This window comes from Homalodisca vitripennis, chromosome 4 (genome assembly GCF_021130785.1).
Source record: "Homalodisca vitripennis isolate AUS2020 chromosome 4, UT_GWSS_2.1, whole genome shotgun sequence".
In the NCBI taxonomy this organism is placed as follows: domain Eukaryota; kingdom Metazoa; phylum Arthropoda; class Insecta; order Hemiptera; family Cicadellidae; genus Homalodisca; species Homalodisca vitripennis.
Genome location: NC_060210.1, coordinates 69,715,422 through 69,859,600, shown reverse-complemented (window position 1 = coordinate 69,859,600; position 144,179 = coordinate 69,715,422). Strand labels below are relative to the sequence as shown.

General features: G+C 32.6%; 2 protein-coding genes across 3 annotated transcripts; one reads left to right on the top strand and one right to left on the bottom strand.

Annotated features, from left to right (window-relative positions):
• Positions 1–5,833: 5,833 nt before the first annotated feature.
• On the top strand, positions 5,834–16,512 carry LOC124359485. Its single transcript, XM_046812247.1, has 3 exons — positions 5,834–5,992; positions 11,258–11,439; positions 15,453–16,512. The coding sequence occupies exons 1-3, from the start codon at positions 5,967–5,969 to the stop codon at positions 15,599–15,601; spliced, it is 357 nt and encodes a 118-aa protein (XP_046668203.1). The 5' UTR covers positions 5,834–5,966; the 3' UTR covers positions 15,602–16,512.
• Positions 16,513–26,520: 10,008 nt separating this feature from the next.
• On the bottom strand, positions 26,521–95,106 carry LOC124359483 (formin-binding protein 4-like). 2 transcript variants are annotated; one of them, XM_046812245.1, is made up of 16 exons: positions 94,840–95,106; positions 90,457–90,565; positions 81,174–81,361; positions 74,051–74,252; positions 70,680–70,832; positions 69,433–69,577; positions 67,137–67,282; positions 62,970–63,171; positions 58,829–59,622; positions 53,656–54,090; positions 50,848–50,978; positions 48,421–48,554; positions 38,500–38,690; positions 34,722–35,086; positions 28,111–28,374; positions 26,521–26,843 (listed from the first exon to the last, which is right to left on the bottom strand). In XM_046812245.1, the coding sequence occupies exons 2-16, from the start codon at positions 90,536–90,538 to the stop codon at positions 26,730–26,732; spliced, it is 3,546 nt and encodes a 1,181-aa protein (XP_046668201.1). In that variant the 5' UTR covers positions 90,539–90,565; positions 94,840–95,106; the 3' UTR covers positions 26,521–26,729. The 2 variants fall into 2 exon arrangements, with proteins under 2 accessions (XP_046668201.1, XP_046668202.1); XM_046812246.1 differs by lacking the exons at positions 70,680–70,832; positions 74,051–74,252; positions 81,174–81,361; positions 90,457–90,565; positions 94,840–95,106 and adding an exon at positions 69,828–69,993.
• Positions 95,107–144,179: the final 49,073 nt, after the last annotated feature.

The following is a 144,179-nucleotide window of genomic DNA, read 5'->3' as shown; positions in this document are numbered from 1 at the left end:
TCCATGTTTCTCAGGGATTCAAAGCGAACTCGATATTGGATATTATACATAATGTATGTCGTTGTTAATTAAATATGCGTTAATATCAAGACAATATAGTAGTAAGGAAAAGATTACAATTTTAATTTTTGTCGTATTGTACCTAATCTCCCAACTAATTTCACAGTAATTTAACTGGTTTTATACAAGTATAACAAAACAAAAGTGTGCTGAGTGGTAAAGGTGAAAGGGGAGACCGCATGCGTGATTAAATTGATTGGCTAAAAGCAGCAATCTAAATTGTCCCCCCCCCTCCCCCGCATACCACTCCTCCACAACAAACCATCAGTTTACACAACTTTACTCCGAGATCGATTGAACGATGGATTCGCACCACTGATAGTGAATATGTGTAGAGATAGGAACATTGCAATGATCCTGGCTTTTATATTCAAAATATTATTGTCACAAATACATTTTCAAATCAAGCATTTTTCTGTTTAATAGCTAGACTTGACTTTATGAATGCATAATAGATATATTTTTGTCATTTAACAGCAGAATATGTAGATATTTAGTACGTCTGTATACGTATGAAACACACACACACACACACACACACACACACACACACACACACACACACACACACACACACACACACACACATGTACATAAACAAACAACAATATTGACAATAATAAAGCGAAATCACCTTATAAGGTTACGACAGAAAATATCTATTACTCCATGTTTAAATTGTTACCATGTCATCTCAAATCAACTAATTTTAAACCATCGATATGCATGAGCAATATTGTATCGAGTTCAATAAACGCTGTTAAGTAATTTTTTATATTAACACATCGTTACAATAAACTAATTTATAAAAGATGTATTATTTTCTCTTTGTGTAGTTTCGATGTATTGCTATTATAATGTTCTGGTTAATAAAAAGATCCATATGTTATAACTGTTCAACCAACTGATATGTACAATATTCTGGAGCATAGACTCAATACCTTGAAAATATTTCAAATATTAGGTTAAAATTGCATTAGAAAAAGAAACCAAAATTTAATATATTACATATTTTAGTAATTTTGAACCATTACTTTAAGTCGTTAATAGAACTGTATGTATTTGCCACATTTGTCATAGGTTAATCTGTCATAATATTCTTAACAACAATTTTAATAGATACGTTTTACGAACTATCATTTACCACTGCAAATAACTGGATATTCTCTATTCACAGCCCAAACAGCCTATATTCTAGGCTTTCAACTTATAGCGAATATACTGCACAGGGCGGTTGAGTTATCTCCACACCGCAATGATTGTAGATATAAGAGAATGTAATCATTGCAATAAGCGGTTTCTAGAGATGGTGTATAACATCTATAGGTTAAAATCACAAACTATAGTTATACTTTTTTTAAATCATACAATATTGATGGACAAACTTTATAAATGATAAATCGATCTTTTTTTGACAATTTTAACAATATTTTAACCACAATATATCAATCCTTAAATCCGTCCAAGATTCCCATTCACAGAGGAGATATGTAAGTAAGGAAAGAGAATATACGCACAAAACTCAACACATGCTAAAGTATTTCTTATCTGTATATAATTGCACTTTCGTTCCATACGCATAAAATATCGTTAATATGTTTGCTTTTAGTGTGAAGGATGGCACAGTAGAGTATATTTTTCATATTCTTTCCTATAATTCCAAAGGAAGGCGATCATATAGTCCAAGAACGGCTTTTTCTTTATTAAAAACGCTTCCCGAGCATGATTAAAGTTAAAACGGCAAGCAGTCTTGTAAGATCTAATCGGCCAAGGCAATATACCGCATCCTATATATATAAATATGTATACACTATATACAGTATTCCCATTAAACTGGATTGTATTTCTTACGTAGCTGCGTCCGCGTATTATAGCATTGGAGATACTATCCGAGTATCAAAATATCATGTTTCAATGTTTAATTGGCTAAACATTAGCGCAGACTCTCATTCGAGAAGCTGAAAAATTTTCATTTCTGTCTGTCTGTCCGCTCGATACCTGGAAAAAACTGACTTAGAGAATGATGCCTCATTTCTATACAAGCAAAATTGACTTCAATGACTGTGCATATCACTACATGAGATTTGGCTGAGCGTTAGCTAATACCTATAATATAAATCCGACAGTGCCTCTGTTTGTTTTGCTTTCATGCTTATTCAACCGATTGTACTGAAATTTTACATTGACATTTTTATGCTCCCTAATATAAATATTATTATTTAGAAAATCCCTCCGGGCCCCACTGGTCTCTAAAGTGCCGAAAAATACCATTTTGGCCCATAAAGTTTTGGAACATTAATTGAAAGACCTGCTAAATGAAATTACCTGCTCTGTGTAAACATTATTTTATGACAGCACAATCACATGGTTAATTATTTAAACTACTATTTTCAATTCGTTTATATTTATAGTGTGAAAGCATAGAGTAAGCTTAGTAGGAACTATATTTCTCCTTTTAAACCTTCTCTGCAACCATATAAGAAAATTAAGAGTTTTAGTAAGAATATAATCTTTATATATAAAACCTCAGCGAAGCCGTTATGCAACAAGCAGTATGGTGTACTGTACTTCTGTCTTGTATATGATTGGGTCACATATAAGAAATGGTATTGTTTATCATATAAATATAAAGTTAACTGAAAAATTACTATAAAAGTACAGTGGCGCACCCAGAAATTTTCTCTGGGGGTTGTCCGGAAGACGGTGGGGGGGGGGGGGTCGGGAGCATGGAAACCCGACTAATAGCAATATGGGAGTTCGGTCCCCGCGAGAAATTTTTGAAATACTTGTTTATATAATCGGTATTGTATATTACTTCTGAACGATTAAAAATAGGGTAAAGATCAGTTCAGAGTGTATAGAGTTTACAGTAAACCCACTCGACCACCAATCACCATGAAGTTTACACAGGTAGTCTACAATTAAAAATAATCTGTCACAAAAACAGTTTATATGAAATATATATAACTACAACGAAATTTTATTATAACAATAATAAAATATTGTACAACATAGATAAGTTTAAAACACAAATCAAGACCAAATCTAAATCTTGATGTTAGTCTCGAATAAAAAATTATAGATATCCGAGTTTAAAGTTGAACACAAACTACCTAATAGTCTATGCTACAATAACGGGAGTTATACTGAAATTTAGTTTTTTTATTTCTGAGTGTAAACATGTGAAACTGTTCACGATAACTTCAGTTTTTATATCGATAACAACGAAAATACACCTGGGTTTGACGTTTGCTAATTATACTACAACTTTGAAAATTCGTAATTCAGAATCTTCAGATCTGATTAAGACTAAATATTTGTACAAGATAGATACAAAATGTATTGTAATTGAATTTGAAAACTTAATTTTAAAATGTATAACAGTATGAAAACAAAATTGTTATTAAATTACCAGCTTAACTTTTATTCTTGACAAAGTGGTTCACAAAATTCGGCACTGGTCACGTTATGGGGTTAGGAGTCATTATATTGAGAGTGTAAGTTTGTAAACCATTATTTAAAACGTTTAAATATTAACACGAGTAAATTGAGCAGGTTTTGTTAATTTGTCGGTAACTGCTCGTTTTAACGCGCTAATTGCCAGCCTGCCCAGGGCAGTGTTGCCTCGTGGGGACGACGAATGACAACACACTAAATCACTACCGAACTGCTCATAGCTCGGGAAACTCAGTCAAGACTGTGACTACTGATCACGTAGAGATATAACAGATACTTCGTACAGGACACTCGTCTGTCCCGAGAGTAAGTCCAAGTTACCGTAAACCGAAAGTACCCGGTACAGGTTACTGCTAAAGGTACTTTTACGATACAGATACTTTACACGTTTACCACCGTTCCTAGTACAAAGTAATCGGACTCGTTTAGTAGTAACAGTAGCTGGAATTTGTAACTGAATAATTTTAGGATTACTCTGTGACGTATGATTGTAACCAAATACGAATACATTACACAGTTACCGTTGTTTCTGAGTTTAGCAGTCAGAGTACGGGAACATGTACCTGTACTATTTTAGAAGAACTCTGTAACGTATGATTTTAAACCAGTACGAGTACGTTTTGTGCTCGGTTACTGAATGTACCGGGTAGAGGTAGAAGCCACAAGAAATGCTGTAATAAGAAATTACCTCTATTTCGTAGTTGCTGCGTAACGGTAAAATTAAAATATTTAGAGTTTTGGACGAAATTAAATTATTATATGTGTAAGACCGTGTATTTCGAAAATTACAAGATTTATAAATTATATATGAATTTATAAATTTTTTACTATGACTGATTAAAAAAAATCCGACTTAAATGTTCTTCTCAGCCTAAAAAGGTTAGTAGACAATCGATTATTGTTAAATAGTGCTCTTGGTGGGGGGGGGGGGGAGGCGGTCCCGTTTGTCCCCCGCTCGTCGGTGTGCCCCTGTAAAAGTATGAATATTATTAATATTTTATTGCTACTTAATATTTTGTGATATGCAAGCAAAGCAAATGAATTATTTTTATCATTACCAGACTATTCGGGTTTTGGTCAAATATTAATTGTTGTTATGTTTAGCCTTTTGATTATATTTTAAAACAATAATCTGTCATATACTTCATAATCAATATGTTTTCTTTTTAAAGCAATGCGGTAGGTTGTGTATCATGTTAAAGCCGTTGTAAAAATATATTCTGCTAGAATAATATATGTATTATTTGAATTGTTATCGTTCATATAATGTTTTTTAATTGTGTCAATAAAATATTGTTTAATATCAATTTACAGGCAACACGTCATTGTAGCAACTGCATTTTCTTTCATCTTATGTATTCACATTTTTATCCAACTGTATTGGCTTAACTTGATAACGATATATTTATTGTTAGTAAATAGTAATTCCTCATTGAATTAAGCTATCTATTCTTTTCACTTATGTAACACATGCGATATAGTGTATAAAGTACCACATTGAACGGAGTAGCAACACTTTTCATGAATAACGATATACTTTCAGCAACATTTTAATGTTTGATAACATGTTTTCTCATTGACATAATCAATTCTTAGGGTAGTGATACAACGGCATCAGTTTTTGTGGAGGGAGGTGTAGTAGTGTTGTCGTAATAGCCCGTAGGTGTCAGATTTTTAAACCAGTATTTTAGACCTATCCCTCCCAGAGCAAACCCCTTCCTGGTGGGGTTTCCTATTTTGGTCTTAAGAAAAAAGAATAAAACCTTTCCTGGCTTAACTACCTGATTTGGATCGTAGCCCCCGTGACAAACTCATCTTATTGAAAGCTGCTATACCCTAGGGACAACCATCCTATTCAGGAATAAGCCGCCTGCCAACCTCGATCTTATAGTTATTTTAAAATAGATCTAAAAAAATAAAAATTTCTTTAACAAAGATTTAGTGTATTATATGTACAACGTAAAATACATATATTTTTATCTGAAAATGATGGCAAATATTGGTACATTGAAATAAGGTCTGCAACCAAAGATATTATTTAACAATTGCTAATAATTTTTATTACGATAGTGTTACCGTAGCAAAAAATATGAATACAGCAAATTATTAGGAATTACACTTTTAATAATTCTATAAGGCTTACTATTCAAGTTATCCTACTGTTCAGTAGAATTGTAAAACTTTACAAATTTATGCGAAAAACGAAATTATAAGAAGACGCGGGAAAGAACTCAAGGTCGCATGACGCCGAAGACAAGCGATTTAACATGCGCAGACTTCTGCGCAGAAGCTACTTTTTGATGCTCCACTGTTCGACTGGAGTTGGGGAGAAATATTTTGTTCTTTCTAAGTGTGAGTTTGTGTGGGAAGGTTGTCGTGACAGTGCAAATCTAGTAGTCCGTTTCTTTTGCGGTTTGTTGCTATTAAGTTCAATTAAATTCCTTTTAATAATGGCAGAAATCGCAGCAGAAGTTAAGTAAGTATTTTTATTTTATAAAAGTAACATAGTATCATAGATATGTTGATTTTTACATTATGCTTTGTTTTGGCGGTATTATCAACATGGCCGTTACATTAGCAGACACCATGCTTTATTGTGGGACAAGTTAAGATAAACTTACCTCGCGAATACCCATTCCACTACGATTTTAGGCTTTGTTGTTACATATTTGTTTGGTCCTTTATTTAATATTTAAAATTTAGTACATACTAAGTTAAAACCAGCCTAACCGTCAAGGCATAACACTTAAATTCCGCCGACTAAAGGATTTTACCGCCAATTAACAACGTGGGTTTTTGACCGTTATAAATATTTGATAATAAGTTATCTATACGTGTATTGTGTTGACATTCAACTAAAAGTTGACCACTGTAGTACAGATTATTTTACTTTGTAAATTAATCACAAATGGTTACTTTGCCTCAGTTGGTTATTTTGATTATGGTAAATTTAAATGAAATTATGTTATAACAGCATTCTATTATGTTTTATTATTGGGGGTCTATGTGGTCTGTGAATTGGGATGGGAGAGACTTTAATAAGCAGCCCACACTCTATATTTGATTGTTATTATCGAACTATTGGATATATTATCCAAATTATTATATATTAATTGTACCAACATTATGATATAGGCCTATTAACAACAAGAATAATTCATTACAAATTTTTTTGTATAATATAAATTTAATAATAGGCTAACATCACAAAATAACAAATCCAACTAGGCCTATGGCTTAGACCTACATAGTCAGAAATACTTACAATATTTATAGGATAGATTACAAGTATATCAGTGAGCAACCATTTTTGTGAAGGTAGTAGCCAAGGTAGTACCTATATCTAGAAATTTATCATACAATTTCCTCATATTCATCTTAATTTTCAAATTCTCAACAAATTAGTTACTTGTTTACATGACAAATGGCTGTAAGTAATAAGTAGAAATATGTTTTGTTAAATAAATTGTAAAATAGAATTATCCTTTGGATAAAAACAATCAAACAATTCGATAATTACAATCCAATAACGAGTGTAGGGCATTTATTAAAGTTACTCTCAATGGGTAAATGTTACTTGAGTAACCTGTTAGCAATGCAGTCATCTTTGCTCTCATATAATGTAGGCAATTATACGTTAAGAGCAACAGTTTGCCCATCAGAGCCAACAATCACCTTTAAATAGTTTACAAGGAGGGGACACAATTTCCTTACCCAACTGTAGGCTCGGTAAAAAGAGGAACTCTTTTCCTTTACTGGCTATGAAAATGTTTAATGTACTGCTTCTACAAGTAAGGTATCTACGGCTGGAGGTCTTCCAAGTCTAGGGTCAAGACTTGGCTGCTGAGGAGAGCATTCTACTCACTGGAAGTTTTTTAGTAGTGAGTTTGACACTATCTTGCCGCCACAGCCTGTGTAAATAGTTTGTAAATAGCTAAAATTTTAATAAAATATCTTGTACATGGCTAAATTTTTGACGCCATCGATCCAGCTACCTGGTCAGGGATGCAGATAACAAGTATCAAGTATAATTTGGTAGTTTACCTTTGAGTAGGGTAGAAAGTTCATAACAATCAGGTGGCTGCAGTATAAGTGACCACTAGAACAATCAAATCAGTGAACCAAATTATCGATTAAAAATACATACACTATTGAATACATAATATTCTAATTACTTATAGTTATTTACACTTGGTAATTACCAGCTTTTTATATGTATTAAAAAACAATATTGTTTAAAATTGAAATGTATTAAATAACAACATTGTTTAGAATTAATATGACAAATTACGCTAAAAACATTTGTGTAGTATTTGAGTAGGTCTAACATTAGCAAGTACAATGATATTATGAACTTGCATTATTTGTTTTTAAAGTTGTCATTTTTATCCTTCATAATAGTAAGAAGTAAATTTTACACTGCTTTGCTTATAACATAATTTATAAAATACATATTAGGCCTGAATAGCTTTTTAATTAGTCATTAAATTATTACTTTCTTAGGTATAAAAACATTGTTGAACTATACTACAAAGTCTGTAGACTTTGATAAGCGGCTTACACTCATCGATTGTCTCTCCTGTCTTGTAAGTGGTGAAGACAAACACATTTCTCCATTTGAACACGGGTCTCCGATGTTTAGTTTCCTGTCTGTCTGTCTGTATGTTTTTTATAAACAAAATTAATAGGCTACCTTATAAATAATAAACGAAATTATTTTAAATTTGGCTCAAATTTAATATTTACCTAACCTATGTCCCTTATTTCTGAAACCACTTTTAACCCTAAAGTGGCAGTGCAAAACTTCCAGTGTTGTTACACCTTGTTTTTGTGAATGTGCAAGTGCAGCCATTCTGTGGTTATGGGCGTAACAGCTGTACACATTCTCATGAGAATAAAATATGTTTATATACCTACAACAAGGCAATTTATTTAGTTTTTTGTGGGGATGGCCAACTGATTAGTTAGTTTTGTTCAGTTTTCAAAATTCTGACAATGATCAGGTGAGTGTAATGTGTAATGTTTCCTTCCCTTACTCTGTTTTTATTTAGCGAACTGATTTCATTTGTAAGTTTATACCTTAGGTTTCAATGACGGTTAGGTCATCCACCATTTTTTTCTCTCGCTTCGTTGTGGGTACTGGCTATGAAGTATGGTGTGGGTTGGTGGTATATTGGCAGTGTCACAATAGTAAATTAGTAACCTACTCAGTCTTTAATCATTTTAATTATGGGGCTCTGTTTAGGATTTATAAAGAGTATTTTAGTAGCGCAATACTTTCATCTTCTTTATTAAGTATTATGACAAGTTTTCTATAATCCTCTCTGTTTTAAAAAACACAGATTCTTCATTTGGTGGTTTTCTTATTTTATGTTTCAAACTGCTTTACTAATATTTTTGGAATTGAGAATATGATCAGCATTTGTGTCTGTTTCCTAATCAAAGTCCTCAGCTTCTGGTTATAGAATTTTTTAAAGCCAAAAGCATGTTCTTTGTCAGTTTTGTTTTAATGAACAAGTACTGTCAAGAAATGCTGTTAAGATGGTTATATTATTAAAGGCATCTTCAGCACTGTAATAGCCAAGTACTTGCTCCCAATTTTGTAAGGAGAAATTACGTTTCAGTTCGGCCAAGTTATTGAAATTGTGATGTGTGTACGAGAATTTGTAGTGGGATTTTTGTTTATTACGTTAAATTTAATGGTGCAGATTTGTCCTGTCAGATCTGAGATTCCTGTACTATAAAAATTTCACTGTGAAGGGCACTAGGCTGAAAATCAGTATGTTCAGCATCTATGGAAGAGGCTTCAGCTGTGGGTCATCCTGTTTCAAATCATCGAGTCAAAGGACATTTTGACACCCAAGGTTGTCACAGTTTAGTGAGTTAGCTCTCAACCTAAAAACAACACCAAATTTTTCGCCAATGTCTTTATTAGTTTCTGAGATATAGTATGTAAACGTTTTGGCCAAAACTTGTTAATATTGTGGCATTTGTCAAGTCGCAATGCTGCATAGTTATGTTTTTGGTACAAGATCTAGTTAGTACAACAATACCCTAGTTTACTAAGATATAATTCCTTTAATAGAGATGTATTTCTAATTAAATCATCTTAAATGGTGATTATTGATTGAAAAAAGTCCTGACTTTATATTAGACTTATATTTTGTTTCGTTTAACTCAAAAGCCCATCAATTTTATTTCACCATTCTATAGCAAATTGAATCTAGTTTTTGGTGATATACTAACTCCAAATATGGGTTTAAGAGTAACACTTCATTATTGATCAGTTTTGAATAACACATGTCACATGTCAAATTTCAGGTATTTTACTTAAGAATTTCATCTGTATATATAGCCTATATAAATGAATGTTTGTATGTCCTTTATAGACTCAGAAACTATTTGACCGATCATTATGAATATTTATATGTATTTTTCTACGTTGAATATTTATATGCTATGCCCATTGATGTAACTCACCAGGAGGCGCTGCAAAATATAAAAGTTATCAAAGCGCCTGCAGATTATAAACTGCAACAGTTATGTATATTAAATAGCTAAACACTATTTGAAGACGCTAAGTTTTTATGTATATTTGTCTTTAAAATAAATTTCTGGTTGAACTTAAAGCTTGAGTGTTAGACCACTTTATAATAAAGTACATGCACTTGTACAGTGGCTATAAAAATACACTTTTGACAGTTTTTCTTGATCATGGCAACAAGGTAACTCTCCATCGGCTTTGGAAATATAATTCACTTGAACCAGAAGTTCTCATACACAGGAAAAGCTTACAAAAAGCATGCAAAGCCGTGGGAAACATCCAGCTATTTAGCTTAATAAATAGCAGACTTATTACAAAAAACACAAAATGATATGGCATCGTCACATGACAAATGCCACAGTATTAGCAAGTTTTAACAAAAAGTTTTAACATACGATATCTAAAAAATTAAGATATTGGAAAAAAATTGTGGTGTGGTTTCTTAGGTCTATGGTTTGAACTGTAATTTCATGAAATTCGGACAATCTTAGGTGTCACCCTCCAGATGATTTGATATGGAATGATTCTGTTAGTGATCATCGTTAGTGGAAGTGAAAGCCTGGTAATGTTGAATGAATTAAGGTACTTCTCTCAATAATTCTCTTTCTGTTATCCGAGTTAGGTTATTGGTATTGATATCTCCAATTAAAACTATATTTGAATTGTCTTTAGGTAAAGAGTCAAGTATGTGTGTGAGCACCTGGTGTAAATCCCCCTAGGGATTTACACCATCCTAGGGATTTTGCATCCTAATGTGCAGGTTTTTTTTCTTTAACTTTATTGTTACAGCAGAGACTTCACAAACCAGAGGAACACTAAGCTTTTTGATCTGCTGGCTTTGATACGTTGCCACATACTGATACACATTTCTTTTTTGAACTAAGCAAACACAAAGAATCAGGGTTTATATCTTATGTCAGCAGCTGTTAGAATTCTTGAACCTAAATTCAGAGAGTTGTAAACTTCTGGAACTATCTGAGTTCTTCATGTAGTCTTATAACAAAAAAATGTATACTACAATAATCTGTTTCATGTAGGTCCAATATTGCTTCTGCTAAATGAAAATTTTATTGAAACTGGACTCTAAAATATATTATTATATGTACTAAATATTTGCATAGCTATTTTCATTCAAATTATAAATGTTTAAATTACACTACCACATGATTTTGATTATAATCAACACTGTGTTTTCAGAACTGCTCAGGCCACTCCTGAGAAAGAGGTAGAGAAGAAAGAAAAGGAAATTGTAAAAGAAGCTCCTGAAGAAAAGCCCGTTGAAAATGGACAAGAAACTGAAGCACCTAAGGATAATGGAACAAATGAAGCTGAGGAAAATGACACTAGTGAAACTTGTGAAAATGGCAGTGCAACAGAAGGTATGTTTGTTTAAAGTTGAAAAGTAGCCTAGATTATTATCTCAGTGGGTATAAAATAGTTTGGCAGCTATGTCAGTAATGTCCACACCTGTGGTCACCGCCTCACTTATGGTAAAAAAGAAAAATACCCCTCGAGATTGTATCAAAATTCAAGCTCAGATTACGTGAATGCTCATAAAGTTTATTTTCAACTTTGGTACTACTAGTAACACATTTATAATAACCTAATCTAAACATACTTATATTGCTAAATAAAAAGTACACAAAGAAAAACGTGCTTCGTGATAGTACCTAATTGAAGCTCAGGTCACACAAGGGCTCATTAACTTTTATATTTATAATAAGTACAAATGTATTTACTTATTTATATAGCCGAATGCAAATAGTAGATATGGACAGAGTAGCTTCCTTCTCGCCGATATCGTTTCCTTTTGGGAGGCAGAAAACGAGATTAAATAATTGTAATAATTACATATAATTTCCACAATTAGTTAAATAACAGTATTTTTTAGTAATTTAGTTTTAATTAGGTCTCTGTAAGAAAAACGTAAAAATATAGTGACTCCTGGGTAATACCAAAGTACTGGTTTTTTGTTACACATTAGCCCTGATTGGCCCCAGTCAATGGGCTAACAGTAATGTCTCCGACCATCAGCGCAGCCTGCGGTTGATGCTACTCTACGCTGATGGTGACAAATAAAAAATATCCCTTGAGATAGTAATTGATTAGTAAAATATAGTTCCCAAAAGCTGACCACTGATGCTTAACAGCTAAAAATATTACAAACTTACCTATACATATTATTTTACGCAGCAGGAAGACACTGGTTGATGCCGTAATTGAATTATGTCATATAAAGGATTTAAATTACTACTATGAAGAAACTCGTAAAACAATAATCTCTAAACCAATTTGTTGTCTTAACCTTACGAAAGATGATTATAATTTGAACAGCTTTATGAATCATAAGTTGAATAATCCATTACCTACAATTTATAATCTGTGAAACTGTCAATGAGATCATTGAAATGTGGAGAGTGACATCACCGAATTATTTAAAGACAGTACTTGATTGTAACAATATATAATATGATCTACAAAATATTTGCTGGCCATACTGGAGCCAATTAGTATCCAAGGTTGACTCCACTAAAAAGTCTAGTAGGGTTGATCGTTGTCAGTCTTCATTCATTTCCGGTTGTGGTATTTTCATAAAGCATTTTTCATAGTTAATTATCTATTTTATTATTAATAACTGCTAACGTGGTGCTGAAACCCGGAATTTACAATCTACAATGAATAAGAATAGTCTCTTCAATGTTCTGATACTTAACCATATGAAAATTAAAACCATAACGCTCAGGTAACCTCCATGAACTAAAGACAAAAATGTAAAACCACTTACATGTATCACTATTGTTGAATCAGGAGGAGTTGTTACATTGTCTCACCATCAGAGACACCTAGACCACAAGATATTGTGTAATATATAGGTCTCTTCAGACGAGCGTGACTCTGAATTTCAGGAGCTTTTTATGAAGTACAAATTGACACATTGATCCCCATGACTACAAGCAATGTAAATATAGTTAAATATAGTATATTAGAGTCTAATGAACTGCTACTACTTCAATAACCATACTGGCTGAAGTTACGTGTTTTGTAACCCTATGATCCCAAAACAATTTTCCATACCGAGAATAGCTAAGTTGTTATGATGGACTGTTATTATAACAAACTCGTCCAATAATTCCTGGAAATATGTCTCCAGAAATTATTAGACTTACTAAGGCTTCATAAGTCTTTTCAAAGCTTTCTCAACACTGCAATAGACTATGTTTACTGACCAAAAATAGAAGAAGACCTCAAAAGCTACATTTTGAACTGCTGATTATACAAGTTTAGTAAACACAACATTGCAAATACTCTTAGATAAGAGGTAATTCCTTCAAGACCCTGGTGGTTCTTAGGTGTAGATTTATTTGAATTCAACAGAAAGATTACCCTGTGGAACACGCTTATTTGGAATATTTCGAATTTGATCTTTTGTTGAACACAACCAGCAGAGTATTGATAAAAAAGTGAAGAAGTTATTTACAAGAAGACAGATTCATTTGAATTTAAATACTGTTCAAAAGCAAACATGCGGTATTTGCTTTGTATATGGCGTCAATGAGCAGTCAGTGACAGCTCCCCTTCACTGATACTACGCAACTCAAATCCATGTATTCCTTTTAGTTGATGGATGACAGTCATTGTGTTTTTGCACAAAACTCACGGATGACTAATGGAGAGCCTTTTGATGTCCATTGTGACGTCATAACCAAAAACCCATGTCTCATCTTCATTGTCGTTTGCCATTTCATAAAATGTTCCTCAGTTAACCTGAATTCGACGTTTGTGGTCTTGGGTCAACAGTTTTGGAACAAATTTTGCCACAACACAACGTATTTTAAGTTTTTCAGTTTAATTTTCTCGACATGAACCAAATAAAATTTACATTCTTCTGCCTCATTATGTATTGATAGTCGATGGTCTGACCATACAAGAGCAACATTGTCATCATTGATTGATATTGGTGGGCGTCCGGAACGAGCATCATTTTCTGTGGATGTTCACCATCTTTAAACCTCTTGTACCACTGATAATAACATGATCGGCTTAAACATTCTTCACCAAAAGCGTCTTGTAACATCAAAAAAGTTTTGTTCAGATTCACACAAAACTTCACATAAACACATTACTATTCCTTCACATTCATTTTCATTAAACAAGAAATAGCCAAAATCCATAAAGCTAAACCTTAAACGAACTTTGCTTATTTTTGTTTCTTTGACATTATGACTGATCTGAAACAACGTACACAATTTCGCATAACATCTGTAAGATCTTGGCCATGAACATTGTAGGAATAATTCGTTTTCTAATAAGAAGAGCTCCTCCTTCAATGAAACACCAACTTCTGTTTCAAAATTACATAAAGCTCCACCATTAATTACATCATAAGTGTGATAACTGAATAGCTAAGGACTTCGACTTTAGGATTCCTCCACACTGGGCTGAAATAGTTAAATTATTACTAAACTTGTTGGATGGAACTAAATTATTACTGAAATTGTTGGAACTAAATTATTACTGAAATTGTTGGAACTGTTAGTTAAAAAGTCAGAGTATTAAAAATAGATTTGAGTTATTTTACAGGTACTTAAAAAAACTTTTTAACTCTCCAGCTTCCCAAAAAACTGCTCTTTATAATTAAATCTTATAAGGAGGTTAGTATATCTTTCAGTGAATATCACTTATTTCAGTACTGTTTTGAATGCCATTTAAAAAGAACATGCTTACAGTGTCTCGGTTTTGCAAAATAAAATTGTGTGTGTGAAGCTGTGGATAGTTACTAGTAGTGTATGTAATGTATGTTTAACGCATAGGAAATTTCTTATAATTAAAAGGAATTCTTTTATATATATATATTTGTCCCTATTAGCCCACTTCTATTAGGCTATTGTATGCAGTTTTCGCTTTTCCCATTGTACTTCATCAGTTTTGTGTTCTTCGTGAATCAGACTTGGATTTGTTAAACTTTCCAACAAAAAAAGGAGCCTTAATTTTAACTTTACAATGCCAATGTTGATCAGTGGAGAATAGATCGGAAGCAATACATGCTAAATAAACAGGCAAATTAAATTTTTTAGACTGAAATAACTATTCAAACTAAAAGAATTTAAAAAGTTACTTTATTGAGTTTTATTACCTAAAAAACTTATGATCCTAACTAGAAAAACTGTCTACTAAAAACAAAAGGCAGTAAATCAGTATGGTTTTTGGTTATTTGATAAAAAAAGTTAAGGAGTGAACAATATTTTGACGAGTACCAACCAAAAAATATACTTGATAGTCTGGGTTGTGTGTGTATAAGATTAAACACTAAATTTTCTCTCCTACCTTTGCCCAGTTTAAAACGTTCACCATTATGTGGTTACAAGTAATTGTCATACCCTTTTGATTTCAGAGTCAACTGATACGGCTCCTCTGAAGAGAAAGTCTGAAGGTGCTGTGGATGTTCCTGATGATGCAACTACCAATGGTGTTAGTCCACAGAAAAAAGCAAAACTGGACGAAGCACCAGTAGAAAATGGAGAAGCAGAATCTGTCGCCTAGTTGTACTAATCTATTAGTATATTTGTTTGTACGTGAGGAGTGGGTAGAATGCACCAAGTTGTGGTGTTAACTTTTTTTATTTAACATCGACTTTGTACCTGTGTTGATTACTACCCACTTTAAAATCCACTTCATTTTAGCCTGTCATTGTTCAAATATGTTTTTTTAGCATGTCTTGTTTGTAAGGACTTTGTGATTATTAATTGTAAATTTCTGTGTTTATTTTCAGCATTCCTGCTTTATATATTATATATATTTTTGTTTAGGGATGGGAATTGCAGTGTGAGGGATCTAATAGAGATAAGAGGCAACCTATACTTAGACAGTACCTGGTGGTTTTGCGTACAAATTAGTTACCTTCTACCCTTAATTCTTGTTCTGGCATAATAAGTAATATTTAATTAACCTATTGTTATTCTACACTTAGTATACACTCAGTGTTATAGTAATATTGGCCCTATTGTTGTTAACGTAAATACAGTTGATGTTGTTAATAGTTGATAAGGAAACAGTATTAAAAGGGCATAATTTAACTATAAAGTTATAGAGATATAAGTATGATATTGTAATTGAAATTAAAATAAGACAACTTGTGTATATTGCATTTAAAGTGCTGCCACTAAACTCCTCTGGTGCTGACTTGAGAATCTTAGTAAGATTGTAGTTTTATATCTTGCCCCTTTCCTACATTGTCAATTTAAAGTAAATGACAATTTTTATATTCTCTTGCCTGTGTTAGTAAATTTTAATTGTTGAAATCTCAAAGAACTTTAATTTTACATGACAATCTGCAAGTTGATAACAGGATACTTTTGTACACAAATCAAATCCAATGGTAGAGGTTGGAACAGTGTTCATAATTTTGTACCTTACTCTATATTGCAATAATAAAGAGTTAGTTTCAACCAAGAGTTTTGTTTTATTAAAAATCCATATGTATGCACAAGGAAATATAATGTAGCTTAGTTTCAAATGTGGACATAAATAGGACAGAATTCCTATTTGTTCTCATAAAACATGAATTTGGTATGTGTAATTACATTTTTTCAGATATTCGGGGTTCACATAGACCTGGAATGTCAGGGAATTTTATAAAGACCAGGGAACACTCTTAAAAGATGCTTAAAATCAGGAAAAAATAGAGTAGAAAAAATAAAATTCAGAAAGTTTTACAATATTTTAAATTTTTATTCTCTTAAAGGTTATTATAATAAAAATTTAACCTAGTTTAGCTCAAAAATTGAGGAATTCACTAAATTGTGGAAACAAGCCGTCTTATTAAACACAAGTTGAAATTTTTCATATTAGGTTTTTTGTTTTTGACCCTATCTTTGTAAAAAATCAGACCCCAAATTTTCCTGGTCCTTTTTGTTACTCAGGTCTAGAGATTCTCATGAGAGAAAATTAATCAAAAGAATGGTCAGACCTAATAAAATGCCTACCACACTAAGTAGACACAATAGACCATCATATTAAAGAGACTTCATTCAGTGGTAGTATGGTAGTCATTAGTAAGTATCAACTACAACCTAAATTAAAATAAAAAAATCATACCAGAGCATTGTGACAAGCATAAGTCGGAATCACAACTACTATGTTGTGTGTCATGCCCACTAACTCTATAGATGCACTTAATAAAAACAAAACAATACTAATTATTAAAACTGGACTGCATAATATAGATAGGTCACAGTAAATCTACCCTCAACAACCCATGACTGACCAGAGGCCAAGTAAATGGCAATAATCACAGCAGAAACACGACGGTAAAAGGAGGGAGTAGGAGAGTGCCTTTTTAATTATTGGTTCATTCAATCAATCAATCAGAATACTTTATTCGTATACATCAAGTACAGAATAGGTGTCAGGAGTAGGAATAACAAAATTAAGTTACAAGTAACCTCAATTTTGTTTTACAGTGTTATATTAATGCAATGCAGTTTTGAGTGTGGTGGTGGTCAACTGCGCAGGGACGGGTTGTCACTGGAACATGGCTGAAGATCTCCAATTGATGAATTCTTCAACTGAGTAGAATGGTCTCTCTGCAAGCCAAGCCGATAGACGCTGTCTTGTACTGCTTACATTGGGACCTTTAATTGTCTCTGGTAGTAGGTTCAGAAACTTCACTCCCATGTAGGAAGGCTTTTCTTCAAAGAGTGAAAGATGGTGTACCGGTAGGGTGAAATTCGTAGCTTGTCGAGTGTTACGGTTGTGCCTTTCTATACCTCGTTCAAGTTGCAGTCCGCAGGCGTAGGTTGTTACAGCTAGGATGTACATGCTAGCCACTGTTAAGATTTTCAGTTCACGGAATTCAGGTCTGCAACTTTCTCTTTGGTCAATCTCTGTTAATATACGTATTGCTTTTTTCTGGTGGATAAGGACACGCTGTAAATTGGTTGCTGATGAATTTCCCCATACTTCTAGGCCATAACGAAGATGTGATTCGAAGAGTGAGTGGTAAGCAATCTTGGCTGTGTTGGTGTCACTTATAGTTTTAATTCTTTTAATGACATAGAGACCATTACTCAATTTACTACAGAGACTGTCAATATGAGGAGTCCATGTCAGTTTCTGGTCTAATATTACACCTAGATACTTGACTTCTTCTGGAGCTTTCACATCTGGGATCCTGTTTACTGCATTATTTCTTCTGCCAAACACCAGTTGTTGTATCTTCTCTTCATTAACTACTAGGCTATTGTGGTGGCAATATTGTATTGCCATCTTTAAGGAGACAAAGGAATTAATTTCAAGGGCTCCAGGGTTTTTTTCTCTAAGGAGGAGTATGGTGTCATCTGCATACATAAGAGACTTTCTGTAGTCTTCCATGTAGTGCGGGAGATTATTTGTGAATAAGATAAAAAGGATGGGGCCCATATTGAGCCTTGTGGAACACCCCTTACTACTGGCAGTGGCCTTGATCTCACTGTTTGTGTAACCCCTCTTTCAGTATATTTAAGTTCAACCATCTGGCTTCTTCCCGTTAAATAGCTATTGAACCATTCTGCAGATTTCCCGCCCACTCCAATTCCTCTCAGCTTGTTACATAATTGGGTGTGATCCAAACAGTCAAATGCTTTACTAAAATCAAGAAGAATTGCAGTTGGTGTGTTTCCTTTCTCTAAGTTGTCTATTACATAATGCTATTATAGCAGATGTGGTTGATTTCCCTCGTACAAAACCATGCTGATGTGGTGTAAGCAACTGATTGGTTGATAGATGTTGTAGTAGTCTGTTAAGTACTATTTTTTCGAAAACTTTGGAAAATGTGGGAATTAGTGAGATAGGTCGGTAATTCTTTGTGTCCAGATGGTTTCCTTTTTTTAATTTTGGATAGACCTTAGCAATTTTCAGCTCACTTGGAAAAACCCCCTGTTGAAATGAGCGATTGATGATGTATGTTAGTGGTCTAACAAGTTCTTCTTTACATTTTTTCAAGAGATTAGCAGATACATCATCTATTCCAGCTGATGTTTTGTTTTTTAGGGTGTTAATTACTTGACTCAACTCCTGCTCGTTTGTTGGCCGAAGAGACATTTGGGATATCTGATCTTGCGCTTCTCGGCTGATAGTGGCATTGAGGATTTTTTTTGAAGGGTTTCATTGGCTATATTAGTGAAGAACTCGTTAAGATGATGACCAACTTTTTGAGGAGCATTGGTTTTGTGACCATTTATTTCTAGTTCAATTGTTTTCTCTGTGTCTTTTGCAGTCTTCCTTTCTCTATTGATCACCTTCTAGATAGTTTTGCTTTTGTTGTCTGCTTCCTCTATTTAGACTGCTGTGGCCTGGCGTCTAAGTTCCCTTTAGCTTTAAGTCACAAGTTTTTTCTTATTTGACATCATTATTTTATCTTCCTGTGCTCCGCTCACCATATATCTGTTCTGTGCCTGCAGAAATTCTTGTTTTAGAACCTCAGCTTCATGATTTGTTAAAGAAAATTGTTTTCTCTTCTTCCTTGTTTTTGCTTCGGGACATGTTTGGTTAATAGCTTCTGCAATAATCTTACTGAAGTTACTGTAAGAGTTCTCTGCTTGATATTCATTGAACAAACTTTCCCAGGTTTCTTGATTTAGAATTGATTTTAAGTTCATAACATTTCTTTTGCTGAAATTTCTCAAAAATAGAACTTGGTTCTGTGTTTCTGGGGCAGAGGTACGGTATTTAAAATTCTATATGAAATTCTTAAAACCATACTGTGCATTGGTTTATTACAAATCTCTAATCTGCTTGATACTTTAGGTTTCCTTGTTAATAAATTTTTCAGAATTGGCAACCAAAGTGGTTTAATTTCAACTGATCGGTTGGTCTACCTATTTAATTATTAAGCCACCATTAATTTCCTATTAAAGAAATGAGATTCACGATGTATTATGATGTATGCTTCATCCCAATTCATATGATGGTCTTGGGACCAACAGTGATGTGTAAGTTTTACTTCTCTGTTAGTCCCTTTCTTGTCTTTTCCTGAAAACATCTTGTACAAAACTTTATTAAAATAGGAATGCCCAAAAAGGTTTGCTTTATTGCCCAAAGGAGAGTAGATAATAAATGTTGTTAGATCTTTTTATGGTGTTCCAAAAGTCCCCATTTGTCAAAACTATTTCCTTACATTAGTCTCAAGGGAGGAGATATGAAGAATATTTTGAAAACATCAAAGAAAAATATTTAACTTTTAAAAATAAAATGCTCTAAGAAGATGGCATTAAGTGCAAAATTTTGAGTTCTAGAGAAAAAAAAAAACAAGAGAGTATTAATACCCATATCTTAATTATTAGTAATATTTACCAACACTAGTATGCCAAATGATTATGCAATTTTTGTTCAATTAATGTTACAATACATGTAGTTAGTACCTTCACTGACGCCTGGAGGCCACAAGAAAACTCGGGGTTTTTTCGGTGGATACGGTCTGCGAAAAGATAATGGAGGACGAGGGGAACTGGGATTGTTTGTCACAGTTCGTCCGGGGCATCCTCCTGGAAAAGAAACCCGATCTGGACCGCGAAGTGGCCCAGATCCCTTGACCGAGCGGCTGGATAAGGAGCGAGCCCCACGGGCTTAAGCCAAATTTAGGCCTAGCCTGAAGTAATGTGATAAACAATCCCAGATTAGAATCCTAAAGAGTAGAGGAGGTTTTTTAGTGGGTAAACCCGTTTTTAGGGGAGTCCCACACTACAGGCTGGCCACCTGTGTGCGTAATTGCATTTTTCCTGCCTCTCCCTCAAAAAAAAAAAAAGAAAAAAGAAGTACCTTCACTGTTTGTACTGAATACTCTTAACTGTCCAAATACGCACATGTTACATACATTTTTGTGTGTTTGTCGCAGTCAATGTGTCCACTAAAGTGTGCATACAAATTTTTTTCTAAACACAAACATAACATTTTGTATTTTTCTTATTTATAATTGAATCTCTTTTAAGTACAGTAGAACCCCTCATATCCGGCCACCACGGGACCGAGCCCCTGGCCGGATAAACCAACCTACAGTACACAGCACTTGACGAAACAAAATAATTGTACTGTACTGTACTAACCGGACTGGAAATAATCAACGAACTGTTTACAGGTTAAACCTATTAGCTCAACTGAGGAAAAACACAGGAAAATGTAAACAAATAGATACACCAAAATAACGCAAGAGTCGTGGGAGACTAGTGCGTGCAACTGCGCGTCTGCAAGCCGTGGTAAATAAATTTCGATATTGGCTTCCGGGAAGTGGCCGGATAAACCGAGGTGCGGTAAAACCGAGGCCGGATATGAGGGGTTCTACTGTAACATAAAATAATAGGACTGGTTTTTTAAGAATACCGTTTTAACACCTGATCATCAAACATTTGCCAATATTCAAGTAAATCAATTTTAATTATTTTTAGATTACACAGCTTATTTGTTGTGTGTAAATTTGGGTATAATACCTTACATTTTGCTCAATAATTACTTTTACAGAATAAACAGTTGGTGAAAGCTTCAAGGTAGTGTACAAACTTGGCTTAAATGTCTGCCAGCTGGAGGTAGTGCTCAATTTTGTACTTGTAAAAGGTCTAAATAAATAATATTTTAATCATTTTTGACAGGATGTATTCATATTTTACTAGAAATAACAGCTTTTATGAGCATGCCTCATGATGTTAGTGCTCAGAAATGTAATGCTTCAGTATTGCAATAACTAACACTAGGAATTTATTTCATAACTTTGTAATGTTAAACTGAACGTCCTACTTAGTAAGGTTATTAGTAGTGTAATGTTTGAATATATCTGGGATTTCTTTTATTTCTATTGTTTTCCCATTAATGGAACACAGCTTATTTATATTTAAAGACAAAAACAGTGTTCAAGGTAAAAACAACAGAGAAACTATAATATAGAGTGGCAATGTGTAGTACTAAAGTGAAGTCACCTGTGAGTAGGCTAACATGGCGGTGGTGACACATGACTTGCCACTTGCACTTTACTAGCTGTCATCGCTACAGTTCCCCTGAGCTCTAACCTTTAATAACATACCTTCTTCTATAGCATATAGTTGCAGTAAGTCATCAAAACAGTATATTGACCTCACAGCATTACGCAGGTAATTTCAAATAACAATGAATAAATGTTATTGTAAATTGGATTATACCATTCGTGTATTATATTGATTTAAAATTCTCTACCCGATTAAAGTTTGAAAAATAGTTTTTTACTATAAGTACATCCAAAATGGCAGATCCTAGGTGTTTGACTATAAAAAAAACAAGTATTATCAATATGTAGGAAAAATACTGGGTAAAGCACATACTGTAGATTTATAAGTTTTAGGTTCCAAGAAATCTTTAGGGAAATTGTGCTCAAAAATTGATCCTGTGTCAGAATTTCAAACGTTTTGAGGCAATGTGTGGATCAGGATTTCTCTATCAGAACCAACACTATAAATCAAGATATAGAAGCATATAATTTTTTGTTAATTAAATCATTCACTAGTTTATATTTTAATAAGATAAGTATACACCATTATCCAAAGAACATGAATGGCAATGTGTGTAAAATCTAATGTAAGACTAATAAAAATGTATGGAAGACCAGTTTTATAACAATTGAATCAATAAAGACATAATGAACATTTTCGTAACCAAGGCATATTAATAATAGGTAACAAAACGGTCACTGATTAAATATTTATTTATTTAATTTCCTTCTGATTTCTTCTATCCTCTAAGCTCACACAACTTAGCTTACAAATAATATATTCGCTTAATGTTAGTGAGGTTTTAGTTTATGTTATGGTAACATGTTCCTATGAACACAGATATCACGTAATAAAGAAATTCCTGTAATTACTGTGGTGTAAGAGAGAGTGTGGAGTGATGAATGCCGGTGCTGCAGCACAGCTTGCTCAATATACTGGGTGTTTATAAATGAATATTGGTGTTTTAATGTTTTTATTATATAAAACTTAAAATTACAAGTAATACATTTAATTAAAGAGTAACTCAAATAGCTATGGAACAATACAATAAAATTGGTATGTAAACCATAGTCTGCAGACTTTACATCCTGTAAGATCTGTAAATGATACAGATGTAGTTGTAAGCGTTTCTGTAAAACTTTCTAGTCATCACTCGAATTGCTAATCCATGACAAGCCTTTAGAACTGATTTCTGTGGGCTACACATACAAGTTTCTCTCACTCTCTTCACTAACCTTTGGTCGTCTCGGTAGTCTTCCCTTTGCAAAGACAGCCAGTTTCTTCTAACTGGTGAAACCATCTAAGGATATTATTACCACTTGGAGGACCACAACATAACTTTATATAGAACGCACGTTACACAATTACATTAAGAAATCTGTATATTTTCCTCCAATAAAATTCAAACCTTCAGATACTACCTTAGAAAAGAGACTTGGGGGAGGAGTTGTGTATTGAAAATGACTTTAATTCAAAATTTAATATTTTTTCAACACATTATGGTTCTTCTGTGAGATATGCTTCTCTCTTATGAAATGTAAAACAAAAGATCAAGATTCATTGTTGAGAGTTCCATTGAGTACAACTATTGCACAGCTCAAAGGTCATTTACAAGAACTTGATACGAAAACAAAAAATCTTAAATCTTCACATCCCCGTCCTTTAGAGTATAAAATAAAAACATAAAGAGTGCAACAAAGAAATAAATAAAGTCAAATCCAAATTTATAATAAATAAAATGTTGCAAATCTTTGAGGCAGAAGGTTTTATCCTTAAGAAAAGAAAACTCAGGTGGCCTCGATACAATTTCCTTAAAACTCCTGAAAGAAATGAGTGACTTGATTTCCAGTCCTATGTTGAGTGTGAGAATTTTAGACAGATATCGTTGGTATATCTAAGGTAATGGGAAAAAATATTTCTGAAAACGCTAATTGGATCTTTTCATTAGAATCAAATCTTTCTCAGTCTCAGTTTGGGTTAATCAAGTGGAGGCCATCAATCAGCTAGTATCATCCATTGCCAATTCCCTTGACTCCTGCCAGTGTGCTGCAGGGTTATTTTTTTATTTAATGAAGGCATTCTATATGGTTAACTACAGCCTTCTTCTACACAAGCTACATCATATTGGTCTGAGAGGTGTAACTTACTCGTGGATTGCTTCTTATCTCAAAGGTAGTCCAACGTACCCCAGTTCCTTTCCATGACAATGTGTGTTGTCTAAGGTTGGCTTATTCCTTAGTCTTAGGTTGTGAGAGGAGTTCGCCAAGGCTCTGTACTTGGACCCCTACTTTTCCTGATATTTATAAATAACTTGCCAAATAGCATTTAATCTGCGGGGGTGTGTTTATTTGCAGATGACACCTCTTTACATGTATCTGCCAAAAACCAATCAGACTTGGAAATAAATGTATATGAGGAGACAAGTTCCCTACTACAGTGGTTTCAAGAAAATTGCCTGCTTTTGAATCGAGAGAAAACAAAAGCGATTGAGTTTTGCATCACCAAATCAAATAATCATGGTTCCATATCTTTTATTGTTGGAAATCAAGAAGTGAAGTCTGTTGTAGAGAGCAAATTCCTTGGAATTGTTCTTGACAAGCGTCTAAACTTTGGAGTCCAAGTCAAATAAGTATGTAAAAGTCAGTTCTGGAATTTTCGTTCTGAGGTGCCCGTCTTCTCTGGTCAACAGAAAAGCTTTGGTTGCAGCCTACTATGGGATTATCTATCGATATATTTCATATGGTGTCACTGTTTGGGACCATGAAATACAAAAACAATATCTTTAAATTGCATTGTCTTGAATTTTTGTTTTTCCGGGGATTGCGTGTCGCCACTGATTGCTGTTTGGATTCCGGTGTGACATAACGGACCCAAGTTTCATCACCTGTCACAATTTTGTTTAAAAAATCCTCACCATCATAATTGTACCGTGTGAGAAAAGTAAAAGCACTTTGAGTCTCTTGGTTTTGTGCACGTCAGTAAGCATTTTTGGAATCTATCGGGAACACAGCTTGCGATACCCAAAGTGGTCCGTAACAATTTTGTACAAAAGAGTGTGTGAAATTTGTTGGAAATCGTCTGATAGTGTTGTCATAGTGAAGCATCTTTCTTTTGGATTTGTTAGTCAACTGCCCTTATTAGACCATTGGATGACGAGAGATGGCAGACTACTCTGATTTTCATCATGCACATTTGTTCGACTGCCATTAAACGTTCTAACCCACTTTCTCACCATTCCTTCACTCATCACGTCTTTCCCATAAACATCTCAAAGTTGATGATAAATTTTAGCTGGTTTCACATTCCTTGCGTTCAAAACTCTCATTACAGAATGTATATCACAATCGGCGGGATCACTAATTTTTTAACATTTTAATCGTTCGTAAGAGAAAACTGAAAACACAACATAGAACAACTAAAATGGCGTGAGTCGATAGCCAGTGAACAAGGATGGACTAGTGCGCATGCATAGAACACCGATTGCAGCACTACGGCGTACGTAGAATGAAACGGTACTTTCTTCCTGAACACACCTCATAGTTGAAATATTTAAGTTCACCAAACTGTAAAATTTGTACTGTGTCTCTAATCAGTAAAAATGTGTAATTTTGCTATATCGCTAAATAGTAAATAGCATACTGGACAAATAAAATATTTATACTTATTCAAATGGAGTTCAAGAATATTTAATATATAATTTTTAATTATTTTGACCTGACCTATAACATAAAAATTATTATTAATTGAGGAAAAAAATTATTATAAACATTATTATTAAAAAATTGTGGTTAAATTGAAAAAGATTATGAAAGCTCCCTTTCAGATACCACAGCATCTACATAACAGATGACATGAAATATGCATAAATTTACATAGTAGACAATCCATATTTTGTTAATATTTCATGTACATTTTTGTTTTAACTGATCATTCAGTTTATGGCAATCTTCGAGAGCTGAACTATCGATTTCTCTCTTTCACTGTCTCCTAGTAGTGCTTGTCACCACAGCAAAACTGACTATGCAGTTATTGTTTGTAAGCTGTCACATAATTTTATTTAGTAACTAGTTAGGATAGCTTTAGATAAATTTTAATCTGTGAGTGAAATAGGACAGTTATATTATTACTGCACTTTTGATAGGTTTACACAAAATGGCTTTATGTTGTACAGGATAAAATAATGTATTATATATGATTTTTATTTAGATTTAGATACTCTCTCACATGATTTAACTAAAAAATATATTTAATTATTGTTTGTAATAACATTATTAACAAAATGAATATAGCAAAAACTATATTCAGTATATAATCACACTGAATATGGATGCAATGAAGGTGTTGAGTTTTTCTTAGTCGTTACATTTGCCTAAATACTCTGCAAATACTGTTAACAAATGGCACTTTAAAATACTTTTTATTTTTGCCCTAGAAGTGAAAAGTTAAAAACATGATAAAGGCATAAAAACATTATTTATTGTTATAGCAGTCTTTATTCTTAAACTATTTACAATGTCTGAGCTATAATAAACTTACTGTGTAACAGTTTAATATAAATCGTGACAATTCTTTTTTACATTAAGTGTTTTGTTTTCAAAACACACATGTTCAATAAATACATAAAAAAATAACTTGACATATAATATTTGTACATATAAACAATAATATTGACAATTTCTAAACTATGTTTCTTCTTTTGCCTCCTCCCTCCTGACGTCCTGCTGGACTTGCTGCCACTTGGCAACTAACGATGACACACCTTTCTTTTTCAACGCCAATCCAGGAGTCAATTTTGTCTGAAAATTATAAATTAAGTTTAAAATAAATATTTATAATATTTAAAATAGTTATGTTTAGTACAATAATTTCATATACATATTATGTTAACTCAATAATTTATTTTTCATATTTATTGGAATAGGTCTGATAAATTTGTTCCAAGACTTGTTAAAGTATATTCTAGTCAATTGACTTTGTATTACTTCGATTTATAAAAATTTTAATTAATCTTCTAGTGCTTGAGATCTCGCTATGGAATGATTTAAAAAATAAGCTACAGCACAGAGTCTTGCTCTGATATGATACCTACATACGCTAAGTGCTGGTGTCTCCGAACGCGACGATTTCTATTTCATTTCTAGTAACTCTATGTATAACTTATCCCAAACTGACTGATATCATACCAAAGGCCAATACATGAACTGAACTAACCTTTTCAACTGTTGTTTCTACTTTGTACTGACATTAGATGGCGTAAACAACTAAAAATACAACACTTTCTCAGTTAGATGGTGGTGTCGTGATGATTAGCAAAGTATTTTTTATATTATAAATTGTACATTTTTATTCATTTAAAGTGTTTCTAAGTGTATTTAAATTAATAAAATAGTGATGAAAGTCACATAAGAAAACTTTTAGTTGGTCTGTGCCGGTGATACGTCTCTAGATCTGAGTGTCCATGAATATAGTGTTGTAGAGTTTGTTTGAAAATTGCCTGAGGAAGTTAATTTTTAAGTTTTGAGTTTCATTTTAGAAATTTATCTTTTACTACACATGGTTTTACATTATTGATAATTTTTTTTAAAAAGCCAACCTTATAGCGCTTGGCTAATTTGTTTTAATAATTTTGTTAATGGTACAATATTAGGTTATTACAAATGATTTTAGGTTGTTTTTTAGTGTTCTTTATCATGACGTATATGTTTTACCTTAAACTGGAGTTTTATTTTGTTTCCATGAAAATGCCACGGTCTAAAGTGATTATTAATTTTTTAAAATTATAGAAAAATCTAAATGCCACATATTTTCTGATGCCCAATTCATTTAACTTCCAAAAGAATTAAAAAGGAGCTTGTTAAGATGAAAAAATTCAAGTAAATTTGTCCAAAACCAAAATGTTCAAAATTGTTTTAACTGCAGGGCTCACAACAATTACTTTACCTTATTTGTAGTCATTAAACATTTTATTTTTAGTCTGAGATAATTGTAGTAAAATTATAACATTTATTCAAATACAGGTAGTTAGTATTCAGTAGTACAGAAGAGGACATAGTAATTCCTTACCTTCTTCCTCTTCTTGGTGGGTTCAGCTGGCGCAGGCTGTGCTGGTGGTGGTGATGGGGGTGGAGGTGGGGAAGGGCTAGGAGCAGGAGGGGGTGGTGGAGGATCCAGTGCTGCTACCTCATTGTAAAATGAGTCCAGTTCAGAAGCAAGACATGCAGTGTTGGGTGGGGGGTTGCTGGCTGGTGGTCTAGCTATCACATAATTCTCTCCACCTCTACTGTACGAAGCCTCAGCAGAGTACACATTTCCTGTGTAGTCTGATCCCTGCCAACAAAGACCGAGAAATATATATCACCATTTATTTTTAAAATATAAGTAGCTGAATACCAGTGATTTGCTATGATATCAGAACATAAACTTGTTTCACCTAGTTTGCTCCAAGTTAACTACTACAGTGTATTGGATACTTTAATATTTGTAAGTTAATCGTCTTATAAGATTTTTGTGCGACCCTCACACGTTGCAGAATCACCAAACTCTCAGGAGAGCTTACTCAAGAGCAGGCCACATACAGCTGGCTGTGGGAGAAACACGGGTTCCTTAAATCCACTCCAGCCATTTTTAACAATTGCCTTTAAGCTGTATTCACTGTCATGGAAAAACAAAGTTTGACTGAGAACTTAAATTGAAACTGATAATCAGAAGGAATCATGGGAATACAGGATACAAAAACTGTCCAACAGCCAATGAAAATTGTAGTCTTATCATCCTTCCCTGCAAAATTTTAACTTGCAGTGTTGTGTTATTATATAGTTTAGGAGAGATAAGGTTCTGTAACAACATTATTGGCGGTTTAAGATTTTGTAGAAACTATATACAGTAGAACCCCTCTAATCTGCACTTGGCTGGTCCATCGCTCCTGTTAATACGACCATGCTCAATCTCACGAGTTTGTACTGACTTGTCGATGACTTACCACCCATCACTCGCCATTGTTAACAGTTATTATCACTAGTCCGCTTCAGAGCTGTGTCATCTCTTGTCTTTGTCGATGTGTGTGTTTTGTACTGTACTGTGTAGTTTTATTGTTGGTTTTAACACACAGTGTAGAGTTGTTTGCTTTTCAAAATGTCAGGAGGAAAACGTAAACACGTAACTGTTTCACTAAATAAAAATTACTGGACAAAGGAGAGGCGCTCCAAAAAAAAATCAAGAAAGAAGGAATGGAACCCCAATATCTTAACTAATTTTTGAAATAAAAGGCAATAATTGTTCATAAACTGGAAGTGAGTTCGCAGCTAGGTGACAACTGAATTGATTGCTGGAAAACCCATCATGGAGTCCGGTATGTTTCAATTTCTGATGAAAAACTATCTGTTGATGCTGAGGCTGCTAAGGAGTTTTCTGTGAAGTTCCAAGAACTTGTCAAAGAAAATGACATGTTACCTTTCCAAGTTTATAATATCGATGAGGCAGGGCTAAACTTTAAAATGTTAACAACAAAAACGCTTGCAGTTTCAAATAAATCCGTGGCAGGAACAAAACTTATGAAAGATAGGATAACAGTCACTAATTGTAGCAATGCAGATGGTATGCACAAGATTTCCCTGTTCATTATTGACAAATCCAAGAAGTCTAGGGCGTATCGCAAAAACATACTAAAACCATCTTCCTAGCCGGTTTATTACCACAAACAAAAATCTGCTTGGATGAACTACAAGCTCTTCAAATATTGGTTTTTCAACGAGTTTGTCATATCAGTTGAAAAATACTTGAAACAAAAATAGGCTACCTGTTTGTGTTCTACTGCTGTTGGATAACACACAATCACATCCATCTGAGAAAGATTTAGAGAAAGGGGACATCATAAAAGCTCTCTTTCTCCTTTCAAATGTGACATCACTCATTCAGCCAATGGATCAGGGAGTTATCTAATAGCTAAAAAGGCGATAACGCAGAAAGTACATCAGCTCAATCTTCAGGCAGTTGTAACATATTAGAGGCTATGGAATCCCTGAACATCATAAATGGTATCTACACTATCGCTACATCATGGGATCAATTGAAACCTCACACTGCGGAAATGTAACCTTTGGCCAGACGTTATGAGTGAAAATGACCAGACCGAAGACAAGCAAAACGACTACACACAAGAAATTGTTAAAGATCTACAAACTCTAGAGCCAAACATTTCTGCCAATGAAACTGAAAAGTGGATAATCGAATGTGACAAAGACTGTGAATCCTATGAACAGCTCAAGATTGTTTCTGCTGTTACCCTTCAGTGTGGATCAAGAAATAGACAGCCAACTCTAGAATTTCATCTGCTTAATAAAAATCTATAACTTACATTTTTCTAAGTAATTTGTTTGCTTTCACAAAAAAATAAAAAAATTGTAAAACTGTAAAATTGTTTCTTTCTTTATATGATAGTACTGTACTGTAAGTGCTAATAATAAATAATAACAATAATTGTTAATAATATATAATAGTAATTTCCTTAAATTGTAGTACTTATGAGAATTAATAAGTTTTCAGATTAAAATATACTCTTATATTGATGCCCAAAAATAAACTTATGTCATTAGACAACAGGAGTCAAACTCTGGTGAGAGCTTTTTCTCTCATTAACCCACGTGTTTCTTGGCTTACGTAGGTTATTTTTCACAATACACAAAAGCCATATTTTTGTACATACTTAAATTTCAAGAGGACAACATAAACTAAGATAGTTAATTTTTGTAATGACTATTGTTTTGCAACTATGGTCTTTAAGAGCAAGGTGTACTGGTAAATATTTAAAACTCTGATTTTTAATATTTAACATACTGAATTTTCCAAAATCATTTTATAGTAAGCATCTAGAGCCTATAAAGAATATTGGTACTGTTTTATAATCTAAAGCCTTAATAGTTTTTGGAAAAATGTGATCATTCTGACAATGATCTTTAGCTTACATATTATATATAGTTATTACTCAATTTGATCAATCTAAAGTACAAATTAAACAAGTATTTAAAGTACAACCACTTTATACCAAGCTACTGAAGTAATTAACCCTTTAAGGAGTGCGTGTAAACTCTACATAATGAGTAAGGACGTCATGATGTATATTCTTATAGTGGCCCAAAGGAGTGCGGACGTCATATGACGTTTAGCCTCTGCATTTTTGTAATATCGTAAATGCATTGCTATTACTGATTGCCTTTAAGTATATTTGTCTGTAAAGTGGTTCCATCTATCGGCAACATACTTAACTTCCATGTTTGTGCTCGGATTCTCTTGTAATCTGATTTTACCACCACCTCAGTAGCCACCTGGTAGAAGCTCAAGGTTGCGTCACGTGCGCATTGCTTTGCTGTCAGAATATGCCGCCATATTATTCTAGCCATTCCTTGTATACTGCAAACTGTGGCCGTATTTGTCTTGTGAGAGTGACATATATGTTAAACAACCATCTAGTTTGTTACTGTTGTCCAAATGGCAGACAACATAGATTGAGTCTGCCGTAGTGAGGAAATAAGACATTTGATTTTGAAAAAGTACTGAAATATTGATTTGTAGAACACGTAGTCCTTTTTTTATTAAGCTTCCAAATGTAAATAAACATTTTTAAGAGATTTTAAGTATTTAATTTTTACTCCTTTTGATAATTTTTTGATGAAATCCATTACTCGTTTTAGCCTATCAAAAGAAGTCATATGACGTCCATACTCCTTAAAGGGTTAAAAACATTTTATTGAGAGAAGGTTGTGATAGATTGTTTAACCCATTGGCATGCAGTGACGGAAGCGATCCGCCGGTAGAAATGTGGCCACAATCGCTGTGTGACGGAACGCTTCCGCCATTATCTTTGACTATGTAGTTGGCCTATAGTCCGCTAGGTAGCAGCACCAAACAGTCCGTGAATATTGTTCATAGCCTTCTGAATGAAATATTCAACTTTTTGAGTTGGTTAAACTTTGTAAAACAACATGTTGCTTTTATTTGTAGCCAGCTGATGTTTGTTATTGTTTTGACAACGGAGGTTAGTCGTAGTCGGCGGCGCAAAATGGCAGGATTACGCAGCAGTGAAATCGATCGAATTATAAACGAAGATGGAGTTTTACTTAGTGACAGTGATAGTGATTTTGTTCCTAGTGATATAGACCTGGATGACATTGTTCTGGAAGATCAAGTAGAGCTTTTTGCAGACGAATTTAACTTTGAAAACGAGGAGTTCGACCAGGTAGATTTAGGCATAAACAATAATTTATACGATATTATTGAGAATGTTGCAGTCGGGTCATTGGGACTAGAAGCACCTAATGACTATTTAGATTTAGCTGAACCATACATATGGGAAGATGAGCCCAATAAACAATTCAATATTCTATTTTTTGGCCCAAATGTGGACGTAAACATTGAAAACCCTGAAGAACTAGAATCTGAAATTGACTGCTTTTCACGTTTTGCTGGTGACGATTTGTTTGATATGATAGCCATGGAAACAAACATATGCTCAACAACAATTTGCTGATGTTTCTAGAAAACAGCTAAAATCAGACAACAAGTGGACTGATTGTACCCCAAATGAAATCAAAACGTTTTTCACTCTTTGCATTATTATGAGTATAGTAAAAAAACCAAATCTCCAGGCCTATTGGTCGACCAGAAAAGTAATTGAAACCAAGATTTTTGGCAATGTAATGTCCCTGAAGAGGTTTCAAGCAATAATGCGATTTTTGCATTTTGTTGATAATAATCACACTGATGATTCTGACAAACTAAAAAAATTAGGCCAATTTTCACTTACTTGGAATGAAAAGTTTAGGAAGAACTACACTCTTAACAGGAATGTTTCAGTTGATGAGAGCCTGATGAAATTCAGGGGTAGGCTCCACTACATTCAATTCAATAAGAGTAAGAGGGCTAGGTTTGGAATAAAATTTTACAAACTTTGTGAAACTGCAACTGGTTACTGCTCGGACAAAAAGGAGGTCTTAGTTATCAGTTCAAGACACGAGGACATAAACTTTCAGGAAACTGGAAAATATACTCGTGAAACACCAGAACAACCCCGTAGAGCAATCATGAAGCCTCAGGCCATTATGGATTATAATAATGGCATGCTTGCGGTTGACAGACATGACCAAGTACTTTCCTACAATCCAATTATGAGGCGATATGTGAACGGATATAAGAAAATATTTTTTATCTTTTTGAGATGTGTTTATTCAATGCACATGTTGTGTTTTCAGCTGTAAGTAATAAGAAAAAGCAATATTTTTCTGAATTCAAAACTAACTTGGCAGAACAACTGAATGAGAGAGTTGAATTGAGACCAAAGTCTTCCACTGGCAGGAGATCTGCTCACAATCCAACAAGGTTACATGGAAAACACTTTCCAATGACGATCCCAGCAACTGCATATAAAGAGTTCCCTAGCAAGAGATGCTGTGTTTGTTTGAAACATGGTTTGAGGAAAGAAGTCCGCATTCAGTGTAAGCAGTGCCTCGTTCCACTGCACTTGGACGGGTGCTTTGAAGTAAATCATACTTCAGTAAACTACTAGAACTTCCTAGTGTCAGTGTAGACCTATGTACTATATCTTGTAAATACTGTAAACTATTTTAGCTTTATACTTTCATATTAGTGATGTTTTAGAAAAACTTTTGCAACCTAACCCATGGGACACATTTTTATTATCTTGGTGGAGGGTAGGTAATGTACTTGTACAATAGAATTAGTATACATGTTTATATATCTATATAAAACATGCTTGGTAAAGTTTCATAATACTAGCTCTTGTAGTTCCAAATTATATAAATTTATTGTTCAAAACAACCAAACCAAAGAAAAATAGGGTAACCACCAGGCTTTGGGGGGTTTGCCTACATCCTATAATCCAACTTTTTGTAATTTTTCAACCTGTAGCCAATAGTAAAATTATGATCTAAATAGCATCCACTTCTCTCCTACTTTAGGGCAGTACCATGACCCCTTTTATGAAATTTGTCTGATTTTGAAAATACTCTTTGCCATGTACTGATGAATGAAGTAAGTTGGGGAGGTTAGAAAGTTTTCTATTATTTTTTTACTGAAAGTAGAAAATTTTACAAAATTTTGTAAAAATCAAACAACTTCAATAATAAGGGTTCAAAGGGCCCCCCTAAATGGGTGAGTAGGGGGGTGAAACTTAGATCACAATTTTACTATTAGCCATAGGTACACATCTGCAAAATTTCTAAAAAAATGGATTATAGGAAGTGGCTAACCCCCACACTCCTTTTTATGACTTCTCAGGGTTTTTAACCCCCCCCCCCCAAAGGAATTGGGAGTTAAAAAATTGTTGGTTGTTTTTTTTCCTAAAGTAGACATCAAAACACACATTTTAGAAAAAAATTTGTAAAAATCTGACAACTTTTATAAAGGGGGGGGTCATTGGGCCCCCCTAAAGGGGGGTGATAGGGGGTTTAACTTAAATCATAATTTTAATATTGGCCACAGGTACACACCTGCAAAATTTCAAATAAATTGGATTATGGAAAGTAGGCTAACTCCCAGACCCGAGGGGCCACAAAAATAGGATTTCCTCAGTGCTAAGTGTTAATTTTAAAAGCAGCATGCCAATGTGTTAACCACTTTAAATCATTCTAAATTTACTTTTGTAACTTAAATATTTGTCTTACCCCTTGTATCTGATACGGATCATAGTGTAAGGCTACAGCTGTTACATCGTAGTTCATAGTATACGCAGGTTCTGTCTCTGGGGGTGGTGGTGGAGGTGGAGTCTTGGGGGGTGGAGGAGGTGCAACAGGCAGAGGTGGCTGATTGGCTTCATACATCTCTTCTGGCATATCTACTCCAGGAGGTAGTGGTTCCCCTGTGTGTAGCGATACTGAGATAACTGGAGGTGGTGGAGGAGGAGGAGGAGAGGGAGGGAGTGGTGGAGGAGGAGGAGATTCTGAAGGGGGAAGGGGAGGCAGTGGAGGCTGTTCGCTAATCACTGGGGGAGATGGTGGTAAGGGGGGAAGAGGTGGAGTAGCCGTAATAACTGAAACAAGAAAATACTTTAAAATATTTTGTATATACATAATACTTTATTATCTTGGTAAAGTTTGGTGACAATCAACTTCCTTATTAAATTTTTTAGTTTAACCTAGACACTAATGTTTAATAGTGCAGTTAAATATGAATAGTTCAAATTTTTTAAATCCAAAATCTTGTGTAATTCTAACTTTCATAAAGTATTTTGATATTATTGTTTTAGATCTAATAAAAAATAGGATGGCTAGTTTGAATTTTGTTTTGGTTGTATGGGTCCAAACCAAGAAATGTAATAACTCCTATTAACTATTATTATCCTTCAAATAGAAAATTGATGAAAAGAATCAATTGGCAGCTAACTTTTTTAAGTATATAGCGAACTTTCTTCTCAATATTGTTTATTGTCACGTATAGAAACATACAAAAATACATTCATTAGTGATGGTCTTATCCAGAAATTTTGAATCTAAAACCTAATTTTTTATCTTAACCCTTCTATGACCAACTAACAATGAATGGTTTATATGTCTTTGTATTTTACGATTAAAAACAACTAATAATATACCAATTGATTGGGTTATAAAATGTTTAGTCACTTTTATTTAAAAGAGTTATAGTTATATATATCTTTGATTGAGACAGCAATAATGTAAAAACGAAAAATGATGTAAAAATACTTTGCCTACAGAGTGGAACATTGTCTAAACTGTAATCTATTGTAAGCACTCGTAGTGAGTGTGTCAAATGTCAACTGGGTTTAGAATACTATGTTAACACTATGACTACTGAATACTGAATACTATGACTACATTGTTCAAACTATAAGCTTATGTAAGCTGTCATAATTCTCCAGGAGGATTTACTTCTGGCTGGTTTATACCTTTTAAGTTGAACCTATATTGGATACAGCAAAAACCGATGTGTCACTTAAATCTGGGCAAACCTATGGGTGCCCAGAAACCCACTAACCGCAAATTATTACCCTTAACCTTACCCATCCAAAATGTCCTATCACTCCGGAAGCAGTGCAAAGGTCCTTTTAGGACTAAGCGCAATTTCTAATCTTCTAAAAGAAAAAAAAGCTCTGGTAGTAAACATGTTACAACTGTTATATATAAATAGTACATAATAATTTTTCCAACGCATTTAATGTATGACTGTAACATCTAACAGTTCTAGCCAAATTTCAATAACAATCACACACCAAAGAACTCGCCTTGGCTTGGAAACTTCCGTTTCGCTACATGATTCGTCACCAGTAGTATCGATTGATCTTCACATCAGACAGACAGACAAGACTATTTTGTTAGTGGAAATGATTCATTGTTTAGTAGTTAGGCATTAGAAAGATTTCACCAGGCCAGTCACACGACTATATTTTCCTAATACTTGTGGTAGTATATTTAACCCTTTGCACTCCGACGTCCGAAATATCGGACAACGTTGTTTTGGCCAAAACCTCGGATGTCCGTCATTTCGGACGTTTGCTGTTTAGGCCAAAACCTCGGACGTCCGAAATGTCGGACGTTTGGTAAATCCTTTACACTAACTTCATAAATTATCCAAATGCGGTAAATTTGCGATATACGCAATCTGGATAGTTGTTGGATGTAAAAACGTAGTAAACCTTTATACTCTATAGCGGTGATTCTTCAGTTTTACATTGAGTTGTAGAGGTTTGTCAACTTCACCATTTTCGTCAGCTGATTTGATCCCAACTTCAACAGCTGATCTCTTCATTGTTTTGTTTAGTCTGATAAGTTATTTCAGTCAATAAGGTTATGTTGACGATCTGAGTGATATTTTTGTCAGTAACATATCAGATTCGGAATTATCTGACGATGCCAAAAGTGAAAGTGAGGGAGGTATTACGGTACTTTGGGATTATACCGACCATACCCAGACATGAATCGTTATTTGAATTTTGCTTCTACTGATTACTAGATTAGCGTAGAACAATATTTCTTCAATATAAAACAGGAATTGTCTTACTGCAAACCCCTCCCCAACCTCAGACAGAGGTCAAAGTCGAGCGGTCTAGTAGATAACGTGATTGCAGAGTCCCGCCGCGCGGCCTGCCGTAATCGGGATTCTCGAGAAAGATAAGATAACAGCGACAAAAATACCGATCACAATACCTGGAAATGCTAGTTGATTGATGGAATGTTAGTTCTATTACTCAACTACATCGTTTTATAACGTTCTAAGTTCATTGAAAAAGGTTTAAAGCTATATACGGAGTCTGACCCCATTGATAATCGTTGTAAGTTTGTAATATTGTAATTAAAGAGTTGTTTTTTCGTTCTATCAGGTTTGTTTCTATAAATTTATATTTTTGTGTTCTTCATACTGATGCGGTCGGTATAATCCCAAAGTACCGGTATTACGGGCATAAAAAGGTATAAAAAAGTAAATATTCAATCATTTGACAAATAACTCACTATTTGGGGAAATTGTCGGAAATTACAAAACTGCCTACAACATTTTTGTTTATAGAGGTAAGTTTATGAAATTTTATGTGAATGTTTACAATTATGTAAGGAATCTAGAAATAATAGTAGTTTATATAATGTCAATGCAATTTTTTTCAGTTATAACAGCTAAAAGTTAACTTTTGTAAAAAATTTTTGAAAAGAATTTTTTTTTATAAGTGAAAAAAGGTATTAAAAATAATGTAATCACAAATATATATTTTTTTACAATATCGAATTTTATGACAAATAAAACAAAACCAAAATTATAACTTTAACTGCAAAAATAAAAAAGTTACAACTTCTTAACAAAACCTTTACAAAATTGATAAAAAGGGCTCCGAGGTTTTCGCCAGTACTTTTTCAATAGAGGCCCGAGTTTTTGGTAGTGACCAAAAATTTTACTCTCGAGTGCAAAGGGTTAAAGAAGATGTACACCATCACTCACAATTTACAAGCTTACATGATTTTAATTCTATGATGTACGAAATCGAAAACAGGTACTGTCTATTTTTTTTGGCATTAAATTAGTTTCTATTGAATTGAATAATCTTGTTTATTTATGTACTGTGTATCCAATGTAGGCATGTTACACAACACACTGGAAGAGGGTGACAAATGATCTTGGCCAGTTTTCTGAAGAAATGGCTGATTTTGTTTTGATATCCACAGAGACAAACTGTATAATAGCAAAATGTAATGCTATTTATCTACACACTTTCCTGTAAGTGGCTGGACTTGACTTCTGTCCAATAATAGAGATTCAACCATCAAATGTTGTCAATTGATTCTTGGTATCAGATCTCTCTTGAAAATTTAATGTTTTCAGTTTTGACAAATAATTAACATTTATTGAATTTGGCTTTGCAGTTTCTGAGAAAAATGTATCAAAAAGTAAAATATTGGAACAAATTCGTCTAATATATGTTTAGTATTGAACAACATTTACCTGGTGGTGACGGAGATCGGGACGAGATGCGTGGTGGTGGGGGTGTAGGGGGAGCTGGAACAGCGGGTGGAGGTGGAGGAGAATCACACAGTTCCATCGCTTCTTCGCCTCCTTGTGAAGGGTGCTCACTCGGGTACTCCCACTGTATGACTCCAGATTCCTCATTCCGATAGAAATATCGCTTGTACGATCTACATCCAAAGCCGAAACATAAACAGAAAACAAATCCAAATGTAATTGACTGTAAGAAATGTATGCAATAATAGTAAATCATGGGTACAAACCATTGCAGATGTCATGAAATCCACCAGTCTTCTAAAGAGTCTTGTCCATTTTGGTGAAAATCCTCAGGAACTAAGCCTTGAATGGTAAGTTATTTGGTAAAAGAAATTAATGGTATTGGTTGTTGGTTTTAGCAACTAAGTAAAGAAGCTTTGTTATTTTAATAACAAATCTTATCATACACTTGTAGATAAGTTGCTATTTGATTTTATTTTCTAATTTCTTGCTGCTTTTACTGTCAGTAGAGAACTGATTTTAACCAAAAGAATCAATATATATGGTTTTAGAGATCTACATTAAAAAATGTGGTTACAAATGTTTTTAATTCATTCTAACAAAAACGAAAAACAAACTAGGATTTCCAAAATGTTTATCATTATACCAATTAATATTCTTTTGCACAAGAGTATGAAACATGGTAAATTAAAACTAAACGTCTGTTTTGGATATTGGTTCAACAATTTTATCAGTAAGGGAGTATAATTCAGCTCAACTTCTGTACTGACCCTTTATGAAATTACTCATTCTATTTTTTTCTTTTCTGAGGCTTTTTTTACATGACTAATTCAGACAATTAGTGTTTGAGATGTTGCACGAAGTGGAATTGGAATTATAAAAAAGTGCAATAAGAAAGTTTTATGAAAATGCGATGGGGTAACTAATTTAATTTGACGACAAACGAAACATCTTTGCATTATGACCGTTTAATTTAGGACTTAAATTAATACATAGGTCTCAGTATTTAAGTCAGTGCGATTTTAGAGACTGATAAAAGATAATAATTGATCTGTGAAACCTTAAAATCAAGAGAATTGATAGAATGAAATCATTAATTTATTAAATCAAAATTTAGCACTCACCATATTTTTAAAAGCAATATGGAGCAATATATTTTTACGTTAACAATTAAATCCAACTAGCATTACACAGCACTTATTGAGAACTCTGTAATTGGTTTGGAAGTGAAACTGCCTCAAAATTGTGCCTTAGTGCATGGGGTGGGGTGGGGGGGCGTAGAGTTCTAATCGCCTGCGTTGATGTGAGTGAGGTCGACCTTCAACTATCGCACTCCAGAGGGCAAATAAATTATACATATCTGACTGAAAGAGACGTATAGTTAATTCAAAACACATATTTACACTATATACAGAATGTTTCTTCTGCCAACTGAGAAAACTCATTCAAATAAATAAACAACAAAACTGATTTTCATATAAGTTAACCTTCAGTAATGTGACCTTTAGTTGACAACAGACTAATCAGCTAAGCTAACAAATGTCAGGAAGGTGGTGTATATACAGGGACAAGTTTAGATGTTAGTAGGGAATGTGTTAAGTAGTAAACATTGAACAAAAAGTTTCCATTATTATTAGTCTTGGGGAGGATTGTAATAATGGATTGTATAACCATTATTAGGGTTGGTAACTTAATACTTAATTTGAAAAGTTACAGTTAAAATAATTTTTGGTTTAAATCAGTCCTCAGGCAAGGGATAAAGCAGCAAAGATGAAGAAAATAAGTTTACAAGAATAACATATTTTTTTTATTTTATGCATATAATATAGTCTTTGGGCTTGGTTTCAGAAGACAGGTTTGACTCACAATACGGAAACATTTAAACTATTTTGCATGTTCAATTAAATTTAATATGGTAATATTACTGGAGAAAGAGTATACCAGTTCTTGAATCTTGTTTTAAGTTGATTGTAACACATAATGGCAAATTTTCCTGTCAATCATACTATATTTATAAACAATTCATTTTCAACAAATGAAGACGAACTTTCAAAGATCTATTTCCTACATTATAGTGTTTTTGGTACATATTTTAAGGTATTGCCAAGTTAACAAATATAAAACTGGTCATGAGTTAAATAATTTTGATATTTAGCAAGCAGAAAGTAGCACTGGAAAGAAGAATATTTCAAACTAAAAATGCCAACAAAAAGGCAGCAGTGATTTTAATTACACAGTATATCACAAATCAGTTCCTGAATTTTATTTAGATACTTTTTGACATCAAGCAGGAGACTATTGGTCCAAAAAATGTACCAATTTTAATTTAAATTGGCTCAGATACACTTTAGTGTAAATGTGGGGGGGGGGGGAGTAAGTCAAAATGCATTCAAGCACATTAAGACCAAATTACTATTATTAAAATTGGTCTTGAGGGGCTAAAATCAAGATGGTCATCATATACTATTGGAGATTCATGATTAAAATTATTAATTTGTAAATTGAAAAAATACAGAATACAAAAAATTAATATTCAACAAACAGGTAGTATGCAGACTGTATCCAGTAAACTCATTTGATAACCGTTTGTTAACCATTTGAATACTACAGGATTAGCTATACATTGTTTCAAGAATGGTAAAATATTGAACTTTACAATCAACAGCATCTAAGTAAATGATCTGATGAGTGAATCTTCTGAATAATGATCACAGACACGTGTATCTATACCCATTAGAACTGATAAATATGTACACCAGTCTGTCAACTTTCCATTGATAACCATTACTGTTACTACATGATAACCATTTATTAATTAAATATACAATTAATTTATATCAATGTTCCAATGTTACTGTAAATAATTTTAGATGCCAAATAAGATATTTTAGCTAAAAGGATAAAGAAGTGTTTATATTTGTTTGTATGAAACATACGCATGAAGCTACATACAAAGGAATAGTGTATAGTTACAAAGTTTGCATTTACATGTAGTTGTTGTTTATATCCTGATATATCAAATGTATAGGTCACATTTAAATATGCTGAAAACTGGTTATAAATGGAATGATGCCAAAATAGTCAACCAACAGTACTCAAATGATTAACCCATTGTCCATATCTTACATTTCATCAACCCCGAACAATAAATGTGTCAGGTCTTCTAATGAGAAACTTTGTCAGCAAGAGATATTTACAAGCACATAAACAATTTTCTAGAAATGCAGTTGAATATTCGTTCTTGCAGTTTCCAGCATATATTGCATCATAGCCTTCATGATGCAAATGGTGAAGGGAGAATTGACCCAACCTCTTTCGCTCCTTTACGTGTCTCCATCTATGAAAGCTTGTTAATCTTCTCATTTCTTACGACTAATCATTCACCCTAAATAGATACACAATATAACATTGTATCAATTGACAATTTATTTTTCAAAATAAACAGATTTATTGTACACTGAGAGGTTTCTAATAATATGACAGTTTTTACACAATATATTTTGTCCAATTTTATGTTTTGCATACAATAGATTGAGTCTTAAATGTTTGAAAATTTGAACTTTGTAGCAAAATCTTTTTACTTAATAGACAACTAGGCCATTATGGCAAAGAACAAAATAATATCATATAATCACAGAGAAATTGCAAAGAAGAATGTTTATGTTCGGATTAAGAAGTGATATGTAACAAAATTGGATTGTTTTTAGAGGAGAAAACATGTTGCCAGTGCAAAACTGGACCGAATCATTAAATGACAACCTTTCCCGTTAATAATATTACATATTCTTGACTGTATAAAAATTACTGAGCCAAGATGATGATAAGTAGAGCTTTCCTTCCTCAGAACACTTAAATATTAAACAACTAGCAAATTGAAAATACAGATTTGTTTGTTATGAATTAGAAAATCTTTTCAAATGTAGTTTTCCTTCATATTGAATGCTTTAACTAAAAAATGAAGAAAAAGTATAAGACTTGCTAATGGGCACACTGGTCGGTAGATACATCGCTGTTGAAAGAACTCTTTAACTCAAATATTAAAGTCTGCAGAGGAGGAGGAAGCACTGTCATCTTCCATCTGGGGTGTTGCTTCCATCTTGGTTAGATTCTTTTACCTATTTTATACTTAGTTCAATTAAATAACATGTGTGCTATCTCTGTCGTGCCAAAATAACGAGATTTTACAACTACAATAATATTATGATATAGAATAATTTTATTAAACATATCTATATGTTACAATTTCTTTCTTAATCAACAATATAAAATGCACATTATAACAAATGCATACATACAAAGTATGCATACAAAAATATTACTATTTTTTACTAGCTATGTTATTCTCTATTTTTTCTTTTTTAATTTTGTATATCTAAAACCACTTTAGAAGATTCAATAAAAACATATTTTTCTATTTCTAATATAAACTGACCATTGAAAATGTTTGTGTAATTTAACGCTTGAATTTGATCTAATTTTCTTGTAACATTCTCAGCTTTATTTAAGTATAATAAACCAGCGGTTTTTTCACATCAAACTAACACAGGAGTGCTATACCTACCACCACTATCCTTTTGATTAGCATATAATAAAAAAGTGCCATTCATATTTACCACACCTCATTTAACGTTTTTAATTAAATGTAAATAACAAATATTGCGTCAAGGTTAATATTTCCAAAAGTTATGGATGTGTGCCAACAACTAAATATGAGTATTGTATACATTATTATGTTTTTCTTGTTCTATAAGATTTTATTCTTACTTCTGAACAAGTATTATGAATGACGAAATATTAATTGTAAATGTGTTTCACTTTTACTTTTTTTCACTAATATATTAAAAATTAATCACAGATTATCAAATTCGAAGTATATAAATATTTTATGTCAACACTTTTTTTGGAACTCATATTTCAATAATATATCTAGAAATTGAGCAAAAAATAAAAAGTAAATGTTACTATACATGTTTGTATTACATAGGTTAAGGCTGATTATTTGTATAAGATTAGGATTAACCCTTAGTGGTAAAAAATTAACATCGTTACAATTAGTGTGTATTTAGAATATTAGTTTTTTGTTTCTTAAACAAAGAAATAATAAAAAAAAACACAAAAAATTCTATCAGTACTGGCTGCCATACATTTACAGGGTGTAAATTAAGTCCTGATATGCCTGGATATATTCTAAACGGAATGAGATAGATGTACAATCTTCACCATACTTACTAAAACTTTGTTGGACTTTTTGGAGGATAAAAATATTTCATTCTAAATTTTTTTCAAAGGGAGGTAGAAGGGGATAACTTTAAACTTTCAAATTGCAACCCTTATCTTGTGACACGTAATTTTAAAGGTCTATCCAATAGAAACACAATGACACTAAGAAAACACCTGTACAATGTTTCTAGAAAACTTTACGGGCTAATAACGCAAAAAATAATAATCTGTAGGGACAATGCCAATGTCTTATTAACACAATGTATGCGTGATATCTTTTAGTAAGACTTTGAGGTGTCCAGTTTATCCCTTTACGTAGTATGTTTGTTAATAAAAAATCTAAATAAGTATTGTGAAAGTTGCACATTGATATCTCAATCCGTTTGGAATTCATCTTAGTGCATCAGGACTTAATTTACACCTTTCGATGTAAGGGGTTATTTGCCCATAACTTTTGCTAGAATCATAATAGAGATGTTTTATTCATGCCATTGCATTTCTTTTGAATTGGCTTTTCAAACAACATCACAAGATAGGGGTTGAAATTTTAAAATTGAAAGTCACCTCTTTGAAGAAAGGGAGGAGAAATATTTTTATCCTCCAAAAAGTTCAAAAAAGTATTGTTGTGGCAAAGATTGTACTTCCATATCTCAATCCGTTTGAAATATATCCAGGTGTATCACAACATTATTTATACAGGGTGTTTGAAAAGTATGGGTACGGCTTAATATTTTAAAAACCATAGGAGATAACATCTATAAACTTCGCACAGTGTCATATGGCTATGTAAACTATTTTTTCTTGGTATTACCATGACATACCAACCATGGGGGGACGGCCCACAGAGGAAAACATGGAAATCTTAAATTTGAAGCATGGGTCGAGTGATACCTCATTTGAAAGAGCTCACTTAGTAGAGTTGAATGCCACAAACCGCATCTCAAAAGGTTTATCCAATCAGAAATGGCGAGGTTGTTTTAGGTACACATTGTGAAGTACATTATGCGCTGCCATTTCTGACTGGATCGTCGTATTCTGATGCGGTTGGCGGCGTTTCACTCTACTAACCAATCTGTTTTCACTGACTTTTTTTAATTAGCAAATTATGTCATAAATTTATAACACAACCGTAAATAAAACTAAAAAACACACAATAAATATTGTGTGTTTTTTAGTTTTATTTATTGTGTTATAAATTTATGACATAATTTGCTAATTAAAAAAAGTCAGTGAAAACACATTGGTTAGTAGAGTGAAACGCCGCCAACCGCATCAGAATACGACGATCCAGTCAGAAATGGCAGCGCATAATGTACTTCACAATGTGTACCTAAAACAACCCGCCATTTCTGATTGGATAAACCTTTTGAGATGCGGTTTGTGGCATTCAACTCTACTAAGTGAGCTCTTTCAAATGAGGTATCACTCGACCCATGCTTCAATTTAAGATTTCCATGTTTTCCTCTGTGGGCCGTCCCCCCATGGTTGGTATGTCATGGTAATACCAAGAAAAAATAGTTTACATAGCCATATGACACTGTGCGAAGTTTATAGATGTTATCTCCTATGGTTTTTAAAATATTAAGCCGTACCCATACTTTTCAAACACCCTGTATATCCAGTATATCTGCATGCCGCGGCACACATCATCAAACAAATGACCAAAGAATAGTACGGGTATTGATTTATTTTTAGTGTGTCACAAACCAGTATGTTTACTGATGATCATAAAATATAAATCAATACATTTACGCATTTCTACACATTTCCGGCTCTTTTTTTTACTTGTGATGTTCCCAATAAACTAAAATTAAGACAATATGGATATTACCATATACCACAACTCTGGTGGTATGCACATATCTGTATGGTGTGCTTTAAGTGTTAAATTAAAAAAATGTCTAGAGGGCATATCACATAATTCAAACTTCTTTTTCTCTGGCAATGATTTTTAAATGGTTAAACTAAGTGTGCATATAAAATTATAGATCATCAATATAACAGTTTTAAATATCAATTAGATCATTGTTGTATTTTGAATTGTTTTACATGATTCTCAAAGTATCATGTTAATTTATTCTAATTTTGGAAGATGTCAAAACCCAACAATATACAGTACTATACTATATAAATAAAATGTTGCATAAAACTAGGATTAGGCTCTCTAAAAAGTAGTATATAACATTATTACCAATTACTTAGACAAAATTAACTCGTAATTTTGAGGACGCTTCTATATCTAAAAAAATCAGTTTACACACATTCTAATTAATTTTTAATCTTAAATTAATGGTCAAATCAGTAGTAAAGCTTCTTATTATTTGTGATATTCACATTATTAAACTTCGAAATAAAATTGTATAAAGCTTCAGTTAATAATAGGTTTTCAGTTTCTGATATTCAAATAATTGATGCTCAACATTGATTTAATCTACACTTACAATATAATATGAAAATATCGAAGTGAAAAATTGTAATCGTAAAGAGGAACTTGAGCAAACACCACTGTAGCTGACGTGAGGAGAACTGCTCGGCAGATACCTAGGCAAGATCAAAGCATATAATCTTGAAATCATGAGAACTCATAAACAAATTAATACATAAAAACTGTATAACATGTGTATCAAAGAATTGATAATCTCACGAAAACATTCTAAATTCAGATACAGTATCAATTAATAGGGTTTTATTACAACTAATGGATTAAAGTAAACATTCACTCGTTCCACAAAAGAACACAAGTATTTCTGGTCAATAACAATATCTGTGAGGCAATGTATTCTCTAATGCTACATTGTGTTTTATAATCTCATAACATTCATTTTATTTTATTCTATTAAGATGTATGTATCAGACTTTTTAATTAATAATACAGTTTGTTGTTAGACAGGCTAATATTTAAGTCAAATGTTTTTTAAGACAGAAATTACAAAATGTTGATATTTTAAATTAAGCTATGCATATTTACATATTGAGCTATAATTTGACATTGTCCATTACACATTTTGTGTTTAAAGACAATACAAATCTTGGTTCAAGAAATGCTTCATGCTAAATGTTAAATCCACAGGTCAGTCCAGTTTTAAGTATCATGCGGACCAACAGCCAGATAGGCAGAAATATAATTTGTCCCTCAAGTGATATGCATTGCTAACTCTCAGCCAATAAGCTATCCTCACTTCCAATATTATTTTTAATACTTGGTATCAATTACCTTGACTCTAGTTATGTTTTTTCCTGATACTTAAAAGATTAAAAATTAGTATTTATTCTAAGCACTCTATATTGCCTTTGTCCCCCTTTTATCTAGAGTATTTAATAAAAGCAAAATTATAACTGTTTAGAAAAATTGAACTGAAGCATGTTTAAGGTGAAAATGGTTACAGATATATACAATAGAAACAGTTAACTGGTTTTGAAGTAAGACAAATCATCAATCTTTATTTCCTTCAAATCCCATGCTGCTTTTAAAATGTGCAAACAAAACCTAATATTATGTTAGTATAAAAGTTATCATAAGAAGGTAAACCTGGTGCCTAAACACCACTCCTAGAGGAAAATAAACTATTTTGCTAAAAGGCTGATGTTAAGCCAGAAACACAACTCTTTGTGTATTTATTATTTAGGTTTAAAAAGAAACTTTAAAATCAAATTAAACTATCAAATAAAATTTTACAAAGTATATTTGAAAAACTAATCATAATTAAAAACGTATTAAATATATATCAGTAAAATTATTGACATCGAAAAAAGGTGAAAGATTATATGTAAAAAAGGATTTACACATATATTTTATTACAAGAGAGATCCAAAGTACAAACAATTCAATTTATGAACAAATTAAACATACAATCATAAGATTTTAGACTTAGGCATGACTGACTGATAGAACAAATGTATTCTTGTGTTTATATTTATTATTTATTTGTTCATAGTTATTTCAGGTTAACTTCAAAGAGCATGGCATAGCTGCCAAAGCATGTGTCGGTGAAAAAACTTGTCAAACCAACTGTAAATTAAAAAATTACTTCAATGCTGAAAACTCAGATGAAATTTTGTTCCCAATATATTTTGTTAGGTAAACTGGAAAGAACTTGGAACAATCTTACTTAATAGTTTTCATTTATACATGTATTTAGTTCTTAACTTTTATTTATTTCAAAATTTAATTAATGCTAAAATGTAATGTTTTAAAAATAAGCAGGGCTGCTATATATGTTATAATTTTATCATGCTGGTTTAAAACTCATTCTGTGAGATGTATGCAAGTTCAAATAATGAAATAAATATAGTTGCTACTGTTTGGAGTTGCAGAATTTCTTTTATAATTACGAATCCAAATTTCATGTGGGTTTAATATAACTAACGTTCAAGCAACAATAAGTTTTATGCCTTGAGTTATAATTAGTGTACATTAAGAGTGACTGTGATGGGCACGTTTAGGTTGTAAACCTAAAACTTTATACAAAATAGCATTAGAGAATTACAAAGACTCACAAGAAACAAGCACTCTCCTACCTTGATATGATCGAGTAGAATGGTGATTCTGCAAGCACAAGTAGAAACTACGGCTGATACCTCCCAGCTAATGCATTATAGGCAATCTATCTGGAGACAATGGGCAACACACAAGTTCTCCATAGGATAATAGTGAATGTGATAGAGAGAGCAGAGAGGACGTACCTATCCCATTGACATTGCCAGCCTAGTGGGGCCGCAGCCTGCTCTAGACTGGCCAGCTGACTGTCCACTGATGTCAACCACTCCCACATATATTTGGCACTCAACCCTCCTGCATCCAATGCTGCCACCAGGGTCTGGAATACATTCATTAAGACAGAATTAGCAGAATGGATGGAAAATGCAACCAGTATCAAAAACATTTATTCACAGATATTACCACTAAGGCTATTACACAGCACAGTGCTAAATCTGAGAACCGTTGTAATAGTCTGCTACTGTTAGACTAATGGAGAAAGCCACCAGTATCAAAAACATATATTCACAGATATTACCACTAAGGCTATTACACAGCACAGTGCTAAATCTGAGAACCTTTGTAATAGTCTGCTACTGTTAGACTAATGGAGAAAGCCACCAGTATCAAAAACATATATTCACAGATATTACCACTAAGGCTATTACACAGCACAGTGCTAGATCTGAGAACCTTTGTAATAGTCTGCTACTGTTAGACTAATGGAGAAAGCCACCAGTATCAAAAACATATATTCACAGATATTACCACTAAGGCTATTACACAGCACAGTGCTAGATCTGAGAACCTTTGTAATAGTCTGCTACTGTTAGACTAATGGAGAAAGCCACCAGTATCAAAAACATATATTCACAGATATTACCACTAAGGCTATTACACAGCACAGTGCTAGATCTGAGAACCTTTGTAATAGTCTGCTATTGTTAGACTAATGGAGAAAGCCACCAGTATCAAAAACAGATATTCACAGATATTACCACTAAGGCTATTACACAGCACAGTGCTACATCTGAGAACCTTTGTAATAGTCTGCTACGGTTAAACTAATGGAAAAAACCACCAGTATCAAAAACATTTATTCACAGATATTACCACTAAGGCTATTACACAGCACAGTGCTAGATCTGATGTATGTGCACGATACAACCTTAATACTTAATGAATCGACAAGTAAGAATTTGGCTGTGAAATTCTTTGTAAGTCTCAACATAGCTTAACAATACTGACACAATAAGACCTAGTAGATAATACAACCAAAACATCTCAAATAGTTTTTGGAGGGAATTTTGATCAAGTTCAACACCAATTAAACGTTAAAATGTGAAAGAAGCTAAGTTTATAGGCATCAATTTAGATAAGAACCATACATCACATACATAATTTTTACATCAAAATTAACAGCAGTCTATTTGCATAAAAGACAAATTAAAGAGACTACAGATACTGCCTAGCATGCAATGTTCGTATCGCATTTCAGGAATAGAATAATGGTCTGGAACTCCAATAAAGTTTTTAGACTTCAAAAAGGGCAGTCAGAACTCTGGCAGGGTTGCAAAGATCAGATAGCTGTAGGGAGGCTTTTAAAACTCTTACATTTTGTCTGTTGTAGCACTCTATATTATGGAAGTGATAATGCAAGAAATAAACAAGGTGAAATAATGTTCATCAGCAAACCTCAGAAACACAACAATGTTCAACCTGCATGTACATTGTATGACTCTTTTAGAGAAAAAAACCTTCTTACAATAGCAGGAAACTACAGAACCAACTACCTGCTGAACTACGGACCAAGAAAGGAAAGAACATAAAGTCTGCACTGCACAATGGCTCAGTAACATGTCCCTCTATTATAGAATTATAATTCAAAACCTCTTTAACTAACTCCTGTAGTGCATACTATTAACACTAATACTGTTCTCTAAGATTACGTTAACAAAGTCTATCTTCAATATATCACCTGTATAGTGGTTTATTAATTACAAATGTCTTTAGTTTTTTCTTGCCATTCAAGCCAATTATTTCTTTAATATTGTCGCGTAAGTGATTGAATAATATTATTCCATTATATGACAATTGTTTGGTTTAAATTAATAAATCATGTATATCACATGGAAGATACTTTTTAATATTTGTAATAAAGATCTAATTTTGGTAAGTTTTCTAATTTGACTTAATATGTATAAACAGTTGGAATATAAATGAACTGTATACTGTCACAATTCTGGTTTCATTAAAATGCTCTTTAACAAATTAATTTAGATCTAATTGAAACATAATACAAAGTGCTTTAGTTTGTAACACCAAAATACTGTCTAAGTTCTTGTTCGATGTGCATCTATAAAGGCAAAGTGGTATAAGACTCAAAGTGAAGTAAAATGTATTATTTATTAGTTGACTAATAAAGGTGGTTATTTTAACTACCTGACACTGTTATAAGAGGTAAGAGAAAAATATGAAAACAGATCTCTTTTGCGACCTGAGGTCACTGTGCCATAATAACTGTGAGATATCTAGTAAGCGATTTGCAATGGGTTAACCTGGAAAAGTGTACATTATACACTCTTCAATTTAACGAAAAAACAGAGTGGACATATATGTATATGTTCACAGACCTCAAGTTGGATTGCCATAACCTGCACTGGGGGTACAGCCTCCTTTCCTTCACACAGGAACTTCACTTTTTCTGAAATTACTTGAGCCAGCTCTGTTGTTTGTTCCATCTGTAGCTTTTGGGCTTCATCCTCTGAGAAAAAAATCTCGAATTAGTAAAAGAACATATTACAATGTCAACAATAATTATTAGCATACCTAAATGAGTCGCTGATCATCTATGATCCCAACGATATAAGAATTGTATACAACTCATATGCAACTGGGTTGTTTTATTGTAATATTGGCATAAAACAAAAAAAAAACCCCATAATCACATGACACTCACGGTCTGAATGATGTGACTATTAAGTGCTTGCAAACCTGTGTGGGCTAATATATCTACACGTGGAAAATAAGTATACCTCAACACCACTAATGAGTTAAAATGTCATTGGAAACTGATGGATTTTAACTGCATATCACTCAGATAGAAAAAATACTAAATTTATATTTTGTTATACAGCTATATACCTTTATTCTATATGTTTATTTCTTTAACCTCAAATATTTAGGAAAATGCAAAATAATTTATAAATCAGGTCTACCAATTACATAGATGTGAGTAAATTGAACTAGGAGTATGTTCATTATTTCTGCAACAGGATAAGTGAACACATTACACATGATAATCTACAAAACTACATAAAACACTATAATTGTTATCTAAAAATAGACTATACAATGAATTATAATCATTAATCACTGTTAAAAGTGATGTATAACACAATTATGGTTATACGAATTGAGAGTATAACAAGATTTTAAAAGATCTGTAATTAAACTCATGAATATGGTTAAAATTTTACAATATTGAAAATCTTTTTGTTTTTTTGTTTGTTTCATTTTAATAATATAGTGGAGATATACCATAACAATTACTTGAAGCATTATCATTCCTGAATTATCAAAGCTCCAGAACCAGCAGATTTTATTCAAACAATAACCACACTATTTTCAGGACATTAAAAAAACAGTTAAAAATATGTAAATTTGAATTAATTGTATTGACATGGCAAAATGTTGCAGGTGCTGTATTTGAAGACTACTGTAAAAACAGACTAGCATAACATTAAACTTTTAATTAGTATAAACAAAATTTGTATCCGAATCTTTTTCTAAAACTTCCACAAGAAATAATTTATTCAGTCTGGCTCAGTCAGCCTATAAGATAAGACGCTCTGAACATCGCTCCTGTCGGGGCTTTTTTCTATCTGATGCTACACACTACTTTAATTTTAGTGAATTTGTTTATTAATTTAATAATAATTTATTTAATTTAATATGTTATCTGATTATGGTATCTGTGAGAAATTATAAAGGATGATGATAAGGAGCAAGTTAAGTGTGGTGGTCTTTCCACTCTCATTGCATCATAGATGACATCAATGGAACAAAAGCCCGATCGTTTAGAGACTCGAAGTGTAAGAACTGTAGAATTACTCCTCCTGCTGACTTTAATCTGAAATGTGCGTAACACCTTGATGTCCTAAGAGTTCAAACAGCTAGTTTTTGATGAACTGAAATCAACGAGGAACGAGATAAATGGACTTTCTGAATCTATGTAGTTTATCTCCAATAAGATGGATGAATCGACGATCTTAATTAAAGAAATAAAGATTGAATTAGCTGCTGTGAAGAAAGAAAACGAGAATCTTCACAATAAGAATGCTGAATTTTCCACTGAAGTAACTTCACTGAAAGATAGTTGTCCGCTCACTTGAACAATACTCAAGAAAAAACAATGTCAAGATAAGCGGAATACCTGAAACCCCAACAGAAAACGTTTTCACCTTGATGAAGGATGTTGGAGCTGTTCTTGGAATAGTAATCCAGGAAAATGACATCTCAGCAGCCCACTGAGTTGCATCATTCAAGAAGGACAACCCCCCGCCCCTCATAGTACGTTCGCAAGAAGAACCGCTCATGACACCTTGCTCAACAAATTCAAGGAAAAGAAGGTGATGGCAGCATAACAGAACCATGTCACTCTCCCCACCCATGTCTACATCAATGAACATGTGTCTTCGGAAAACAAGATATTTCTGTCAAAACTCAGAGAGAAGTGTAAATAAGTTGGTTATGACATGGTTCAGAGATGGCAAATTCTTTGTTCAGAGGTGTCAAGGGGACGGCACAGCAGAGTCAATGCCTATGGGGAACTTGCCAAACTAAAATAAAATGTAAGTGATCAAACCATAGTTATTATTTTTCTTATTTATTACGGTTATATTTGCTATAAAGTTTATTCCATTTAAAGTTATTCATTATACAGTCTATTTCTGTATTTATAATATAGTTTAATTCTGTAAATTCTTTAAATAGTTTATTAGTGTTAAACCTAAATCTATAATTTCAAGTAATTACGGTAAATAATCCAGCTTTAGATATAATTATATACATATGAACAACAATACAGCAAGCACCAAAAAAGCTTACTCAAGACTTAAACGAACTTTTTGACTCTGGAAATAAAACTAATAGCTATAATTTAGTACATATAAACATTATAACTTTGAGGAAAAATTGTCAACTAGCAGAGCAGATTGAGTCTAACAATGTAACTGAACAAGTAATGTTTGCTGGTGTATCCTGCCAGGGGTGGGGATGGAAAAGAGCCATATTTCTTCCACTATTGTACATCAATGGTTTTCTGCTACCAGTTTAAATAGTACTAAGAACTAGAGCTGAAAGCTAAAACTAATCCATATCTAATTATCAAAGTATTCTTGTTAATGTTTAATAAGAGGGCAAAACTAGTTTATAACTACCTTGTTTTATTTCTTCTTTGGCGGGTTCTTTCTTTTCATGTAGAGTGACTACAGGTGCAATTTGGGGCAACAATGTATCCGCTTTTACAAATTGAATCATTCCCTTTTTCACAGTTGTTGATGGTTTTTTATCAGAAATGTAATCATAACCGTAACCAAAACCTCTATGCTCTCCTCTTTCCAATTCACTGTTATAATTCCATGCAGTGATATAAGGCATGGTTGCCGGCCTTTCTGTTGCTTCAGGATTTTTAACAACTTTTGGTGCATCATTTGTGATGTTTTGTGTATCACAAGTTACACTTATTTTTGGCAGAATAGGTTTCTCCTCTTTTGTTACAACTGGTATTTCAATCCTTTTTTTTCTTGATAGTTTCTTCAATGGTTCTGAAAATTCTACCTTACTATCAGTTCGAGAGATCTCTTCTTCATTTTCTAGAAAAAATATATAACATTTAAATTATTGACCGCACAAGTAAATAAATTCAAAATTTTGATTGTTACAGCAGATACATTTTTTAATGGGTAGAGATCTAAAGGAAATTCAGCCATTACAATTTTACGTATTATTATTAAATCTTTTTAAGATTTCAAAATTTTAAAATGATTGTTTCATGAAAACAATTTTTTTACAGAATTAAGCTTTTTGTTGTCATACTTGTGTTTATTTAATATCAACATAAATCTAAACAACTTTAAACAATTTAGATAGATCGGTTTTGGAAGCATAATTAGGCCAGCTTTCGTGGGTTTTCTTAACCAATCTTGCTCAAAAAATGTACTTTTAGCAAAATAATGAGCCAAAATAATTTTTTCAACAATATAATACAGTGGAACTTTGATATATTGAACATCAAGGGGAAAAAACAAAACAATATATTGAGAATTTTGATATAACAGTGATAGTAATTTAGAACCTTTTCTCGTCTAAACGCATTTGAAAAGGCTGGATTTAAACCTATTAATATAACAACATTCTACATGTATATTTTCATTTAAGATGTAAATTTTAAAAGTGTGCTCAACTTAATATGATCAAAATCTCACTAATATTAGCCGTATTGTAAAACTACTTATTATATAAATACTTATAAATTAAGTTGTCTTATAGATTTAGTTATTAAGAAATATCCATATATTATTTTAGCAGGGGACTTTAAAAAATAGTAGCGAACATGTAAAACTTAAGAATATTTTGAAAAGCTTTGATATGAATTATGCAGTAAATTTCCCAACAAGAGTATTCCAAGGGTCTGTATCAGCAATAGATAATTTCTTAACTAGTTTAAAAAAATATCAAATATTAGTAACTGGAGTAATAACTATGCTATCTGACCATGATGGTCAAGTATTAGAAATAGTGAATACATGTAGAAATAATGTAAGAAATAATTGTTTAATAAATATCAAGAGGGATTTTTCAGAAGAAAATATGGCAATGTTCAAAGAACTATTAGAGAGGGAAACGTGGCAGACGGTTTTTCTTTCACCTGTGCATGAAAAATTTGGTATATTTTACAGTACATTCATCAACTACTTTAATATATCTTTTCCAAAGAAATATTTTAAAACAAAAAAAGTTCTGAATAAATGGATAAACCAAGAGTTAAAGGAGGAAAAACAAAATATAATTAAACTAAATAAGAAAGCTCGAGTAACAAATGATTTGAATCTATCTAAACTATGTAAGCACAAAAATAAAATCTACAAAACAAATTTACTGACAGCTAAAAAAGATTTCTTTGATCAAAAAATTAAGAAGTCAAAAAATAAAAATAAAACTACTTGGAATATAATAAATTCAGAAACTGGTGACAAGTTAAAGAGCTTTAACAACATCAAAATTAAAAATAATAACCGAGTAATTGTGAATCCACTGAAAATAAGTAAAATTTTCAATGAATTCTTTACAGGAATGATATCTGCTAATGTAAATACGGCCAATGGCACCTGCATAAACAATAATCTATCGGTCATTAGTGGGCAAAATTTATTTGGTTCTAATTTTGAAAAAATATTTTATTTAACATAAACATATGAGATGTAAATCCAAAAGATAATAAACTCTTTTCAAAACAAATTTTCAAGTGGCCATGATGACATCCCAAAACTGTGAATAAACAACTGAGCAAAGTATTAGTACATTTAATAAATTCATCATTTATTTGTGGTATTTTCCCTGATCAACTCAAAATTGCAAAAGTTATCCCAATCTACAAAAAAATGACCCCTTGGATATTAAAAATTATCGACCAGTATCAATGTTGCCATCACTATCAAAAATTTATGAAAAAGTAGTTTATAGCAGACTTATGCAATTTTTAGAGAATAATGATATTCTGGAGACTATTCAACATGGCTTCAGAAAACAAAAATCAACAATCACAGCAGTGGTAAGCTTTATTGAATCAATTATAGAGGCAATAGACAGAGGAGAAAAAGTAATAGGAATTTTTATGGACCTGTCTAAAGCATTTGACAGTGTGAATCATTCACTGCTATTGCTGAAGCTGCAAGAGTTGGGTATAAAAAACAATGCATTAAGTTGGTTTGAATCATATCTTTCTAATAGAAAACAATTTGTTCAAATTAACCACATTACTGAAAAAAATTATGTAGTTAAATTTCAATCCAACCTTGAATCAATAAATGTAGGGGTACCGCAAGGCTCCATTTTAGGACCTCTCCTTTTTTTGCGTTATTTAAATAACATAGCAAAATGTTTAAATTTTGAGCCTTATTCAGGACTTTGTCTCTATGCTGACGACTCTAACTTGAAAGTTGCAGGGAAGACAGTAGAAGAGATAGAGTTACTGACCTCAATCGAATTGGCTTGTATTGAACAATTTTTTCAAAACCACAATTTAACTCTAAATTCTGATAAAACCAAGCTTGTAAATTTTAAAACAAAACAATCCAATCAAATTTTAGATTTAAATATTGAAATTAATGACAGTGTAATTGAGAGGGTTGATCAGATAAAATTTCTAGGATTATTGGTTGATAGTAATTTGTCATGGGATGAACATACTAAATTGGTTTTAAACAAAATAAATTCAGGTCTATTTGCAATTCGAAAGATGTTAAATTTGTGTAGTTTGGAAACTTTAAAATTGATTTATTATTCTCATATCCAGTCTCACATAGCCTATGGCATTTGTGTATATGGAACAACAAAAATGGAAAACCTCACGGAAATATTAAAAGTCCAAAAAAGAGCAGTCAGAGTCATGTTACATCTGAATTTTAATGATTCTGTCAAAGAAAAGTTCAAAGAATTAAAAATATTGACCGTTTATGGGCTATTTGTTTATGAGTGCATAATGTTCCTAAGATACAACCCACTAAGGGATCAACATTATTTTATTCACTCGTACAATACACGACACAAAAATGAGTCTAATTTTCCAAGTTACCGTCTGGAGTTCTACAAAAAAAAACAACATTTGCAGGAAATAAATTTTTGAAAAAGTTACCAGAAGAAATTAAAAAAGAGGACAATTGTAATATATTTAAGAAAAAGTTAAAAGCATTTTTGACAGGTTTAGCTTTGTACTCTATAGAGGAATTTGAAAAGGGTATTTTTTAATAATAACAATTGATTTTTAGATTTAGTTTTGGATGTAGTCTTTATTTTATATTATTGAAACTTGACACTATTCTAATGTAAGAAATGTACTATATGTTTTTGAATAAAGAATATTTGACTATTGACTATTGACTATAATAGGGCCAAGCATGAACACGAGACACAGTAGAGCAAGAGAATGAATTGTTGGAAGGTGGAATAGTGAGCTTGCCCCTGCTCAAGCCTGCACGAGCAGCCCAGCAGGAAGCTTACTGAAAATCTGAAGGCATGAGGTTCCTTTTTAAAAATCAGCATAGAATCTCTACATATGTTCTCTAAAAAAATCATTCTCCCACAGGGATTATTTAAAAAAAATTTTACGTAGGGGGAATGCATTTGCGCACGGAGTGTGGGACTCCCTTAAAATCCCCTACAGGCCACGGAGGGCCCATTCTGGAACCCTTTCGGATGACATCTTGCCTGGTCCGTGTGTCTTATGTCCCATCCAGGACAAAACTACTGGAAAATTTAAATTGTACAAAGACTAACATGTTTGTAACTTTGTGAGGAATTTAACTTATAACTTAAATAACAAAATTTTACTGCCTCCAGTAATATATCACAGTTATCATAAAAGTATCACATCCTTATCTTTAGGCGCTTTCCATTGTGCCTGAAATGGTCCAAAATGACTACTTCAAATGTCTACAATTCCTTGTGGAGTGACAAAAAAAAATGTTGTTCATTTTCTATTGTCAGGGAATATTTTTAATTAAACTGCACCACCACCACCTTAAATAATAATTCTAATGACAGTGTATATATATATACACAAAAAGTAACCATAAACATCGAGCCCCGGCGGAGCAAGTACTTTTTGTGATTCAATGTTTATTGAAAAATTAAATAAGGCTATTGCCATTAATACAAATTTGATTAATGTAAACAAAAGTAGTTTGACAGGTATTTGGTCTTCCGATCATATGTTAGTTTAGTTATTTAAACGCACATGTGACAGATACGGGCAAATACAATATAATTGAATCGTAAAAAGTAAGGGCTCTGTGGTGTAATGGTAGCACATTCACCCAGCAAGTGAGAGATCCGGGTTCGAGTCCTGGCGGAGCAAGTACTTTTTGTGATTCAATGTTTATTGAAAAATTAAATAAGGCTATTACCATTAATACAAATTTGATTAATGTATATATATATATATATATATATATATATATATATATGGCATTTTTATTTTTTATTTTATTTTAAAATAAAAAATTATTTAATTTATTTTTTTAGCTTTTTTATTTGAATTTCATACGTTTACAGAAAAAGCTCTTTTCTAACAACTTATTTTGTTAATATAGTATTTTTTAACATTCATGTAAAGTTAACAATCTTCATTTCATGAAGGTGATGTTTAGCTTATTGTACAGAGTAATACATACAGATTGATAAATATTAAACCAGCATTAGAAATAAAATGCAAAATATATGCGCTTTTCTCATTGGAACGGATACATTTTTTTGTAAAAACAAAATAAGGTATCTAATTTTATGGGTTTTCTAGTACAAAATTAGCCATTTACTTTACATAACAATTATTACCTTTAGTAATAGATCCTGCAGGCCGAAGACCTTCTGATGTTGTAATGAAGTCTGTAGCTCTTGCTCTGCCTGTTGTTGTGCTTGAGTGTATTAGTTCCTTAGCTTTTGCTGACAGTTTAATTACTTTAACTTTTGAGCTTTTACTCTGAGGTTTTTCATTTTCACAACCCAAAATAGGAAACAAAGGTTTTGGCTTATCATTGTCCTTTGGTTTATCTTCTACCTTATCCTCTTCTATTTCTGAATCGTCTTCATTTCCATAACCAGCAATTAAAGAAAATGAAGTAGGAGCCTTTTCTTTAAGAAGTATTTCTTCTATCTTTGTATTATTGCTTATCGGTTTTGGAAGAATTTTCTCAATATTATTGTCTTTACTCTGATCTGGCATCGCAAATGATTGTGATACTTTTAAACTCTCTGAGTTCTGAGTCTTCTCAGATTTCTCTATTACGTTATTTATTTTAATTACTTCAGATATTTCATTTTTAATAACTATTTCATTTGATTTTGTCTCTATCTCTTTTGAAATAAGTAATGGGGAAGGTACATTTACTTCAGTATCTTGAGGTGGTTTAATAAGTTCTCTTATTTCTTCAGGAATTTCACCACCTAACTCTTGCAAAATTTTGGCTTGATTTTTAAGCCTTTCAAGAATTGTGTCCTCAACCTCGTCATCTTCATCACTGTTAACAACTTTCTTATTACCACTCTCCACCTCCTTTTCTTCATCTGAAGAAGAATTACCTTCTCCATTAGAACAGTCATCAGAACCCTTGTTTTTTAGTGTTTTTAATCTGAAAATACAAAGGACAAGTTAATAAAATTGTGACAGTAGTAGTAATATTTAATACTATAACTAAGACCACCATCACATACTATGATAGCTGATTAGTGCATATGACAACTGCTGCCTCAAGCTGTAATGTTCTGTTCTTTATTTATTTTCCCAGCAGCCAATTAACCTTATTACAACTAATCTTCGCAGTTCGCTTGATAAATATCAAGTGAAAAGAACCATGGTACTGAGGATTGTCAATTTCTCAATGCTGCTAAGGATCAAGGTATTAAGTAATGTAATCAATTTATTCTTAACTAATTCATAATTAGTTTCAAAAGGGATATAAATAACCTCACAGACGCTGACGATACACATAACATATTCTTTATTTACATTATTTACTTTTTGTCTAAGTTCAACAACCATTTCTCAAAAAGGTGACTGGTCATCGAAGCTCTTGCGCTGTTCACATACTCCACAGGTTTTGATTTGACGTTCTTGAAACAACGGGGACTAGCCGACATGCCAATAATTAGTAAAGGCAGCTTTTCTGATCCGTCCATGTTGCACCAACCAGGAGAGTAATTCTCTCTTTACTCGGTTTTCCTTCGTGGCATTTTTTTTCTTTAAATGCGAGTGTTTTGTCAATGGTGCATTTAAAAAAAAGTCCCGTTTCATTAACATTGAAGATGTTCCTTTCGTCCCGATCCTGAATCATCTCCTCAAAAACTGTTTTCCATTGGTTGGCTTCTTGTTGATTAACGCTTCCACTTTCACCACAAATGGATTTGAACGAAATTTTGTTGCGATCTTTGAAGCCGTCAAGCCACCCACCCTGTACTAGCCTTAAAATCTTTTTTCCCCAATTCAGTATCAAATTGTTCAGCTTTGCTTCTTATGAGAGGACCACTCACTGGAATCTTCTTATCCCTAGTTTGTTTGAACCACTTTAAAACACAATTGTCCAAATCTGGATTTTCTGGCTCCTTTTCCGGTCTTTAATGTTCTCACTTTCACTCCTGAGAATTTTTTCTTTATTCTTTAAGTAGGTGGACAATGTGTTAGGAGGAATTCCAAAGTTCTTGGCAATCTAAGATTTTTTCTTAACCCCCTTCTCTACTTCTTTGATTGCCGCTATTTTTTGAGCCAAAGACAAAGTTTTGTATGTTCGAGGATTACGAGGCGACGACATTTTGCTCAACGAACAAAGAGTCAAACACTAACAAATCATATGTAAAATTACGGAAGACATACAGCACTGTATGTAAACAAACGACGAGCGAGAAAGTTCACACACCCGCACAGTTGTCAAGATAGACTAACCATGTGAAACTAACGGTTGAATCAATTTACAAAATAAAGAGCTGGTGAGGAGTGGAGTGGGTGGGGGTGGATTTTGCTCAACGAACAAAGAGTCAAACACTAACAAATCATATGTAAAATTACGGAAGACATACAGCACTGTATGTAAACAAACGACAAGCGAGAAAGTTCACACACCCCGCACAGTTGTCAAGATAGACTAACCACGTGAAACTAACGGTTGAATCAATTTACAAAATAAAGAACTGGTGAGGAGTGGAGTGGGTGGGGGTGGAGTGACCTTGCAGGCAGCGCAGCTTGTGCCAAAACAATAGGCGCGGAAGCATACGGCCGAGCCGGCCGACTGGGCGGGAGGGTGGCTAGATCTGTGTCCAATGACCTTGAAGCAAGTGCCTTGCGATTAGAAAGAGTGCAGCGTCTTTTCACGAATCTTTCCACTTTAAAATTGGCATCGGGTTGAATAAAAAGTTCGAATTATCCAAAATAAACTTCGAATTAACCACGATATTTTTACATTACTTATTTATAGAAAATGCTAGGGACCAATATAAATATTAGAATTAAAGAAGATTTCGAATTATAGAAGTTCGAATTAGCCAGGTTCTACTGTACTATTGTATGTATCACTTCACAATAAGTAAGCAAAATCTGAGTGATCTACAACTTATGCAGGCAACATTTTTCTAAATTAGGTAAGGATCTTGTAGAAAAAATTAAAGAAAGTAATGTTTATATGAAAAAAACAGTTCCAGCATAAATAATTTAAAAAATGAAGAAAAATATTAATTCTGGTAAATTAGGTATTTTTTTTTCAAACTAAAAATATCAAAACTGTAAAAATTCAGATATTGGACTAAAATTTGGAAATTATATATGCCTAAAATGGGCCTCTTCTTCTTGGCTAACTTTTAGCCAATCTCCAAAATTACATAAATACATATTCATTAGATATTTTGAAGCACTGTTTCCAGTCCAAGAGCCTAATCCAGTATTTAGAATAAAGATGCATACAATCTTTTACAGTGTCATAAAAATTATATTTAGAATGTACAATTTGTGATTGTGTACAGTTTAAACTGTAGTGATTAGTAAAATGAAACATTTTGCATCTGAAACTTTTGTAAAAAAATTTTCTTCTTACTAAAATAAAAGAAAACATATATTTTGGCAATTAAATAAATTATTTTTAATTTTTACATTTGTTCTATAAAACAATGTTATGATTACTGTTACAGAATTTATTTACATAAGATAAAACAAAACATGATAAAATTTTACAAAAAAATAAGGGACTTAAAGACCAAAAACTAAAATAATGAACAGAAGTCAAAAAAGAGTTTGGAATTATTTGATAATCCTTGAGTAAAAGTAACCAGTATTCCTCAGACACAAAGAAATTTTTTACATTAGCCACATGTACATTCCTACATTTTCATACTATCCTTGACTTAATAGTTTCCAAGCACTTTTAAAGCAGCGTGTAGGAAAGTATTAAGAATCTTTGGAATTATTCGAGATAAGTCTTTTGGAGCATACTGAAATACCATGGCTTGTTTTTCTATGGGCACTGCCAGTCGTGCACCTGGCGAAAATCCAAAATCAGTATTTGAACAAAGGCATGAACCGCCACTTTAAAATAAAAGTTCAAGACATTTTTTGAGAAGTAGTCTTCCTTTGTAAGCTATTTATATTTACTTTCTATGGAAACACTGAATGGTTCATCAAATTATTAGTTCTTCTTTACCATACACTCAGATAAATTTATTGCCATAAAGAAATTCATAGGAAAATATGTACATTAAAATGTCTGTAAAGAAAAAATTATTCCAATTGTCTCTAGTAAAATATACACTAATTTTAAAAGCAAAGAAATTGGTTTAATTTAATATTCAAAGATTTGTTAAGAAATTACATTTCCATGATCAACAAATAACAGTGAAAAAGAAAAATCTAATTTTTATATTCTAATTTTTTGAACTAAAATGTTTGGTTTTAAGGCTTATACTGTAATTTGAACACTTATAGGCATATATATGGTACCTCCGAAGATTTGATATCTTGCCACTATCATCAGCAGTTGGTTGACTGGCAGGTATTACTTGGGGGTCAGGGGTGGGAGTCAGTAACCTTTCCCCCTCGTCATCCTCTACGCCGGGAGGCCTCGGTTCTGGTTCCCCCTCCTTGTCTCTTTCGTCTTCATCTTCATCCATCAGTGTATAATAGTCTGGGGGCAACTGAGGACCTGAAAAAAAATTTAATTCTAATAGGTTACACATTTTTCTATTTCACTTGAGGAAGAAATATCTACTAAGAACCATAATATTGTAATAAGCTTGTTACACACTTTCTCATTATTATATAGTAGTGATATATAAATACAATATTTGTACCATTTAGGTAAGAATTTTACTTCAATAACAAGTAGGGTAGTTAAAATAATGTTTTATATAACTGTTTTTAATTAAATACAAGGTTAAACGCACGGCACTTCAGGTCACCATAGCGTTTATCTCACAATGGAAAACGTCCCGGGCTAGAAAGCAATTCTCAATGGAGCATTATTTACAATTTTTAATTTTAATACAGAGTTAAGCACGGTGCTCATTGCAACTCAGTTGTCTGGCCCACTCCCCCTTTTCCGGTCTGCCTTCACGCATTGGCAGATGTCCTGGACTGGTCAGCCCTTGCTATGTCATCGCTATGATGCTCAATGCAATGTGATAAATACAAGTTTCTTTTTCAATTCAGGGTTATGTAAGACTTCAAGGTAGTAAACACCTCATTAAAAATGCTGGTTTTTATGCAACAACCTCTTACTGAATTAATTATTTTGATGTAATTTTGTTTAATTCCATACAAATAATTCAATAGGTTTTGTTCAGGAACTATCAGAAGAAAATTTTAAAGGAAGAGTTCAATTTTTAGAAATAATGATGTAGTATGATGAGGTGTATGCAGGCAAAATAATTCTTAGCATATGTGTTTCTCAGACTAAGAACACTGTCAACAGCTAACTCAACGCATCATAGCATCAGTACCTACTGGTTTCTATAAAAAAAGTGCAACATCCATGAATTAACACAGCAGACTCGCAGAGGTCTGCATACGTAAAATAAAGAAAATACTAACTGCAAGTAAAATATTATTTACTAAATTGGATAATTTACGAGTTTTAATAAGTAAAGGAAAATTGTTTTAGCGGTCCATCATTTGTTTACTGTTGATCAGTCAATAATTAATGATGTGGCTTATCCCGGCAGATTCAATTGTCAAATCCCTTTGATCTGATTCCCAAATCGGATCTTAATAATTGACTGGTCACCACTATCTGACGTCATCTTTTGTTGGGGAAGGAGCTAGAAAACGCAGAGCAAGGAAAGTGTGCAACATGTGCTACAAAAGAATGTCTGAAGAAAAAGGACGAAATGTGGCAAGAAATATGACACAGGTGGCCACATTTTGTTATGAATGTCCTGAAAAACCATTTTTGTGTCAGAAATTTTTTAGAAACATTCATTCACGAGTAATATTTGTTAATTTAAAAAAATGAAGTCAAATACAATGTATAATAAATTGAGTGAAAAAATAAGCCAGTTTGACTTTTTATATTATTGAGTAACATAACCCAGTATATATATATATATATATATATATATATATATATATATATATATCTGTTAATACAATATGCTAATTTTGTAACTTTATGGCATTCTGTGCACAAGTAAAAAAGTGGCTTTTTAGAAAACCAGAATTAAGTTGTTTATTTAGAATACTATCATAACTATATCAGTAAATTTTTGGCATGTTAATAACTGTATAATTTAATATATTTTAATTAGAAAATAAGTAAAATTAGTGTAAACAATTAACTATTAGTATAATATAATAATTGATTTAGGTTCGCAGAATGATTGTGGACGCTGCAGAAGCTCGTATTTTTAGATATGTTTTAAGAAGCTAGACATAGAAATTTATTTTATTTTAAACCTGTAAATAGGATATTAATTGTTGTATATATTTTAGATTTTTATTTATTTTTTTTCTCTCGCTGACCTCACTACTTGTAAAAGAGGTCAGTGTATCTTTCCTATCATTGTTAAGTTAATTCAATTTTGTAAGTTGTAGTAAGTTTATAGGAAATAAATCATTTATTCACAAAAAAAACATGGCTACCAGCTGCTGTCTTAACGACCATGGGTGTCGTGTAAGTTGGCTCGACGCAGCAGCTAAGGTGTTAAAGAGGTGGAGTTAGAGCTGTAAAGCTCAACCACACCTCATATCATATACAGTAAATTAACAATAATAATACAGACAAATGTAAACTTGTAACATACTTATACTTTATAATAAAATGTAAACAAAATTGCTTAGTTCAGACAAAATAACCTGTTTGACCTAACACACACTGCCCGTCACTTCCACAGATGCTTCTAATACTATCAGGGAGTGTGTTCCAAAGGCAACAAGCCTGAACAATAAATGACTTATTAAAGATTGTTAATATATGAATTGGAATTGATAGTAAAGTGGCTCCCCTTCTTGTAGGTTGTTCACAAATATCTGAGATAAAATTGAAGTGATCTACAGATAAACAGGAATTCCAGTTTTGATAATCGAGTGTAAAATGGAAAGAATATGGAATCAGCGTAGTTCTTGGAGTTTCATGAGTGATATCTGCTGGAAAAATTGTGAAACGTGCTCATGGCATCTTGAGATTAAAGATAAATTTAATACAGTAATTATGGGTACGCTGAAGTCTTTCAGATTGCTCAACAGTCACAATAGTTAAATTGAAGAAATATAAGTGTTTTAACCAGCATCATCTTAATACTGAATGGCAAATACAAAGCAAACTTCTTAAACTATGAATTTGTTACAAATTATCGCATGGTCAGTCCATTTTAGGCTTGTATTCATAGTCCGAGATACTTCAGTTTATTTTGGTAATTTAGTTCACGACTGCTAAGTTTCAGTTTCGGTGTGGTATCAAAATTAATACAGTTAATCTTTCTCAAGTTACCTATAATCATTGCTTGCGTCTTACTTTCATTCAGTTTCAGTCCATTTTGTTTAGCTAAAAATTAACCACTTCAATATCCAAGTTGAGTAGTGACACAGAAGTGTCTTGATCAGGAAACCAGACAAAACCAACTATGGAACAAAAAATGCAGAAATATAATTCACTAGAACCAGAAATGCCCATAGACATGAAAAGCCTACCAAATTACAGGCAATGCCATGGGTAATTCATATATATATATATATATATATATATATATATATATATATATATATATATGTGTGTGTGTGTGTGTGTGTGTGTGTGAATTTTCATTATTGTACTTGAATTTAATATAATACACAATAATGCAAAATTTATACATAATATTAATTGTATAATAACCAAGCCACAGTAAAGCTTACAATGGGTCAGCTAGTATGTACATTTATAATATATATATTTTTTATATAGAATTTTTATTCCACTGCAATCTTTCTCAACCAATAGATTGTCTAGTTGCTTGTCAGGTGGGTGAACGAGACTGCAGTGCAATCAAATACTTCTAAATATGTGTTCCTTTCTAATCAGGAACCCCAGAATGAAATTTTCAAGGTAAGCCTCCGTATTTTCCAATCCATTCTAGCAGTATTATAAATCAGTTTAATGCCTCTATGGAGAAGAAAGGAATATTCAATCTGGTTAAGAGAAGCCTGTTTTTCCTATTCTATCAAAATTCAAAGTTTCTTTGCATAAAAATTAGGGATGGGTTGATTCCGATACTCAATTCCTTTATTTTCACTGGTACCAAGGAATTAACAATTCTCGAAACCGCAGATCTTTTCACCCAGCTCCGATTTCAATATTTCCCAAACATTTTATTACAAAATAATATAGTAATAAAATTCCAGAAATTCTTTATCGTTGTAAACGTGTGTAGACAAATTTTCACAGTTTGGACAGTGAATTGTTGCTTATAAAATGTTATATATCACATTAAAAGATATTTACAGAAAAAATAACCTCTTAGTTCAAAATGTAATATTTTATTTATTAGAAAAGTTTAATGAAAAAACAAATGTGTGCTGTTGTGTGCTGGAATTATGAACCAAAGACAATGGAGTGAGATGCTTATGTTTGGAGTATCTGCATTGTAAGAAGTACTTTATTTTATATATTATTGTTTGATTTTTAAATTATTATACCTATTGCCATTTCCTCCTTGCTTTCTTTCTTTGCTGTTGTTTTAGCAGACTCAAGCTTCTTTTTCTTAAAAGAGGGTGCAGGTGACAGTGCAGCAGAATCCTCCTCGTCAGAGGTTGGACCATACGACGTTATTAGTTCTATTTTTCTGAAAACAAAGTAATGATTGTGATTAAGGAAACAAACAGCTAAAGTAGTTACTACTTCAAAAATAATTTGTCACTCAAATCTAGGTTATATGGTCACATTACATATATGATAAAAATCACCTCGACACTTGTTGCTTATAAAATATTTTTGAGTCAGAATCTGAGTTTCTTCCAGTATTTCAAAACCAGTAGAGCCTCTTTAGTCAGATAATTCAATTCTGTGAATTAGCTCTTTGATTTTTTACAAGGAAATAAATAATTTAGTGACCAAGAAACTGTTTTATATGTAAACACTCCATTCATTCAGCAAATTTATGGCTCTCAACAGAACTCCTTATGACCTTAGTCCTTATGTGTAAAAGGACTAGAGATTATTTTGTTTCGAATTATCTAAAAAGCATACATTTAATGGGAGAAAACGAATATATCCAAGTTAATATAGTGACTATATTCTAAGTTTTCCTGTTTAGAACTAGGTAAAAATATTGCTAACACTAATACTGCCATGAGATAATTTAGACTCATTCTATAGAACCATCTTCAGTCAATAGGTGTTAATCACAAGCAGACAATTGCCTAACAGGCTGAACAAAGGAGAGCTTAACCCTTTGAGTGCCAAGTGCACTAGATGGAGTGATGCTACCAGTGTCTAGCATTTCTGACAGTTCACTTTTGTCAGTGCCACATACCCTTTTGGTATTTGTGTAGTATTCCACTAAATAATTTATAACTGTATCAAAAATAAACATAAGATGATTTTTGTTGTATTATGTAGGGAGAAAACTGGGCTATAAATTAAAATATCTATTTGAATATTATAACCGGTAAGCATTTTTAAATACCAAAAATAACAAAAAAAGGAATCAAATTTGTTTTTTCATTTTCAAGTATAAACATTTTAATATCATGTTGTTTATTTATTTTTATGCTCCTTTTATGTTATTCTCTATATAAATAAGAACAAATATATCACATTTCAAAAAAGTAGAAACTTGTATAACTGAGTTTAGAATTTTTAAGTGTTAGTGAGCAATGTCTAAAATCTGCAACCTACATAAGACAACTCTCTTATTTGACAACTAACTTTTACCAACTGTATTAAATTAAATCAAGATGGATATTCTTTTTTAATTTATTTTGATATATATATATACAATGAGACAAAACAGTTTTCAAAATCATTTACAGTACATAGTTTTGTAAAAAAATTAATTCAACGTACATTACAAAATAAAAGACTAGCTAAATTTTTTCAGTTTGCTTCAAACAATAATGTTCAGTTTGCTTCGAAATAAATAATGTTCCATTACACAAAATGTAGGCTACTAATAGCCTATGTCAGTTATATTTATTCAGTAAAGTCTATAAACAATATACTATTTACAAAAGTTACAATTAGTTTCACACGCAGGCAGGCTCACTGCTACTGCCTTTGAGGTATCAGCTGCAGAACAACAAACTATGGATACATGCAATTGGTGTTGTACATTTCTTTAATTTGAGACTGAGTACCATGTGTCAACAATTAGTAACAGAATAATAAATACTCGAAAAGCCGATCTAATCGGCCCTCATCAGATATCCAGGCAGATCGATGTTATTGGCCCTTGGCACTAAGAGGGTTAATATGTGAATCCAGAGCAAGGCCACAATACCTCAAGATTGTGATTGTGTTAGCAATGGTTTTTAAAACATTTCAAATGAATTTTTAACAAAATTGTTACTCAAAATACAACTAAAATTTTATTAATATTTATCAAAGATGAAGTCAAAGATTAACATCAAAGACAAAGTCGGATACTGCAAAATGCGGTACTTTGGCAAGGTAATAGTACTGTATACCATCCACATCCTGTCCTAAAGTGTGTGTGTTGCAGGGAACATCTGCTGCTTCTTCTGTTTCTAGTGGATTACCTGGTTACCCTTAGGGATCCGTTACTCCGTGACGGACAAAACGCTTTTGAATTGTGTGTCTCAATGCAAACTAATTCTTTAAGACATATTTGCGGATTTTCTGTTTTGACTTCGGTTTGTCTATTCAGCTAAGGAGTTCGTGCGTAGAAGCAGCAGATGTTCGCTGCAACACACACACCTTAGGAAATGATGTGGATGGTAAACAATGCCATGATATTAATGATATAAAACTTACTCGTCCTCAGAGTCACTGTTTGATTTCAACCTCTTATTTTTTGTTTTCTCTACAGACTTGGTTGTGTGGAATTTTTTTTGATGATGTTGACTTGACGGAACTGCATGTGGCTGGTTCATGTACATTGGTAACACACCTCCAGCTGCTGTAACACAAAATTCATAAGGATGACTTATAATAACTGCATGTGGTTGGTTCTTCAACATTTGTACACTACTCTTATCTCCAGCCACTGCAACAAAAGATAAATACTCGTGGTGTGACCTGCATGAACTTGATTTATGTAAATTGACACCACCATACTGATATCTTGTAATATTTGCATAGTGCATGTGGTTGTTTCTTTCTTGTAAAATAATGCCACAAATCAAGTTTCTATAACCAAATATTCATACCGATAACATATAGGAACTGCATGTGGTTCTTATTTGTACCATGGTGCCACAATTAAAATTTCTATAACAAAAGATTCAAACTGATAACATGTTGGAACTACATGTGGTTGGTTCAGGTGCAATAGTGCCACAACTCAAATTTCTTTAACGTTCTTCAAAATTGTCTAATAATCAATAAACTGCATGATTTTGGTCTTTTACAGGAAGTAGAACGAATTCCTTGGTAACCATTCAATAAATTAACAAACAAATTAGAAACTCAATTTATTTAATGATTTATTTTTCTTAAAATTTGCTTTAATTCTTTACATTATAGATTTTTTCAAATTATGTCAGCAATTATTAAGTCAGTATCAACCGTTTATATTTTCTCCAAACATTTATTTGTTTTAAATAATTTCACTAAAAGATATCGGAATAATTTATCATCAAATCATACATGCTTATAGTTTGAGTTAAAAATAAAATGTATAAAGCCATACCATTTCTGAATTTGTTGAGCACTTACCCCAATATTTACCCCATTATTTACCCCAATACTTAATTTTTGGACAAGATAGTAAATTATTTGACATTGACAAACATTCCACCTTTGTGTACATGTTACCATGCCATTCTAAACTTGTGCTCTTAAATAGCAAATCAATCAACAAGTCCTGTTACTAAAATCTCTCCCCAACGTGTTTTCATAGAAACCTTCCTTTGCTATTTTATTTACAGTTTTGTGATGCCATCCTTGTATTTTTTTATACACTATACACACTATAGTTTGTTAACTGAATAGAGAATAAATAATACCAGTTGCTTATACAAAAATTAATAGTTTTTGAGTAAAGTACTTTAATTATTTACCTTGCTGAGCAAGCATTAGTTGTTGTGCATTCCATTGTTCCAATGCTATCTGATACGCTCGCAGTTCTGGAGGCATTTCCCATGTCACTTCATTAGATTCTGTATTCCAGTAATAGTAGCAGCCACTGCTCTCATCATAGCACTCTTGCCAGGCTAAGAACAAAATATTAAAATCTTTCACCATAAAGACTACTATTCAAATGTCAGAAGATAACATTAGTAACCTAATTAGTGGTGGCTCAAAACACTAAAACATTTTGGAAGAAACTGAAACATTTGAACCAAGGGATAATTTATGTAATATTTGAGCTTGGTGGCAGGTATTAAATTTGTGTAAATCTAGGATTTGGTTATATTTTTACGACTACTATTGTTGTATAAGTATTAATTTTGCTTAAACAGGATGTTGCAATAATACAAGTGTCTTATCCTCTGAAAATCCAACATTATTAAGACGTTTATGACATTTTTCACCAGCATAGTAGGATCCTCATGAAGAAGAAGGAGAAGGATCCTCATGTCTTCCATTATCGTAACAACTCTTCATAAAATTTAAATAAACAAATAAATAAAAAACAAACAAGAATAAGAAATAGCGTGCACTCGTAGATGAAACAAGCAGATTAATTCCAGCTGACATTACACAGGATGTTAAGCTAATCGTAACTTTGTTTGTTTTTGTTGTGTTTCAATTTTAAGTTTTATTGAGTTGTTAAGATGATAAAAGACTTGAGGAGGTTGCTGTTCCAGTAAAACATGTCAGTGTCAACCCAATAAATTTGCATGGTAAGAAGATAATATTATTGTTTATTGTAAAACAATAAGATTTGAAACCATGTTTAAAAGAAAGGTTCTTTGTATACCACACTAGGTTAAACAAAACATCCCTTTTGACACTCTCTGAAGTTAGATAGATTTCATGTGTGATTGTGATTTCAAACTGCTGTCCCAGCTTGTTGTAGAAACTTAGAATGACATGGTATATATGGATTCATGTAGAATGTTTGGAATTTCTGCAACTATTCTGTCCCTAAGGTCATCAAAGCATTGGGGTTTCGTTTTATAGAGGTTGTTTTTTATGTGACCTCACACAAGGTAGTCAATTGGAGATAAATCTGGTGATCTTTGTGGCCACTCGATACTTCCTCTTCTGCCTATTCAGCGATTCGGAAAAATATTGTTTAAATAGTCGTGGACAAGAAAGCCATAGTGTGGAAATGCTCCATCCTGCTTTAACCAAACTTCATTACAGTTGTTGCTTGCTACTTGAATAGCTGGATAAACCTGCTTTGGTAACTTCCTGGTATACCTAGACATTAAGGTTTCTATCAGTAAAAAAGGTCCAAGAAATGCCAACAAAGAGTCCTCACAATTCCAACCCAAGCGTTTAATTTTTCAGGGTGTGGGGTATGTAGCTCTCTCATCCAATGAGGGTTAAGATCAGCCCAATAACAACCATTGTGTATGTTAATGTCACTGTTTAACATAAAAGTTGCTTCATCTGAGAAAGCAATCTTGTTTAATCTAATTATACTATCAACGCTCCACATCATTATTTCACAAAATTCTACTCAACAATCAAAATCGTCCTCACTTAGTTCATAAACCAAATTAATTTTGTACACTTTATAACCACTGTCAAGTAAAACTTTTTAATCTGATGTTTGAGATATACTAATATTTGAGAAACATTTTTTGTTGAGGCATGAGAATCTTCTACAAAAGACTACAAAACGTCAAGCGACAATGCTTCATTTGTGCACGGCTGATCGTCCAGGTTTGGAGCAGTCTTTAATGCTGCCTGTTTCCTGGAAATGTTGTATTGTTTTTGAACTCTTGATTTAGATTCTGGGTTTCGGTTAGGATAATTATCATTAAATAAATTCCTTACTTCATCATAAGATCTCACCCGGTCTCCTTAGCCTCGCATCATCAGCATCATAATACACTCTTGTTCGCTTAAACACTCGACTTTAAGTATCAAAAAATACATCTTAACTTTGTTAATTCCAACCAGAAACTGAAGATGATACTGGAGTTCCTCAGAACTGATAAGATAAAGGAGGCATGCACTGTAGCAGGTAATAACTGTAAAACAGGTTTTGAGTTTGTAAGGAAAGTGTTTCTCCATTGAAGTTATGTACTTTCTGAATGCGGATGTTCTGGTTTTGCCTCATTAATTTTTAATTAATTTTATTGTTCTGCCATTTTATACTGGGTTAAGATAGAAAGCTCCAATTTCCATTGTTCTTCTTTTATCATAACCTTTCAAATGAGGTGTCACTTAATGGATGTAATTGAAACATTTTGAGCTGTCCTCCCCACAAAATCCCATTTTAGGGAAATGGGCAAAGTTGTAACAGTGACTAACACGTTCACTTCTGTTTCCTAGAAAGGTGTCCGAGTTCCATCCCTCCATCTTTATCCATCAAAAACTAAACAGAGTGTATCCACAAAAAGGTTATGATCCTAAAAAAACGGAGGCGCTCGAAAGTTTCAATACTGATCTTATGTGCAAATTTAAGAATGGCTTCATTTTATTAACCCTATCAGATGAAGTTACAAAACTTCACATATGATTAACTGTACACAAACACTTACTTTAAGACGTATTCAGTGTCCAGCTATTCTTCTTTGGGAATGGTTCACAAGGAGTCAGTAAAAAAAAATAATGTAAGTATATGTTGATATGCACATCATTTTAAAGGGTTAGTTAAACAAAGAAGTACGCCACAAACTGGACTTCAAAAAGCTTTATCCGTTATAAAATGTTGACAGTTAAAAGATTTAAAAAATAAACTATAAATTCAGCATAAAATTCAGTAATTTGCTTTAATTAGTTTAATTACACACTAGCAACTTCCTGTTAATATTGTTACTAACCACTAACATCTCCCAGAGGTAGTGAAGAGCTACTGATTGCATAAAAAAGTTTAATGTTATGCCCTATGTCACTGTATAAAGTTATGTTTGTAGTAAAATATGAGACGTTTAAAACTTTCAGCACCCCTGCACCCACACACTTTATTTTAAAACCATATCAAGAGATACAGTATGACATTCTGGAATAAAAAACTAATATGAATTTGAACATTTGTGACAGTTAAATAATGCAAATTTGGTGCCTTTTTGTGACTTTACATTTAAACTTTTAGTTTATTAAACATTTTTTTTGTTAGCTAATATCAATATTTTACAATGTTCTCTAAAGTATGTTTTATCAACAATCTTGGTGAAATTTAAACTAAAAATATGATACATTATTATCTGACAAACATCCAATTAAAATAATATTTATTCTTACTAGTACAAGGCCAAGTACATGCATTATTGGATTTATTTGCATAATAGCATCTCAAATAAAGACTTACCAATTGTAGGTTGTGTGTTTAAATTATCTTCTACTTTACTAATCTCTTTTTCCTGGTCTACCATTGGTTTAGGACCAACTGAAGATTTTGTTTTTGATTTAGTACTTTTTGCAGGGTTTCTTAAGCTCTCGTCTCTTTCAGTTGTTTTAACTGCACTCCTTTTGTGTTCAGTTACCTCTCCAGGAATAATATCAGATATCTCCTGCACAAAAAGAAAACACATCCATGACTATTTAATTGTAAAATTAGATCCAATAAAAATAAACACTCACTAATTTATAATAATGAAACTTTATAATTTAAAATAAACTAAATGAATGAATTTAAATACTGATTCACATGAATGAAAGCAATGTATACTGCTTTGTAATGCAAGAAATGTAAATTTAGACAATGTGTTAAAAAGATTATATGTTAAGTTTTTTCAAACACATTGTATGACTACAATGTTTTAGGGATCGGTAATTTGTGTACTACCAATCAATCTATAATTAATGTCGAGTCTCTAAAGATTCGTTTGTCAAATCCTGTTGATTGATTTTAGAACCCGAATCTTTGTTTAAGATTCTGTAGATTATTCACCTTCAACATGTCACTAGTTATTATTGTAATGCCATACAATACTGATAATCATACAAACTGATATTTTAAACAGAAAATTGTGGAGGTTAAGTCCACTTTTACAGGACTGGTAGACACTATTTTACTCTTAACACTCAAATGAAAATGCCCAGCAGGTCAGATGGCCTTGCACGTGATACCTATCATCGCTGCTGTGCAGGTCTGACACTTTGTTTTGAGGCGAGTATTCACAGGTCAGGTAGCCACGAGTGAGGCTCACCCCTGTTGCGGCACTGCAGCTCGGATGACCACACACAACACCCTACTGTACTGCGTAGCTATTATTTCAAAAATGAAATTCACATAATTTCCAATTTATTTAGTTTCGTTCTGAAGCCTTTTGTAGTACCAAGAGCTTCTACTGCTAGTAACATAACAGTTAAGTTTATTATTTTCAAAATGTTAATTTAATACTGAATTTGAGATCATAGTTTATAGTCATGACCTAGATTCTGACAGATTAAGATAAATCATTAAAACACTAGAATTTGGTGACAGTTACGGTGATTTTGATCATTGAAATGGAAGTGACACAGAGCAAAACTATTTACTTTATTTAACTGAATTAGATGATTACACTCTTTGCAAAGTTTATTGTCATACTTGTTTTTTATATTTTTACTACAAAAAATTGTTTATTCAATGTAAGATATACAATGTTATTTATGAATTCTTAAAACTAAATACATACAATGTAAATATTTCACTGAAATTATTATTACATGTATAATTAAATCAAACATTGCAATTTATATATTTATAATTTGTAAATAAAGTTGAAAGATTTACTATTAATTATCATCCATAATCAAGCTTAAAATTGTGTAAGGAAACTATATTATCTATAATAAAAACTGTTTTTATAAAACACACACAATAATTCACATTATGGTTTGTTGTCTACATCAGAGCAAGGATTTCAATCTTACTAGACAATAATATTATGGTCATTTGAAATTGAGGCAGGTGAAGCTCTTGGAAAAATAAATCAGATCTGTCAGCATTAAGTGGCAGAGAATTCTGACAGGGTGAGATAACATGAAATGGGCCTGTAGCATGGCTGCCCAATCGGGGAGGACAGCAGATCACACAGAATATCCGAGTGCTCTATAAGACAAGACTGAGCCTTGAGCATGACTTTTCAAGTGCTTAGGGTTAAACTACTTATTTCATGTTGAAGGCACTCTGAGTAATTAATCAGCACCAGTATAAAAGATTTGGTCTCAAGTTCAAGTTGGGACAAAGTATCTTCGCTATCTGCAAAGTGTTTTGCTGCATGTCTAATAGAAGGTTCCATTAAATAAGTGCAGTATTTTTTGTCAATAATCTTATCGATTTGACTGTAGTAGGCCAAGATAGCATCATATGGCACCCATTTACCTACCAAAAGTGAAACTATACAAGAAATGTTATCATCAGATTTGTTACTTATTGTCTTATCTGGTGTTAACAGATATATATATATATATATATATATATATATATATATAATAATAATATGACACTATATATAAAATGAATTGGCAGAACTTTGTAATCATTTGGAGTTATAAAAAAAAATACATTATACGTAGGAAATAAATGTATAAGAAAAATTCCTGATTATATTGAAAGTGGGGGTAAATTTACTCGTTTTAGAGATTTTGGTAGGGTTAACTTTATATTCTTTAGAAGAATTTGAGTACTTTCCTTTAACATCTTGATATTAGTTTTTGTAATAGTAAGTGCATACTGTTTTATACTCGTTAGATATTTGGTAAAAATCAAATTATAAACTTTGTATTATAATTATAAGTATGTAGTATAATTTGGTAAACATGGCATAGGAGAATATTCATATTGTCACCCAAAAATAAATCAATAACCAATAAACAGTGCTATTCTTTTATCATTGTTTCGTCTGATGATATGTGGTGAGACGTGCGGGTATGAAAAAAGAGCACTTTAATTATTGAATGAATTGCATTTCATAAAAATATTGAAACTTTAAATATTTAATTTTGGTTATTCAAAGGAATATTCGGGTGTCCAAAATATGTCTTTTAACTAATCTTCTTACGTAGTCTATGATATGTTTGGAGGAAAAATTACTTCCACATGAATACACGATTAAATAAAATTGATTTATGTGTACCAAATTTATTTCACATTATCATGTATTTGCATCATAATAAAGTGAAAAAATGTATTGTTTGGTTTATGTAAACAAATTTGTACATATCTACATTATATAAAACGCTAATGTTATAAAAAAAATTAATAGCTAAATGTGTTGCTAAGCACTAATTTTGAGAACAGCTGGACTCATTCAGCTAATTCCTTTAAAAAATATTCATTAAGTCCTAGAAAGATTTTTATGAAGAGAAAATAAAAAAAGCTTCCTGGAATATTAAGAATTCCTACTATAATTCAGAATAGTAATAATAATATTTATAACAAATGATCCAAATTTAATTGACATTAAATAGTTGCAAACTTTCAGCTAAAAGCTCACCAAAGAGACATAACGTTCACATTTATATTATAGAAACTATTTATACATTGCTAGATTAGTAGTGTAAAGTAGATTGTGAAGGAAAACCAGAGGAATGTGGCCTCAACAACCCTTTCTTGCCAGACTTCACGCCAAAAACAATACTTCTTATCACAGGAAAATCCATTGTAAACGATTATTTTAAAATGTTGCATTAAGTTACAAAGGATGTTCCACTCTTCTCCTTATACTGGAAGTAGATTACAAAACACAGAAGTAGATGATTCTCCACCTAAGTAGTCTTCTCATGCAAAATCAACTAGAGTACTAGAAATATATTAGATCAAAGTAGATCACAAGGGCTGTAAGTAGACGCTTGTGGACGAAATAGACATATATGTAGTCTATATTGCATATATTTTTTATCACGGCAAACAAGGCAAACTTAACTGTCAGATCAGAAATATTATTCATTAGAACCAGAAATGCTCCTACGAACGCAAAACCTGATATTGGAGACAGACTCAATTTCGGTTAACCCCTTATCTTAATCAAGAATAATATAATATGAACTTAATATCAGACTACTCCTGTTTAAAAATATCTAAGGGATACATCATAAGTAAGAATAAGAATAAGAATAATTTATTTTCACTTCTTTTGTACATAATTTTTTTAACAAAAATAAATACTTGTACAGTAAAAAGATTCTTAGAAAAAAAAAAATACAAAATGAAAACAATAAAAGAGAGCACTAGCTAGCACTAAGAATAATATAGCATCATGCCAGGAATGACTACAAAAAAATCTTAGTCACATTTACATTTAATGTAGGAACTAAACAACAACAAAAAATATTAATAAGTACCAGAGAAATTATTGCATATTACATACAAGTATTTATATTAAATCAAAAGTGAAAATTTAGGACCTCTAAGGTAAAAAACCTGTTTAGAGGCTCCATTGCTAAAATATAAATAACAAAGATAAATATCAGCTCTCAGAGACATTAGACATATAATAAAAAGTAATCTTCTAGTGCTACAACAAAAGATTTCATGAGTCTAAAAAGTTTATAAATTAAAGATAGCTTATACAACTTATATACAGCAATATATAAAAGAATCTAATTAACAGTTAAATAAAAAAAAATTCTTATTCAGAAAAAAACCTAAATACTAAGTTTGTATATTTAAAAGAAAGTTTACATCTTCAAATTCCATAAGCCACTGTTTCAGACGTTTTAAGAAGGTATTCTTACCTTTTGATTGCTTTAAGAATGGGGGGATTTTATGATAAATTCTTGGAGCTATAAAGTTGAAAGTTTTTGTAAAAAAAGTGGTATTTGGTTTCAGTAACAATGCTTGATTTGGATTTCTTAATATGCATTTGTAATTATTGTATTGTTGTGTGTGTCCACTTCTGTTATAAAATAGCTTTAAAACCTTATATATAAACAAATTTTTTAGAGGTAAAATATTAAGAGAACTAAATATTGGACGTGTTGTTTCATATTTACTCTTATTCGAAATCAGGCGTATAAAGAACTTTTGTATCATGTTAATTGGGTAAATATTTGAATCATAGGTACCGCACCAAAAGACCAAACCATACTCTATTCTGCTTTGAACTAACAAATAATAAAGCATTTTAAAAGTATTTTTATCACATATTCCTTTTAGAAAAAAGAAATACCTAATTGTATTGCTAAGTTTATTTTTTAGTGATGAGATATGTACTTTCCATTTTAACTCTTGATCCAGCAACATTCCAAGATATTTTATAGTGTTAACTCTCCCAACTTCCTTACATGCTTCATGACAAATTTTATTTTCACATAGACACTTAATACATTTATAAATTACTGGATTACTAAAATTAAACTCTTTTCTTAAACTAAATATCATATACTTTGTTTTGTCTACGTTTAATAACATGTGATTTTCTGAAAACCACCACTGAATTGCTTTAAGGTCAAAATTTATTTTATCTTCAACTGAATTTATATTTTTTTCTGTGTAACACAGGGCTGTATCATCAGCAAATGAAGTTAATTTCCCTTTAAATTTAGCATTGCAAAAATCATTAATGAATATTAGAAAAAGGATAGCACCTAGTAATGAGCCCTATGGTACCCCTTGGTGAATAACCTTCATTTCACTTAAACAGTCCTCAATTTTCACACATTGTTTCCTATTTAGCAAATAACTTTCAAACCATTTGTAAATATTTCCTCTTATTCCAATTTTCAAAAGCTTATTCAACAAAATTTTATGATCAACAGTGTCGAAGGCCTTTCTTATGTCTAAAAATAATCCTGCTGTATAATTTTCTGTATTTAAACAATTAAAAATTTCAGACAAAAAATTTAATAGGGCATCTTCTGTACTCAGTGAATCTCTGTAACCAAACTGGTTTTTACTAAAAAACTTTATTCTATCTAAATAAGCAACTAATTTTTTCTTCATTATTTTCTCAAAAACTTTAGAAAAAGTTAAAAGTAAACTAATAGGACGATAATTACTACATAAATTTGCCTGTCCTCCCTTATAAATCGGTATTACAACTGCTTCTTTAAGTTTTTCTGGAAAAAGCCCTGTTTCAAAACTAAGATTTATTAAATAAGACAAAAACATTAACTAATTTCAGATATATGTTTTTAATCATAAAGGAACTTATCCCGTCATTTCCTGGAGATATACCATTTCTTAAAGATTTTATAACATTTATTACATCTTGTTCACTTACATAATCTACAAACATGGAGTTTAGTTGAAACTTGTTATTAAATATATTTTTGACGTGACAACGTCTTAAATTAGGTTGCGGCTCGGAGTCACTCATGAAAAAGTGTAACGCCCGGTAACGTTACGATGCCCGTCCAGTGGGTCCGCCGCACGGGATAAAGCAGATAACTGTGGGTCCGCCGCACGGGATAAAGCAGATAACTATGTTTATTCGTGAAAATGTGGAGTGCTTAGATTCGTCATTTACAACAACTACAACAATAAAGGTAAATAATTGTACACTGATATTTCATTATCGTAAATTATGATTGATTGATTAATTGTTAGATTGACACAAAAGTTGAGAAACTGAGTTTATAGGTTATGTTATACTATTGACAAATGTTGATAGTGTTAAGTAAATTATTAGTTTAAATCACTCTGCAATCAATCGTAATTCAGTCGATTGAGAAGAAGAAACAGCGCGTATTGCTAGTCAAACATTTAAAATAACAAATTATAACCTCTAACCTGTCATAACAGTGCGACCAAACAAACGAACTAAACCGACCAATCACCACGCGCGGAGTTAGAATTTAACTGTGTTTAGCAAGAATTTCAAATTCCAATTTTAGTAAATGTTTTATTCAACTTTACCATTTACAATAACAAATTTTAATTAATTTCAAATTATGTACAATGTTTTAGTAAACAAAATATATTTCTATAGTTAAAATTTGTGCAATTCTTATTTTCATTCAATTCCTTGTTCCTATTGTGCAATTTAATAATATTCATATCAATAAATATTCTACCGAGAAAAAGACGTTGTCACGTAAAATCTTCGCCCGTAAAACCGACTTTACAGGCAACCATAATGTTTTTAAAACATAAATTTTGAAAATTGTTGGGTTTCTCTACGTGCTTTCATTACGTTGGATTAAATGGATTTTTATTTTAAAATTGCATTTGAAGCTGCAGGTGACTAACTACTAGCAATGTTTATATATTTATAATGTACATTTATTAAGCAGAATAACATCGAAGGAATCATAAAGTTGTGTTAACAATAAAATAGTTCAACTAAATCATGTAAACCCTTGCTTCAAATGATTCAAAATTGACTCGGCTATTTTGGCAAGTACTTACTAAAAATGGGGTCGCATGGAAAGGGCGTAACGAAACTTTAAAAACTGAACCATAACATGTTGCTTGAAATGATCAAAATGTATGAGTGTATAGAATTTTCTTTTTTGCATTCAGTTATACAAAACCGTAAATAAAAACATTTATGTTAAATTACCTTTAAGAAATCCTCAACTTTTGCGTCTAGATCCTGGTTTGTGGTTTTAGCCTCATCACTTTCGCTGTCTGATGCATACCCAACTAGCTGAGGAAGCTTCTTTTCTTGGTTGTCTGCACCATTTTGTGCTACTATTGTAGAGCTTCCTTTACTGTTTTTGTGGTCCAAACAGATCTGCTGATACTTGGCTGCAACATATGCAAAAATTATTATGAAACAACAGTATTATAACAGTCTCAATAACTAATTTATCACAACTTAATATAAATAATACTCAGTTTCTTAAAGATTTCTTATAACAATATTTTAAAATAATAGATACAAATAGTCTGTTAGATTTTTACAGATTTAGTTCTTTAAAACACACACTTTCATGTTATTCACTTAACATGTATTGTTCACTTTCTTCTCCTCTTATCAACTGAAGTAATCAAAACTATTAACAACATAAATAATTGATCATAACTAACTATAAACACTCAACAGTTTCAAATCTTCCCTATAACAGTATTTATTAACACAGATCATTAAGTGACTCAGTTGTATAAAATATTACTTACTTTCATATTATGTACTTGTAATGAGCATTATTATACAGAAATAATATAATGTTAATCAAAGGGGGCCATTTCTCTGTTCAGTGGCTATGCAGCTGTGCTAGTGAGAGGTACTGTTGCTCCTCGTTGTTTTACAATAGCAGTTTAAAATGTGTGACGCAATAGAAAATCCTGCGAGCTATAAAGTGCGGTCGGTAATACGGTTTTTGTTGACTAAGCACAATAAACCAATTGAGAATTATCGCCAACTCTGTAAAGTTTATGGGAACAATGTGATTATTAAAAGTGGAGAGTGCATCAGTGATGCATAAGGTTTAAAAATGGCCGAACTAATGTGCATTATGACAAACGAAGTGGACAGCCAAGCATTGTGACTAATGAAATTGTCTCTTAAGTCGATTAGGAAATTAAAGAAAACCACTAATTCACAATAACAGAAATCTTACTTAGTTTTCCTCAAATTTCAAGGAGTTTTGTTACATAAAACTGTTATGTAGAAGTTAGGTTACCATAGATAAGTACCAAAAATCTTAACAGAAACCCATATAAATCAACGTTATGGCTGTATCATTGACATTTTTGAACACTTATAAAAGATGCTAACTCGTATTACTCGATCGAATTATTACAGGATATGAGACAGGTGGAGAATATACCGAGAGACCGGGAAAAAATAGAGTCGGAGGGAAAAAAAGTCCATTCATTATAATCTTGCTTCTTCTGTGCAGGACTTGGAAAACGATTTCTCCATGTGCCTCAGAAACTGAAATGGCCGACGGTGGCGAACCTCAGCCAAACAAAGATGAATTTATTGAGGTTGAGAACAGAAAGCGTAAACACAACAGACGTTTCAATAAAAATAATTCTGGTTTTATAATTGGACGAGCTAATAGTGATGAAACACTGAAGATAGTGGACAAACTTAGATACCTGTTCGTATCAAGAGTAGGAGAAAATGTAGATAGTGACTCTCTGAAACAATACCTTAAAAAGAAAGCGGAAGGTAAACTATGTAATAACCAAGTTAAAAAATAAGCGACCTGGTTACAGTTCGTACAAGGTAGGTGTACCTATATCTTTATGGGAAAAAATCTTTTCACCTGACTTCTGGCCTTCGGGAGCCTTCGTAAATCGATTTCGATATTACCGTACAAACTCTTCTACTAGAAGGGACTCTTCTTTTTTGGAACAGGACCAATATGTGGAAACCGAAGAGCTAGACCTAAGTTCAAAAAACAAGTGGGACTCAGAGTAGGCCTATGTCTAGTTTGTGTAACTCCGTCAAAGAACACTCTAAATTGTTAGACTTGAGTATAGATAAAAGTGGGACTCAGTGTAGGCTTGGGCCTGGCATGTGCAACTCTGTCGAAGAAAACTCTGAATTGATAGTTGCACATCTTAATATTCAATCAATAAAAAATAAAGTAAATACTCTGGAATTTTTTCTGAATGATGTCAAGTGCGATGTACTGTGCATTAATGAACATTGGTTGTACTCATGATGAGTTTGCACACATACTCACCAGTAGGCTACATATTGGCTGCAAGCTACTGTAGAAATGTGTCCTATGGGGGTGTGGCTATATTTGTGAGAGACTATCTTCAAAGTTGTTGTGAGGTTGTTGAAATTGACTCTTTGTGCGAACTGAAGCAGTTTGAGGCAGCTGTGATCACTTTCACTTCAATTAACTTATTAGTTGTGTCTGTCTTACCGTACTCCGGATTCCTCTGTAGAAATTTTCACCGCAAAGATGTCCAAACTCTTTGACACTTTTGACAACATGGTAAAATATAGAAACTTTAAAATTTTAATCGCTACTGACATGAACCTAGATCCAAGAAACAATGACAGTCAAGTTAAAAATTTTTTAAACATGCTAAAGTCTTATGACTGTTTTTGTCTGAACTCTCAACCAACCCGTAACTCTTCCTGTTTGGATAACTTTATTTCCAACCTGCAGCCTACAACTTTTATCTGTGAAAACAACACCCCCTCATCTCTCCGACCACAGTGGACTTTCTTCTGAAAATGAGCTTCCTTGGCCTAACTAAGAAAAGTAAAGTGTTCCCATCAGTTGCAGACTGCACACCGAGAACTATAACTTACAGACTATTGAATGAAAATTGTATTAATAGGCTTAAATGTAGGTTAAGTCAGATTAACTGGTTAAATGTATTTTTACTGGCAAGTAAAGTTGACGAAGCTTTCCAGTCTTTTATGCAAAATTTTAACTGACAATTTCAATGAATGTTGTCCTTTAAAAACCAAAAAACTATCAAACAGAATAGCAATGAAAGCCGTAACACGGTAAACAAAAATTGGTATACTCCTTACCTTGCTAAAGTTAGGCTACTCCTAGATATATGCTACGAAAGAAGTAAGTCTAATCCTAGCCTAGTGTGTAGCCACAGAAATTTGAAGAAAATATTACAGAGAGCAAATAGACAATGCAAAAAGAATGGCAAATGATAAGTATATTAATGGAATCCAATAATCACTGTAAAGCTGCATGGGCGGTTATTAACTCTGTTACTGCCGCTTAAACAAAAAAGGTCTAAACCATGATACACCTATTACAGCTGGTGAGTTTAATGACTTCTTTGTAAATATTAATGATATTGTAAATAGAAATAGTGATAGTGTAAGCACTGCTTGTCCTATAGATATGGTATTGAAATCATCGGGTATTAAATCACCCAATTCACCCTCTTTCACTTGGTCTGAAGTGAGCATTGCTGACGTGTGTAATACTGTAAATAAGCTAAGCAATTCTAAATCTGAGGATGTCTTTGGCCTCTCGAATTTTGTGCTAAAAAAAATTATTGAAAAACATATCCTGTCCATTAACGTATTTAATTAATTTTATTCTTAGCATAGGCATTTACCCTCAATGTCTAAAAGTTACTGTCACTGTTCCTATCCACAAGAAAGGAGATAGGTCAAATATAAGCAATTATCGTCCAATCGCCCTTGTGGCTGTTATATCTAAAATAATTGAAAGTATTATGAAAAAGCAAATTGTGAATTTTTTTGAGCATAACCACTTGTTTACACCTGCTCAGTACGGATTCAGGAATATAACTTGACAACTGTTAAGGCAGTGGAAACTGTTGTATCTCATGTATTAGAAAGTTTTGAAAACAAGGAAGAAGCCTGTGCACTACTTTTAGACTTAAGTAAAGCATTCGAATATGGTACCTCATAATGAACTCATAGAAAAGCTAAGTTACTATGGTGTTGAGCACAAGGAACTGTCTCTGTTCATTTCTTACCTGACTGATCGTTTGCAGTATGTGAGGGTGGGCGCAGACCTGTCTAGTCTTAAGCATGTTACTTGTGGAGTGCCTCAGGGCTCCGTCCTGGGCCCCTTCTTGTTTACTGTTTTTGTAAATGACTTGCCTGCCTTTGTGCCTAACAAAACCATACTCTATGCAGACGACACAACTCTGTTAAACATCAGGTAAAGATCGTAACCTGAATAATGTAATTTTGAATTACATGAAAGAAAGATCCCACATATGGTTTCATGCAAACAAATTAAAGGTTAACCAAGAAAAAACAGAAAACATTGTATTTAGTTTAAGTAGTAGACCTAAAGGCTCTGAAAATAAATCTGTGAAACTTCTAGGAATTAATCTAGATTCTAGCCTTACTTGGGGTGTTCATACCAACTCACTCTGCTCTCGCCTTTCTAGAGTTATCTTTTGTTTAAAGAAACTCATGTTATGTACCAAGTCCTAGTATACTTATCAATGCCTACTTTTCACTTTTTCACTCTCACCTTTTGTATGGCCACTATTCTTTGGGGCAACTCTGGTGGTGCAAAGGAAGTATTTAAATGTCAAAAAAAAAAGCTATTCGATGCCTTGTGAACATAAGTGAAACAGATTCTTGTAAACCTTTTTTTATAGAGCTAGGTATACTAACGCTGCCAAGTATTTACATTTTGCAAAGCCTGGTTTTTATCAAAGAAAATCTGACTTCGTTTAGCCTAAGAAACTCTGTACATTCTTATAATACCAGATCTGTAAACTTAATTGATGTGAAATATACTAGGCTGAGCAAAATCCCCAACATAGCTATATCTACATTGGTACAAAACTATTTAATAAGTTACCTCTCAACGCCAAAACAATGAGCACTAAGAACTTTAAGAATATGTTAATTAAGTGGCTAAAAGTGAAAGCCTTTTATTCAGTTGAGGAAGTTTATTTAAGTGATTTTAATAACATTGAATGTTGAATTTTAAACTAGTTTTAAGGAATTTTAATTAGTTGTAAATGTTGAATTTTAAACTGGTTTTAAGGGAATTTTAATTAGTTATAAGAAATGTGACAATTGATGTGGCCTAACTCATACCAGCTCTGACATTGTTAATACTTTTAAGTGGGACAACAATAAAGATTCTTGATTTCTTGAGGTAAAACATGTGAATTGTGAAACCAAATTACAGTCTATGTACTGAGGACACACTCCTCCAAACAACCTAGGAAATGTATGCAAACATTGTCACCACAGAAGATTATGGCAACCATTTTTTGGGGCAGGAATGGAATTCTTGTTGATTTCTTAGAATGTGGCACTTACAACCATTAATTCTGTGAGGTATTGTGAAACCTTGCAAAAGTTAAGAAGAGCAATCAATACAAATCAAGCACAAAGGAAAGTTAAGTTTAAACATTTTGTTTTTTCTCAACGCCTGAACACACATGGCAAATCGAACTCGAGAAATCCGCTTATAAGTTGGAGGTGTTTCCATATCTGACTTACAGTCCAGCCTTTGCACTCAGCGACTACCACCTGTCTCCATCAATGAAGACCTGGCTTGCAAAACACAGGGTTCCCACTCAATCTAAATACTCAAATTCACGGCTAAATTCACGGTTTTCACGGTTAAAAAATAAATTAAATTCAAGGTCGGGAAAGTTTTCATTAAACAACGTTACCGGTACAAACAAAATCGTGTTGGAGAGGAGCGAAGTTGAGACGTAAACACTACAGACGCGGCAGAGCGGTAAAATACAATATAAAACTTCTTCCCATTTGACTAACGATGTCATTGGTCGTGCAGGAATTGACGGAAACGTCTAAAAGAACGAAATAACAATAGGCTTCGGTTACGACGCAAGCAATGAGCGGCGAGCGAGCCCGATTTTATGTGCGATTTGCTACATAATGAATATAACAAGGGCATATTTTTTTTACAAAACATCATCATAACAGTCATCAAAGCAATGACAAAGACAAATTTCAATATAATTAGCATGCACATAGCTCATAATTTTCTTTAACTTACAAGTTTGTTGAAATCTGAAGAGAACTTTGTTGACACAGGTTAAACAAGATGCAGGGTGACAGGATTCGTACGTTGGCTAAGGCTAACTCGTTTGAGTCCATGAAGTACACTTGCGTGATTATTAAATTATTTTCTTGTTTAACACATTATTATTTATTATTTCGATCGATTTTCTTCCACAGGAAAATTTTTCACATAATCACAGGTTCACATTTTTAATTAGTACATAAGAAAAGGCAATTTTATTGAAATTAAAATAACATATAAACGTTAAATTGTATAAAAATTATATACAACTTGTTATAAGAAAAGTTATTTGGTACCAGTTTATACAAAAAAAAAAATTATATTTGTACACATAAATAAAGAAATTGATAAAAATGTCTAGAATAAAAGTGAATTACGATTTGCACTTTTTGCTAAGTTCCTGTATCTTATCGTCTAACTCAGCTGCCCTTTTCCTGGCGTCGGACAAAACCTGGAATTTTTGTGCTTCCAATTCTTTTTTTTCTATTGCAGCTGTGCTTCCTCTCTTTCTCAGAATTAAATTTTGTCTTTCATTTCTTCTCGTTGTGTTGCCAAGTGCTCCGAGTAAGTGGGCGTGGGAATTTTTGGCAGCATGAACTAATTCATTAGTGATTTCCATTGCCTCCAATCCTCCTGCTGCTGATATGCCGTCACACAAACTTTTCTCAACGCGACTAAACTCTCCTCCTTCAAGTTTTCAACTATACACTGTTTGTTGACAGAGAAGCCTCTTTCAACAGAAGAATTTCCGTGAGAAAGTGTCAGAATGAGTTGAATGAAAAGCTTTAAATCTTTATATCAATTCTCACAATAAGAATAAGATTGGAGTGCCGAGCTGGGGAAACAAATCTTTCATGTTGAGACATGAAACCAGCTGTTGTCCGAGGATGGGGGAGTGGAGTACACGATATACCCCTCCCCTTCCACTCTCATTGACAGTAGACAACAAAAGGTTATTTTTACCATAACACATCGCTGCACCACATTACAATAAATGAACCTTGTACGATATATTTTTCATCTGCATGAAATGATTAATAGCGTTAACGTAGTCGTATGGAACCCGACAAAATTATACTTGGACGACTTCCTCGATTTGTAGTTTTGTAGTAATAAAGCTTAACACTACAAAGTTACTTGACGTTTGTTGTTTCCTGGTTAGAGAAAAATGCAATGGTTTTTTTTTCTAACGTTTTTATAACACATGACGTTTCATTTGTAATATTTTACTAATACATTAAACAATTTAAACACACATTCACCATAAAAGATTTAAACCGTGTACACTCGTAATATCCATGCAGCTTAGGAATCATAAAAAAATATTATTGATAAGGAAAACGCATATCACTACCGTTTTAATATCTAAAGAGATGAAAAATAAAATTGTTTTCTCAAACGACCTTACTGGTAATTAAAACAGTTATATAGGCCTATAAAGTTATGGTCTCGCTGCGTTAATTGATATGTGTCGTGTAGGTTCTGCTCCGTCACATTATTATACTATTAATTTACGCAAGACCCTAAATTAATTCAATTTATTGTCCACCATAAATTAAAAATTTTTTATAATTATTACATTGTGTTAACAGTCATTACACACAACGATATAGATATCGTACTGAATAGCATTTTTTCTCATTAATATTTAAATAAAATAAGGGATTTAATAGAATGAAATTAAGTTAAAATGTAATTTAAATTCCTTACATTAGATTAAGGATTTGTATACTTTTTTTTATTTTATGAAAACAATAATAGACTATATCTGATACAATAAAAACTCCAATACGAAAAGTGTTTTACATTAACGACAATCTATCAAGTAATTAAATTGTGTTATTAATCTCGCGTTCAATCAGAGAATGCCTTGTTTACAGCCGCGTAGCGTAGCCAAGGCCCGGAACCTGGCGACAGACAAAGACAGGCCTCACGTGATTTGAGCCGGAAGCGTCATCTCCCACCGGCCCTTCCTTTTCCTCATTTGTTTATAAACCATATTATCAGTAAAATCGCTCAGATAGCAGCACCTGTCAAACTTCGTGGTCTATCCCCTACAATTGCGTGCTACTTTTTACTTTGCAATAGCGAAGGTCAACTTTCCCATATGATCGTCTGACGACGACCCGTGTTGATTTTATTTATTCAAAAGTTGTAGAGATTTTCACGGTATGTAAACAAAATTCACGGCTTATTTAAGGTTTTTTCACGGTGAAACGAAATTCACAGGCTTATTCCTGGTTTCACGGTTTTTTCACGGTCGGGTGGGGACCCCTGGAAACAGCGCTTTGATGACGACGTGGAACTGTGTGAGGGTATGACTACCCATATTTTACCGCTATGATAAGTGCAGAAATTTGTATGGTGACTATGGTGAAAAATAGTCTTTTAGTGTCACATTCAAATGTATATAATACAATGTTTTTCTTGTACTTTGTTTATATTAAACTGTAATCTACTTTCTGGATAACCCTTGTATTATTACTTCTCCTATTACAAGAGAAAGCAATATTTCATCACTTACCATGATTGTTTCAACTTTTCTCTAAAAAATAATGTATTACACATTCAATTTTATCAAATAAATTCATTTTGTACATTCTTAAAGTAAAAAAACAATTCCACCAGCTCCTGGGATAGATTTACTATGCAGTTCAGAGGCTATATAAACTAGTAGGCCAATAGGTTAAATAGGAGTCCATTGGAATATTCTTTATTAAAAATCACTACTTTATTATTATCTGAAGGCCACTATTTTTGTAAGATTATTACTTACTAAAGGCCTAAAAAAACTACATTGTTCTATTAGACTTTATTTACGTCCAATATACCAAATATACGTAGCAGATTCGCGTTGATACATGTACATAAAATATAGATCTATAAGCAAAATATGGTTTACTGAACTGGGATAATTTAACTAGAATATAAATTTAAAAAATACTAAATACAAGCAAAATAATATTTTAAAACCAAGACAATTTGTTAATGAGATTATCAAGCTTAATAAGATTTTTTCAAAGACAAAATATGACAAAAACGTGTTTGTGATTGGTAATTTGTATACTGATGATCAGCCAATAATTAATGACATCACAAGTCTCCGCAGTTCTGTTGTTGAATCCAAGCAACTTCAGAGATGAATAAATATTTACATGTTTCAAAATAATAAATATTAAAATAATATATGGTAAAGGATTCAAATGGCCTATCCTATAATTTTTAAAACTCTGGTAATGTGGACATGACAAAATCCAGTACATGAATAAGTGAAGATAAATATTTGTGCCATATTTTATAACTATTTAATCCACTAATAACTGTTAAGTTGTTAAAAAATATTTCTATGCACAGAAACAACAAATATGTTAGTACAAAGTATTCATCTTAGTAATAACTCACTTTGCCAAGATCTTTTTGGAGAACTACTAGTTTTAGTGTCAAGATCCAAGACCTGACGTCGACTTGTTCCACGTCTTTTCATTTCTTCATATAAGCAGTCACCAAAAGGCTGAAATCATAAAAAATTGGTAATATTAGGTAATAATAACGGAATAATATTTAATTTCCCATATTACTTAAAACAATCTAAAAATACATAACGATTTCTCAATAGTACACTTTCATACCAATTAGTGATATGGGCTGGACAAAAGCCCAGTGGGCAGGAAATTTATAAATGGGCATTATTAAAGGTGTAAAGGTATTTATGACTTAAAAATCATAACTTAATATTGGCAATAATCAATAATGCCTAAATATTGCTAATTTAACAATTTTACTATGTAAGGTTTCCAGCATATACATTCTAAAAATATTTTAGGAATGTATATTTTAGGGTTAAGTTTCATTTATTATAATAAATAATATTCATAGCATAGTATAAAGGTACTGAGAACTAAAATATTATAAGTTATTAAAAATATATATATTTTTAATAATATTATGAAAGATATTATCTGATAATTATATTTGTTTTGTGAATTCGGTAGGTCTGCTACTGGTTTGGATAAAAATATAGAATTATTCACTTGTCACTTGAGGAGAGACTGGATAAAGAAATAAGCTAGGATATAAGATTTTGGAGGCATTATTGGAGGCATTGAATGGGAGGGAAGCAAAATGTCAAGGAGTGGGGAGTACCAACACTGGATGGCAGTTGCAGTGAGTTTCATCTACCACAACTAGTTTTGTCCTAAACTCTAAAAGTAATCCCTTTTGTTTGTTGACCACGTTATTTTTGTGTGTGTATACATTAGAGTAAATGGTTGACTTTACCAGGAGGCATCAGTTGGAAGGTATAGGTCCTTTTCTACTCAGAGGTTCTTCCACTGAGTTGAAGTCCGAGCTCAAGTACCTGGGCATGATCCTAGATGGGTTCTAAACTGGGGACCTCATCTAGAAAGGATTATTGCTAGGGGGAAATGGTCTTTAATTCAATGCAGACGCGTGATAATAATAATAAATCTCTTTATTGCTGCTAAACAATTAAAATATTGTATAGCATCCGTCAATTCCATCTTAATTCTAAGCTGTCTAGAGCACTAAACTAAATTTAATATAACATTTAACAGGTTATTATTTAAAACACAATTTATGTTATTAAATTATAAGTATATACACAATCGGTTACTTCAAATTCAACTTGGTCAAATTGAACAGTATCCATACAAAAACTATATAACTAAAAATATAAAATTATAAATACTTTTAAATAGTTAAAACTTTAAAACAGATAAAAACTTTAAAATACAATAAGAATCCTAAAAACATAATTTAAGACTTAAAACAGGTCGGCTCCTTAAAACTCTGTCTCATGGAAGAAGACCCCCCCTACTAAAAACTTCTTTAATTTCTTTTTAAACAGCGTTTCCCTGTGTTCCTCATGGATACCGGGGGGAAACAAATTGATTAATTTAGCTCTGACTTCACGGGGTAGAGCTTCATAAGCTTGGAGCCTGTGCTGTGCTGCCCTTAACACATCCCTCCCCCAAGTGTTATAGCCAAGTGTTAAGAATTTAAACTTTCATAGCATTGCTTTTCCAATTCTTCCTTACAATTCCCTTGGAAACAGAGAGTAGTGTCATCCGCATATTGAATAATTTGGCCTGAGGTTACTTATGACCTGAGATAATTTACATAAATTAAAAAAAGTACTGAACCTAAAATTGATTCCTGTGGGACTCTGTATGTAATGGGCAAAGTTTTTGACTGATTTTCATTGAGGTGAACATATTGAGATCTTTCAAGTAGGTCTGATTTTAGTCAACTGAGTAGTGTACCTCGTATCCCACAGCTATTTAATTTCGAGATCAGTATTTTATGATCCACGCAGTCAAAAGCCTTTGAAAAATCCAGGAAAATGCTGATTGCAGGTTTTCTACTATCTAGGCCCTCCAGAATAATGACAATAAGCTGTGTGACCGCATCAATTGTAGATCTACCTCTCCTAAAACCAAATTGCTCTTTTCATAGGATCTCAAATCAGTCCAAGAAGGAGAGTAGTCTAGAAAGGAACAGCTTTTCAAACACTTTACCCAATGTTGGAAGTAGACTCTATTTAATCTGGTACACTAGTAAATAGCGCCAAGACTGATCGCCGTGATTAGCTTGCGTCATTCTCGCTCACGTAAGAACCAGGTCTAACGAAAGTCACGGTGTGACGCATGCTGATTAATTTAATTGCAAGTTGTAGAGATTTTCACGGTTTGTACAATAAAATTATAGGTTATTTAAGGGTTTTTCATGGTGAACAAAATTCACGGCTTATTCTCGATTTCACGGTTGGGTAGGGACCCTGATATTAAAATTTGTAAATTATATTAATATTTAGGCCTAAATACATAAATTTCCAAGATTTAAAACTGAAACCATATTGGGTAAATCTTAAGCTCAGCGACTACCACTCCGATCGCCGTAATTTTTTGCATTCTGACACAGGTTAACGTAATGTCACCGAATAAAATAGTCCCGATTATCGCCGTAGCCGTTTACTCCCCCCCCCAAAAAAAATTTTTGGAAAAAATAAAATTAAAAAAACCTGACTGACAGTGCATTTATTCGTTTTTTTGGCGTTATTAGTTCGTAGGGCACGTAATTTCACCGAAAAAAGTAGTCCCGATTATCGCCGTAGCCGTTTACTCCCCCCCCCAAAAAAAATTTTGGAAAAAATAAAATTTGAAAAACCTGACTGACAATGCATTTATTCGTTTTTTTGGTGTTATTAGTTCGTAGGGTAGTAGTCCATGTACTAATTCTAGTATAAACTCGTCTAAACGGGCGCCGCTTATCTTTTGCCTGTAATGAAACCTGCGTTAGTTCTGTCTGAGTGTTGTGTGTGTAAGCAGTCATGCGTGATCTGGGCTTGGACTTTGCAAGCTCGAGTTAATTTTTTTTCTAAAAGAGCAAGCAGTGCAAAGCGCTGCGCAGCGGGCAAGCATCGCGTGATCTGAATTTTGAATAGGCAAGCTAGGGTCTTTTTAGCGTGTGACAAGAACCATCGCAAGCCATGTCAATAACTTCACTAATTATTCCTTGTCCATGTGGGTTTGTTTGTGTACGTCTGGCGGTCAATCGAAGCCGTCCTATAGGTCACGTGACCCGTCCGGCCAATCGGAAACCTTCCTGTTTGTCACGTGGCTACTGTCAATTCATCAAAACGTCCATGGTCGGCCATTGTTTTTAGTTTGATAGTCGAAAATCTTGTTATTTATGTGTTTTGTATTGCCAACATTGTACTGCCGTAAAACTGGTTTTTATATGTTAGCGATAATCCGGACTATTTTTTCGGTGAAATTACGTTAACCTGTGTTAGTACGAAAAACCTTACGGCGATCGGAGCGGTAGTCGCTGATCTTAATATTTACCCCATATTGTTCTTTGAAATATCTATTACATTTTTTGTTCCGACATTTTACTTTTAGTCCTTTAAATGGTCATAATATCAATGATTCGAATCATTTGATAATCTTAATCTGATTGTGTTGGTGGCTGCTTATTAGGGTAGACTTTAATAAGCGGCCTACACTCGTTATTCAATTGCTATTGTCGAATGGTTCAATTGTTTTTATCCGTAGGATAATTTGATATTACAATTTATTTAACTTAGCATATGAAATCCACTTATTAGTTAATAGTAGGCCTAATTGGCGATGAATATGAGGAAAATATATAAGATATTTCACACAAGTAACGAGATTTGTTTAAGTGGCTTTAACATGGGGGTATTTGGCTTCTGGTAACACCTCAGGATAATTCTTTTCTTCATTTCACAAAAGCGGTTGCTTCTTGATATCAAGCTGGCAAGTTTTTAATACATATTGTAAGGTTTCTTTGATATCTAAGTCTAAGCCATAGTTGGTTTTATAATAATAACTGTAATTTATTATAACTCTTATTGTGTACGATTTTTAAATATCAAAATTGCATAATATATAGAATTGTTTGATAATAGCAATCAAATAACGAGTGTAGGTCGCTCATTATACTGCAGCCCCACAGAAACTTCTGAGAAATTAGAGCACAATTAGACTAATTTGACATGGGTAGTTTGAGTCCTATTGAAGGAACTAGGCCTAGTATTAAAAAGTTTCAATCATGTATTTGAAATGGCATGTACGTGATAAAGGATTGATCTGTTATCTAGCCTATACAAAGCTGTATAACAATAATAAATAAGAACCAAACTTGGAAGCTATGAAGCAGGCCTTAGTATAGATAAAATACACTACGATCACTACATTTTCCCTTATGTATATTTATAATTAATGGAAATAGCCTACTTACCAAGCACACAATAATTTTCAGGTTTAGAAACTTTTTTTCAAGATCAATTAAATGTGATTTGTACCCAGTTTACAAATTCTAATGAAGAAGGACAGCCAGCTACTCTGAATAAAACTCCGAAAGAATAAAAAATCGCGAATTACGTCTAAATTGTTCTACAATAAACACCACATAATGAATGTACTGTACTACTATATGCAACACAATTAATGCAAATGCCAGTGGGCAATGGCCGACGACTAAACGAAACCAAAACCAATACTGACTGATTCTCAATCATAGAGTAAAAAAGCAAATTCACAATTCAAATTACATAGTCCTTCAAAACACCTCTATCCTGCCCAAACACCTCCAAATCCAAATCACAATGACTCATTCCAAGATTGCAAAATAATATGTACTGGTCGCCTTCTATGCACTGTTTTTATCTGAAATTTCTTATAAGAACAGGCTTCGTATTGACAAGCAGAATCGTTCTTGTAAACTAACAATCGTGGAGTAAAGTTTGAAATGGCATTTTTATTTATTTATTCTTTCCAACAGTTTCACACCATTTACACAATTAATATATTGCAATTAGATGCAATATAAAATGAAACACAGCATAATAAACTATTTACAAAAGAGCAACATAATATAATATAGCTAACAAACAGAACACAATTAATTGTCATTCTTAGTCATTTGGCTAAAAGCATAGTATAGCCGGGAAAATATCAACCCAGATGCAATTCTTGTCAATTATTTATCAATCGAACAGTAATTCTTTTTGTTTCTTGGCTTTATAATGTAATTTCTCAATAAAAGATCCGCGGATGTAGGAATGTTACAGTAAGACAGCGGTATATCTGGAAGATGAATTTGTTAACGGCTTACAATCGGTGTTCAATTGACAATTAATTTCTCTAGCCGTTTGATTGGATAGTCGGAGACCAATCAAAGGCGTCATTGATGAGTTGGTTAGAGAAAGGGTCTGTATAAAAACCTCCGACACGCACATCTCTTCGTTTTTTAAGTGTTTTGTGGGGATTTAACTGTTAGCAATTTTTCGGCCATAACTCCTTGTACAAGCCAGTGCGGGATTTGGCGTAAGTAGTTCTTTTATAGTGGAATTACGATTTTCATATGGTAAATTTGTTGTCAACTAGTGTTAGCTCTCTTTTACTATTGCATTATTTTTTGATAAAACATTAATAAGATCTGTTAATAACTAAAGCAAGTTTTGAAGAGACATGTTGCAAGTATGGTTCTCAATTTTAATATTAGTTAAATGTTACTTGCATTAGAGATTTAGTACAACACAGTCAAAATAATTTTAATACATCAAGAAATCACTTTATTAGTAAATATTATTGGGTGAAATATAATTCAATAACAGTATTAACTTTGAATCTGCATCATCAGTAGTGTTTCTGTAGTTGTTAAAAAAAACTAGTTAAGTCCGACGGTAAACACATTGTTGTATATTTTCAATGTGTAAATGGTCTTAGGACTAAGTTAACACAACTAAAGCAAGCGGTTGCTACTTATATATATACATATATATATATATATATATATATATATATATATATATATATATATATGAGACATTATTGTTTTGGTAGAAACTAATTCCCAGCACCTTATATTAACGACTCTGAATTGGGTCTACAAAGTTTCTCTACAATCAGATGGGACAGGTCCACTGCAAATACCACCAAACACAGTGGTGGTGGTGTTCTGGTTGCTATCACCTTATCAGTTCCTTAATGTCAACTGGTGACTACTGTTAGAGAAGTCGAATTTTTTATTGTCAAGGCAAAACCCAATAAAGCTAATACCGCCAAACATGCACAAAACATGCATGCTTCTAAATATGAACGGCTTTGTGAAGCTGTGATGGAAGTGGCATCATCAAATCCTACGGTCACAACTTCTTTATTCTGGGGGATTGCAATCAGCCTACCACTATATGGCCTATCTCTTTGCTACCCTTGCCCATCTTACCAGAGCATTCATTATTGATCTGGCTAAGATACTGAATCTATCTCAGTAAAATAAAATCAGACTCGATATCGTGGTGCCATTCTTGATCTCATATTTCCCACTTCGTGGACACTTGAGTATTTATAGCTGACGAGGAGATCATCTTACGTGACAAGAATCAATCACACTTAACTTTTTTATTGATCTAAAAGTAACAACATTGCTACCCATAATCCCTCTACATTGCAGTACATCTACAGTAAGTGTGACAGAAAATCTGTTTTTGCTTGGATACAAGGATTAACCTACCCATTGATTTCCCAGCGGCAAGCTGAAGAACATTTTGATATAAATCTTAGCAACATTACGTCCTCAGACTTAAGGCCGCGAAGCAATAGGGGTAGCAGTATGATTGATATTAATAGCAGCTGCGTTCTCAGCCAAAAGGACGAAAAGTGATAGGAGTAGCAGCAGTAGGTTTTTGACAAAAGTCAATTTTTGACACCATCGTATGTACGTAGTCTTTTGATCAGGACAACAATGCAAACACTAAAGGGCTCCAGAATAAATCAGACAAGATTACAAGTGCCTAAAGTAGGCTTCTGAGATCGCGTATTTAAATATTTGTTTGATCGTAACACAGGTCGAGCTCTACTGTGGCGTTTGAAACATAATTTATTTTTCACGTGCGAAACCTAAAATATTGGACATTTCTATGCCAGAAGGTTCATTAATTTTCGAACATCCTAAACATGGAAATAAATAATAGGTATCTTAAACACCTCCGATTGAAAATTATCATAGGACTCCTTTACATTATATCATAAATGTTCTCGCTAAGATTACTAAAGGCATAGTATTTCTCTACTCCGTCCTAAAATAGTTCAAGTACTGCTGAAAACTTCGGAGCTATTTATTAAAAAATATATATAGTATGTCTCAGAGAAGTTTGTCTATTTCATTGGTAATCAAAACAATGGTTTTACTCTTCTATTCTAGGACTCCAAAATGTTACTCTTTAAACTTAAATTCCAATTATTGGGAAGGCGATCCAGAGATTATAATATCTTCTACTGACCATCACTTATTTTCAGGAAATTGTATTATGCCACTTAAAATTAATATGCCTATCTCGTCCTTGTTATTTAATAGGAAATCGCATAAAATCCGCGGGTATTGCTAGCACAATATTAAAATAAAATACGTAAATAGAGTTTTGTTTACAAATATATAACTTATGGTATTATAGCATGTAAATCATATTTTTATTGACAACATTATTTACTCCAACAAGTCTTCTAGATAGTACATGATAAGATATCTAATTCTGGAGGTTTGTATCAAAAGTGCACAATCACAGACACACGTTTGATTAATCAAGCAAGTGAATAAATGTATTGTATACAGTACATTGTTTCGCTGGTCAGTATGGATGAATGAAAACACACTGAATGGGGATATTTATTCCATTTACAGAATTTCTTTTTTTATACTGGAAATACTTATATGAAATACTGGAGATGTACCTTGACACAATAATAGAGATGGGAAAACTGTTTCGATAGACAATTTACTCCATGGGTAAAGAACCACAAAAATGTACTTTTTCAGCAACTCAGACAGTAAGGCGCATTTCAACTTCTTAACCGATTCTACTAAAACCAGGATGGTATTGTTACGAAATACTAGTTTTATTGATCCACAAATACTATGCAGCTTGTCTGAAATCCCATTTTTCTTTCATGTCGGTAAATTTATTCGTAGTTATAACGATTCTAATAATCGTAGTTATAATCCAGAAGCATTATACGAATTTTATAATTCCTATTTTGTATGGAAAATTATTGTTAAACATAAATGAAACAATTGTTTTATTTGAGATGAGTCTAAATTTTACCAAATCAGAAATGACAATTTTACGAAAAATGTTAATGTAAGCTAATTTTAAGCTAAAATCAGTTTTAAAATAAAATCCTTAAGCCTTTTTAAAGTGCATAATCATTGTTGAGGATAGTTTTTCAGAATAATGTAGGCATATAGACGTCTATTTTATGAAACAATATCAGCGAGGACTGCTACGACTCATTAATTTCAATTTAAAATGAAGTATATATTAGTTTATTAGTACATACTGCTGATTTCTTGCTTCAAGTATTCAATTCCTAATTAGCAGTATTTGAAAGTTTAAACGTTGTAGTTTTGTACAAGTTTTGAACTTTGTCTAAATAGCAATGGGCGCACTTAGAATAATACAATAGCATATCAATCGTTTTTCTCAGTTATGTAGTCAGTGGTAGTGTTTCTTACTCTGTTTTGCTTGGGTCCTTTTTATCTCATTCTAAGAGAATATTTGTTCGTCTCATTACTTATTGAAAAAATAAATTTTTACGGCTTCAACATTTTTTGACCTAATATCATATTCCTGTCTATCCTCGCAAAGCAGCAGGATATAATCTAGTTAGGCGAATTGATTAGAGGTCTGTTTCCATAAATTGATGTTCTCTAAGAGACATTGTAGGAGAGCAGAAGAATGAAATTCACATAGAGAAAAGTCTTGTATAAAGATGTTATCATGCTTTTTGTTAGTGGTTTGCAGAATTTGCATTGTTTACTTCATTGTTTTATATGTCAACAGTTATTGATTGATTTAATCACTTAATTTTAGCTTGTAAAACCAGGTTAATGATTTGTAAATATTTCACTAACAGTTTTCATAAATATAGTGATACAAATTTTAGTTGCTTCCTCCTAAATTGTGGAATCATATTGTAACATGGTTGAACTAATAAAATATATTTATTCGTTATGTATATTTAATGTACATTACTAATGAATAAATAAGTCCTCTGGTGGAGATACTCAATGACAAATAATTATAACCAGATTACAGATTATCCTTCATTAATAAATAATGATTTTTTTAATGGAGTTGGTGTTCTGGAAAATAAAGTTATAGTCTTGTCATGTTAACAATTGTTTTTTTATTACTTTTTATTTATCTCGTAGTAATCTTCAATTTACAATTTGATTTCTGTACAAACTGAACTTAATTATTAAATTATACTTTTATATAATTTTGGTAAGAGCAAATTTCAGAATAATTTTTTAACACCTAAATCATTTTACCTTAATTTAGCTTGAATTGGTAGTCTATATCCCAACAAAAAAGGAAATACTTCTTCTTATTAAAATTAACTAAAACAACTTACACCCTTTTATTGCGTTTCTTGTCCGGTTCACCGAAACCTCTAATAAGAAATAAAATTACAAATCTTATTAAATTGTTAATATAGTTTAAGATTTTAAATTTTGTTAAAATAAATACTTATCAGTAACTAAAATTGTTTATCGAAATTTTATTGATATTAAAAATTTAACACATTAAGATATATATATATATATATATATATATATATATATATATGAATTTTTATATAAGTTAAAACAATTAGTTGATTGGTTTAAAGTTCTAATAAAATGTACATACCCGTAAGCTGGGGTCTTCTTTCAGTCTGGATTTAGCTCCCTGCCTTCAATGCTAAACTACATTAGAATGTAAGTAGAGCTCTCCAGTAGCTTGTTGTAGCATTACATCACATGTAACAAACTAGGTTTACTATTGGTCAATAAGTTTCAGACCTCTGGACCAACCAAACCATTAGTTTATTTACAATGGAATACCATTCTTTTAAATGTACATAATTCAACTTGTCCATTTTAAGCTGCCCATCTTACAATTTCTATTTATTCAACTAGGGCAAATGTTATGACGTGCTTTGTAAGATTTGATAAGCGCTTTTATTAAAAGGCTAATTGCATTGCAATCTAGGCTGGATTTTGTGGAACCAGAGACCCCGGTGATAAATGATTTTTTAGTAAAAACATTGTTTTCTTTTTTTGACGTGACAACGTCTTAAATTAGGTTGCGGCTCGGAGTCACTCATGAAAAAGTGTAACGCCCGGTAACGTTACGATGCCCGTCCAGTGGGTCCGCCGCACGGGATCCGCACGGGATAAAGCAGATAACTGTGGGTCCGCCGCACGGGATAAAGCAGATAACTATGTTTATTCGTGAAAATGTGGAGTGCTTAGATTCGTCATTTACAACAATAAAGGTAAATCATTGTACACTGATATTTCATTATCGTAAACTATGATTGATTGATTAATTGTTAGATTGACACAAAAGTTGAGAAACTGAGTTTATAGGTTATGTCATACTATTGACAAATGTTGATAGTGTTAAGTAAATTATTAGTTTAAATCACTCTGCAATCAATCGTAATTCAGTCGATTGAGAAGAAACAGCGCGTATTGCTAGTCAAACATTTAAAATAACAAATTATAACCTCTAACCTGTCATAACAGTGCGACCAAACAAACGAACTAAACCGACCAATCACCACGCGCGGAGTTAGAATTTAACTGTGTTTAGCAAGAATTTCAAATTCCAATTTTAGTAAATGTTTTATTCAACTTTACCATTTACAATAACAAATTTTAATTAATTTCAAATTATGTACAATGTTTTAGTAAACAAAATATATTTCTATAGTTAAAATTTGTGCAATTCTTATTTTCATTCAATTCCTTGTTCCTATTGTGCAATTTAATAATATTCATATCAATAAATATTCTACCGAGAAAAAGACGTTGTCACGTAAAATCTTCGCCCGTAAAGCCGACTTTACAGGCAACCATAATTTTTTATTCAGATATTATAGTAGGGTTTTAATTTAGAATTAATTGGTCGAAGAGCAACCTAATGGTTAGCATTTATGAAATGACATGAAAGACCCTACATTTTCAAGATATTGTGTCAATAATTTGAAGGTTTCTGAGATTTTAATAAATATTGAATGTCAACAATCAGTGAGTTGAAATTTTCGGTAAAGGAACAAACACGTCCTAGCGATCACCTACGATTTCACAAACATTTAGTATTTAGTAACCAGTGATACGCAAGTTCTTTAGGTCAGGGACTTTGAAATGAATTCTCAATAAAATGAAAATTTGTTATCAATTCACATATTTTGTTGTAAACTAAAATTTAGTCACTTATCGCACGCAACGTAGCCTATATAGAGAGTCTTTTCCAGAGCATGTTGACTTGCTTATTTATATTGATCACGTTATTAAATACCAAGCAACCGAACATCCAAATATCTTATAAATATTCGATATTGGGATATATAATATGAAAATTAAGTCTAAATCTATTTTTCGAAGGTATAACATTTTTACAAATATTTATATTATTACTGGAATAATATTTGTATACTCAGATAGCCTATTATCACATGTAGTATTACATTTTAAATTAAAAGTTCAAAATACTAATTATCTGAAAACTATCAAAGATGAAGCAAAAAACAATTAGGGCGGTTAAAGATTAGCTAGTTAAAAATTATAAATTACTTCTTTAACTTGTCGACAGAACTTGGAATCGTAATGCACTAATTAATGTAATGGTTCATTCATTGACCATACCAAAGGTCGCTATTAATTTTGCAGGGGCGTCTATTTTACATAAATCTGACTCGTTGTCAGTTGTAGGTCGCTGCTTTGTAAACGAAAATTGCTGCTAAATTATTTCAGTCGCTCGAAGAGAAGTTTGGAACGCCGCTATTCAGTGTTTGAAAGGCAGTTTCGCTGGCTAAACAATGGAACACGTATACTCCGAGAAAATTGCAGTTTTCAGTATACAACACCCCACTTTGATTACGAAGCACACACAACTAGAGAGTATTCATCGTCCAGCAGTCCATGACCTTTATAATCGATTGGGATTCGGTTGCATACAAATTTGTATATTTTATCACAGTAATAACTGGGATTATTGTACTTTAATATGGTATTTCAAAATCAAACTTATAGTAGATGATTTCTTAATTACGTAAGAAGTTGAACTAGTAGTACAATTGTAAAAACCAATTTTAATACGATTCCAGTTTTGTAAGATTAAAAAAAGTTGCACTTTACTTCAATATGTATTCCACTGTTGCAACTATTTTATATGCTAGGACAAACAGTTGACAAACCCAGCTTTTAGTCCTAAAAAACTTTGCGTGCTTCCGGAGACATGGTTTCAGTATGGATAAGGTTGGGGATAGGCACTACCTGTTATTATCAAGATCTTATATTACACTCATTATAGAAAGAATTATGGACACTATTCTTTGACAGGGTCTCAGTCATGTCACATTGGAAGAAGAAGAGGAGACTAATTCTGTCTCAGTTTCATACAGTTAAAGCTTGTAAAGGATGTTGCTCATTCATGTTTAGGCTCCCTCAACAGTGAGGGATTCACTCACTCTCCGCTGTAAACTAGATATATTGATTTATCAAAATTTACCTTGTTACCTGCCGCACCTGGACAGAAGTCTAGACATAACTGACTCACCGATATTTGCTGGATGCAGTGTGGGTTTTACTTGAAGGTATAAACCAGCAAGTAATGTACCTTCCTGAGGATTCGGATCAGTTTTGTAGAGTACTAGATCATTATGTACCGAATTTTTAATGAGTTAGATACACAGTAATTTAAATGTATTTAAAGATTAATCTAAATGGTGAATTTGTAATAAAAATTAATGTTACTTGAAAACTCTTGTATTATGCTAAATCAGACTTTTAGATACCGACAGATTCAAAGATTTTCTAAACAATAAAATGAAAAGGTAAAAAATCCAAAAGGCTATTAATATACAATATATATATATATATATATATGTGTGTGTGTGTGTGTGTGTGTGTGTGTGTGTGTGTGTGTGTGTGTGTGTGTGTGTGTGTGTGTGTGTGTGTGTGTGTGTGTGTGTGTGTGTGTGTGTGTGTGTGTGTGTGTGTGTGTGTGTGTGTGTGTGTGTGCGCGTGTGTGCGTGTGTGCGTGTGTGCGTGTGTGTATGTGTGTACGTGTGTGTGTGTGTGTGTGTGTGTGTGTGTGTGTGTGTGTGTGTGTGTGTGTGTGTGTGTGTGTGTGTGTGTGTGTGTGTGTGTGTGTGTGTGTGTGTGTGTGTGTGTGTGTGTGTGTGTGTGTGTGTGTGTGTGTGTGTGTGTGTGTGTGTGTGTGTGTGTACATATACAAAAGGTCAAAATATCTTATTTGCTATTAGATACAAAAATTTAAAAATTACAAAAAGTTAAAAATGACTTCGATGGTGTTCTGGAACGAACAGTTACATTACATACTGACCAACATTATACAGAAAGCTTTTTACTGTAACATAAGATTTTCCAGACTCAAAGTACTAGAAGCAATAATTTTTTACTATTCCCTGCAAATAATAAATTATGTAATGTAATAAGAGGGTGACTTACAATAGAGGGATGTAAACATTTCTTTGCTTATCTGCTTATCTTGCACTTGTTATTAATAAAATTAACTATATCCTTAAAATGTTTAATATAACCTAGCGAAGCCTGTTACGCGACATGTGGCGTTGAGCACACCTACCCTGTATTGTAAACCCGTTAATAAATACAAGACTGTTTAGTTTAACCAGCGTCTAACTAAGTTGAGTTTCACCCAAGTAGAAATTAGAGACGGGGTGTTATCTTAACCCAGCCTAAGCAATATTATATATTTAAAAATGTCAATTTACCACCTCTATCTTTTAACAAGGAACTTATTTTAATAAATGGTGTAATATTATACAGTTATTAGGATTATTATTATGTTTCAACATTTAACTATTATAATTTACGATAAATCATTTTCTAAAAAGATCTCAAGCTTATTTTTTAATTGGGGGTTTATACAATTGTATTGCTATATATATAGTTTTATATAGTTGTTTATCACTTTCTGACTCATCACTCCATCTCTGGCGCCACTAAATCAATTTAAGGATTAAAGTCCTAATTAGTATTATAGGTTTGTCTGTGGAACCGTAGTGATCGCTACGACTTGTGTTGTGTTCTCCTACCGAAAATTTCAATTCACTGATGGTTGACGTTCAAAATTTATAAAATCTCAGAGACCTTGAAATAATTGACACTGATCCCTTGACAGTTTGGAGCCTTTTATATCACCTTAAAAATGCTCACCATTGGCTGGCCTAAGCAATTGAATTTTAAATTAAAACTCTACTATGAAATAAAAATAAAAATTTTTGTTTACTAAAAATCATTTTGCACTATAGTCTCTGGGTTCCACAAAATCCACCTAGATTCAATAACATTTTCCCAGACATTCATGTAGCTCTCGGTTTGATAAGTCTCGTGAATAAAACACGTGAACACTGTAGTAAGATATATTACTTTTTGTTAATTACTTTTCAACATAACTATATTTTTACGTCTATTTTCTTTTCAATGATATTGTATTCATAATTTTGAGCCGTATAATAAAATGTTTCTATTTGTATATTAGCTGAGGTTTCTTTATAAAAATTATTCATTAATGTAAATTATTTGAATGTTGCATTGCTGTATTCTACATTTTAACATTGAAACATTTTAACACATGAATTAAAAATTATCCAGATTCAATGCGCTATGGTAGGTAATGCTGGTAAAATGTTTGGGAATCACTCAAATTCAATCTCATTTAAAAGCAAATTATTTGTCTATCTGGACACAAAATCACTTAATCTTATACACTTTTAATCTTCTTTCCCTATCTATCTTCCAATAAAACAATGGTTTCATTGATGTTTAACAATAGTTATTCTACACAACATAGAAATGATAATATTCGTATATTTACCGACATGAAATAAAAAAATGATATTTCAGACAAGATCTTCAATCAAGATCTTTATTCAGTGTGTTTTCATTTATCCATACTGACCAGCGAAACATTGTACTGTATACAATACATTCATTCACTTGCTTGATTAATCAAACATGTGTCTATGATTGTGCACTTTTGATACAAACCTCCAGAATTAGATGTACTATCTAGAAGACTTGTTGAAGTAAATAATGTGGCTTATAAAAATATGATCTACTCAGGCTGTAATACCAAATGTTATATAATTGTAAAAAAGCAATATTTTCGTATTTTATTTTAACGATGTATTAGCAATATCCGTGGATTTTACGTAAATTCTTAATAAATACCAGGAACAATTTGAATGGCGTAAAAAACTTCTTAAAAATAACTGATGATCAGTGAACGTTATTCTAATCTCCTGATCACCTTCAGTATAGTTGGAATTAAGTTTACATAGTAATATTTTGGAATTCTAGAATAAGAGAGTAAAACAGTTGTTTTGACTACCAATGAAATTCACAAATTTCTCTGAAACATACTATAAATAAATATCTTCGCTTCAACTATTTTAGGACAGAGTAGAGAAATATTATGCTAGTAGTAATTTTAACGAGATCATGTATGACATAATGTGAAGGAATCCTGTGATAATTTAGAAACGGAGGCAGACATGTTAGTACCTATTATTTATGTCTTCATTTCGAAAACTATTTAACATTATGGCAATCAAAATTGATACTGGCATGGAAATGTCTAATATGTTAGGTTTTGAGCGTGAAGAATAAATTATATTTCAAACGCCACAGTAGAGTTCGCCCTGTGCACTCGATCTAACATATATACGCGGTCTGAGAATCCTACTTTTGTTAAACGTTAACTTCTTTAGGTCCTTGTAATCTTCTACTGTCTGATTTTATTCGGAACCCTTAGCGTTTGCATTGTTGTCCTGATCAAGAAACTACTCATGCATACATTAGTTGGTCTAAAAAATTTACTTCGGTCAAAAAACATCTGCTTCTGGTCATCGTAATTATCTTCTGATCTAAAGGCCATTTCGGTGACGTATTAGCGTTTGCATTGTTGCTCTGATCAAGGAAGTATATAATTTTACACAGTTGTAGAAAGTCTTCTTAGTTGAAAAAGTGTCTACTCCAGCTATTGCCATATACTTCTGGTGTAAGTTATTTTTGGTTCCGGTAGTTTTTTGAGTGCACATTACAAAGTGTGTCAAATTTAACTTTTTTAAAACAGCGAAGAATTGAAAACCAAATAGTGGATTTATGTTTTGTAGGGGCTGCCAAGGGTTATTGATGTTCATGAAAATTGTGTACTTTGTCAGTTAAGAGCTTAAGCCATATGTGTTTAAAATTTTATCATTCTACACCATCGGGAATATAAAGAAATGAGTTTTCTCTAGCGGTTGCAACTCTTTTAAAACTTCTATGAGTGGTTGATCTTAATGGGAATGCTTTTGTGTTTCGGTAGAAGGCATAACACAAATATGCTTATTATTAAATTTAATCTTTTTACGACATCGAGAAGTTGAAAAATAAAATAAAATTCTTAAAGCATTTTATGCAATTTTTATATTTAAGTCGTGATGCGCACGTGTACAAAATTTAAACTTTCTGTCATTTTTCTGAAGTAACATAATTATTGACGAGTGTGAGAGTGAGTGAGGGCCTTGCTTTTTGTATATACTCATGGGAGCTTCTTGTAAATGATATTTTTTCTGATTCTTTTTTGACGGGATTTTCTTATTATAAGTATGGTTAACAAAATTAATACTTAATCATCGCTGTCCTTACAACCATTGAACCAAATGCTCATATTTGTGCACATGCAATCTTGCACCCACAGGGATGTTGGGTATGAAGAACAGACCTTACTGGCCTTGAATCTTTTCCCAATGTAAATAAATGGAATTTAGAGAACTGTATCTGTTGTTTGACTCTTGAGAATTGAATAGTTGTTACAAAATAGGCTAAAGTAATAATATTGTTGATGTCCTCTCTTTTGGAGACCGCATAACTTCGGACCTGTTACGGCAGAATATGATAAGGAGATTCAAATTTCTTCCAATAGGCCTAATCGTTGCTGATTCATATATATGTTACGTTAAAAATGTAATAGAAAATAATTAAATACAATTATTTTTGCATACCTATTATGTTCTTTTCGAAATTCACTATGTTTATACAGTTTCATTGATAAAATACAATACAGATCAATGAGTGTTTCTATTGTTTATATGTTATACTGTTTATTTACCAAACAAAAACCCAGACAAGTGCTTTTACAGATAGCCCTACTGCCTCAGAACCGTCGGTTCTCAGCGCGGCCACAGTCCCTAACCTCACCTCCTTCTGGGACGTCTCCAATCAATGCCTAGATATTCGTACACGTCTCGAACTGTACATCTCAAGCCTTTCCGTGGAAATGTCCTTCCACTCCTCTCTTTGTCCATCTTCCTCTCTGCTATCGTCTTCAGAATCATTCCAGGCAACAGGCCTCGTAAGACATAAGCACCGTTCTTGCACCGCTTCAGTATCCGTTTTTCACGCGCCAGTTGCAAAGCCTCCCACACAGCCTGTTTCTGCTTCTGGCCTCGAGCGCTCTTGAAGAAGCGGCGCACGTCGTTCATAGTGAAAGTCCTCCTCGTCTTACTCTTGATGAGATTCCGGGCGATAGTAACTTCCGGCTCTACCACGTTGTCCAGGATGGTTTTCATCGCGTATCAGTGTGAAACTACAATTTTATCTGTTAGTGTAACTTGGAGTGTGCATGTACAGTTAAATTTTGTATATTTTATAAATTTCAGTTTCCATGACAATTACATCATAATAAATATAAGTAAAAATAGTTTCACTAAATTTAATCCAAAGCTTCAGCTAAATATTAAAGGTAGTAAGGTTTCATATTTTGAATGGTATTTTTTGTTTGTATGAATCTATGTGGGAGTTATAACAGAAATTTGAATAATCCGCAAACTATCAGAATATTTGTATTGCAAAAATTTTAAAACTCGTATTATATATTTTCATCTCGTCAGAACTATAACATTTCATCTACTTCCAGAACTCTTGAATAATCAAATTATACGGGTAAATTATTGATACTATATTTACTAACATTTCTCAATTCAACAAAAAGTTAAAATTTTCATCAATAAATGATTTTTTCCACCTGTTTTCATGTTCTTGGCTTCAAGACCAACCACTAGCAATAATTAATTAAAATAAATTGACATTTATAGTATTTGTGCTTGGCTATTTAACTATAGTCTTATGGATGTTATAATGAGGTATCGGTACAAACATAGACAGAAATACTCCGTCTACATAAATTGTTAACCGCTATCTCTGTATCAGGCCTAGAAGCTTAAAATGCATTGAACATATGCATTGCTGTTTTGGATGTTAGGAGCTTCGATGAATGTATGTGCCTATTTGCGTAATACCATGTAATTTGCATCATGTTTCCCAAACAACCACCTATATTAACATTCCTTTATTAATATACACAAAGAATTATTGTAGAAGCCTTATGAGCCAAAATCTAAATGTATCATATAGTAGTTGTTTTATAAATTTGTATGGCTGCCATATTTGATAAGATATACGTAACCTTATGCCATTCAACAAATATGTATACAATAATATATACAATTCAACAAGCATGTTCATGCATGAACATTCAACAAATGGCAATCAATAAATAACTGCTACTTTTGTTAGGGTCTTACACCTGTAATATTTGTCACAGCACTGTTATGTGTCTTAAAAATAGTTATCTAAATTAATTCATTAATTTGGTTTATTGTTTATATAGATGTAACTTTCCTCACATTTTGATTTAAGCCCACTGTGGTAGTTTAATGTTTGGATGTCTAGGATTACGTAGTTTTCAGCTAGGAATATACTGTAATATATATTAAATATATGGTATCATTGGTCAAGTCAAGTGAACTGGAATTTTATACCAAAATATATAGTGAATTTGTCAATAATTTAGGCTGGAGAGGTACGCATATCAATAAAAAAAATGTGAATAAGACATTTTTAATATTCCGGTTTTCTTAAATAAAACGGTATTGGAGGTAGATAAAAATAAAGTTTGTATCAACTAATGGCTATTCACCATAGATTTGATTTGTATACTATTCCCTGAGGGATTCATACCACTCGTGTTAATACAGTGAACATCCAGGGAATGCAACCTCTGCTGAATGCTAACGTGATACAAAAGCACGGCCCACCACACCAGTATGGCGAACGGGAGATAATGCTCTCTGATCTTGGTCTAACGTTTCAGATATTAGGTAGATATTGTATACAAAGTCAGTCTATTAAAGTTGTCCTCGTGGTAGCAGTCATTGAGTGTTCTGCAAAACTTCATCCGCGTTCGATTTCATAGATTTCCTTCTTCACCCATAGAGCTCCCCGAAAAAGCCGAAACAATTTGAAACTTAATTAAAACATTTATCTTATAAATATCTCTGATTCCTAAACCATCTTGTTCTGCCATTTCGTTACAAAATTGAATAAACGCTTCGTTATTCATGAACTTACATAAAAACAATAAGTTTCAAGAATGTTTATAACATTTTACCAAACATTTTGGAATTAACGGTTGTTTGCAACTCGAGCATTTTTCGAGATATCGATTACATGTCGATCGAATACAAGTTTTTCTATCACCAAGAACTGGCGATGGGAATGTTGAAACAAGTTCAAACATGGTCCATAAACTGGTATTCGAAACATGTCGATTAAGTTTCTTGGCCAGTTTGGTAGATATTTTCGTTCAATTATAGCGGCCGTTCAAACTTTAAACCAATTCAAAAATTCAATGTATATTAAGCTAGAAAAGTTTAAGTTTTCTGGAATGCTTGTATTTTTTAATATAATATTTTTAATTAAAAGTCTCTCTAACGGTTTTCGATATAGACTACAAGTAAGTTGCATAAGAATATTTAAGTTGTCCTAAAATCTACTTAGGTAACTGATTGGGAAGGACTATTTACATTAGACTCATTTTCTACTTTCGTCTTCTTTGTTGAAGAATTATATTCATAAAAGAGAAAAAAGGTGAAAATCAGAAATATGCATCAACAAATTCTGTAGCTATGATCCGCACATATAAACTTTTGAATGAAGTTGAAGGCTTGTTTTAGCTTCATGGAATCACAAGGGACGTGGAATAACACAGATCTTTCTTAATGGCACATTCTACTCTACGAACACGAAGCCTTTTGAAATCCAATTCCCATAAGGCTAAGTGTGCGCATGCAGTACATCGTGAATTTCATCGCAAGTTTATGGTAAAAGTCAATTATAACGTGTTAATGTATGACGAGAATAAATTAGATTCTTCATAGTCAGTAATAACTAACTGTTTTGTTATTCTACAGATTATGATAATAATTAAGTTTTAATAGTTTTGTTTCATTTTATAAGGTTTGTGTAATACAATGTTTATTCCAAACACTCAAATATCTTGGAGTTATTTTTGATCATAGGATGACATGGTCATATCATATAGATTACTTAGTTAAAAAATTACGTCGGTTGATTTTTGCTTTCAGACAGCTGAGCGATGTCCTTGGTGCAAGTGAGATAAAGCTGGCGTACTACGCTTACATTCAGTCTATGCTTTCATTTGGAAATATCGCTTGGGGGGGAGCTAGTAAAACAACTCTAAACAGACTGTTTTTATGCCAGAAACAGTTGTTAAAACTCGCCTTTCATAAAAAACGCCGTTACCCTACTGACACTCTATTTAAAGAATTATCAATCCTTACAGTTCGTCAATTATTTTTAAAATCTCTCATAGTTCACATCTTCTCACATTTTCACTCTATTTTTTCCGAAATTCCCCATTCATATAACACCCGATATGCCCGTGACACAGGAATAGCCACTTTACAACTATATAGATCTTTCTTTCTCCACAACTAATTCGTATTACATATCAAATATACTATTCAGAAATGTTTCTAGATTCTTTCACGCTTATAATTTCTTTAACGCACAATCCTTGTCAGTTTTTAAAAATCGTATCAATGAGTGGCTATTGCAATTAGGCGTATCAGAGGCGGAGATCATTATCACTGCCGGGTACAGGGGACCTGACCCTTGACCATGACGTTGTTACTATTACTAACCGAACACACACACACACACACTCCCTCTCATCTCACTCCGTCATAAATGGATCATTTAGTTTTAGCCACACATACCACTTTTTTCATTTATTTTCCACCGCTTGAATAAAAACAATCACTTACAGTAAATTCAAGAAGCAATAGACATACATCCATAATTATCTTTTTCTTTACCTTATTCTATTACAGTTATATCCAGCGTATATTTAAAATTTATGTTGGCGGCTAGATGCAACCAGGCCTACGCACAGGCAGATTGCCCATGTAGGCTTTCCAGTATTGTTACACTTATTTTTCTATTCTTACTCATTTTACATTTCTTCTATACATAAGCTGCTGTATATATAAAATAATAGTTATTTCATCTAAGAAAGATTGTATATATGTATATATAAATTGCTGGAATAAACGTTATTCATTCATTCATTCATTCATTCATTCATTCACTCTGTGAGACAGGGTATGAAGTGAGAGATATGTAAATAGTAGTAGCGCGAAATGAAGTCAACCCGTTTAGCTAAGATCGTTAATCTCTCACGCTCTGTTTTCCATTTCAACGACGAGTTACAGCTCTCCTTCAATGTCAGGCGCAGGACAGATTGTAGTAGACACGTAACATAAGGTTTTTGTATTTAAATTTAATACAAATCATTTAATTACATCGCTGAGACTGATGAATTAAAATTAGTTAATGAAATTAAATTTATATTCTATGAACTGAGATTGAATATTGACGGATATTGTGGGCTTATTACATGGATTCTAATAACAAAAGTCTACGTACAAGAATAAGGGAAGAGTAATTAGCTGTAGAATATAGACTCGTAGTCTTTAAGCTGGAAAAAGTAAATTAAATTACAAACATTTTCTTTGAAATAATAAAAGTTCGTTAGAAGTTTCTTTTACTTACTTATAATTTGTCAATTATTTCTTTAAGTTATTTTTTTCTTCACATGAATAAAATAATATTTGATAGTAGTATTAAACTGTTAGTTGTCTTCACTAATTGAAATCTTTCCCTATCTATTATAATCTTTTATCGCGGAACATTTAGTGTTCATTTTACTATGTAAAAGCAAACGTTCACTGTTGGATGTGAATGTCTTGTTAGATGAGTCATCCGATAGCTGAGAATTGAAACAAAACACAACCCCAGGACGTGATATTCGTATAAATATTCAGCCCAATCATGACAATTTTTTTGAAGTAATTGATGCATGCATATTAATTTACTGGGAAAATCCACAAAACAGGATGTTATCCATATACATGGCAGCAAAGAAATGTTTAATGAAGTTCAATAGATCAAAACGTTTACACTCAGACATTATAGGAGAAAATTAGCAGAAGGTAAATAAAATGTTGAACCGCATTCAGAAAAGTAAGAGGTTTTAAATAGGAAATCCACTTCTATTACGGATAAAATATGTATCACAATAATACTACCAAATGTGATAAAAAAGATTTTACGAGAATGGATTGAGCAGGAGAGACTAAAATTCTTGTGCTGTGCAGTCAGACAATCAAAACAAGAAGGACATATTACGAAAATAATGTTCAGAAAAATGCACACTAATAATAAAGTCTACATACACACAACAGCAGATCAGTCGATCGGTTAGCTATATTATGGTGAAATACTACATCTTGTCAAACAAGCTATACAAATCTAATAACATCAAGCGATAAGCCTAGGACTATTAAATTGTTTCGAAATAAAACATATTTCCAGTTCCGTCCCTTCTTATCATGCTCCTACCATTATGTGTGGCCTTGGCTAGTACATACTTGTGCAGTTGTGTTCATGCTGCTGATGTTTGTAAATAAATCACTTTAGGGTGCAGCCCTATTCCTAATTGTCCTAATTTACGAAGCCGTAACATATCTTAAAGTGATACGTACCTGGCCAAAACCCATAAGGAGCATTTTGAGTGAGTTACACTAAAATATATTTTGTTACCTTCCGTGGAAACCCCACTATCAGCATTATCAAGACTTATTAAATTTTAAAACATGTATTACCTATTAAATTTGTTATATAATCACAAACGAATATTTAATTGTATTTATATGAAATGTCTGAATATATTCCCACGTAACAGTGACAACGATATTTCAAATAAGCAATCAACGGCAGAATTTAACGTCACGACTCTCAGAGCCACAGGTATGATATTATTCGCAGAATTCAATATTTCACTGCTCTCCTACATGCTAGAATAGGGTATTTTACAGTGTACCAAATACATATGTGTATCACACCAGCCTGTACCCAGTCTATTTTTACTCTTTAATTTTTCTTTTTATGTTCCACGCAATGTAAAAAATGTAAGTTGGTTTTGCTCGTTCACAACAAAACTGCTACACAAACAGTATAAGCAGAAAGGAAGGAAATGAATGAAAGCTCTCTAATTGGGAAGCGCATCCCTGAACAAAGAAACATTTATAAATTAATGAGGTCCGTAAAATGTAAGACAAACGGTGAAAATTATGAGTGCAGACAACGTAGCAGGTCTTTAAAGTGTTTCGCTTTTGAATTCTTTCCATTTTTCTAAAGAAATCCGTTTTAAATTTTATCACTAACCTTGATAAATAAATTAATCGACAGACAGAAAACTGTTTTATTTCTTAGAATACAATTCGGTCTAATTTTAAATATTACGTATTGTTATGCAAATTTGTAATCTAATACAAAATTTATGTTTTTGAGAAAAGCACAATTAATTATCCTTATAATGCTAAGAGTGGTATCATTTGAGCTTTAGTATAAAACAGTGTTTTCAACACGTTACTATTGTTTTAGTTTAGGGGATTCTGTTATAAACACCGTGTGCTTAAAAAAAAAATCATTTACATGTGTTGAGTTGGTATAAAATATTCTTCTAAAATACTGTGATAAGAGTAAGAGTTTTAGTTCCCAGTTATTATTGAATCAACACAGTAATTTATAAACAAGAACCATTAAAAAGACGGGGAAGGGTTAAATAACAGTTGAATAAAGGTCTTATTATCCAAAGTTACTTTAGACTCCGCGATATTTGGGTATTTGGTTACAACAATAAATAATAAATAGAATTTTACCTGTGACAGATCAACACGGCAACTTCAGAAGCGTTGATGGTGTCTTTTTATATTTTGGAAGGTAATTCAAATTTAGTAATAAGATACCAAATTTGCACTATACAAGCACACGAATTGATTTATTACAATCGACAGATGGATTTTTCCAAGGACAGCGATCGATCATCAGGCTTGCTAGGTTTGGTGAGGTGAAAATGGGAGAGCATCTAAAGGGTTAAATTATTAAGCAATATTTTCCCTCTGATTGCATTTGACCTAACTCCATAGATTTTAGTTTTTTCGACAGTATATTGCGAGAGTAAACTGATATCGCTGAGGGTAAATCGAGACTGAATTTATTTATCTAATGCTGATAAACATTTATTCATGTACTGTCGTTTAGTTTTATGTGTGTAAAGTTATGAATGTTAAAAGTTATAATTGATTATTTTTAACTCTTTTTACATCATCCAATTTTATTCAGTAACCTCCACCAAAAGTATACCAACTAGGATTAATTTTGTTCTCACGGGAAATTTCTCTATCCATTTAAAGGGAAAACGCAAAATGGCTCGCGGGTCATGGACTATGGACTACAAAACCCCACAATGATGTAGTATTGTTATAGAACAGTATTAGTTCAATTCAAATTCTATCAATTCCTAGAATTAAATTTGTGTTTGATATTTAAACGCTGAAACATTCATACATATACAGAGTGTAAAAAAGTCTTGCACGAGCTTGATAATTCCCGAACGATTACAAGAAAAGCAATAAAAGTTGGTACATCATTACTGCACCTATCAATATACTTTTTGAAGTAACTACAATTTTTTTCGTTATGTCAGGGTCATGGCCCGCAAGGAGTGAGGAGGAAATCTTAAGTTAGAGTGTAGGTCGAGAAGTACATCATATTACATGTATATTAATAGAGTACCATACCGCTAATCCGACCTGAAAAGGATCAAAGGTTTTAAAGTTTTAAATTTTTACAATGTAGATCCTGTTCCAGGTGGTTTAATATTCTTGTCTTGGCTCAAGCTGTGAAAGTTAAACTTAATAAATGAATGCTGGACTTAAAACATAGTTTTTAAGTTAGTTATTGATTCTTTACATCAAACGAAGGACGGCCTACAAAGAGTTTGGCAAATAAAAAATTAACGTTTAAAGTGTAATGTGAAATGTAAAGTCCGATAAGAACTTTTTATTATAATAACTGATACCAGGTGTTGGGCTAAGCTTACGTTACATTTATTTCCTAACTCCTTCTAGACTTTTCTCCATTGGCTGTGAAGAGTCAATAACTAACTTAAAAACTATTTATTAAGTCCAGCATTCATTTAGTAAGTAACTTTCACAAGTTACTAAGTGAAAAGAATATTAAACCACCTAGTACATGAAATACATTGTAACGTTTCAAACTTTCAAACAGCATAATTTTTAAACAGTGATTCTTTTCAGTATGGATTTGCGGCATTGTACTCTACTAATATAGACTTTAAATCTGATGTACTTCACGACCTATACTCTAACAAGATTTCCTCTTAACTCCTTACGGGCCATCCCTTTGACACAACAAAAAATGGTTGTCACTTCAAAAAGAGAGAGAGACGTTATCAAACACACTTTGTTATTTTATCTATAAACTAATAGTATCGTAAATGTACCAAGATAAATAATATGTGAAAGAACATTATATTTTTGAAATAATCATTCACATAATTTATAACTAAAATCTCAGTGGGTTTTCAAAATGTTGTTTTTAAAGTGATAAATTACTTAATTTTAGTCAACAAATTAAAAAAGTTAAATTTCAGTGGTACCGCTGGTTGAACTTATTTTCGTACTCATGAACGATTTCAAGCTGTAAATTAAAATTACTATAGTAAAACCTTGCACTATTAGAATAGGTATAAAACACGCATGTACAATTTTGAAAATACATACAAATAACAAATGAAAAGGCTGACGTTGGTCAGACACATATCTTGGGTCCTTTTTGAATTGAAACCAACATCAAAGATCCTTATCCGGAATGTTATGAGTTTTTGATAATTATTTAGAAACTTCATAATAATGCACAAAGTAAATATATTGATTCAAAACCGACGGTTACACTTACAAATCTTACATATAATCGATAACATGAAGCTGTTTAGATATGCAAAGGTAGTGTAAAATCTGGGAAATTATTATCTTGTAGACTGCGTTTCATATGGGTCATAAAATTGCACAGTTTGTTTCTATCGAGGATACTGAAGAAAGCCTTACAGATCCTTTGGTTAAGACGACATCGTCACATCGTAAAGAATATGAGACTGTCGTAGAACGCACAGAACGCAAACTATTTGATTCACAACGTAAGTCTAGGAGGGTGAAGTCAGGGAGTTAGGAACACATTTCACTACGAGTTTCTCCTACTGAGAATTTCAAGTAAAAGAAATGTTGATAAAATGTTGTTTGAAAATTATATATATATATAGGCTATATATTACAACTATTCATAATTTAAGTAATCTATGATAACTATTATATATTGACATGAAATCCAATTAGTAGGATTTAGCCAGTTTTCTGTATATTTTCAATGTAATTCTGCCCCCCCATGAAATTAATTAGAACAACCCCGGGTTTCAGTAATATTAATGGCTGATTTTAAATGCCGTCCATCAAACAAATGGACGCACAAAACAATTCTGTGGTCAAGTTACAACACTATAATCATGTTATTGTGTTTTCATGTTTTTTATTCCTCTCAAACACAATTGTTTGTGTGCCATTCATAAATTATTATTTCTCGCGGTTCAAGAGCAGGCGGTTAGAGCTGTCTCTTGGCAGACAACGCCTATGCGTGAGTGCGCGTGCGTGTATTTACAAAACCATAACTCCTACTCAAAGCTTATTTCTGATTAGAGCTTTTGAAATTTAAGTAAGGAAATTTACCAGATGATTTAAAAAAATCGAAAAACATTAATTTAAAACTTAAAAATTATCGTATGAAAATGGAAGAGATATTTCTCGTATATATATTTTGAACTTAAATCTCAGGAAATAAAGTTTGTGCAGAGATTTGAAGCAATTTGATACATCTCGAACGTATAAAGTTCATCTTTAACTTCAATATTAAGTAGCAGTGAACTAAATTTAAAATATTTTTAGAGAGAAATAAAACATATATTTCGTAAATTATATCAATTATAAAGTTAAATTATTATTTAGTAGCATTATTATTATTATTAAAATTTGCATTTTGAGTTAATGTTTTTTGTTTTAAACGTTTTTTGTTAAGTTTAAAATTGTGTAACACCTATATAATTGTATATCATGAATTCTGCTAAAATTCATGATATACAACATGAACAAAAAGAGCTAAAACTAAAACGTCAGCGGTGTGCGCTAATACTGGAAATTTACGAAGTCAACACATTTTTAGTTTAGTTTGACTTAATTTTAACAATTTTTATATTACCAAATGTTCTCCGGGGTAACGAACAAATGACTTCTCATTCCACTGCAATTTTTCCTGCGAATTTATTGCTCTAAATTTTGAACTGTTTACTGCATTTATGCTTTTCATATTCAGAAAAGTTCTAGGTAAAGGTAGTACACCTAATTATCTATGAATAAAGCCGATTTTTAAAGCCAGCCGATATTTAACCAAAGTGTAAGTTTTATATTTCAATCTGAAATATTACTGAACATAGGTATACATTATAACTGAAATTTTTATACTGGGAAGTTTGGGAAAAATGAAAATTCTTTTATTCATATTAAGAAATATTCATATCCATCTTAATGAATTGAAACACTGTACTCAACTTTGAGTGTGACAAGTGGTTAATTAGTCACAATGAATGATATCGATTTACTACGACTAGGTTTTGCCGTTATTGGTTGTATATATATATATATATATATATATATATATATATATATATATATATATACATATCGACGAATGTATATACAGTACTGAGTAAAATGTAAAAAGCTAAAATGTTGTGTGGTACGGTATTTCATGATTTATGGCACATATTTATCTGTACCTACTGCGATGTGTTGTATCACAAAGTATATAAATACTTACTTTATTTATATCCGCAAAGTTAAATATTTCCCTCTAGACCATCTAGTCTATCTTCTGTTAAATTTTATCGAAATGAAATGTTTTACAATACAACAAGTCTGAGAGTAAAAATGTCTGGTTAAACACTTTATTTAGCTGCAGACATAAAGTGTTTATTGATCGATCAAAGTGAGTTATGTTTTTTGTAGTCATGTTTTATTTAATATCTCTGTTATTTGTTCAAAGACTACGGTCATACCCACTGACAGCCACAATAAGTGAGATTCCTTTAAGAATGTTCAATAAAATGTCATAAATGTCAGACATTTATTTGCCTTGATTATTGAAAGGAACTAATATTTTCAGTCCTAATGAAGTCCAAAACTATTGAAATGACATCACAAATTTATACCTAGCTACAATCCGTATCACTATTGTGAATAATTTGATACCTTCTTTACGTTCAGCGTTCCAATATGTCAAGTAAAAGACAAATATTTGTCCATAAACAGGGACGATTTCAACAATGACTAAGCATTTGTAAATCTTACAAATTGATTGCTGAAAGGCTACTGAATGGGTAAACACAGAACAGAAGCAGGATGATAAACGTATATCAAAAAGCAAATTACTATAATCCGTAATTATATATAACAAACATCAAGGGCTTTCGTCAAGAGAGGTTTGGTTTATTCATGACAACACTCGTCTTTCATGCTGATCGAACATTACGTGAGCTTTTAGATAGATTTAGATTAACAATTTTCCCATCCACTTTCCTATACTCACTCGGTCTGCCTGCAAATGACTTAATATTTTCGAGGAGTTCAAACTCCTTTTGATGGTTGAGTATCGCTTTTTAGCTGGTGAAGAAGTGAGAAACGCAGTCAATAGTTTGTTAAAGTCTTTGTCGAAGGATTGGTTTCATTTGGGAAGGGGTTTAGACAAAAACAAAACTGCTTTTATACAAGTGGAAACTATTAAATTATTATCTTTAAATCATAAGAAATATGAAAGTAGGTACAACTAAACCTTAAACAATGTATAAGCCATATGATGTACATTAAAACCTAAAATCTCCTTCGAATACAAAAACAACTTGGAGTGTTTTCTGTATTCAACGATTTTATGGGTGTGTTTGTTATTTACAAATAAACCTGATTAAGTGTTATTTAATTATATTTAAAAATGTCAATTTCATTACATTACATTATAATTGACGGTATTTTACGTATCTCGTTAATAAGAAAAATATGTATTAGACATTTCCTATCTAAAAATTTAAAACTTTGACTCCATTTGTTTGGGCCGCAGTCTCGCAAAGAAGAACCTAACTACTGTTGAGCATTCTTTCACCTTGGTCCCAAATGTGTTTGTCATCAATCAATAATCGAGTATGTATGTCAAATTTGGATAAACAATCGATTACCAGATACGTTATAATTGATACAAATCTTAAAGAGCTACTTAGTTTTTTAATAATAACAATAATGGCAACTTTAATGTGAATTGAGGTAGCCCAAGTAAGAAATATTTTCAGGTAATACATATTTCACCGTGAGCTTTCCGAGTATTTTCGATCCACAATCAAACATTCAGAGTTATTCCTAGTAAAATAAGATTAATCAGCCATCCTATACCTGAGGCAGGAATATCGCAGGCATGTGGTCTGCGATGTCATTCCATAGCTCGTTTGTGATAGCCTCGGATCGTTGATGTATGGTAATTATTAAACGAGCTGAAAATATTAAATTAAGGAAAGTCGAATGTTTTAAGGAATATTATAGCTTTTTATTTGTTGTTTAAGCTATACAAATCGTTTCTATACATTTATTGTATAAACTGTTCAAAAAATGTATAAATATTGTCTGAAATACACAACTTGATAAAATTGACGTATTTTTTTTATAACAATTTATTCTTATATATATTCTAAAGTTATGCACTTTTAAAATTTAAATAATATTCTGGACTTGTTATTATTCCTTGTGACTCTCATTATTTCAAACGTTAACTTAATTTTAATTGGCGAGAAAAGTCGCTAGTTAACGAATGCAGTAATATGATTCTGTTTTGATGTTTTAAAACGTCCGGTTAAAGAGAAAATATATAAAGAATTGCTTTTTTGTCAGAAAAAAAAATTTTAGAATATTATCACGTCTCTTATCTACTTCTCACAAAGAAAATGTTTCACATACTGTTCAATATGATCATAAATCTACAATTTATACATATTGGAGGTTCATGAACTGCTAGAATGAAATATTAACTAGTATATTAGTCAAAGTAGTGGTAATTCCGAATACTGGGTTCATTAGTCCAGTAAGAAATTATGCTTATTCATCAGATTAAGAACATCACTAAGTACACGGAGTGTAAAGATAAAGTTTCACAAGATGGTGGTCCCTCTCATAGTTAATATGATCATTGTGGTTGCTGTTACATAAATGACTTGTTTCCAAGTAGTAAATATTCGTTATGTGAAGTTTACATGAAATTGGCTCCACGCATTCCCGTAAAAGATTATTCATTTGTAAACAAAAATATTTTTGATCAGCTATATTTTGTTATAAAACTATCTTGATTTTTTTTAAATAAAGCGTAATATGTTTTTAAGAGGTAAAAATTTGAAATTTATCACTACTTCAGCATGTCATATTTGTACTCAGAGTTCCAAACAGATTTTATCTAAGAAATTGAAGCTAGCGGTGCATATCTCTCAGAAGAAAGATTCACTCTTGATTGTTTACTGGTAATTACCAGTGTACAGTGTGTCACCTATATCTGGAGAACCCTGCAGTTTTCCAGGAGCGGCATATCACTAACCGCTAATGTCAACCACTTTGACTGAGTTTAATCGATTAATCACTGCGGAGGGTTACTGAGGGGTGGTTGGAGCTCCCTTTGTGTTGTTAGCCTAAACATCAGGGAATACTGTCCCCTGTCTGCTTTGACTTGAGAGACTGGAACAGAGCTAGTCTTTCCTTTTACCAAGATGACATGACCGCCATACCTCCTCCTAGGCAGATTTCGACAGAGGCGGTCCTTACCCAGATCCATCCTGAATATTCTATCACTGCAGTGAAGGGGTTCTCAGAGCCTTGCCCTAAGTGAAACAACATGAATCTGTACAACTTTTTTCACCAATTCATATAAGCAAAAGAACTTGAGTGAACCAAAATTTATTGGTGGGATAAATCTGTAACATATGGTTTCCTGGTAAAGATATAATATGGAAAATTGCGCATTAACACTGGCGATATGGGATTTTCTATACACCGTCTCGAGACTGGCGAAAAAGTTGTGGTAAAACCCAGAGTACTACTATTCTAGACATTTAACTCATATGTGCCCTTATTTCCAAAATTGGGGCGGCAGGGAACTCCAGAAAGTTTTCGGTGCCTTGTAAAGTTCTATAAGTTTATATGGATTCTCAATATTTTGCGAGCTGTAGGAATAATGCCACCATAAGGCGTTACAGGATTGTATCGGTTTGTTCTTCTTCAGTATTTTTTATAGTGTAACAAATGGAAAGAATGTATGCTTGGATTTTTATTATTTCAATATTTATTGGGAAATAAGGCAAAATCAGTTATTGAACAAATACTGCTGATGAGCATAAAACATCAGTATCATATAGCATGGGGGAGAAACGTACAGTGCTGAAGTGTAGTTAATGCAGTAAAGTCGATAATAAGTAGGTGAACGATGAAGAAGATGTATGTGGTCGGCGGAGTCTGAGGATGGAGCAATGCCCTGAAAATATCAAAGAGCGAGACAGGAATTCATGATCACAGTGACCCAACGCAACGCCCATTCCGGAAGCTGTTTAAGGGCTTGGCTGCAGAACCAAGATTATCGGGACAACCAGCTTTCCAAGGACGCAGCCTGGAGATAGAGGTGGCAACTTCAGTATGAGAGACCGGTGGAAGTTCACCGACGTCTTCGTCATCAGAACCCTCTCGATCGAAAGCCTCCAGCCACAGGTAAACATCACCACTGTGGGCAGGGTCTTCATCAACAGGATTCGGTGAAAATTGCTGTTTCATAACGTTCGCAAAGGCTTCAGCTTTAAACTGGGGGAGATAAACCAGACCTTGTCTACCGACAAGCGGGTTGACGCGCCAGAGGACAGAGATAAAGGCAATTGTCCACAGCGTCGAGGATATCCAGGAAGTCCTTCCATCGCTCTGCAGAATGTTCCTATAGAAACCGTTGAAATTTATCAGACTAGTGTTGAAACGCAGCCCTGTCCACAGGAAATCTGTATCATTGCCAGCGCCGATGGCGCAGTCACACTTCTTCTGGAAGGAATCTAGGTAATTGCTGAAGATAATCAGGACCGAGCCGCCAGGTGACGTGAAATGAGCAACAGCAGTTGCCTACAGAGAAAACACGAACTGATCAAGGTGGTCAGTAGACGTAATGTCAGGAACGGAAAGTGGAAAATCCGATAGCTAATTATTAAACCTCGTTCAATTCGTATTGGGCGCCTCGCAGGGGATAGACGGTGGTCACCAGGAGATTCCAGGATAAGAATGTGATTTGAAGAAAGATTAACTATGGAATCATCAGTGAATGTATATGGTAGATCAGTTGCAGGGCTTAGTATGAGAATTGTGGAACGGATTTTGTGGGAAATGAGTTGTAGTAGCAAGAGGAGCAACATGCGGTCTCGTCGAAACATAGGAATATAGATAACAACCGGCGGTGTTTATCAAGTTGTAATCCCAATCAACATGTTTGCTATTAAAATCACCAGCTAAGATAACTGGGCGGCCAGGAGGAAGAAGCTGATCAAGTTCAGTGAGAGTCATTTATGAATGAGAAGGATTATAAATTGAGGATAGAAGGATTTCAGGGCAGACGAAAAAGGCAGCAACCGTAGTGACTTTGCTAGCAAAGTTTAGGTGAGAGATATGGCGGTGCGAAACTCGAAAATGAATAAGAATAACAGTCCCACCACATAGAAGAGCACAAGGTTGAAATCGGTACAATAAACAACATAATTTGGAATGGTAAAGGAACTTTTAGGAGAAATACGAGTTCCTGAACAGAAATAATGTCAACATCATAGTCCTGAAGGAAATGAATGAGTTCATGACGTCTATTTCTGATTGAGCTGCAGTTCCACGTAATGAAACTGTCTAGACAAGGCGAGTGGGCCTTCAGAAGTGGGGTTCTGGCCTATAAAAAGGCACTTTTCAACGGCATCAGTGTACTTCACCGGGCGAGCCATGTTAAATGAATAGGTATAATTGAAATGTACAGGATACTCATAAACTGATAAAGTAAGCTATACCTTATTATGTATAGCATGATAGGTAAATTCATGAACATTTTTAAAGGCTATGGATATTTATATACCATTATATACCATTGATTTTTTCTGCACGTGCTACTTGTGGCAAATGGGAAAGATAATTATAATTTCATGTAAAAGTATTGCTAATAAAGTTTTTTTTAACTGTTCAGACAATGTGTCTTGAACATCTTCTGCGGTAACAAAGGGTTGAAGTCCAGAAAAAACAATCTTCATGAGCCGAGTGGCTGGCAGGGAACGTGTGAAGAGGTAAGCTTGAACTGTCCGAACATTTGAGATGCTTGTCATGGTAACAATAAATTCACCCTTTGAACAGGGAGTGGTGAAACCCCCACCAGTCAGACGATGTATGGCAGCAGCATGGGTATGCCAGTCTGGGATGTGGTCAATATAAAGTGGCGGGATCCTGGGATGGGTATGATGTTGACCAAACATCATGTCCATCTCAGTGGAGAAAGTTAAGGATGAGGCGGTACTAGGAGAACGGCGAGGAGGGTCAGAGAGAGAGGAGCTGCAGCCTTCCTTTTTTCGCCGTAGGGACAGATTGAGGATGTCCACAGTACTAAGACAATACATAATAAAGACACGAACAAAGACATTAACACAGTGAGTACCTAATACACTGCCAAAGAACGAAGAGTATACAAGAAATAAGTCAGTTTATCAAATGAAACTATGTTTATAACCTTAAAACATAGTGAATCGAGTAGAAAAAAAAACTCTACAGACTAAGACTTGAATGTTTACATAAAAAATAAGCAGGTGCTTTAATCTATTGAATGGAGCATTACTTGTAATATACTTACTTCAAAATCTAGAAGACAGTAAACAAGGTCAATTATGTTAAACTCTCTTTTCATTCAGGCCTTCCATGTCTGCGTTTCAGAGGTACCCAAAAACCATCGTTAGCTAATACTCAATTGGAAGAATCTCATGACCAGTTTTAGTTAAATTTCATGTACTCATTAGATATCCAGTTTAATTGTATGATACAGCTTTGTTCCTTTGGTTCTGATTCCTTGTTTAAACTTCCTCTAATTAATTATGAAATAGCCCTATTTACCTTTTAATAACCCTATTAAAACTCTCTATTTTTAAACCTATTTATAATTTTATTGCTTACTACTAACTCATATAAAGATTTATTTAGCTGAACTCAGCCAGATTATTCGAGTAAATGTTCTTATTAAATGATTGCTTGCATTAATATTCTGAAGAATAAATCTGTTCTCTAACAATGCATAATGTTTTAATAATATTGCTAATTATGCTAATGGTGCATGAAAAATATCAGATTTATGATTATATTTCCCATTATTGATATAACTGGACAACATCAATAACGCATACATAACTTAATGAGCTCAAGTTTCTTTTTCGTTATACTTTTTAACGCAAATAGTTGCCTCGAACTAAATAAAGGGTATGGACAGCTATTGAAAAACTGCTACTATATAAAGCTAATCCTCTCCAGGCTGCTATTGTGATCTTGATAAAAGAAAAATGTGATAAAAGGCTTCTTATTGTAAAACAAAGGCTCACATAATATGACGGGAGATCTTCATTATCTTTTGTGGGGTAAAATTCTACGGTGAGCTATATTGCTTCGTAATTAAACCTCAGTTTGGATGTAGAACTTCGGTTAATTGAGACTGATGTCAATAACCAAGTGAAGAACACACCAATATTCATCCTGACTTGTTCAAACAATGGAAAAATTTGGGTACTTTATGAAAACACACGCACATTGTGGTTCATGTCTTTCTGTGTACTTGCTTGTACAGTGTTGATTTGAACTCGCTGTAGTGTTATATCTTCACATCACAACTAAAGTATATAAATTACAAATTACAATGAAAACAACAAGACTATTTCCTCAAGAATTAAATCTAACCCATTATTTAACTAATACAAATAACAGCAGTTTTAATTTAGTTATAAAGGGAGAATATAGGATTTTTCAAAGATTTCTGCAATCTTTCGGTGCTATTAGAAATCAGTAAAACTCCGTTGGAAAGTTTTTCAAACTGACCTATTTCTCAGGTGGACTGTAAAAAACAATAAATATGAAAGTGTTCTTGTTAATGAAAATTGGCGGCCATTTACAATGATTTCAGGAATATTTTCAACATCTAAAAATACGGGGGACGATTCTATGTTTAAGGTTTTCTGTCGTATGTATGTATAATTTACGTATAAGATTTCAATTTAGGCACAGTTAAAGAGCATCTAATTTGAAACCTCTTTATCGCATATGTGGTTAGGATTATTTAAAACTATACAAATAAAAATTACTTTAATTTTTTATATGAAATTACCATAAGCTATCGGGTATCCTGTAAGACGTTGGCCACCTAATTGGAAAAAGCCGGCAGTGCAAAAAATCTCAACCACATATATCGAAACCATTTAAAAATAAGGAAAGGCAAAAGAAGGTTGCATTTAAAGTCTACAGATTGACAGTGTTGATCCAGTGATGACATGGTAAAATAATAAAAACATATGCGCTGATATTGTCTTTCCGTAAGAGATGAACATACATATGGTGCTCATTTTAAGCTTCCACATATCGGCAGAGCAAAATAATTTACTTTCGAATCCAAAAATGTTTTGCCTCATATTCCCTATTAAAAAAAAATAAATACCATCAATATTAATTTTCAAAGCAAAGAAAGCAACATTAAAAGGAAAAACATAAATGTAATGATGTCTTATTTAAAAGAAATACATTTTTAGAACAGTGAGTTGGAAAATAATGTTTTGAATAACACTTATTTTTAAAGAACGAGACACTTAAATTGAAAGAGTGATTATTATTAGTTTAATAATATTTAGCTTATTTAGAGTCATACCATGTTTTTACAGCATTTAACTGGTTTTTTTTCTGCAAAAGAGTTTACGTTTTCAGTGCAAAAGCTTATAGGAAAATTATCCAGACATCACATTTGGCTAAACTAGAGACAAAACGCAAACGCAAATATCATAAAACATAAACTCATCAGGTTTATTTGAGGAACTCAGGTTCACAAGAATGACAACAGTTTCAATCACAGATTTACTCTCGGGTAACACAACGATGTAACTTGACACATCTGATATGCCCAGAGTCATGTAACATGTTACAGGTTCTACATTAATCTCATCTACAAACACGAACTGATATATGTTCTTGAGTTTGCTAATGTATAACCAAATCTGATTGTATTTACTACAAAGTCCTATTTAACAAAATATCACAGTAACAGTAAGCTAAAGAGGTGACGTGTTTTAATTTAATAATCTGCGGTTTTAATTGTTGTTTTGTGGACTTAAGTACGTTAAATAGTTTAAGAATAACAGACACCTCTCATTTGAAATAGTGAAAGCTAACATATTTAGATTCCATATAAATCAGAATGTAGGTGACCAACCATCTGAGTTATATTTGACGCCATCATAACCTTGACTTATAAAAGTATTTACAAAATGAAATCATAAACAAAAATATAGTGTTTAGTGGTCGGTGGCAACGGTATTGAAAATGAAAAATGGCATTAATGTTAAATTATGTAGAAACCACTACTCGTATTGAAATTACCAAAATACAAAACTGTAAATTAAACTAGGTGTGAATGCTATACTTTATGGCCTTTTAAGAAGTAGTTTAGTGTAGAGAACTTGTCCTGGAAGTGTCTGCCTCTAAATATTGAACTTTTGTCGGTAACCACACCCTGAAACTTGAATCCACTTTTGTTTATGCAACTCCACTGGAGACAGGAGACAATGTAATGCCGTCGTCCTTTTAGGTTCCAGGAGCGTTTATCGTGTCGCCAAGAAAATCCAGAATTCCTCCACTTACGAATTCACAAGTTGTAGGTGTATTTTCAATAGCACATTTACTTTTAGAAAACTGCAGGTTTGTTTATTCAACTTAATTAACTGTACTAAACAGGGAGCTTATATTTATTAACTTGCCGCAAGTAATATGAGTAGCTATCTACTAAAAACCCCGGCTATGAAAACAACTCAAATCCAACAACATGACGTTTAATGTTCAGTCTGTAACAACAATACAATGTAAATGCTCGTACAGTAATTAAAGAGACTGTAAAAGTATTGTTTACACGAAGCCGACAAAGCCTTGTTAATTAACGCCAATATTATCTATTACCTCACTGCTATTGTTTAAAACAAAACCCACATAATTGGGTTACAGCGCTTTCTATCACGGCTTATTCAGATTATATAGCTTGATAATTACTGTAATACTGTTGGTAAAATATTGCCATTTAATTATTAATTCTAAAGTTTTCATTTTATATACTAATATATATATATATATATATATATATAATTTTAAAGTTTATAATAAAAACATAATTTTAAAAACATAAAATATACTTAATTTAATTAATGATGGAATAGTGTATATTTTATTTAGCTCACTTTTGGTATTAGAACACAACATGCTAAGATGGCGTTATTATTTGACACCCACAGATGTATATTTAGATGAGGAAAGCCTGAGAGGATTTCAGGTGATTGTCAGGACAACTCGTCTGTTTAAATGTTCAACGAGCCGTGGTGCAGTGATATTTCGACTAACGAGGCATCGTTTCCAGACAGAAGCCTTGCCAACGCTCTCTTCACCCGTCTAGATACGTCATTCACACTTCGCGTTCACTACGCGTTCAGTAATTATAACTCTTCAGTTTAACTTAACGTCAAAAATGAAAACCAATATACACTTTTAAAATTAGTTTTTTACTTCACGGAATTTGAAAATAAAAAATTTAAGTATAAAATGTTAAAATAAAAAGTATGTTTTATAATAAGTTGATTATTTATTACATATACAGAATAAGAGAGAAGTGTAAAAATATTTTATGGTTGAAACTATTTTGTATTGTAAGGTCTGTGACTGTAAAAATTCCAAAAACATATGACGTAGGCCAAAAATACGCGTCGCGTAACATTTTCACTGAAGTTTCACAACAGAAAAACAAACAAAAAAAGTAGTTTCCTACACCCCTGTCTGACTGACTTCAATGAAGCTATGCAAAAGCACATATAGCGAAATACACCATGGTCGAACTCAGTGTTGCCTATTTGAAGTTCAAGTTTGAAGCAAATATAAAGTATACCGATAAAATCGTTTTTGAGTTATTTTTCGCTGTCTCAGCCAGAACCTATAGAGAGAGGTACAAACACCATGGTGCCTATGCATCAATGAAGACACATGTAAAATATTAAGACTGTATGGCAATTCATTCACGGTATATCGTGCGGACAGACAGAATAGAAGGTTTACCAGCGCACTAATAATAAGATTTGGTAGTGCTCCATCAATAAAACACTTTAGTCCTTGTTTCGTTTGCATTATTTTGAGACCAAACTTGTTATGAAACTGAAATGTTTTTTATGGACTTAATTAAACGCATTATGCTGTCAAATTTGTTCAAAATAAGTTCAACTTTATTGGAACCTAACTATTTTTATAAAGTATTCGGATTCAGATTGAGACATCTGTTTGCTTTTATTTATAGTCGTATTGGACCTGACCAACCAAATTTATAAATACACCCTGCAGGTAGCTAGCACTGCAAAAGAACGACGCAATATACGAGCAGGTTTGTTTTCATTGCCTACTTCTGACTGAAGGCGCCCTGAGAAATACTGTTTCAGCCTTAATTTGGCCGTAATTATTAGATTAATGTAATGCGGAATTTAGTATTTTACGTCTGAACCTTAAACAAAAGTTTAAAGTGGACTTAAGAGCAATAATTATATTTCATAGTGAAAATAATATTTCTTAATCTACTACAAAAAATTGTTTTGACAGTAGTCTGGATAGGAATTTATCAGAACAGCTGCCCCTTATCTGTCAAGATATTGGCGAACAAAGCCTGACGATGAGTCATCGCTTCAATATTCCGCTGCAGGAATACTACCCCGGCCCAGTCTGTGGCGAGTTACCATGATTCGGACTACCAATACCGTGACTACCAACATACTCGTGCGGTATTCAACCACGCACTACCACTGACACAGGACAAAGCGCATTATATCTACGGACTTCATATGGTGAGTGAACTTACAAATATATTATAGGATACTTGTACACACAGAGGTTCTACTCTGAAACAGGACAAAGAGCATTATATCTACGGACTTCATATGGTGAGTGAACTTACAAATATATTACAGGATACTTGTACACACAGAGGTTCTACTCTGAAACAGGACAAAGAGCATTATATCTACGGACTTCATATGGTGAGTGAACTTACAAATATATTATAGGATACTTGTACACACAGAGGTTCTACTCTGAAACAGGACAAAGAGCATTATGTCTACGGACTTCATATGGTGAGTGAACTTACAAATATATTACAGGATACTTGTACACACAGAGGTTCTATCTACTCTTTTATTGAAATTAAACTCTGAAATTCAAAGCAACCAAAATAGAATTCCCGGAATTTTACCTCATCCCTACGAGGAATTACTTATTTCCAGACTTAGGACTTTTGTTTAACTATCACAATGCTCATATTTAAGTGTCATCATCTGTAGTTTATTTGTACTGAATTATAGTGTATTATAGGGTGTAATTAGTAACTATATATGTATGTACGTACTACATCAGATTCTGGTGGCCACCATTTTACTATGTATTTTATTATGTATGTGTATTGTATGTATGTGTTAAGGGTATTATTGAATCTGGAAGAGAGTTGTACAGACGTATTCAGTGTGACTAAATGTATTTAGTCATTTGTTAAATATGTTTCAAGGGAACGTTTTCTTACATAGCTTGTCAGAAAAGATGTGTAACAACTGGGGCATAATAATATGTAGCTACATCAATAGTATTAATTTTGGTATCAATGAAACCAAAAACTATAAGCTACAGAATTTCATTTCTTAGACTATAGCCTAATTATTACGGATAAAGTAATAAATTTCCTTTCCTGGTTAAAGACTTAAATTATGTTCTTTGAACACTCTAGTATTTTCTATATATAGTTAACTAAATCACAAATATTACCGCAATCTAATTTCATTAACATTTCAGAAAATATTTTAATTTGCTTTATACTTAAAAAAAGATTAAGACAATAATGATTTATAATTAACCTTCATATCATAATTATCTCTAGTGGAACCAATCAATACCTTGAGATAGCCAAGACGTTGGAAGTTTACAAGATCTCTGTTACTTTTAAATATTTAATACTGACAGTACAGATTTTCCGACATGAATGATAGCATAAAATAAAGCTCTACAATAAAATATCTAAGAATAGGCCATTAAATGAGGTTAAGAGTAGAATTACATTAAGTAGGAACACATAAGGCCTCAGGTGGGCGAGCAGAACGACGGCCCGGCGCAGGAAGACCACATTGAGCGTTATAGCGTGTTCAACATACTCTACGGCAGCGGTTCCCAAATTCTAACGAGTTGAGGACCCCCTGAAAATAACTCAAACCATTGGGGACCCCTAAAAGTAATTTTGAATGTATGGTAAGTGGGTATTTATTAATAACTTAAACAAACGGATATATATGTATATATATATATATAATCATAATGTACTTGTAATATATTTATATTATTTATACTTACTGGATATATATCAACGATGGATACAGCATAAACTGAAAAGTATTATTGCACTCTTGTGTTTACATTATTAGCCAATATTTTTTTTTAAGTATTAAAACAAATGCCATAAACGTTCGTTTGCCTAGCTAGGAAACAAATAAGTGGGCACACATTAAATTTAAAAAAGATGAAATTTTATTTTACATTACATAATTTTATTTTACATAATTTAATTGTTATCAATTTAATTTTATAATATTATGAATTGTTTAAAAGATTTTATTCACTTCTTTATATGATTTTGATTAGTCCTAGTGTGAAATCTATCTTTTTTTGTCCAGAATTTCTTTCATATCAGGTCGCAAGTTTGAGACCTTTAACGAAAATCGTCATGCACATTGAGACGATTCCGATATTTGTTTTTCATATAGCATAATGTGGAGAACGCCTGTTCACATTTGTATGTTGTGCAAAATTGTATTAAATGTTTTAAGGCTTTAAAAGCTAACTCCTTGTGGTCTCGCTGCACTATCAACCAAAACTCCATGAGTGTTTTGTCCTTGTAGGTACTTTTAAGGGGTGCCATTGCTTGATAAATCAATGAGTTGGTCTTGTTCTTTTTCAATTAAATTTAGTTCTTCAATGTCCATAGTAGTAAAGGGATCTCTTATCCAACTGTTCTTAGAATCTGGTTCTGGAAAATACTCTTTCAATGATGTTGCTAAAGTCTTAGGTGGGCCGATATTTCTTCTCTGACATTTTCTGATAACTGCTCCTGGTTAGATTCTAAAAACATTTGTAGTAATCGGAAGTTTGTAAATGATTTTTTTTTCAACTCTTCTGGACCAAAGTTCAAATTTTTGTTTCATTGCTGCAATCTTGTCCTCCACTCTGAATATATCCACATAAAATCCTTGCAAACTTAAATTTAATTCATTTAAGTGTCCAAAAAATATCTTATAGGTAAGCAACCTTACATAGCCAATTAAAATCGTTTCAGTTGATTAGAAAATTGTGTTTCCAGGAGAAAAACACGAACCTCATCTCTGAGTTCAAAAAACCGCTCAAGTACCTTTCCCCGAGGAGAGCCACCTAATCTCGGTGTGTAACAAGAGCTGAATATGCTCACTCTGCATGTCTCTGCATAACGCTTCAAAACAGCCTGGATTGTAGGGGGGCGTGATTTAATGAAATTAATTATCTTAACAACTTCATCACAGGTAGTCTTAAGTGTTACTGGCATATTTTTCGCTGCCAGTGCTTCCCTGTGGATGCAACAATGAGTCCATTGGACATGAGGTGCGACTTTTTTGTAATATGCCCAATAATCCTGTTTTGTAGCCAGACATAGCTCCAGCACCATCACTTGTAATAGAAACACATTTATCCCACTTAATATTGTGTTGGGAAAAAAAACTTATCAATAGCATTAAAAATATCTTCACCTTTTGTATGCATAAGTTCACAAGAGAACCAAAAATCTTCATAAACATTGATGTTCGAAAATAAATCTGACAAAAACTAGCATAGTAGCTTTCTTGGATATATCCGTGCTTTCATCTATTTGCAAGGCAAACATGTCGCTATTAGATATTTTCATAAATAAATTGTATTGGATATTTTCAGACATATCTGTTATTCGCCTTTGAACTGTATTGTTCGATAATGGAATTGAGCTGATCATTTTAGCTGCTTGATCTCCAAGCACAATTCTGCACATTTTTACAGCAGCAGAGATAATAAGTTCTTCTGCTATTGTGTGTGCCTTGCCAGAAGTTGCAATAAGCTCAGAAACCTGGTAAGAAGCTAATGTTGCATTTTCATTGACATTTAGACCTACAATACCTTTTTTAATTATATTTTTAGATTTTTTTAACTCGTTTAGCTTTAGGTTGAAAAAACTCTACTGACTTAGTTTTAGATTCAGGATGTTTTGTTTCAAGGTGACGTCGCAATTTAGCAGGTTTCATGCCTTCATTTGACAAAACTTCTAAACAAATAACGCACTGTGGCTTTGGATTATCTTCAGTACCATATATGTAAAACCTAATTCCAAATATTCATTATTGTATTTTCTTATTTTTTTACTGGTACCTAATTTTTTACTCACGCTTCTTAAGCTAGTACAGGGCTGTTCACAGCTGGGCACTTCATCGGACCATAGCAGTACTACATGAAGGATGCTCTTCCTTTTCCACGTCAGATATTGGCCTTTTTAACGTGGCACTAATTAACCAACGATCCATTGTTACTTTTGGCTACTAAACACTAAACTAAACCGACCAACTATTGCCTGTACTGTTGTTACATAAATGCAATTATCAACAGACAACAACACTGAGTACCACTGAACGTACAACACAGTACAACTGAATCTATTCTGAGAGATCACGTGAGCGACTGCGAGTGTCGGCGACGGCGCGTAGTGGGGAGCAGGGTCAATGCCATGGCTGACAAACCGGTTAGGAGCGGTTCGCTGGAGTGGGGAAATGTATATCAGCGTCATTCGCCGCTCACTCTCGTACTATCGCTCCGTCACTCGCCCAGTAATGATGTCTCTATAAGCTTGTCACAGTTCACATTATGGACTTACAAACTACGCTGATCGTATTTACTCGCATACCTAAAATATCTGTTTAGTGTTTATATTTTAAACACTTTAAAAAAATCAAAATTATAGAATAACTTTTAATAGAAAGTTTTTTTTTTATTTTATACCACCTCGCTGCGGACCCCCTTAACGAGCTTTGCGGACCTAGGGGTCCGCGGACCACCTTTTGGGAACCGCTGCTCTACGGTTATGGTAAGTACGTCTGTGTTACTCCTAGCATTGTGCCCTGCTGAGGAAAATTGTGTACCACGAAAAGCAATACATGAAATTCAAAAAGGAAAATGCCACCCTTTCTCAATGGAGAATGTACGCTTTCTACATATTGTTTAGATATGTAACATACGTCTGCCATAAGTAACATACATAAACGACATTTTATAATGAAATATGTTTAATTCATTTAAGGCTTTTATTTATTTGGGAGTGAGACTCATTATTCCTCAAAACAAAACGCACAGATTGTATCTCAACATTAATATAAGAATGAACACCGTCGTTTTACAGAGCATCCATAAACTACATTAAGCTTTACCCTTAGTGGTCAGGCAAAATATTTTAAGCGAATCAAAGATTATATTATAATAAATTATAATATACTATAATATAAGCATTCTATTATATTAGATTTACGAATATACATAAAACGTTTATTGAACTTTACATGTTGCACGGTAACACACAAACGTTTAAATGTATATTTAAAGGGATCCGACACCATTTATGACGTTTTTGTTTTTTTTTTTGCCAATTTTGTCATTATAACATACAAAGGACACCAACTAATCAATTTTATCAATCAAATATTTTTATATAAGTTTTTCTTGTTTTTCTAAAATTTTTCAATTATTTTATTAAGTTTTTTGAGTTAAACATTCATATTTTTAGTGTTTGATCACTTGTTTAAATTTTTATCATGATAAAATAATGAAAAACTATACTAACCCAAATAAAAACAAAATTACAATTTTTAAAATTTCTTGATTCTTTTTTGTCAACATTTTGGCATTTTTTATTTATTAAAGAAAAAATAAATACTAGTAGAAGGTTGTAGATAACGCAAAAACTTAATTATATTACTTTAATCCTGTAGTAAAAGTTATTACGCCATAGGTCAATTACTTACAGTTTAATTTAAGAAAATATATTCAATTATACAGTTTTTATTAAACTGCGTCTAACGATATCTTAGATAGATATAAGTTCTTAGATAGATATAAGTTCTATGCGTCCCTTAGAAGTTCTTTAATTCTTATGTAACTTCTTCCCTGGTCCTTTTATACTCTTCCTCTTTTAGTTTAGCATAATATAATACTTTTCTATACGTTTTGTATTTTTCAGTAGTGCGAACTTAGCGCAGCCGCAAGCGGTCACCGTATTTGTTCTTTGCAATGTCAGGTTATCATTTGAAAACCTCTTAGCCTTTCCATTTTCCGCTGGTGTATCATCCATATTCACATTGCTAGGATGTTCATCAGTATTTTTGGATGAAGTAGAATGTCTTGAAGTCTTTCCTCTTCATTACGCCTATTCCTTCCATCTCTTCATAATCCGGATTATATTTTGTTCTTTTGTAAGACTTCTTTATTCTTACTCTTCCTATACTGTTTTTTTTTTACAATAATAAACACAATATAATTTAGAAAACATGTTCACAGTACTTCACTTCATTAGTACATAGGCCTACAAGTGAACATAAAATGGAAAACAAACATAACCTAAGGCTCAACCACAACCAATCATGACCAGCTGTCAACACCAAACATAACCTCAAAAAGAAATGTAGTGAAAGTATTTTTTTTTTTTAAGCCTCAGCTTTAAGCTATGTTGGCTTCGATGTACACTGGTTTTATTATTACACTGATATTTATTTGCAAAGTACTCTAATCGTGTCTATGCCTGATTGGACCTCCCTGGGATTTGAACCCGTGATCTCTCAGTTAGAGAGCCGAGACTATATCCATTAGTCTACGGAGGAGGACTTTAGTGAAAGTAAGAATAACATAAATGTTAAAATAGACAGCTGTTTTACAAATATGATATAGCATTCATCCAGGACCAAAGGGTATAACCAAAACCTAAAAGACTATTTACTTTTACATAGAACCTGAAACAACCATATTCATTGTGTAGGTATATTCATTACGTGGGTACTATATTAAAAAAAAAAAAAAAAAAAAAAAAAAAAAAACGTGTATATGATTTTGTTATGAAACACGCATGTTTCAGATATATGTAGGCTACTACATAGCTGCTAAAGCTGTCTGAATTATTATAATTACTTAATATTATAATTAATCATTAGATTGGAATTGGAACGTTGTCACATAACGATGAGTACCTTCGAAAATTACCGACACAGTGAACGCTTCGATGTTTTAAAATATTCTAGGATGCAAAAAATAAAGCATTTTCAAAAATTATAAAATTGTAAAAAAAGGTAGTGCCAGATCTTTTAAAGTTATTTTACAATTGTATTGGTAATTTGTTACGTTTATGGCACATACGTTAACTCAGATCATATATGCAACCCATCTAGAAACAAATACAAAATTAAGGCAGAGGGAATTATACTTGGTTATAATTGATTTTACTGTTATTTCGGGAGTTGTGTAAAGCACTGTGTATTTCCATAGTAAAACACTCGTGAACATGTTATGACAGTCATGAATAAAATTGCATTTAAGTTATGAATTACTAAAAAAAACCGTTGTCTCCAATTAGTCAAGATTTGTTTTAAGTTTTAATTAATGGTCCACCACATCGTTTTCTATGCAAAGGGCTTTGGTCATAGAAGCTGTTCGGGTGTTTCAGAAGCACGTACAGCTTTGTACGCTGTGAACATTACAGAAATCGTTTATTCCCTTGTACATATACTTCCTCTTTTTTTCTCTCTGTGTAACATTTTAATGAAACCGCATCCTAGAGGCTAGAAATTGTAAATGTTTCAGTCTTCCATGCTTACCTGGCACTGTGAGAATAACCTCAGCATCTAATATTTACTGCGTCTTTATATTAATTAAACACGGTTTGTAACTTTAAGCATATATTTAATGTACTTCTTGTTTGCAAGTGCTTAGACCAATTAATTATAAGTTCTTCCCTTTACGATGAACTCGACTCACAAACGCGGGCGTCAGCATTCTTGGCTCGACAATGCAGCTGTAGTCGGAAAAGGGGAAGGTTAGTAGACTGGAAGTCTAAATATGACGTGGACCTACAGTCCGTTTACCAAGTCTAAAACATGAACTAATTTGGCTTGAACTCAAGAAGTGAGCTCGAAGAGCGAACTGCAATTCGCCTAAAACAAAATCGCGACGGTATTAGCCATTTAGCAAGACAACTTATAATCACGACAACGTGGTCTCATCAGAAGGACATCGCCACAAATATTATCCAAGTTGATTTGGTAAATAAAACACATTCAAGGTAAGTTACTTTACAGGTTATAATTTTACTTTACATTAAATTCAAATTTAGATGTCCCGCATGAAAGGGCTAACTTATAATACGAAAATTTAATTCCAAGAACATCGGATGTAACTTATACTAACCAGTAACAAGTAACTGGGTTGCGAAAATATGTACTATATGAAGTAAAACTAAATAACGGTACAGATTTCCCCCGCTTTTTGTTTTCGCAAACCCGGTTACTTTAAAATACACATATACATTCTAAACAATCAAATAAAAATTACTTTAATATACTACCCATATTGAAATACAGTATAATAACACACAAATCATATAGCGCGGGTAATACTAGAGAGTCAACCAAATCACGATAGATGGCATTGCAATGCTCTTTTCTAGACACGGCCTCTATCTTTGTTATCGATCCAGCTGTACAGGAAATTTCTCAAAATATTCCACTCAGAATCGATTAGTACGGTTTCAATTTCGCTATAGCGAGGTTTGAATTTATTTGTTCGCGTGAATCATAGTATTTTAAGTGACAAAATCGTAGATGTGTGTAGTTTAATGTTCGTATAATTAGGGCCCAGCATTCATACAGTGTATACATTCATTCCAAGTGTTTTTGTAAAGTGTTTAGTGCAAAAATCGCATTTAAATTACTCTGAGACTCGGTATCATGGCCGAAACATTGATCCAATTGGAGTAGTACTTGATGGGAATAAACTCTGTGAAGCTAAGTATTACATTTTACAAGCATAATATATAATAAATTTTTCTATTTTATTACTTAAATAGTGAGTTCTTATTCACACTAAAGAATGTAACTTAAAAGATTGTTTGTTTTGATTTTCGCCCCCGAGAATAGTCTGACCTTGTACATTCGGCGATCAATAAGTTGTTCTATTTGGATCATTGACTCACAATCAGCTGTTTCGGGCGGTGGTCTCCCTTAATATGTATGTTTTCATTACAATTTAGTTCAAAATAAAAGGAGTCTCCAGTAAGATCTAAGTTTTTTTTGTTAGTTATAAATGGGTTCTCTAATATAATGTCCCATTTTAAATGATAGATCAGATACAATAAGTTTTATTTTCCAAAAAACTTTTGAATTTTTAATTTAATCATAAAATTCTTTACTTACTATATCTCTAGTAGCTCCGGTGTCTAATAAGCATTTAGTTTTTATATTTTTATCCTCTATGGCTTCAAGTTGTTATAATCTCTTACATTTAGTCTTAGATTAGGTTGTATATTATTTAGTTTATTCCAATCTTTTATTACATTAGCATTAATTTTCATAAAATAGCGTTTTTCTTTTCTCACTGCATGGTTATTTACAATTTTATTATTTTTAGACTTCTGAAATAGGGTAGGAATATTTTTATGTGTTGTGTGTAATAATATTCCCCTACAAACTAGTTTTTTGGCTTCTTAAAACGAGTTTTTGCCAAGTGACCAGGCCTATTACAGTTGAAACATAATTTTCAATTTTGTACAGTACTTATTTTAGGCTGAACATGTTGTTATATGTCCTATTTAAAGTTTCCCTTAAATTGTTATTAAAAGTTACTAGCTACACATACATTTTCTAAACCACTGAAAAAATAGGGATATTTTCAAAAATCAACTTATTTCTATCTGAAGGCTTAATGTCTCTTTTTATGCAAGTTACCAAGTCCTGTTCACTTATGTTACACAATAATACTTGGCTGAGCTCTGTAAATATATTCATAACGAGGCTCATCATGCCTGTTTAGTCTACATACTAGATCTTCTAATTCTTTCAATTAGGCATATACGATGAATGAACTTACTATTTCCCTGTGTAGGTAGTTGACATTTGGCCTAACGGATTTACACTGTATTATTTTGGCTAACAGGAGACCTTCTGCATCGCATGGTAACGAAGCTAATATTTCATTACTGTATCGGATAAGCTGGCTTCTGATTTAAGTTTCAACAAATTTACCAGGTCAAGGATTACTAGACCATTTGTTACTGTGGACTTTTGCAAGTAACGTTCTACATGGTTGTTTATTAAAAATATTTAAATTAGACATAGCAGGACTTATACCATGATTACTTGCATTATAAATAGGTATTAAAGGTGACGTGGAAGTACTGGCAGTAGGCTGCATAGTTGTTGGTTGTTGCACAGAAATGGGGCCTATTTGGTTTTTACTCTGAGGCAAGCTGTCCTGGATTTTATTTACTGCTTCCTCCATAGCCTCATCCTGTTGTATTGAGTCATTTAATGTAGCTTCTAGTTCTTTAAGCTGTCCTACATCCACATTTGGTAGCAAGTTCTTAGCTAATTGTTCCTCAATAGTTACTAGCCTACACTTCAAAGCAAACAAAGTTTCACTATGTACATTACTTAACTTTAGTTGGCTGTCAAAAAATAAACGGTTCTTTAAATGATTACACTTTTGTTGATATTTGGTAATTTCTAAGGGAGAACTTTGATTATTTAATTCACTGCACCCATGTTCGAATACCATCACTTTTTCACTGAGGAGTTTCATTTCCTCATTGTGATCTATTTTTAAAAGGCTATTTGAAGTAGGTGAAACATTGTATCTCAAAAATCGTCTTAAGGACTTTCTAAGTTCATTAACAATAAAAACTTTATTTAATTATACACCCCTGGATATCAGTTCATACACTAGCTCATATTTAGATAAGTACTCTAATTTAATGACAGGCATTGTGGCTTTTTCACTCAGTTTCTCTCAGTTTAATGGCAAACTAAGCACATTAAAAGCAGAGTAGCGGAAGTATTAAGTATACCGAATAGACAATACACATGGGGTTGGATACCGCTGAGGTCGTAGTAATGAATACTCGAAATTCGAAGTGTACTTATATGTTTAATATTGGCAAATAAACATAAAAGCACCACTTCTAGTTGATAAAATAAAATAAAGTATTAACACGTTGATGCCAAATAGAGTATGAATAAACTAAAATATGATACCTTGGGATGGGCCTAAATATTCCGATGTTCTATGGATTGTACCTTCGAAATTAATAATTATTAAAACTTTTAAAACAACTTCCCTTTACTCACACAAGTAATTTGGCTTGAACTCAAGAAGTGCGCTCGAAAAGCGAGCTGCAACTCGCCTACAACAAAATCGCGACGGTATTAGGCATTTATCGAAACAACTTATAATCACAACAACGTGGCCTCGTCAGAAGGACATCGCCACAAATATTATCCAAGTTGATCTGGCAGATAAAACACATTCAAGGTAAGTTACTTTACAGGTTATAATTTTACTTTGCATTACATTCAAATTTAGATGTCTCGCATGAAAGGGCTAGCTTATAATACGAAAATTAGGTCAAAGAACATCGGATGTAACTCATACTAACCAGTGACAAGTAACTGAGTTGCGAAAATATGTACTGTATGAAGTAAAATTAAATAACGGTACAACTTTCAAATCTATAGCTGAATAAATTCTAAAGATACCCTGCTGACCGAATACAGAGAAATTTCACCAGACCTCTGAATGAAATACTTCTCTAACGATGCGATGCTAACAATGGCGCAAGAATACGAAATGACGCATTTTTATCAGTGAATATATTGTTTAAGAAAACCCTTATGATCAATAGCTTAAACATATTTTTACGGCTGATCGAATATTTTAAGAGTTTCAAGGATTACCCTAGAGTCGGCAATTTTTACTGTGTTACACATTGTAGTCGGGTCAGCGTGGGAGGTTTTACGTTTAATACTCCCACTCATGCTCGTTTGTTTCACTGTTTCATAATTAGTACGTATATTAAAACACACTATTAATGACTAGGAGTTCGTTTATTCTTATTACAACACGTCGAGTGAACATGTTAGACGAGTTACCTTTGTCTTTTTAAAAGGAATCTTATGGAACCGTGGCATATATGTTATTGCGAAATTTTGACCACTACACTATGTTCGCTAATAGTGTATGTGATGAATATTTAAATAAAGTATACAGGGCAGGACAAATTAAACAATATAAACTTTTTTAAATAATTCCTTGCTCGGGTTTTCAAAGATTCTGTTTGTCTTTTTTGAATCCGTAATATTGTTATATTTTGTTTTAGCACACTCCTAATGTATTATACCACGAGGAAAATGAGAATGAATTAAGTCATAACAGGCAACGTAAAAGTTTGAGAGTGACAGGCCTTTGGTAATGCTATGTGCCTGTGTTGAGTATAACCAAAACATTATCAATATAATTTTCCCAGGTTAAGTGCTATATCATCCAACATAACAAAACGATGAGTAAGTTAATTTAATCTAAAAGGAGATCAACTACAGATACATTAAGTCACATTGCCTGTTCATGTTCTTATTAAAATTCATGTTGGTTCATGTTGGTAAAATTAACACCGTTTTATTATGATTGTTGTAATTAGTAGAATGATTGTAGCATGTATATTAGTGGATACATTCTAACAGGCGAAACAAGGTTTATTGTTGTTGGGATAGTAAAAAAAGTGAAAACATTAGTATAATCTCGATTACACTGCCATGATAAATTATAACGGAACTGCACAATAACAATATAAAATAATATCACATAGATTTTTTTATAGGAAGTATATAATTGGTTATTTTGCTTTCATTGTGATCACATAAGAGTATCTACTAAATAATAAGGAAAATCTGTCAAGAGAATTATCGGCTGGTAATGCAAATTGAAATTTACTTATGTTATAACAAGATATTGATGAATTAATTTATCACCTTCTCATAACGTAAGTCTTGCAGACGCCAAACAAAGCCTCCTATTAGCTATTACCCGTGGCCTTGCATGTGACCTTGCACGCAATAGTCCATAGTTTAACATTGGTATGACACACAAACTCGTGTCTGGAAATACATCCAAATCATTAAATGACATAAAAAAAGTGAGTCACCTCGAAGTGTGTATAGACTAATTGATATATTAGTAGTTTACTTTGGCTGATTACAATTCTATGTAATGTCATAGTATGTTACTGTATTCTATAATAATAAGTATAATGTATTACTGGAGAATCGGGTCTGAAAAGCTTCAAGAAACTGAACATGAGAGAAAGAACAGGCATAATATAAAAAGAAAAGTGTTTCCTCTCGAAGCATTCTACCGGAAAATTATCAGACTTTTATTGACTTTGAGTTGAAAGGAATGCTTTTCAACCTAAAATATATTTTTACAATTGAGTTGTTTTGGTTTATCTTAATTTTATTACATAATTGAAAAATCGTAATAAATAATATTAAATTTAACAGAGAAGACCAATATCCCAGTTCCAATATATAAGTTCGCAGCCTACTTAGTCAAAGCACTTATACAATACGATTACCGTACCAACATGTACGTATTATTGCAGTGTTCATGGTTAGACGATCAGACTAACTCTTAGCTGTATATCAAGTTTTGCGCGTATCATTTATGGTCTAAACGAATTATATTTTCGATGCCACAGATTTATAAACCACTTATTTATAGCTCCTGAGATCTACTTCTGGTCTAATATATTTCCAGTGCCGTATTTGAGTTCGCCCCGTGCCCATGAAGGAAATGTCGAAAGGCAATATGTCTATATCAGATATATGTATATATATATATATATATATATATATATATATATATATATAAACATTTTTAAATAATAATCAAACCGAACAATGATTGCACTACATTAATGACACATTTAAGTGATATTAGGGGCAGTTAATTTTATTGCATTAAGATCTTTTAAATTACTTAGTCTAACTACCATTACATCAGTCCGTTTAGAGGATTCCTTGATCTATGTCATTATTTATCTTATGAATGCTCGGTTTCATTTAAGAAGCGGTCGCCTATCATAGTTATACTGCATTGAATTGAGTACAGTACCGCGGGTAACAACCAGCACGTGTCACAGGAGGTTGGATACGACTGTAATAGAAATAAAATTAACATTAGTAAGGAATAAAATTTTGAAGTTGTTTTCTTGAATTGTGTTAAGAATAATTTAGGTGGTGTAATCGATTTGTATTTGAAAAATATTTGTTATGATAAATTAATGGCCCTATAAGATACAGAACCACTCAGAGTAAGGTCAATAAAACAGTCCTATTATCACTGAACGTTAAAGTACAGGCATTTAAAGTAGGACATTTAACAAAAATTGTTATCAGGCCCAAAGAAAAATAGCTGAATATAAAAATGTGAAATTTATACAGTATGCACATGACCTATAGTTTCAAGGAGTAGGATGGTTTTATTCATAAAACATTAATTTAGTTAATAAGAAAACACAAAATTTGTAATTTTATTAAATTATTTATAATTAAAAAATAATATATTGCTATAAATGAATACAAATCTTATCATCTCTGAAAAGTCAAATACACCCTGTACATTTTTCATATTGGACTGTTTTTATCTGAG

What these genes read in the sequence shown, in the direction of transcription:
- LOC124359483 (XM_046812245.1), bottom strand. Translation starts at nt 90,538, where the DNA reads ATGAAAAGACGTGGAACAAGTCGACGTCAGGTCTTGGATCTTGACACT. An exon ending in CAAGGAGGAAATGGCAATAG is followed by an intron (nt 63,172 to 67,136) that starts GTATAATAATTT and finishes ATTTTTTTTCAG; the next exon opens with GTCCTCAGTTGCCCCCAGAC. An exon ending in AAGATATCAAATCTTCGGAG is followed by an intron (nt 59,623 to 62,969) that starts GTACCATATATA and finishes TTGTATTTTCAG; the next exon opens with ATTAAAAACACTAAAAAACA.
- LOC124359485 (XM_046812247.1), top strand. Translation starts at nt 5,967, where the DNA reads ATGGCAGAAATCGCAGCAGAAGTTAA. An exon ending in GAAATCGCAGCAGAAGTTAA is followed by an intron (nt 5,993 to 11,257) that starts GTAAGTATTTTT and finishes CTGTGTTTTCAG; the next exon opens with AACTGCTCAGGCCACTCCTG. An exon ending in AAATGGCAGTGCAACAGAAG is followed by an intron (nt 11,440 to 15,452) that starts GTATGTTTGTTT and finishes TTTTGATTTCAG; the next exon opens with AGTCAACTGATACGGCTCCT.